General features: G+C 39.1%; 8 protein-coding genes and 1 non-coding gene across 11 annotated transcripts; 5 read left to right on the forward strand and 4 right to left on the reverse strand.

Moving 5' to 3' along the window:
• Window positions 1-13827: 13827 nt before the first annotated feature.
• Window positions 13828-23115, forward strand: LOC135471970 (polycystin-1-like protein 2). The gene is made up of 13 exons (XM_064751453.1): window positions 13828-13998; window positions 14364-14874; window positions 15258-15346; window positions 15929-16159; window positions 16824-16994; window positions 17415-17575; window positions 17902-18679; window positions 18895-19012; window positions 19203-19435; window positions 19752-19926; window positions 20536-21210; window positions 21676-22206; window positions 22731-23115. Exons 2-13 carry the CDS (start codon window positions 14766-14768, stop codon window positions 22829-22831), a joined length of 3372 nt encoding a protein of 1123 aa, XP_064607523.1. The 5' UTR covers window positions 13828-13998; window positions 14364-14765; the 3' UTR covers window positions 22832-23115.
• Window positions 23116-25736: 2621 nt separating this feature from the next.
• Window positions 25737-50265, reverse strand: LOC135472113 (mitochondrial uncoupling protein 4-like). The gene is given in 12 exon segments (XM_064751505.1): window positions 25737-27221; window positions 28306-28408; window positions 30090-30179; window positions 32103-32187; window positions 32495-32607; window positions 34215-34336; window positions 45146-45231; window positions 45513-45558; window positions 45560-45576; window positions 45732-45828; window positions 45830-45846; window positions 50178-50265. Coding segments are annotated over 12 exon segments (936 nt in total). The 3' UTR covers window positions 25737-27149.
• Window positions 50266-51683: 1418 nt separating this feature from the next.
• Window positions 51684-62922, forward strand: LOC135471234 (growth factor receptor-bound protein 2-like). The gene is made up of 5 exons (XM_064750365.1): window positions 51684-51990; window positions 57892-57989; window positions 58482-58622; window positions 59354-59513; window positions 60812-62922. Exons 1-5 carry the CDS (start codon window positions 51913-51915, stop codon window positions 60986-60988), a joined length of 654 nt encoding a protein of 217 aa, XP_064606435.1. The 5' UTR covers window positions 51684-51912; the 3' UTR covers window positions 60989-62922.
• Window positions 62923-80758: 17836 nt separating this feature from the next.
• On the forward strand, window positions 80759-96175 carry LOC135473800 (methyltransferase-like 26). Of its 3 annotated transcripts, XM_064753707.1 has the most exons (7): window positions 80759-80848; window positions 83183-83227; window positions 92602-92836; window positions 93373-93541; window positions 93927-93986; window positions 94273-94419; window positions 95498-96175. In XM_064753707.1, the coding sequence occupies exons 3-7, from the start codon at window positions 92643-92645 to the stop codon at window positions 95549-95551; spliced, it is 624 nt and encodes a 207-aa protein (XP_064609777.1). In that variant the 5' UTR covers window positions 80759-80848; window positions 83183-83227; window positions 92602-92642; the 3' UTR covers window positions 95552-96175. The 3 variants fall into 3 exon arrangements, with proteins under 3 accessions (XP_064609777.1, XP_064609768.1, XP_064609787.1); XM_064753698.1 differs by lacking the exons at window positions 80759-80848; window positions 83183-83227 and adding an exon at window positions 90867-90963; XM_064753717.1 differs by lacking the exons at window positions 80759-80848; window positions 83183-83227 and adding an exon at window positions 90873-91103 and having other exon boundaries at window positions 92606-92836.
• Window positions 86206-90422, reverse strand: LOC135473817 (MAPK regulated corepressor interacting protein 2-like). Its single transcript, XM_064753727.1, has 6 exons — window positions 90288-90422; window positions 90105-90186; window positions 88665-88789; window positions 87966-88004; window positions 86784-86828; window positions 86206-86503 (listed from the first exon to the last, which is right to left on the reverse strand). Exons 1-6 carry the CDS (start codon window positions 90394-90396, stop codon window positions 86433-86435), a joined length of 471 nt encoding a protein of 156 aa, XP_064609797.1. The 5' UTR covers window positions 90397-90422; the 3' UTR covers window positions 86206-86432.
• Trnag-ccc (transfer RNA glycine (anticodon CCC)) lies at window positions 90582-90652 on the forward strand. Its single transcript has one exon. It is a non-coding gene; the product is annotated as a tRNA-Gly (tRNA).
• Window positions 96176-96959: 784 nt separating the features above from the next.
• On the reverse strand, window positions 96960-108995 carry LOC135473791 (hepatocyte growth factor-regulated tyrosine kinase substrate-like). The gene is made up of 16 exons (XM_064753686.1): window positions 108862-108995; window positions 106581-106665; window positions 105322-105397; window positions 104920-105012; window positions 104613-104733; window positions 103611-103732; window positions 102932-103059; window positions 102428-102515; window positions 102088-102186; window positions 101800-101892; window positions 101361-101573; window positions 100793-101003; window positions 100147-100319; window positions 99471-99602; window positions 98578-98995; window positions 96960-98045 (listed from the first exon to the last, which is right to left on the reverse strand). The coding sequence occupies exons 1-16, from the start codon at window positions 108896-108898 to the stop codon at window positions 97831-97833; spliced, it is 2304 nt and encodes a 767-aa protein (XP_064609756.1). The 5' UTR covers window positions 108899-108995; the 3' UTR covers window positions 96960-97830.
• Window positions 108996-109207: 212 nt separating this feature from the next.
• LOC135462141 (ADP-ribosylation factor-like protein 16) lies at window positions 109208-112935 on the forward strand. The gene is made up of 5 exons (XM_064739513.1): window positions 109208-109365; window positions 109848-109906; window positions 110283-110402; window positions 111236-111351; window positions 112028-112935. Exons 1-5 carry the CDS (start codon window positions 109308-109310, stop codon window positions 112188-112190), a joined length of 516 nt encoding a protein of 171 aa, XP_064595583.1. The 5' UTR covers window positions 109208-109307; the 3' UTR covers window positions 112191-112935.
• A 24-nt stretch (window positions 112936-112959) lies between these two features.
• Window positions 112960-121639, reverse strand: LOC135462139 (uncharacterized). Its single transcript, XM_064739511.1, has 8 exons — window positions 120809-121639; window positions 119988-120529; window positions 119662-119724; window positions 118388-119190; window positions 117766-118067; window positions 117385-117507; window positions 115971-116066; window positions 112960-114904 (listed from the first exon to the last, which is right to left on the reverse strand). Exons 1-7 carry the CDS (start codon window positions 121616-121618, stop codon window positions 115974-115976), a joined length of 2736 nt encoding a protein of 911 aa, XP_064595581.1. The 5' UTR covers window positions 121619-121639; the 3' UTR covers window positions 112960-114904; window positions 115971-115973.
• Between the last annotated feature and the right edge of the window lie 257 nt (window positions 121640-121896).

The following is a 121896-nucleotide window of genomic DNA, read 5'->3' on the forward strand; positions in this document are numbered from 1 at the left end:
CAGTAGAAGTAGTATGATCAACATACTAGTTAGTGTCAGGTATTATGGACAAAGTTTCATAAATTTACCTGCTTTTTTATGTTGTAGCTGTGACATAGATGACCCTTGGATGTGGAGGATGGATGAGGGCAGGTTTACAGACAAAACCTCCCTCCCTGTCACTCAGCTCTACTTCGGGGATACAGGAGATACTGCAGAGCGGGCTGAGTGGTGGCTGGGTCCTTTGGTTTGTGCTACACCAGGTCAGGGGATCACAGTAGGCTGACATAACTGATGACTCTAGATACTGACTAAATGGTGATAAATTGAAATGATCAGTACAGCTTTAAACCCTGAAAAAATGATGTTTAGACAACCTTGATACTTTAGGTACATAGGCGTACAGGTAGTTTCAATTTGGGTAGTGAACTGTAAACTAAAGTAACCAAAATGAAACAATCAGCTATTGTTCCTTATTGGTCACAGTAAGTTTGAATTGCTTTAATCTGATTGAAAATAAATAACTATTTCTTGTGTATTTGTGTGTTTCAGGTAATAATGGTTACCACTTTGGCTTTGAGAGTGTGGAGTTATCTGCCCCTGCCACACCCGACCTGTCAGTGGTGTACACAGGGAGTGGGGTATATCAGCTTGTGAAGGGTGTCTCAAGCTTTGGTCTGGAGTTGAACAATACTGTGGCAGAGATCTCGGGAATGACCACACCATGTTACACACTTCTTAAACATTGTGACTTTGGTTTTTCTGTCACCGCCTGGCTGAAGATGCTGAAAGTAGCTCCCCAGTTTGTACAAGTGCTTAGAACTGTAAACTCTGATCAAGGGGAGCTCTATGGGCTAGGTATCAACTGTGTGCATTCAGGGGAGATAACTGTGAGCTGTGAGGCTCAGGCCTGGTACAACCTTACTCAGTGGACCACCACATTCAACATGTACCTCGGTCACTGGACACACGTCAGTTTAAGCTGGAGGTCTGACCTCACTCTGACAGTTTACATCAATGGTCTGGACATTGCTACACTGGGGAATGTGTCGGTGTTAGAGGACATTGACTACAGCCAGGTAAACAGTACAGGTGGTGTGCTACATGTGGGGACGACGTGGGCTTCTCACCTGGTCATTGATGACCTACGCCTTCTGGATAAACACATCACAGAGGAGGATGCCAGAAGGTTCTTTGGTGAGTGATACCAAGACTATTGAAAATTAGGAACTTGCAAAATAATATCAAAATCATAGTGAAAAAGATGTGCACCTTTTGCAATTATCAAAGTATCATTCATTAAAAGCTTGTTGGTCAAGGTTGATCATCAGAGATGTGAATTTACACTCTTGAGGTTCAGGTATACATGGATGTGAGAGGAGGAGTGGTCTACTATGCCGTAGTGAAGCAACATCTGATCTGAGTGACTATCAGCAACATCTAGTGCTCATCCCCATGGACTGGAACGTAAAATGACTTATATTTAAGTGTATGGATTACTTCACAATTGATTTATAGCTTTTATACCTTCAGGTTCCCAACAGCTGTGTGATGTAGACTGGTATCTGGAGGAGTCATCTGGCCAGTGTTATGGTCTGAGTCAGTCCAGCCAAGCCTTCTCTGATGCCGACTCAGACTGTAAAGCCAAAGGGGGACACCTGGCTAAGGCAGAGGGGAATGTAACCATGGAGTGGATTAAGCAAAGTTTGAATGGTCATTTTTTTTGTTGTTGTTGTTGTTGGTAAAAAAATGTGACTAAAAGAAAAAGAAGCATTCAACCTCATTTTTGGACGGGGAATATTCAGAATTTCCTGCTTCCAAGAAATTCAAGCCAATCCAGTCAGGAAAACCTGGATTCAAACCTGCAAATTGTCTTCAGAGAGCACAAGCCTTTTACAGAATCAGCCAGTCAGACATGAGCATTACTTGTGTACAACATATTGGATTGCTTTGGTGGCCTAATGGTTAGTGCATCCTCCTCAGAGTTGGGAGACCACGGGATCAAACCCGGGTCTAGTCATACCAAAGACATAAATAATAGTACTTGCTGCTGCTTCTCTTGACACTCAGCACTTAGAGGTTAGAGCAAGGCAACATGACTGGTTGGCCTGGTATCAGTATAATGTGACTGGGCGAGGTATCCTGTGTCTTCAGCATGATACTTCAGTGGCAGCAGAACTTATGGACTCACCCTGGCACAAGAAGACTCACTACATCTACACACACCTAATAGCTTGTTGTCATCATATGATTGAAAAATGCTTAAGTACAGCGTTAAACACCCAGGCATACATACATACATATATACATGTATCTGTATATTTTCTATTTGACCCTCCTGTAGATTACCCAAGCGTGAACAGTGTATACCTGAGCCTGCGTCAGTACCCTCAGCTGGGTCATCGTTACAGGTGGTATGATGACAGTGTCACGCAAACAGTGACTTTGTCCAGTGCCACATACAGGTGTGCTGTGCTGGCCAGAGAAGGCACAGACTGGGCATGGAACACTGCTAATTGTGCTGATCAACATCACTATCTGTGTCAGAGAGAACCCTACGGTAAGTCAGGTTATTGCTGTCTCAAGTGTCACAACCAGAAATCAACTTGCAGTATGAGTTTGGAAGATTAAGTTATCTGCATAACCAAATTTGTTTCAGAAGTGCTTTTGTGTAGCACATGTACTGATGTGTATGAGGAGAAAAAATGGAGTTGATTTATTTTTGTATACTTCATTTCCAGTCTAGCCTGTAGAAATGCCCTTTCAGTATTACCTGGTAAAGATTTTGAAACAACTTTTTCTGATAAGAATTAATTAAACTTTAAATGAAAAAACTATTAAGTCGTGGTGGTGTTAAATAAGAAAATTTTAAAGGGAAATTCATCGCTGTTCTAATGTGTGGGCCAGATGAAATAACAAGCAACTGAGGCAGCACAAAGATTCCCATAATGCATCTGTCTCTTGTGGATCGCACATGCAAACAGCATGATACATTGAAAGCGAATTATAAGTCTAGTGAATGAAATACAACCTTCCTATCTCTTGATGTTTTATGAAGTGTTCATATTTCCGAACGATCTTTATGGCAGAACTGAAGTTACATGGTAGACCACATAATTACAACACAATACCATGCTTGACATTTCAAGTTCGCTGAAGATATCTGGTCATCTAGACAAGGGGAGGTAATTGAATCAAACAAATCAGACTTTCTAAACACAGTGAGTTGATGGTCAAAGGGAAACCCTGGATAAAACTGAACATTTGGTTCTTCACTTAAAGCCAGATATGTGTCAGTAGACGTGTGGAAGTCTCGGCTTTATGTGGATGATGTCTAAAATAACATCAAAATTGTTTTGACATCCACTGTATGTTCCTTAAAAGGAAAACTTAAAAATAAAAAAACTCTGGGTGCCATACATTTCATCCGTTAACCGTTACTCTAGCATCAGTATCTCTACAATTTTCTCTCCATTTTTGTCTCATTTATAATTTTTGATCAGACATCTCCCCACGAAGACTGGTTGTGGATGGCCTGAATGACACTGCCCCTGCCATGCCCTCACAGGGTGTTGTTAACCTGACCACAGGTATCCTAAACACAGCGGTCAGCTTGTCGGGAGCAGAAGTAAGCTGGTCACTAATGGATGAGTGTGCTGTGAATCCCATATTCTGTCACAGTGGGTTTGGAGTAAGGTTCTGGTTATACCTCATCCCTCAGCCTGGTGTGACTGGCTGTGCCCTGCTAGAGAAGAGGTCCAGTACAAAAGCTGGTTTCAGCCTCTCCCTGCAGTCGGGTGCAGAGGGAGAGTTGATGACGTTCACAGAACGGACTATCTAATGAGGTCCACACAACAAGCTTCTACATCACTACCACAAGCTGGACATATGTGTCTGTCTCAAGGTACCCTGATCAATCTGTGGCCGTGTACCTGAATGGCCTGTTAGCTCAGACAAACACTTCCTCAGTGACAGTGGGTTTTGAGTTTCCCACCCCTCCCCTGGGGACTGTGGCTGAGGTGAGGGTAGGAGCCTGTCTTGAAGATAGTGTTACTCTACCTGTGTGGGTGGAGGATCTGATGATTGTAGACCATATCCTAAACGAAGCTCATGTTCGACAAACAGGTGAGAACATTCAAGTACATGATGTATATAAAGTACAACACTGTAGTTTGTTCAGTTTTACTAGTCTCTTCGTAATTCTTAGGTTATAATTAAGCTGATACAATGATGTATGAGAAATTTTGTTGGACTAATGAATTACTTTTAGTAAAAATCCCTTATAACTGAACATGATTTTTCACCAACTAATTACCCTTTAGTACTAGGGTTTGTACATTTAGTAGAGCAATTACTAAGCAATTACTAAGTAAATTACTAAGTGAAAAAGTACATGGACTTACTGTATTGCAGCTTTATAATATGAAACAGTATTTCCTTCTAAATTTATTTTCTGCTACAGTTTATCAGTCACAAGATTAATATCTCTGTAGAGCACATCTATGTTATTTTCTTATTTACTATATTTCAACAGTGTTGTTGGTTTTACCGGACAAATTGGTGCCTGGAGAAACCACAAGTACCTTGCTGTTATCTGGAGGTGTGGAGTTAGATGATGGCAAGTTTGGATATGGCCTGTCATTTCTCAGCTCACCTGAACAGTGTGCCTCTGATGGGCAGTTTGTACAGGACTGTCTTGGTACAAGTTCATCATGTGAAAAAGGTTTCACTTTCAGTTTCTGGCTGTATCCAGAGCTTCCCACAGCTGATCACATTGTACTGTCAGCTCTCAACAGAGACAATGGATTTGCAGTTTACTATATTGCTGCCTCAAACCATTACAGTGTGATTCATCGTTATGGAGGAATGGAGCACAGCTATGGCATTTCTCTCCCGACTACAGTATGGTCACATGTTCTGGTCACATGGTCAGAGCCAACAGGTGCCCTCTTATGTGTGAATGGTAAACATAAGGAACCTGTGAGATCTTCGAGCCCTATCACCTCCCCGAAACAGTTTATCTTTCCTAACAAGCTTCAGTTTGGTTGTCGTGGTGATAGTCAACTATCTGGTGATTTTAAGGGAAAGCTGGATGAGTTCAGTTTTAAAAGACAAAATATGATCAGAAGTGAGGTGGCTCAGGAATATGGTAAGCTGGTTTTCAGAATTTTCCTCTGCTCAAAATATTGCTGCTTGTCTTAACTTTTATATATTTTATCCCCATCTTAAATAGCACGTTTTATCTTAACCCATGGTCTGGTGAACTTTTCTTTTTCTACCTTTTTCTCATTGATATCTGTACGTTTTAACCTTAACATATGATATGTTGTAAACTGACAACAATACTGACATCAGTTAAAGACTGCTGTTTTGGTAAAGCTAAAGCATGGTTGTGGCATTTTGTTCCCTCACAGTGAAAATGATGTATGCTGAGACAGCTATTGAGCTCAGTTTTGATGAACCCCTGGGCAGTGATGTCACACCAAGTCTTAAGCAGACAGAGGGTGTTTATGAGTCAGCTCTTGAGTTTGATGGACTTGGGGCGTGGTTAAACTTGACTGATAACCTAACAAGCATCAGCTGCATTCTCGGAGCTCCAGTCTGTACTAGTGGATTGACACTGACCTTTCTTTTCAACTTCAAGGGAGATCACCTAGAGCATGACCAGTACTTCATTACCTCCCCTGGCGAGCAGGGCGATGGACTTGGGCTATACTTCAGGTATACTGCCCAGAACAAAAGTCTTCCCTTTAGGAGATACTTTGAGCTGGGTTATCGTATTGAGAGTAAGGAATATAGTGCATGGTTTAACCTGGTACAGGATCAGTGGTTACAGCTATTTGCCACATGGTCAGATTTGTTTGGCCTCTCAGTCTATATAGATGGAAAACTGATAGCTACAGATGTGACAGGGTCTCCGCGAGGTGTTCAGCCATTCAGCCAAGTACCACAACTCATCCTGGGCAGAAGAATAACTGATCCAAGGGATACCTATGGGAAGTTCCTGATTGATCATCTGGAGTTGTTGGATTATGGGCACCCAGTAGGCCAGAGTTTTCTCCCCTTAGTTAATGGTAAGTTTTGAAGGGCAGAACCTCTCCAGAAATCTAGGTTCTAGCTTTGAAATACATTGCTTTTTCCCTGGGATATTGAGACTTTATGTCATTAAATTCCCTAAGTTATAGGGTCTTACAAATCTATGCTTGTGAAGAAAAATATTCTCCTTCCATATTCTTTAGCTCAGACTTGAAACATGACCACAAGCAAAAAACACAGAGGTAAATTTGTACTATGCAATCAGGAGCAGAAATAAGTGATAAGTTTACAGGGCTAAAAGCTCCACATTTTCAGTGATTAATTCTGGACCTCTTGATTTTAGATTTTATTTTATTTTATTGTATTTTTTTCTTATTTATTGACAGTGCATGGTTGGAAACACCAGGTCCACAGAGAGAGTGTAGGATATCCATACCTGGCAGTCCAGGAGGAGGTAACTCTTGATGAATGTCGCGGGCTGTGTGAATCAGATGGAGTGGCTAACTGTGACATGTTTGAGTTCTGTCCCATCTCTGATGTTGGAGTGTGCAGGAGAATGGCTCGCAAAACTACAGCTCCACCCAACTCGGTCATTTCTGTGTCCTGTGATCTGTTTACCTCAGAACTCATATCAGGAACAGGTGAGTATTGGAAGGATGTTATTTTTCTAAAAGACACAGCATATGCTTTAGTCAGCAGAAATGGTATGTAAAATAATTATTTGATTGGGATCATGGGAATGCCATTAATTAAATGATTCAGAGTTATAATTTTTATAAGGCATAAAGGATAGTGCTAACAAAGACTGTGTTGTATTTTGTTATGACACTTGCAGTAGTGCCGTTAACCATACTGTGAATTTCTTTGTCTGATTTCAGATTTGTTTATTGGCTGCTTTGAGAGTTACCCAGGTAACTACAGCCTGTCGGTGCTGAATTCCAGCACAGCAGTGTGTCGTGAGGTATGTGCTCGCCAGGACTACAATTATGCTGGTCTGGAAGGCAGGGTGTGTACATGCTCTGAGGAAATCCCGGGGGAATCCCCTGTGTCTGTGTTACTCTGCTCTGTGCCATGTGAGGACCTGTCTAATCAGACATGTGGAGGGGAGGGGAAGATGTCTCTGTACTCGGTGACAGCTGCTCGTCACTTTCTGAATGTGACCACTCCCATTACTGACCTGTTTATTACCTACTTCCCGGGCACCTCCATGATGGAGAATGAGACTCTGTCACTGATGATAAATGTGACGGAGTCAGGTGAGGCAGGCTTTAAGGTGGATTTCGGGGATGGCTCTGACATCTTTTACTCCCAGAGGACTGTCTGGTCACACAACTACTCTCAGCCTGGCTCCTATCAGGTACAAATCACAGCCCTGAATGAGATCAGCTCACTGACAGCCCAGCAGGTCATTGTGGTACAAGAAATCACAACCACATTCCCTCCCCCTACCACAACTGTATTACCCCTGACGGACCTGTCTCTCAGCTACACCTCCCCCGGGCTGCTCAGCATGCCAGTAGACTTCATCCTCACCTTCTCTAACCCTAGTAGCATGGCCTGTTTCTTGTGGGACTTCGGTGATAACACGACCTGGATGTTTGGGCCCAGTACCTGCCAGTCACCGGCCACAGTGAATGGCAGCTCTGTGGTGTCACTCAGTAAGAATGTGTTATCTGTGAACCATTTGTACAGCACGACTGGTCAGTATGATGTATCTGTGATGGGAAAGGACAGCTGGTATGAAGCTGTGGCTGAGATCAGAGTAGAGGTTATCAATAGCACATGTGTGCCTCCATCAGTGTCAATCCTGGCTCTGTCACAAGACACTGACTCCCCTGTCTGGTGGCCCCAGTCCCACAGACTGGAAATCCTGGTGTCCACCCAGGCCAGGTGTGTGCCTGCTCAAACCCTTCTCTACCACTGGAATCTGTACAACGTCAGATCGCAGGGAACACCCTTACAAGCGTTAACTTTATCAGGGGCAGATAAATCTGTCTTGGTTATCTCCCCTGATTCTCTCGCACATGGATTTTACTATACTAACGTAACAGTGTCTTATCAAAATGACGGCACAATGTCAGACAGCAGTTCTGGGTATTTTGAGATCACAGAGGATGATTTGTTTGTTCGGCCACATGGAGGCCAGCAGAGAACTGTGTGTGACAGCAGTGACCTAGAGTTAGGCGTAGAGGTGTACTACGGTCGAAGTGTCACACCCATGTCTGACCCTAGCCTAACTTATGCATGGTCTTGTCTTCCCGTGTCCACCTTCTGTACCGAACTCTCTTCGTTGACCACAGCTGGTAATGTCCAGCAAGTAGTGGTCGCCTCAGACAAGCTGATTACAGGTGTGGTGTATAGCCTGACTATACAGGTGACAAGAAATGCAATCACCTCTCAGGTACGACAGACACTGACAGTAAAGGGCTGCTCTGATCCATCCATACATCTCAGGTAAGTGCTTGTGCAGATGTACTGAAATGTGAGACTGGCATTTTGTGTAGTTAAAACAAAGTTTAAGCTGTAAATCTGAGGTGTCCAGCGTGGCTTTTATCAGATATGTGCTGTAGAGAGTAACTGAAGTTGCTTTTAAAACATTAGTGTTCATGAAAAAGATTTATCACTAAGACTTATGTAATGAAAAAGCTTTATCATCTTAAATTGGTATTAAACATGATGTTTAGGGCTTGAATGCCTGTGAATTTCCAGGCAACCACCACTTGATGTTTTTTCTTTCAGAGTTGCTGGGAATGGACTGGGGACTGTCAGTACTGAGCTGCCATTTAAGATGGAGGCTTGTCCAGCTTGTAGTTCTAACAAAACAGGAAAGTCATACAACTGGACAATATATGAGGTCACCCCAGGAGGCGTAAAGATGGTTCCCATAGACAGTCTGCAACTTACAGCAGGTAAAGAGAGCTGATTATCTATGAGACTCAGTTTGTGTGGAGAAAGTGTTTGCAGCTGTTCACAATATTAGTAATAAAAGTTAAGAAAAAAGTGCTTTTTTTCTTCCCTGGAGTTAACCAGATTTCTGATTATTTTATGTATTGTATTGTTTTCCTTATAGATACATCAGGGTTTATATTACCTGGAAACTCTCTAGAACCAGGTAAGATGTATCAGCTAGAGGTGAGTTCTGGGGGAACCTCATCCATGGTGGCGTTAACAACTGGTGCTCCACCTTACAATGGCATCTGTTATAGCAACCTGTTTGATGGTAAGACTTTTTCTGATATTTATGCTTATCCTTTTTGGAAGACATGTAACTTTGTGCATTAGGATTGTTTCTGAGCAAACTGAAGGATTCATTGAACGTGGTAAGTACATTTAAGTACAGCTGTGGATTGATTATTCTTCCATATTTGGAACTTTTATGAAGCAATATATAGTAAATTATTGAAAAATAATGTTTTTACCATTAATGACATGACAAAACCACTTCTAAGCATAAAATCAGGTTGAAAATTTGACTGTCATTTTGTCTTGCTTCACTTCTGTGGTGATCATCCACAGGTTTTACTCACACAGTACTGCAAGCTTCAGTTAGAATCCCTTTGCTAATACTATAACATCAGGTATTGTTGTGTTGTACCATGACTAAAGGCCTTTAGTTCAGTGTGTTGTTTTTATATAGGGGTACATAGAATTATATGTGAATGGTCTGGCTTTTTGGATTAGAGTAATGTCTCTCTCTCTTTCAGGAGTGGCTTTTGCAGCAGAGTTCACCTTTACCTGTGTGGACTGGTTATCTCACTCAGACAACCGACCCTCTGTCCCCAGACAAACCCTGACTTACCGCTTTGCCTACAAGGTCAGGGGGTCATCTGTGGAGCCTAAGACCTTCCTGGAGATATCTGGCTTTGATGTGACCACTCCCGGCAACCGTCTGCGCCATGGCTTACCAGAGTTTGATTGGTTTGTGGACATCACTGTGACAGTTGTGGACTATAATTCTGTCAGTACCACGGTCACTATACCCGTGCAGGTGAGATACTGAATGTGTATATCTGTCTTCTCTATATGTCTGTAAATTTGTGTCTTAAAAGGACACATGAAACACTTTGGTTTTATTTCTTAATATGCAGATTATCAGGTGTAAAAAACATACAAACAAAATTTTCAACTTTCACCTTGTAGGGTAAAAATGGCTTCAAACTACAGTTTTTGTAACTCTCCGGTCAATACGGAAATTAAGTAGCTTGCATCGGTGACGTCAACAATGACCCCTGTGTATGAAGTACTCTGTGGGAACAAATCAAACGTGTCTGGCTGAATGGGGGCAGGGGCATTGGGAACAGACTGAATGGGGGCGGGTGTAGGGACGTGGATAGGGCGCTACGCTGGCCCGAAGAAGCCATGCAGTATCTGTGTACATGTCACCTTGCCCACTCTGTAGTGACACGGTTCACCGGGCTCAGGGCACTTCGGGGGTGTTCAAGTTTCGTGAAAGATCAGCGATGAAGTAATTTCTGAATAAAACTGACCGATGACAGAAAATATGCATAATACAGAGGGATAATGAACAGGTATGAAACTACCCCCAAAAATAAATTTTTTTAACAAAAATCCGAGGCATAATATTCTTCATTTGGCATAGAAACATAATCTTTATTTTATAATTCCTTTTGATGTATCCTTTAATGCAGTTTTCATAAAAATATATTACATGTACAGTATTTGTATCCTTACATCACCTAGGGTTCTCGATTGCCATTGGCTTACTAGACAAATTGAAATATCGACATACACTTGCCAGAGCTGCAGGCCACGCGAACACAGGGTATATACATCAAGTTGAGGGTTTAAATAAGTGATATCCTGTGCAGCTGAATTTGATTTGCAGGAACAAGTATGATGAGTTTGGTGATGTCCTTATGTGACACTGCATTCCATGACGCATCATTCCGACGTCACACCATATCAGTCACCAAAGCCTGCATGATGTGTCTTAATCCAGCTTCATGCATAATCAAGAATGGCTTTCTATTTGACAAACATTACGGGGACAAAATCGTTATCCATGTGTTGAGAAAAGTATATGTGAATTTAACCCTGGGTGTGAAACTTTGCTTGGATCACAGGGTTAGAATTTTAAATCCCCATATACCCTTCTTAACATGTCAATAACTTATGGCATACCTGCACATATTTATAAGGCCTTTAGCCGTAGTAATGTTAAAATAGAAATAGAAGCATAATTTTATTTTGATTACCCTTCTGTTTTTCGAATGTAGATACATGTTGTTACTCTCTGTTTTTATTGTTATCAGATCTATGAGAATCCTGCTGGTTTGGAGGAGCTGGTACAAACCTACTTGGTTTCAGATTGTATTCCTGATCAGAACACAGGCTGTACTCTGCTGGTCAGTAATGGGCTGCTGGACATCCTCAATGACAAGGTAATACTTAACCGCTTCTATGCAAAAATCAGAATTTTCCTCTTAATCCAGGGATAAAAAGATTGCAGATGTAATGTTTTATTATTGACAGGATATTTTCATCTCATTAACAGGTTACAAAGAATGGATTTTCAGACACTGATGGTTCTTCCTGACCCAGTTCTTTCAGTTTTTCCATTTAATCCAAGGATAAAAAGATTGCAGCTATATTCTTTTATTACTGAAGCGATCTTTTCATCTCATCAACAGGTTACAAAGGAGGGATTTTCAGCCACTGATGGTTCTTCTGGTTCCAGTGCTGAGACAGGGGGCACCACAGGTTCTGAAGGTTCCACTGGCTCTGGAGGTTCCACAGGTGCCACAGGTTCTGGAGGTTCCACAGGTTCTGGAGGTTCCACCAGTTCTGGAGGTTCCAACAACTCTGGAGGTTCCACTGGCTCAGGGGGTTCCACTGGCTCTGGAGGTTCCACCAGTTCTGGAGGTTCCATTGGCTCAGGAAGTTCCACAGGCTCTGGAGGTTCTGGTGGATCTACCTCAGGAGGAAGCAGTTTGGTACAGGTAAGATTATCAGGTGTGAATCACACAAATTGGAAATACGTGGAATGCAATATTACAGAGGTGTTTTTGCACAATACAATGTCAGTTCATTGCCTTTAATCTCTCTGCAGTCGCAATGGTTGTGTAGCTCTGTTCTTTCCTAAAGCTTTGATATTTGCATTTAGTTTGAAGCCATAATTTGTGAGAATTTGTTGGTTTATGAAAAGATCATGTTCAGTATCTACCTGTATGCACCTGTATCATGAATGTGCTTGTGTATTGTAGGTCCTGGATGATGTGGTGAGAATCCTGTCAGAGAACACCAACATTGTGAACACTGTGTCTCAGCTGGAGATGGCAGTGGAGGCTGTCACAGCCATCCAGAAGACACTCAAGTACCCAGGCCTGCTCTCTCAGGTTTGTCTCTTCTAATCACCATACATGTTATTCTACGGCCATCTGTCAGAATGAATTAGGAGTTGTGATGTCTGTCATTGTTGCAGTTTAGCAGCAGAAAAAAATAAATAGACAAGCTCTCATTGCTTGTTGTTTGCCTTGGTGACAATAAGCAATATTCAATGCTCATGTGGCCATTTGTGCAGTCTCACATTATCTGTAAGTCACGTGTGGGAAAGTTCATCAGTAACTTGTCAAAGGTTGATGGTTTACTCCGGCGTCCTCCACTCATAATGCTGAGTGCCATCATATCAGTGAAATATGGTGTCAAATAAATAAAAAAAAATAAAAAGAACTTCTCTGTAAGTAGGGTCTGAAAGTCTTGTAGATTGTTAAAGCTTTTACTTTAATTATTGGAAATACTTTGAAGAAAAATGCACTTTTGCTGATGAAACTGAGAATTGTGTATTTTGTTTTCATCAAATTTAGTCAGCTCAGCAGAGCACAACAGAAATCCTCAGAAGCCTGGTTACTCGAGCCCCATCCTTGTTAGCCTCTGCAGATGTATCATTGTCTTCTGAGATTGGAAAAGGTTGGTCTAAGCAGTGTATTATATAGAGACATTTCATACAGTGTGATTTGTATTTCTAATTTGTCATATTAAATTTCTGAATAGCCATTTTAATTTCAATTAAATGGGGGAAACTGTATGAGATAGAACTTTATACCTTTCATTAGACTGATTGCATGTGATCAGTTGATACAAGTTTGATTTGATCATAGCTTTTGGAACACAGTATTGTAAATACATGTTTTTTTCACTCTATAAGGTGTGGAAAAAAGTATTTCAGCTCTGCAAGAGCAAGATCCAGGAGCTTTTGGGATGTTCATCAATGAAAATGGTCATCAAAAAGATATTTCTAACTAAACTAAGAGCAAAACACAAGTGAGTGATGATCCAGTGTAATTCCTCACAGAATGGACAGTTTAATTTCCCTGTGTTACAGCCCTGCTCACTCAGTCCTTCCAGCAGGTGCTGACATCACGCCATGATCCTAAGTGTGACAGCACAGAGATTGTGGTGGACAACATTCCAGCCTGGGAGGTGGCTGCTGAGAAGGACAAGCAACGTTCAGAGCTACAGCAGCACTGTGAGCTTCTCAGACAACAGGTACAGGCTACAGGTCATCTAACTACCATACTGATCACTAGGTTGCTAGGTGTCAGTTCCAAGACTATTGTCAGTTTTCTTTGATATATATGCATATTGCATAGATATACATTACATAAAGCTTTTCAAAGGGGAGTATAGCTTTTCCTGGCAGAGCAGTGGAACTTGAACTCTCAAGTTTATAGAAGTCACAGTACATACATCTCTGTTTGACAGGCTGAGGTTGTAAACCAGCTGTTGACTTACCGTGGTGACCTGGTCAGACTCATCATGTCTGGTACTGTGGCAGGAGAGAACGCCCAGTTTCTTGCCATTCGGCCTCCACCAGGGGGCCATGGAATCTCGTACCAGCTGGAAAGATTTAAGGTGTGGAGTCTGAGTAACAGTGTGTTGTCCCTGAATGGAAGGGTGGCCCTGTACTTACCTGACCTCTCTAACCAGATCAACCAGGCTATCATTGAGAATGTCGACATAGAGGTCAGTGTTGATCAGATGGGCTGATATATTGTTGTACAAAAACCTGGCCATTTTCATATAAGTGAAATATTCTTGAGTAAGGCATAAATCACTAATTAAATAAATACATGTCATTCATATATATGGCCATATAGAAGTGGCTCACCAAACACATGTGTAAACATTGGACATAAATCAATGTCTTTATTTCTTTAGGGTTTTTTCACAAAATTGTTTGGCTTGTTTAGTCAATTTTGACATGAAAAAGCCAGTAATTTTTGTTTTCTCACAGTGGATTTCTTGCTCATTGCCTGAATTAAATAGGTGATCTATCATCGTTATGATTTCCTGAGTGTCTATTTCATAAGTTTTTGTCTTATTTTTAGCTGTTTGAAGGTGCCAATGTGTTCACCACCCACGAGTCTGAAGGGTTTGTGAAGACAAACATAACCTCAGCTAGTCTGTTCCACCAGGCTGACACTGTCATTGTTAAAAACCTGGAGGAGCCTGTCAGTGTCTTCCTGGATACATCCAAACTCAACACAGCCCTGGAGACTCATCGTGTAACCAGTGAGACGATCGGCAGGTTTGGGTACTTCTACCATCGTGTTGTACTCAATGAAACTGGTACAACCATAACCCTACTGATCAACACTTCTGACCCAACCTGTCAGTATGAGCTGTACTTGAGCGAGAGTTATCTCCCCTCAAATGACACTTACAATATTTCCCTGAGGCTGCCTGACTCCTACCCTCTAACCCCTGTGGATGCTGTGTTACCTGCAGACATGGTCAGAGACTGGAGGACACAGATCACCAGAACCTTTTTGTCAGATAACATTACATTTATAACCTCAGAGAACAGCACCTGGCATCTGGGCATCCCTCTGGACAAAGGTACATGTTGTCCCAATAAAGCCAAAATCATTTATTCATTTGTTCTGTATAATGGTTTTTGATCATGGTTTCATATAGAAACACAACACACACACACACACAAAGATATTATCTTTGAAAATGCATGGTAATTCTATGTCCTATGTATGTTCATATTACTTTTTGTCCTGAAAAACTTTTCACATGGGGTATTTACTTTCCAGACAAACCTCATCTTTCTGGGATGACTAGAACTTTTACAAAAGTGACTAACATACAATCTTAACAATCTTACAGTGGTTGTGAAAACTTCTCCATTTTGACAATGTCAGCAAGAAGTTCAGCCCAGAGAAAATAGTCATACTGTACGAGCCTGTCCATGGTTTCTGACTTTGATTGTGCAGGTTTTACCAGTTTTGAGATCAGTATGCTGTCTGGTGGCTGTGCATTCTGGGATGAGAGGTTGTTGGAATGGTCTCTTGAAGGCTGCAAGGTAAAATTTTGTTTTATTAATTTATTTAATTATTTAATTATTTGATTGGGGTTTTTGCCATGCTCAAGAATATCTCACTTACACAATGGCGTCCAGCATTATGGTGGGTCTGAATTAGGCAAAGCCCATGGGAAACCCACAACCATCCGCAGGTTGCTTATGGCTACTGGAATATATAAACATATATGATTATAAGTTCCACGGTAAATAAATAATTAACTTCCACAAAACAGATTAACCATTAATAAACATTTTATTCATCATCTAAAATAAAAGGGATATAAGACTATTAGGTGAGTGAGTGAGTGAGTGCTTGGGGTTTAACGTTGTACTCAACAATTTTTCAGTCATATGACGACGAAAAAACTATTAGGAATGGATATACATAACATTCGGATGTTGTTCACAGCAAGAGAGGCAAAAGTGTCCTTTGTCCTTTAAAGCAGTGAATAGTTGCGTGGGGTGGGAAAAATTGATTATTTTTAAACCTTTCTGATACTGTTCAGTTGCTCATCCACAGTATTGTGCTTATTGCTGTGTTCGTGTGAGACACTATAATGGACAATATGCCTGTCCTTTCAGGTTGGCCCCAGAAGCTGGACCACTGTGCTGGAGTGTCAATGTACTCACCTCACCACATTTGGTGGGAACTACTTTGTGCCCCCGAACTCCATCGACTTCAGCACGGTCTTCTTAAAGTTCCAGGATTTGGGCAATAATGCTGCAGTGTTCTCAGTTGTCATAGTAACTTCCCTTCTCTATATCATTCTCTTGTTCATACTGAGAAGACTGGATAAGAAAGACATGGCAAAGGTATTAAGAAAATATTCCTTTTCATTAAGATAATGTAAAATTAGATTGCAGATCTGAAACATGTATTATGTTGTCCTCATATAACTTAACTTAAAGAAATAAAAGTTTAGCAAATATAGACATTTAAAAGTCTTCATAGTCTGTAATGCTCTAAGCTTCAAAAGCGATATATAATTATGCTTAATAGAGAAAACAAATGTCTTAGATTTGCTCAAATAGCTTTTATGGATGTTTGCACATATAGTGTACTTGTACATGTATTCATGTGTCTGACAGTGTAACTGTACATGTATTCATGTCTCTGACAGTGTACCTGTACATGTATTCATGTGTCTGACAGTGTACCTGTACATGTATTCATGTGTCTGACAGTGTACCTTTACATGCATTCATGTGTCTAATAGTGTACCTTTACATGTATTCATGTGTCCGATAGTGCACCTGTATATGTATTCATGTGTCTGATAGTGCACCTGTACATGTATTCATGTGTCTGATAGTGTACCTGTACATGTATTCATATGTCTGATAGTGTACCTGTACATGTACTCATGTGTCTGATACTGAACAGGCACTCCAGTTTCCTGCACCCATCAACATGCCTGCTGTAAGTATGGCATTAAACACCAATGAACTAAACACTGAACGGTTTTTTCTGTCATAGTGGACAGCAGTTCCCCTGAAAGACAACATGGTGTGGGAGAATTACAGTTATCTTCTCACAGTCTATACAGGAATGAGGAGTGGAGCGGGCACTAAGTCTAAGGTCTACTTTGTCCTGGCAGGGGAGTCTGGAGATACTGAGATACGAGCCTTGGAAGGTGTGGAGCCGAAGGTAAACAAGGATAAAACATACATGTACTGTAAAAATTTAAAATGTTGGACATATACCGATAAAACTTGTCTCACTGATAACAGAACATCTGTACCAAGTGAGTTTTGGGGGAACGTTAAAAATAATGAAGAATCTGTTGGTAAAGCTTACACAGGTCTTGATATGACTGCAAGAAACAGGCTCAAGTTGATCCAGGAGCCTGATTGGCCTGAAAGTAAAGAATGAGTATACATTATCACTTACAAGCAAAAAAATTTCTGATAATGTCATTTATGATTATCAAAACTTCAGTTTGAACGTGAATCGCATGCTGCAGGTTACTGTGCTGGTTTTGGTCAAGCTCTCATCCTTGTTCAAGGATACTTCATTAGTGTAGCTCAGATCCCGTATATTTATTTAATATGGTATATGATGTTGTAGGTGCTGAGTCGTGGCAGTGTGACTAGCTTTATCATGGACGTCAGTGAAAGTCTAGGGGATATATCTTACCTTCGCATCTGGCATGATAACTCTGGTGAAGCTGAAAATGCTGATTGGTTCTTCAAGATGATGGTGGTCAAAGACATGCAGACTGGCAAAAGGTCAGTACTCAGTTCAGGTCACATACTAAACCATACCAGACTTGAGTAAAAGTATTCAGGACTATAAATGTTTTCTAAAGATAATGATTGCAATAATCAATGTTCTGTCAACTGACATGACTAAGTACATGTTTAGTTCTGGTATAGTCTACATGTAGACAGGTGGTGACAAGCCTGGATGTGTATGCTCATAATACTGTGTCTGTAAAACAAGAGTAGCTGTGGCTTTCAGGAAAATTGTTTTTGACCGTGTTCATTACAACACCCTGCCATGCATTTAATATGTCAGTAGGTTTTTCACAAACTTACCTGTTCATCTGCTGCAGTTTTTACCTGCTGTGTGACCACTGGCTGGCTGTGAACAGAGAAGATGGTCAGATAGAACGTCTGATTCCTGTGGCCTCCAAAGAGGAGCTGACTGCCTTCCGTCATCTGTTTTACTCTACGGCTCGCCACGATCTACCCGATGACCATATATGGGTGTCGCTGTTTACTAGGCCTACAAAAAGTTCATTCACACGTGTCCAGCGACTCTCCTGCTGTATGACTCTGCTGTTCTCCACGATGATTGCCAATGCCATGTGGTACCAGCAGGGAGAGCAGGTGAACTCAGCCCAGGCAGTTCATATTGGACCTCTGGTGTTTACCATGCAAGAGCTGATCACAAGCTTCCTGGCTAATCTGGTCATCTTACCCGTCAACATACTCATTGTGACAATATTCCGTAAAGCCAGGCCTAAACCTGTCAAAATCTCCAGTAAGAAAGGGAAGAATGTGAATAAGATGAGCCAAAGCGTCTTCACATTAAATTCACTGTCCTCTCTGTCGTCGGGCACAGATAAGATACCCGTGATGCACCTGAGTGAAGAGACTAGATCGGTGACCAGTCCTTCACCTGTGGAGAAGCAGGGGGCTAAGAAGGGCTGTTGGTTACCACACTGGTGTAATTACATTGGCTGGGGGATAGTGTTTGTGACCATCATAGTCTCTGGCTTTTTCACCATTCTCTACAGCCTGGAGTGGGGAGCAAAGAAAGCTGGAAAATGGCTCACTGCATTTCTTCTGTCTTTCGTGGAATCTATTCTACTGATTCAGCCACTGAAGGTTAGCTGTAGTGTTCACTTTCTATGCATCTACATGTAGTCAGGTGTTTCTGTATTATAAATACATGTAGGTATATAAATCAGCCATTAATAGCTCAGTTGCAGTTAACAATAATCCTGTGCTAAGTTTAATAAAAAAGATATATCTGTATGCGGGCACAAGCGTTTGAATGAATTATTACATGAGCAATAAACGGAATGTTTATGGTTTGGCAGATTGTGGGAGTGGCAATCATCTTATCCTTGTTGTTCAAAAAGCCACCTGAAGAGGATTCCGCTCTCGTTGATGAGGATAATGTGGAAGCAAGTAACAGATATGGTACCAAAAAGCCAGGTGATTGTAATCATCAGACTTATTCAAGATCTGAGATACTCTAGTATATTATGTTAGCAGGAGGAAGTTTGTACATTTAGTACCTTAATTTTTAGAATGAATGTTTATAACTTCCCAGCATCAGTCAGTCCATCAGTATTATTTCTTGATCATTATATCTGGAGATTTTGTCAGATGTTTTTTGTCTCAGATCATCGCAGAAAATATGTTGAAAAACCTCCAAATTTCCCTGACCTTGAGAAATCGAGAGAAGAGCGCAGAAAAAGAGCACGCATGTTCTCCATCTTCAAGGAGAGTTCTACGTATGTGGTCTACCTGATAGTTCTGTGCATCCTGGCTTATGACACCCGTGACCCTAACACATACCTGATCACTGAGAGTGTCAGGACAAGGCTTGTGGAGGGCAAATATGGCTTCAACAAGGCAAGTAACTATTTGTCTGCTGCTAGTTTAGTGTACATCAAATTGAAGTTTATTGATGGCAATAATTTTCCACTTTGTCATGTAATCATGTTTACCAGATTTTAAAAAAACATGCATAAATTTACAATAGCTGTGACATTCTGTCGATGTTGTCTTGCACATGGGACCCTTGTTTTTATAAGTATATAGCCTATATTAAAGAGGTAAGGTGCTGGTTCTAGCATGCTGCTAAAACAGGTGTCACCCATAATAATGATGAAGATGGAGTATTTGGTGCTGAACAAACATGTAATGTGCAAATGTATTTGCCATTCAGATTCAGGATTTGAGAATGTTCTGGAACTGGTCAGAGAGTGTGCTGGTGCCTACTCTGTTCTCCCCACACTGGTATAACGGGGAGGGCAAGGATGAAGAGAACCAGCTGCTGATGGGGGACGGGGTGCACTTTCGTCTCGGTCCTCCACGTCTCAGGCAGGTCAGAGTCACACAAGGTGAGCTCAATAACACACAGAGGACATAAATATACATGTATATATGCCTTATCTGGAAAGTTTCTGTTAAATATTTGTATTAAAGACAGAAAGGCTCGAGCAAATTTTGCTTGGACCAAGTCAAGGTGTGACAAACTCCCATAAAGCTTGACCTAAAATCCAGAAACCTACTACATTTTCATTTATTTATTTGATTGGTGTTGTACGCTGTCCTCAGGAATATTCCACTTATATGACGGCTGCCAGCACTTCGGGGGAAGGATATTTGGCAGAACCCAGGAGAAACCCACGACCTTACTGCGTATAGCCATGGAGGAAGCCAGCATGAGCTGGACTTGAACTCACAGCTATGCATGTTAATGATAAAGGCTTCTAGAGTGTGCTTAATTCTAATTGTCCCTTGTCTGAAAGGAAGGGGTACTTTCAGAATGATGGTAATCTTTCCGTATGTAAGTACATCTGTAGATCCATCCCACTGCACATTTTTTGTTTAATTGACTCCTACAGTGGCTTATGAAAGTAAACGTCCTTACCTTCAGTTTGTACCCCAAATCATTTCTCCAGCAATAACAATTCTTTTCATCATCTTGCTTGTCTTTCTTATTGCAGAAGAGTGTAAAGGTTTTGCCACTCGCCTCACTAATATGTGTTATGGCCCATACGGCCTGACTAACTATGATGATACAAACTACTCAGAGAGCTGGGGGCCTGTAGGGAATCTGACAGACACTGGACCTATTAAATCCCCATGGACGTATCAAGACATGCTGTCATTGGGTGGCACTCCCGTGGCAGGTGACATTTCCACATACAGCGGGGGTGGGTACCTGGCGGATCTTGGTACAACAGGAGGCATGGCATCAGCAGCTGTGGCTTACCTTCAACAGAAGAACTGGCTTGACCGACACAGTAGAGCTGTGTTTGTGGAGGTCAACCTGTACAACCCAAACGCGAACCTCTTCTGTCTTATCTCCCTTATCCTGGAGCTGCCACATTCATCAGGAACTCATCCTTTCAAGCTCATCAAAACCCTACGCCTCTACAACTACATTGGACCTAAAGCAATCATACGAGTCATCATGGAAGTGACATTTGCTGTCTTCACGCTGTTTTACCTAGTGCAGCTCATCCAACACATCCGTAAAGAGGGGAGACAGTACTTCAAAAGCTTCTGGAACACTGTGAATGCCATCAATGTAGTGGGAGCTTTAGTGGCCATTGGAGCCTATGGAGCGCACACTGTCTTCGCCAAATGGAAACTCAGCGAGTTTCATGAAAATAGAGGTGAGATATCTTACATCTACTTCAACAATGTCAGATCTGAATCATAGCATAACAAAACACAATGCACAAATCTTCAATCTTGTGACTACATTTAATTTATGCCCGGCTTGCTATGACTAGATGTAATAACTATGCCTGGGTTGGAATGGCTTGATGTAGTCATTTTGCCAACTCCATGCAGGTTGAAATGCCTTGATTGATACATCTAATGAATGTTAAAAAATACACATGCTAACATTTATTATTGGATCTGTTTGCATGTACATGTAGATATGACCTGCAAGCATGGAATTTTGTCCCCTTCTTGGAGGAATTTCTCTTTTTATACAAAAATGTTTCAGGTAAATTTTTTGTAGTAAACTTAGAAGTGCTGAAGACAACAAAAATCAGCTGAGTGAGGGGGTTTTCTCCTTTTTATCCTAGTGTAGGTCTTGCCTGTAGTACTTGATGTTTGTTGTGTTACAGAGAAGTTTGTCAACCTGCAGCAGGTGGCGCTGTGGGACGAGGTACTGACCTGCTTGGTGGGAATACTCCTCTTCTTCTCCATGATTCGCCTCATCCAGATGTTACGCTTCAACAACAAAGTCAACATGTTCTCCGGCACTCTCAAACAGACAGTCAAGCCTCTGCTCGCCTTCCTTATCGTTTTCATCATAGTTTTCGTGTCATTCGCTCAGTTTGCCTACGTGGTGTTTGGGCGGGTGGTGTGGAGCTACGCTACCTTCTTGTCATGCCTTGAGAACCAGTTCACCATGGTCATGATGAAGTTTGACTTCCACGAGGTGGCCCAGGTCAGCATGGCCATGGCTGTTCTGTATTTCTTCTGCTTCGTCCTCGTCGTGGCGTTCACCCTCGTCAACATGTTGCTTAGCATTCTCAACGACACCTTCTCGTTTGTGAGGCAGGACACAACCTGTCTTGCTGATGACCCTATGATGGTGGATTACATTATCAACCAGCTGCTCAGCTACATCCACAGCAACAAGAAAAACACAGGTTAGCCCCCTGGGTCTAGCAAATTGATCAGTGTGAACACTAGTTGTTATTATCGATAACTCAGGCAGTACTTCAAGTTTAAACCTATAACTGTCTGATCTTCCACAAGTTACATGTGCTGGGGATGTCTTTTGATTGGGTACATAAAAAGAAACCTTATCAAATACTTTATTATGAACATACATGCAATTACACTACTGTGGTCCAGAATAGATTCTCCACCTTTAGCATTTCTGTGATAATATTTGTACATCCTTGTGTAGAATAGAAATTAAAATAAACACAGGTCTGGTAGTCCTTAAATGATGGAAGCCCATAGGAATTGTGAAATCTTAAAATTAGGTGGGGATAGTCACTTTACTTGACTCAAATTCACTGGAGATAAATAATTGTCTGGATGCAATTCTCATCATTTCACCAGGATATCATTATCAATATCAGATCTTATCTTGGAACCACTAAGCCAGGTACATTGTACAGCTTTTCTTTCCTAGTAACAAAAAATACCATGCTTTCTGTTCAAGAACATCCAGGGAAACAGAAACTGAAGACTGAAGATGTTACCAAAGAGAAGCCTGAACTGACGCCCATTGAGAAAGTTGGATATTTACCTGAAAAATTCTGAGGAAAATCAAGAGTGTTAAAATTGATATAACCACCTGTAGAACCCAAGTGTTTGTACTCCAAATTACATGACAATGAATTAGCTTGGGAAAATTTCCTTATTTATCTTCAGAAACATTAACATTAGCTGAACTGTACCCTGTCTGAGGCACCTTTAGCATTTCTGTGATAATATTTGTACATCCTTGTCCAGTTCTGTGATATGGAAGAAATAACTTTTTCTTTTTTCTTGTTTTGACAAGATTGTCTTTCTTCAGAGACATGCATTGGAAACAGTTCAATAAATTCTACCCAAGTGTTATAATTTGTGTTGTTATCGATGTGAATATAAATGTAGTTACTTGAATTTGTATTTATTCTTTTGGTTATTCTGGTAATGGCAAACAGATGATAATGTGTCAAAGCTAAAACAGACTGGTTGATAGAATCTGTTGTATAGAGATTAAATAATACTTAAGCTAACTTTTAAGCTAATGCATGTATTTTGACTAGATGTATTTTAACATTTACTGAAATTCCACAATCTTGAGTTCAGCTAGATGCAGTCTTCAGAATGAATTACTGGATATGAAAGTAATCCTGGCCAAAGCTTGTCAACAGTGATCTTTCACAAGTATCATCAGTTCACCGTGGTCTAATGATTTAATTAATATTGTACTCTCCTTTAACTTCAATCTGTGATGGAACCTGTTTCACAACTTCTGTCAGAATTAAATGGTAAAAATTGCTGAAAATAAGCAACAGATTCCCCATTTGCTGCGACATCCTACAAACAGTGTCATCTTACAATTAAGTGTCTGCTTTAGCAAGTGTCAAAATTTGATCCACCGACTAACATACGTGACAAGCAATGCACTATAAGTGTTGTAACTAAAATCACGACCATTACTGTTATAGCTAAAATCATGGCCTTACTTGAAGGAAGTTTGATTTTAATGCATTGGTACATGTATAAAAGGCTGCTGGAAAGCATTGCAGTATTCGACCTGTTATGTTGAGTACATTGTTCCGTTTGCAACTAGGTTTGACATTAAAAAAGCTCCATAAGGGATGAATGACTGGGGTATAACTCCACAGTGGCAGTGTTTCAGCCAAATCCCTGGGAGAAAACTCCATGTGGACAAACTTACAGAACACCTGTACTTGTCAATGAGCACTGCCCATTGGCAGAAATTATGTTGTAAACATCAGCAGAAGGATTAAATGGGATGTGTTAAAACAATGAGAATGTCAAATGTAGAAGTGATTTACCTGGGCATGTACACAGTGACATCACAGAAAATGACTACACAAACAACAAGCTAACCATGTACAACTATTCAACAGTTTATTTTTGTACCTGAATCACGGTGTAAAACTATATATACATAAACCTACTTCAAATATTCATTTGTCATAAAGCTCACCCTCTTATGCCCTCATACACATAACAATGGCGCATAAATTTTTGAAAACATTGGACACATCATGACTAAACTGTAGCACTTCACTGTATATAGGGAATCTCATTAGCACCATGTTGCCTGGTTCATCCAGTAGCAGTAGTTCTGTGATAAATGGATATACACACATGTATGTTTAAACTTTCAACAATCTCATACATCTAGCATTATCATTTAGCTTTGGAAAAACTCTCCAGAATTATCCTGACCTGTGCAGTAATACTGGTACAATACACATCATTAATAGGCATGTGGTCCTCCAGCCATCAGAGTGGCTTATATCTACAGTGAACTATACTGCAGTAAGGCAGTCCCTGATTATTAAATCACAGTGTTCAAATTACATGTGTTGTTGTGCAGGGCACTACATACATATACCACCTAAACAGTACAGAAAATACAGCCAAATATTGGCTGACATAATCTATAGAAACACTAACAACACATGCAGTTGTACAACTTACACAAGATAAACAGTCACAACCTGGGAATTCTGTGAAAGTTGTCAAAAATTTCATATAATAAATTTCCAAACAAACTGGTCAGCATTTCCAAAGTACAAAGGGAAATAACTGTTCAACCCGAAGTGGAAAGAATGTGTGTTACAACTATAAGATGCTGATATTGGTCACATCAGAAAGATATTGTCGTGGATTAGTCTGGAATATTAGATTTAGCCACACCTTGAACAATATTCACACAACACAAAATCTCTGGTAAAACTTCACATAAATGTGAGACGCTCAATATGTTACATGTATGTCACTCCTAATTTCTTTTCAAGAAAAAAAAACCTATGCGGCAGGGTAAATATAGCTGACCGCAGGGATAAAAATCATTTTTAAGCAATTACCCTCAGAGGCTGACACATTCTGATTTCAGTTGAGATCTGTGAAATCCTGATACACTCTGCAATCATGTCTACAAAAATCACAGTGATAAACAATATATACATCCCGGGAGCAATACCTCACTCCTACTGCAGCTTTAGCTCCCCCCCATATTATTTCAATATTTGTACAATATTAATGCAACTGTTTAGACATATGGTCGCTTTCATTCAAAGCATTATACAAATTCATCTCTACTTCATTATACATCTGTTTACGAATGTATGTACAACACCAATGTAGAACACTATAACAAACATTTCAAGGAGACATCAGTACCTGGTAAAACTTCTCCACATTTTAGAAAGATCACTCAAAGTACTCAAAATATTATATTTACACAGTGAGTCAGGTATTTATGTGGAGAAAACCAAAGTAAACTACCTTAGCCAGGTAGGCCTACATGTAAATATCAAACCTCATGATTTTAAGCTGGTGCCCAGCCATTAACAGTTGGATTTGAAACCTCACTGGTCACTGATGCAATTAGCCTTCTGACTGATCCCTGCATTTAAAGTACAGGTGTACTCTAAAACTCATGAAGTGACCATGCGGTTGTGACAAAGTTGAGCAACAGTTACTCGCAATTCAACATTCTGCGATGAGACATAGTTCTAGCCTACAAAGTAGCAAACAACAAACAATTATATATGTGGAAGGCCAGAATAATATTTTTAACTGTTATTAATAATGAAATGTTTAAACAGAAAAAAAATTCAGTACTCTTGGTAAACAGCACAGGTACATTATTGATGACGTCCAAAATATATAGCAGCAGGCAGTGCCCTTTTAAGCTAAGCTGGACAAACAAATCTCTTAACATCTGCCCAAACAGACTCGACAAAACAAAAATGGAATCTTACACTTTGGATTCCTTCTTAGAACATGTGGGCGAAAAAAAAAAACAGAAAATAAAAGCTAGGGTCAAAAAAGGCTATAAACATTCAAGCTGCACATAAACTTGCATCTGATTTTGCTAGTAGAGAATCAGCTTTTCGTCAAATCTGAACACCACATCTGGCACAAGAGCCTGTCTGTTTTGTCCTGGACAATATAATACCATGTCATGAAACAGTGTAGTTGAAGAAAGGGGTAAAACATACGTTGTCCATCTTGTTCACATACTATGACAACAGTATATTCTTTGAGTTGTACAGTACTCCATGGGATCACCACTGGACTTGCATAGTAACAGCTATGATATGTCATGGTGGGTTTGAGTTCTCTACAATATGTCAGCCACAAGGTTGGAATGAGGAAGCTCTAGTCATCTTCCTCACTTACTCGCACATCAGCCAGAAGGTCACACATCAATCACAAGGTCACATGTCAGCCACAATGTCATACGTCTACCACAATGTCGTCTGTCTACCACAAGGTAAGAACTTGGTCACATGTGCGAGCCAAAAGGTCTTATGTCAGTCACAATTCAAATGTCAGCCACAAGGTCAGAATGAGGAATCACCTATCATCTTCCCCACCTGCTCATATGTCAGCCTGAAAGTAACATGTCAGCAAGAAGGTCATTTGTCAGCAAGAATGTCAGAATGAGGAAGCACCAGTCATCTTCCCCACTTGCTCAATTGTCGGTCCGAAAGTCACGTCAGCCAGAAAGTCATTTGTCAGCAAGAATGTCAGAATGAGGAAGCACCAGTCATCTTGTCAGCCAGAAAGTCACATGTCAGCCAGAAAGTCACGTCAGCCACAAGGTCATACGTCAGCACCAGTCATCTTTCCCACTTGCTCATAAGTCAGCCAGAAGGTCACATGTCAGCCACAAAGCCACATGTCAGTCACAAGGTTATATGTCAGTGAGAAGGTCAGAATGAGGAAGCACCAGTCATCTTTCCCACTTGCTGGTATGTCAGCCAAAAGGTCACATGTCAGCCACAAGGTTAGAATGAGGAAGCATCAGTCATCTCTTTCACTTGCCCATGTCAGGCACAAGATTACATGCCATCCACAAGGTCATATGTCAACAAGGAGGTCAGAATGAAGAAGCACCGGTCATCTTTCTCACTTGCTCATATGTCAGCCAGAAAGTCAGTGACCAGGGAGCCTGAAACACACCAAGACATTAAACATGTCACATGTATTTGTTGCTTGTTAAAAACTTTGCTCTCATCATTATTTTGGTTTTATCATTACGATGTATCCTATTGGCAGGATGGTCTCAATACAGACTTTGTTTATGCAGGATGAAAGAATATTTCATGTATATGACATGGAAATGTCCACATTTTATTGAAATGCTAAGTAAGTTTGATGACGTCAGAGGGCAGCAAACAGGTAGTGAATAGTTCTATTTTATTTATTTATTTGATTGTTGTTTAATGTTCTACTCAAGCATTTTCACTGCTGATTGATGGTAGTGACATTTATTTGGGTGGAGGAAATAGAATAAAACACTGATCTTTTGCAAGTTTAAGATGAACTTTCAGTGACTTACAGATATGACCACCATACTTGTGAGAAACAAGAGGTTTCTACAAACATTAGGCTGCGCAAAAGACCACATGAGCATTGTTGACTGCTTACTGTCACTCAGACCCCACAAGCAGTAAAAGTGGGTGAAACTAGAAATTCCCTGTCTAAGGCAGATAGTTTCAAGAAAACAGACATGTACATGTAGGTATAAAATGTCAACAATGCCTGAGTGCCTAGGAATTCTGATGGATTATACAAGTACTCCTCTTTTCTACCTTTCCCCCCAATGTCAAGCATTCATCATGACCAACAAGACTGTGACTGACTGACTGACTGACTGACTTCAGAATAACAAAACAAAATGATTCCTTCTATTACTTCAGCAATCTGTGCTCATGGTTTCACAGAAAGTCAAGCACGGAAGAGTACTGAGTTTGGGACCACCCTGCTAAAGCTGGAAAGTAGGAGTTCCCCCTTCACTCATTCAGAAAGTATGTTCAGATTAAAATGACAACAGATTGATGTCATAGATGACAATCCAGTGACATCAAGCAGAGATATGTGCAAGTTTCCTTTGAACTACTCTTGTACTGAATTCAGAAAGACCATGCACATGGCATGCATAATTTCTGTCAACTGATAAAACTATCAGTTAAAGCTATCAGCACATTAAACATTCAGGTTCTGAACAACTCAGCAGTACTAGATACACTCACCATCCTTGCCCAGATAGGCAAGAATCCTTTATATAATGCCCAGAATCCCTCTTGGTTGACTGTTTTCATGAGGCAATCCAGAGAGGACTTGTAAACCACACCTCTGTCAAAACACAAACACAGGTCATTTAAAGTAGAACACCAATGCTGGGCCTTCTAAACTGCATGTATATAACTTTATGTCCCCTGAATCCACTTTGATCATTTAAAAGACTGAACAGAGAAGAAAAATGGTAGAATTTGATGATCAAACATCAGCAAATCTACCTCACTATGATGGAGCCACCCTTGACCTTGTAACCTCACAGCGGTACATTCGCTGTCAGGCATGCAGGCTTCTCTGTGTACAACACAGATAACAGGAGACAATCGCTACACCTTTACAACTAATTTCGATATTATTCCACACCCAAATGTGGCACAATACCGTAAAGTTAAATACCTGGCCTAAAACTGCTAGGGATTGAGGAAATATGGACCAGATATGTCATTGTAAAAGCCCTTTGATTGCGGAGGACTCGAGCAATTGTAGTTGTACATGTATGAGACTTGCTTATTCTACAATGTCTATAATCAAAGAAAAGGCTCAAGGATGAGGCTTATATCCCTTCTAAAATGCCAAATGAAAAAGAAAAGACGTCAGGATTTTCACTCCCAAAATGCAGAAGTTGTTTAGCTATTTGCTTGTTTGAAACAGTGGGTCGTGACACAAACTGTAGGGAGCTGCTAGCCTTTGCCCTACAATGTCCACGATGTTAGAGGATAGCCCTCCTGTTCACACCGCACTCAGAGGGTGCGTGATACCTCACAGCATGCCATACCTTGATGCCGTAACTGGACAAAGTTTAAATTGGCATTTAGATGTCTTACCAATCACTGTTTCCATTCAATATAATTCAAGCCTTATTTATTTTTGCTGGTGACACTTTTTAGAAATTAAGCATAAAAAAATAGCTTGACTGTTACTTTCCCAAGTGTTGAGCGACAGAGTGCTCTGGCTTGTCACTACACCTCACAATCCACTGGCCTGACAGCATGGCCATCGACTTGACTATAAAAATTTACACCGTGCCAAATTTTCCATGGGTACAACCATGCTCAATTCCTGGCAGACAAACCAGATAGGAGCGCGTCTGCTTCATTTGCAGAGACTGGTAAGTGAGCAAAAATCCGTCATTGTATTGGCCAGTCGCTATGCTGTACATGATTTTCAAGGATCTAAAACAACTCCGGTATTTTGCAAAATGTTTGTTGCAAAACTGTCTTACTGATATGATTTTCAGGTTGCTAATTAACAGGTGTACACGTAGGGGTAACTATAGATTAAGTCATGCCATGGCTAATTCTGGAAAAGCACACCTCAGGTAGGCCTAATGCACGGATTTGGCCATGCTTTGCAGGGCTTTTCAATCCAATATCCAGGCACATGTTACTGGCATGATTCAATTTTTTAAACAGAACTAAGATAATGTTTTTTTAAATGCAGTTTACAGATTAACATCGCATAAACATTTAGTGTGAAAATAAAGTCAGTAAAATCTAGTTAAAAAAATATACATATAACTGTAAATCTACTACATGTCCTTCACAAATACAGCATATTTTCAGGCATGGTTAAGACGTAAGGACAAAGTGACTACATGCTGGCCACAACTGTACCTTGTTTAAACCCAGACCAATACATACATGTACATGCAGCAGGCCAACATGACACTGACACCAAAGCCCATGTCATACATGTGCTCCATGGAAAGTCACATTTCTGTTTCCAATCAATGACTTACTTGCCGTGTTTCCTTTTCTGATTCATGATTCTTGTCTTGACAACATCAGCAGGGGTACCTAAGACAGCAGCCACGACACCTGAGCAAGCACTGCAGCACAGAGAACAGCTGGATTGTCACCAATACATTCTAACATGCTCACATGCAAATGACTACACATATTCATTTGTATGTTCGTGTCCTGAAGAAGGCACTTGGCCCGCCAACCAGTTACTAGAGTCCTCTCTCAGACAGGGATAGCAAGTATACTTATTTATCTGTTTTCACATGACAACTTCAATCATATGACAGATTATGTGAGAAACTAGAATTCATAATGTCCAGAAAAAGGTACTTTGCCCCAAAATACCTAATTACCAGAGTACTTTCAAACCTAGGATATGAGCCACATTATCTTGTTTAATTATAAAGGAAGAAGTCTCTATGTATGCTTGTGCACCACTGTTCATCTGATTTACTTTACACTTGCCAGATGTATTACTGAGGACACAAGGACGTGCAATGTTGAGTATTAAAACAAGATTTCAGAAACTCTAATCCATTTTCAATAGGCTTCCAAGCAAATTACATGTATAAAATAAAGACTCTAAGTTAACCCTACATCACAAAAACAGAAGTTGAACTGCAGAAATTCTCAGCCCTGAATAATTATAATACCCCAGTTAGCGGATTTTTTTTTTTGATTGGTGTTTTACGCCGTACTCAAGAATATTTCACTTATACGACGGCAGCCAGCATTATGGTGGGTGGAAACCGGGCAGAGCCCGGGGGAAACCCACGACCATCCGCAGTGTCATTCCTCCTCAGCATTAATGTTATTATATCATTTAGAAACAATCTCTGATGAACAGCATGCTCCTCTGTATAACATAAGTCTACACCTGAGCATATTGGCCTACACTTATGTACCTGTAGGCCTAGGTGAATATAAGCGAGTCTTATTATTATTTCAATCTAATTTTAAAATATCACATTTCAATTTAAAGGATATTACTTAAGATACTTTAACGATTTATTTTTTCAATCTTTTTTTAAATTATTATACTCAATACACACTGACAATACACTGATTTGGTTCATGAAACTTCAAAGGTGCATTTAATGACTTACTCATTTCACATTGTATTTATTTACCCAGGGCTGTTCACAGCCTAAGGGCCACAATTTATAAAGTTGTTTTTTTTTTTTTTTTGCCTCTGAGTCGCCTGTTACACATATAATTACATGTATAAAATAAAGACTCTAAGTTAACCCTACATCACAAAAACAGAAGTTGAACTGCAGAAGTTCTCAGCCCTGAACAATTATACTACACCACTTAGTGGAACCATTGTGGAGCAATCTGCTTCTATTCAAACTGGTAGAGTATAGCAAGGAAACACATCTCTCAACAAAAGGTACAAGACAGGACAAAATCTCAAAAAATTTTCTATAAATCTCACTTCGCACCATTTTTCACTCTGGAATGGTGATGTAGTTTATTTTGATAAAAATAATCAGTATAGTTTTAGGGACACTATGTATACAATTTAAGGCCTAACAAACCAATTAAGATGAAAATAGCAGATAAAACATAGTGCTGTTGTAATATATGTCTGATTATTTTGACATCAGGCCATGTGGTGTAGCCTATTTCTTCATCTCCTAGTTCCTCCAGGAAACAAGTTTTTAATTTGGTATGAACACCTTTCCATGCATCATTTCTTCACGTTTACCTTGCTGAAGCTTAATTTATATCAAGGGATCAATTAACAATTGAACGGCACCCATAGAGTATATTCTCATCACACCGCTCACCAGTACCATGATCAATCATCCTTTGAAAGTAAAAGTAAATTTCTTCTTTGATCCATTTTTAAAGTGGTAATAAATCTTATGCCTGATTTTGGTTATCCAGGGACAAGATTTAATTTCTGTACTTTATATGTCATGACCATTTTTGTCGGTTTTTCAGCGGTGGTACAACTTTATAAAATGCAAATAAAATTACACTGAAAATTATTTATTACTTACCTGGACATTGTATGTGTGACGTAATTATCTGTCAAATTAGTATGTAACAATAACTGATGTTTCACTGTGTCGTAAGTAGCCATATCTGAAGTAGAATAAACACAGTACCCACATATGTAACCATAAAGTAATGTTACTGGCAAATAATACCAACAGATCTCTGCAAATGGAAATTAGTTTTCAAATTTCAGAGAAAAAAAGACAATCTTAAACACCCCTCCACTACTTTCTCAAAAAAACAAACAAACAAAAAACATGATACAAAAAAAATGACCTTTATTAAAATGAGGATGTAGATTTAAACTGCCTCATAAAGTATGTCACTGTGTATAACTACAAGTGTGGACTATGAAAGGTCATATATATGCAGATTGTGTATTTATCTCCCTTACCTCCCATATTAACTAAAGCTGCTCTCTGTACATTTGGCACCACGCCACTCCATAAACCCCGGATACCGCCATGATGAACAATTTTTCTAAATGCATGAGCTGTGTTTTCAAATCTGAAAACAAAAAAAATGACAATTACATTTAGTTTAAAATAATCAACACAGCTTAAACCAGTTTTTGCTGGTTTTTATGGAATGAAGAGCTAGGACTTAGTAAGCCAAGACACTTTCCCACACCTACATTATGCCGTGCATATGTGTAATAAGCTACATTATGTCGTGCATATGTGTAATAAGCTATTGAACTTACCAAGAATGACAAAAAATTTTCCATAATATCATAGAAGTTAACAGAACATCACAATGCTATTTTTCGCATTTAAACATTTGTCTCATCATACAGTCTAGTACTACTTGACAACAACTTGACAAATTATCTGCCAAAGGCTGGGTTTGAACATGCACATTTTGTGTCCTCAGCAACTCTACTATTAAAGGTGCTAAAAGCCTCTATATCAAAATCACTTTTCGTAATTTGTGTATTTGTGATTATCTTAACATTTTTCTCTGAATTTTACGAGCTCTGTTGAACTTCACTGACCTGCCATGTATCAGACTAGTAAATACATGTAAATAAAGTGAAATAATAATTTTACACTGACATAATAATACAGTATTCCCTGAGGAAGTCCTGGAAAATTCTGCCTACGATATCTGTAGACACACTGTGAAGATCCAGTAGCACCCCTACAGGCAACTTATTTACACTGATTTCTTAATAATGAGTGACTGTCATAATAAAATTAACTTCTGACAGACGACATATATCCGTGCACATGAGCCACTTCAAATTGGAGGGGAAAACTAAGGTTACAAGTTATAAATTAGTTTCTTCATGCTTGAGTAGCTCAGGCCACGTAGCTTCCAAGTACTATAACATGATATGATAATCAGCATAAACTCCCTGGGGATTGCATGTCTTCTAAATTTAGGACACTGCCTGAACACATTATATGAACTACAAGTACAAGTGACTGCACAGGATGTATACAGCTTAACTTTAACATCAATTACTCATACTTAACAAATCCTTCCTTATTTAACATAACCCATGACGTCTTTCAATAAACTCATACATGTACCATTTTAGGATTCTGAACATTTTGCCCTGAATACTAGAAGAATTAGCTGGTGATATGGGACAAGCCAGAATTACACAGCCATAGAAAAGAGATGTCTTTTCACACATGGCATACATTTCCACCCATACCATGAAGAAATACATGTACATGTTATCCACAGTGTCATGCCTCTTCAGCATTAGTGTTATTATATCATTTAGAAGCAATCTCTGATGAACAACATACTCCACTATATAACATAACATAAGTCCACACCTGAGCATATTGGCCTACACTTATGTACCTGTAGGCCTACATGAATATAGGAAAGTCTATTATTTCATTCTAATTTTAAAATATCACATTTCAATTTAAAGCATATTACTTAAGATACTTCAACAATTTATTATTTCAATCTTTTTTTAAATTATTATACTCAATACACACTGAAAATACACTGATTTAGTTCATGAAACTTTAATGACTTACTCATTTCATATTGTATTTATTTACCCAGGATTGTACACAGCCTGAGGGCCACAATTTATAAAGTTGTTAAAGACTATAAAAACACTGCCCACTACTAGACTGGTAGATTACCTGGGTTTTTTGCCTCTGAGTCGCCTGACCCCATCCATCTGCATCTGGACTTTGACCAAGTCTGTGGGACTAGCAATGAGCTGACCTATTGCCCCAGCACATATCCCTCCTACAACTGCCTTCCTACAATGCATAAAATACAAAACTGACATGCGGGTTTTTGTCTGTCTGTATTGTGTCTAACCCTCATGGAACTTAAATGTGAGCAGTTCAAAAGTATGCAAGTAAGCTACTAATTCTGGAATTCAGGTTACAAAGACAAAATCATCAATTCTATCAAGGGCAAAAATCCTAGGCAATTATGTAAATGCATCACCTTGTTTCCATCCATTTCTCCATCTCATTTATTAGTAGTATAACATGACTACATGTATACAGAGTTCAAAATATAGACATTTAAATGTGCAATGCGGGTTTAATAAGAGAACATGACATATTCATATGCACTGGGTCAACAGTTAACTCTCAGGGGCCATTTTTATCCCTGTCACAAGTGACATAATAATGGGAGTGTAACACTGCAGTTTATGAAGTGTAAATCCCCTAAGCTTAAAGGTTTCTAAAATTAAAGCAGCTATAAATGTATGTCAAATGCTTAGAATCATGTGCAACAGGTTGCAGACAGGCAAACAATGGACTTACACGAAGAAAACACATACATCATAAACACGCAGGCACATACTGAATGGGGTGTGACCTGTTCATGCTTGCGTAACAATCATACCAGGAAGTAATGTGATGTACTGTGGCATTTAACATCTTAGGATGAGCAATTATTTGACTACACAATATCATAATTATAAATTACAAAAAAGTTTTGTTCTCCTCTTGTCGTTCATACATATTCATATGTTGTTCACATTATGATTGCTTTGTGGAACAACTAATACTTCTGATTTCTCTAATCCTTGATGAACATCAAAATGGCTCAGTTATCTAAGGCTTCTTGCTCACTGCAGACAAAAGGCTCTTTACCAGTCAGACCGAGTTATGTCGTTATATCTGTCAAGTTTTTTGGCCAACGGAAGAGAGAGTTATGTCATTATGTCTGTCAAGTGTTTGGTCAGGAGAAGAGAGAGTTATGTCATTATATCTGTCAAGTGTTTGGTCAAGGGCAGGCAGGGTTATGTCAGGATATCAATCAAGTGTTTGGTCAAGGGCAGACAGGGTTGTGTAAGGATATCAATCAAGTGTTTGGTCAAGGGCAGACATGGTTATGTCAGGATATCAATCAAGTATTTGGCTGAGGGCAGACAGGGTTATGTCAGGATATCAATCAAGTGTTTGGTCAAGGGCAGGCAGGGTTATGTCAGGATATCAATCAAGTGTTTGGTCAAGGGCAGACATGGTTATGTCAGAATATCAATCAAGTGTTTGGTCAAGGGAAGACAGGGTTATGTCAGGATATCAGTCAAGTGTTTGGTCAAGGGCAGACAGGGTTATGTCAGGATATCAATCAAGTGTTTGGTCAAGGGCAGACATGGTTATGTCAGGATACCAGTCAAGTGTTTGGTCAAGGGCAGACAGGGTTGTGTAAGGATATCAATCAAGTGTTTGGTCAAGGGCAGACATGGTTATGTCAGGATATCAATCAAGTGTTTGGTCAAGGGCAGACAGGGTTATGTCAGGATATCAGTCAAGTATTTGGTCAAGGGCAGACATGGTTATGTCAGGATATCAATCAAGTGTCTGGTCAAGGGCAGACAGGGTTGTGTAAGGATATCAATCAAGTGTTTGGTCAAGGGCAGACAGGGTTATGTCAGGATATCAATCAAGTGTTTGGTCAAGGGCAGACAGGGTTATGTCAGGATATCAGTCAAATGTTTGGTCAAGGGCAGACAGGGTTATGTCAGGATATCAATCAAGAGTTTGGCTGAGGGCAGACAGGGTTATGTCAGGATATCAATCAAGACAGGGTCAAGAGTTTTCTTATCTTACTCAAATCAAACTTTTATGAAAATCATGCCCTGATTTCTTCATGTCTGTATTGTATACAGTATGACATTTTAGTTACCATGAGATTAAAAGATGTGTGACTATCTACTGTAGGTTGAAACAGGGTCTCTGTTATAGCCCATGTTATCATAGGACTTCAAACTGTTGGTGACATTGAAGAATGACTCTTATCTTAGCATTTGTGCTCCTGTTTATTTCAACTGAACATTTTACTCTGCAGGGAGTTTATATAATGACCAGTTCATATATGGGTTTATTAATAGGGTTACCGTAAATAATCCCAACATGGACTGAACATGTTTGAGCAAGATGAATAACTGGTAGTATATGTAGGTAACAATATAACAAGGAAAGGATTCAAGACACTGATTAAATGATTAGCATTTCAAGTTGCATGCAGGTAGTAACAAAGTTTCATTAAATATACATGTATGCACTGGCTGATTATTCATATAACGAATACATGTAGGTAAACTTTGTAAATGGTGGCCATCGCAGGTCACCAGGTAATAATACCATGAAATGTATCCCCTGTAGGATGAAACAGGATATCTGTGAATGGTGGATATGCAGACAACATATGGTACACCCTTTAGTTCCAGATTAAATGCCTATGTGTGCAATGCAAAGTTTTCAAGTTTAACATAATTCAGAAATCTGTATGTTGTTCCGGAGAAACACTCTTTTCACCTGGCTTTCAGACAGTGTTACTATGCTGTAGACTAGCAGTTATCTACTGCACTCAATCTCGTTGACCAATGGCCTACTGACCCTCACCTGGGCAGGGTTAGAGTACTATACCTGTAGGATCTCTTAATTACAGGTGTGTTCTCTGATTAAGTGTTCAGGTTGACTTAGAAAATGACCTGCCACATACACATAAATAAATGTGTATTTAAATGCATCCTGTAATTACCAGCTGAAACCCAATCTACAATGTACTATATGTATATAAAACTGATTATGTCTTGTTTTGTTTTAACTTGCTATTCACGTTAATACCTCTGAATGTGAACATGATATTGTAAAGTTTGCACTTCAAATTACAATCATTTGAGGAACTCTTATCTATTAGCTGTGTTGGACCAACTGTACAAGGATATGCAATTGCTTTATTTTTCCCACTTAAAGCTAATCTACTGACTTCATAATTAACTTGCCTACATATTTATTTGTATGACATTTCACACAGTACTCAACCCTGACAAGACTACTCAGTATTTAGGGTCAGATTTGTATACAGGTTTACCAGAACAGCCCATTATATATCTATGCCACAAATATGCCATCATTCCTTTGTCACCATGTAATAAAATCATGACACATGCCATATCATATTTACTATGGAGATAGGTGACCGTCGATTCATAACATTAATGAATTGTATAAATGAAGTTGATCTATTTGATTCATTCTTTGTATGTATCTCAAGAGAACTTATTTCTAAAATGGAAGACAAGTGAGCAGGGAATATTTCCACAACTCTTACTAAACAATTACATAACTACCCAAAGTGGCAGCTAGTCTTAACACACCAACGTTGGTGTCCCTGCATTCCAGTGCAGAGTTCCACACGTAAATTCCATTCTTCATTTCTTCCTGGTCTACAACTTCATAGTCTTTAAACTGTCAAATACATGTGACTGCACGTTCATCAACAATAACATGAACACAGTACTTTTACAATAACCTGGGTGATATGAATTTAGAAGCATGATCTGACATCAGTTAACATATGTCTGGAAGATACATTTGACTGTATAGCTTGAAAAGCTGAAGGTCTAACAATACAATGTATGCTGTAAAAATATTAAACTAAAGCAAGCGCAAGTCTCCACACCTAGTAACGTAAACATTCATTCTGTGTCACTGTGCAGACTTTAACTAGGGCTCTGTCAGTTTTCTATGTCAGTTTTCATGCTTCTGTGTCACACAGGCGAGCATACCATCAATGAATAAAGCTGAATATGAATTTGACTTCCTAGTTCAACAAATGATGTTCTTTTTCGCTAAACTGGAACAAATTCTACAGACATTTACATATGTTCTTCCTGCAACTATTAATGGAAGCAAACTGTCTAATTTTGTTTTGGGTACCTCTCCCTCCCTCCATACAAACTACACACCAAAATTTCCCTCTGAAATGCAAGACTTAAAAAAGTAATCAACTCAACTTAGCAGACTTTTAAAAAAAAAAAGAAAAACTTCAGCTTAGTACCTGACATACTGAAACATTTACAATTTTACAAGAACACGGATTCTGATACACAAAGGACTAATTCAATCATGAATTTTGTTATTTCTGTTTCCTTACAGACTGTCATCGTTTGTATGAACTGTAATTTATTCATGTAAAATACTGCCCACCCAACAATTAACATGAAAAGAGCCTCCACGAGTGGCACTTTGAAGTAGTGTTTATTAATTCCCACTATCAAAGCCTGGGGAGCAGAATTACCAAAAGACTGTCATTTGATTAGCGCAATGTGGACTAAAGTTTGCTTGTTTTTATATTTAAAAATCATTCTTGCATTAGGATATCGTTCTGATTTAATATTTTATATTACATTTTTGACCATTTGTATTCTTTCAATGATTGTGGCATCCAGACTCAGTCTATGTAGGCTTAATTTTCAGTTGTTTGCATTTTTGAAACAAAAAGAACTGTAATTAATATGCACACAGAGCATCAATGATGGAACACTCCCCTCATGTTATTGTGCTTTAAACGTATGCAAAACCCCGAGTTACCACCCTTAGCATTTCCTGCAAAGGATTAGCCTAAATATTTAACTTCTGGTTCTTATTATAAAGATCATAACTGTTTGAACAGTATGTTACCGAGAGGGCTTCTGAGAAATGTAATAATGTCTTTAAATCCACCAAAAACAATAGATCTACCGCCCTGTCCTATTTACAGCCAGCCAATCAGTAGGGCTCAGACGGCCGTCATAGATGGCCAAGTCCAGTTGGCCTTATAACCTGGGAATTCGTATCAAAATGGTGTCATTTTTTTATGGACTCTAGCAACACGGAAGCATATATATCGCAGTATCAATTTGAACCCATTGTGGACAACCCTGATGTTCACACTTACTTGCCATCGGTATGGCATCTCAGTGAAGCACCACTAGATAAAAGTGCAGTGAAAGTCCATCCTGCCACAAGGAGACATGCACATGCAATCTAAGGATTCCTTCGTCATCATATGACTGAAAAATTGTAAAGTATGACGTTAAACCCCAAGCACTCACTCATTTACTCCACGCTTTTCCCAACTGCACTGACAATACAGACTGGTACGCTGTAGCTTTTACTATTCTTTCTTTCTATCTGCTTCACACTAAATATGATACTATTCCCTGAAAGGTTCTAAATTCATACCTATATGTGATGAAAACTACTGGTACACGTTATTGTTCGCATTCCGAACAGCCTGTCCATATAGGGCCTATAGGCGTGTACAATATAAATATATGTACAATGTGGACATCGGCGTCAGTGTATAGAGATTTGTTATCTATTAGTTTTCAGTTCAGTCAATAGTAATCACTTTGTGCAGATGCCGTTGTGGAAATCTTTTGAGTTCAGCTGTATTCCTCTCTTAGCTTTCAGATGTAAAATGGCGAGAGCACAGGTATGGCTGTTTTTGGTAGGTACATAATCCTACCGTCTTGTGCTGTAAATCCAACCTTCCTGAGGCCCAAATTGTCTGGAAACTTGAAAAAACTAACTCCAAGGTTCTTTGATGACCTGTTTTTACAATGAGGCCCAAATTGTCTGGAAACTTGAAAAAACTAACTCCAAGGTTCTTTGATGACCTGTTTTTACAACCATATGCAGAAGAGCAAACCATTTCATGGAGACAGTCGATATGCTTGTTGTCACTGTTTTTAATGCTGAACTAAATGGCGAAGCTCTAATAGCTCGTAAAGGTTGAATTTGTATGATGTAATTTGGTGTAGACTACCAAGTGTTTGTGGAAAAAAAGCATAAAATCAGCCTCAATATCCACTGACTGCAAGTGCCATATTACTCAGATTATTCCGCCCTTTTTCAATATATTTTGGCACTCAACTTAACAATATATCCAGGGGAAGCTAATTATGAATAAATGATCACTTTGGACACTAATCCCTTGACCATGATTCCAATACATAAGATGCTAAGTTGTGATTTTTTGATTAATGTGCATACTGAGCATCCTCACTGGACCCCTCATATCGTTGAGCTCAATATATGCAGCGCTTTTAGATATATCACACTTAACATTTACTTTGATATTTATTCCAACATATATGCAACCCTGAAGTTTGCAATTCATGGAAAATAATATGCACATAGGGCATGTAACACCACCCTCATATTATTATGCTTTACATCAGAACATAACTTGAGCTCCATACATACAGTACTTTTTAGGATACCACCCATAACATTTACCTGAAAATTTCCTTCAGGTGTTATTTGACACCAGCATTGACACTCTGGGAATGAGTGAATGAAAATTTTTTTTAAAGTGGGGTAGCTCCTTGAAATTGAACAATTTGCTCTTCCCAGAGGCCCTCTTTAACAATACATGAAGATTAAACAAGTACTAATAGTATATACAATTCTATTTTTTAAAACATCAATCAATAATACATCACCACATATATAAGTCAAAATCTTAAATAAAGCATGACAGTTTGCCACTGTAATAGTTACGCTTATCAAAGATAAAGGTTACGCTTATAAAGGTTGTCAAAATCACATCAGATACACCAGTACTTTTTTTCCCCCGGGATCTACCTGGTTTCCTCCCACCATAATGCTATCCGCCGTCATATAAGTGAAATATTCTTGAATAAGGCATAAAACACCAATGAAAGACAAATACATTTTAGTTTATGATGAAGGGCTATTGATACATATAGCTAGAACTCCTGTGTATATATTAGGCTGATGCGGGCTGATCACAATGCTAGCCATTCACCATCTCAATACGAAAAGCGTTGCTGTAAAACCACAGTGGCATATAAACATATTAGTCCAAGCACTTGACCAGGTTGACATGTACAGTCAACTACACATCACTGCCATTTCTTTTGAGGTAGTTTTCTGATTGACTATTGGCAAATCTCTCTTTAAATCATGACAGCTTCGTTTTTGGGTCAGCTATTTATGGATCAAGGCTTTGGGAAATCCCTAACTAACAATGGGTATGCAGTGTACAGCTATCCCTATCCATCTGTGACCCCAAAATCTGTCCTTAACACTACAATAAATTTTAACAAAGTAAGAAAAAACTATATATCCATCACATGTGAAAACAAGATGCATTCTCCTTGCAGAGAGAGCTTGTAAGTCCACACTTTTGTGACATACACCAATAAATCTCTATACCTATACTCTTGCACTACCATAAACAACTGTTAAACATTCTATTACCCTTCGACTCCTTTTTATTACATACAACGCACTGCTTGGCATTGTGCCAAGTGTACATTATCTAAGTCGCTAGATACCCCGATCATGAGACAGAAAAGTTTGACTTCTGGACGCGTCTATTGTATTTCTATGGGTGGATAGATGTTGTTGTTTACATTGAATAAAGCAGACGACAAATATAAACAAAGAAACAAACTGGCTATTTTTTCTGTCGGAAGCGAACGTTTATTTTAAAGAAGAAAAGTATCAGGTTACAGATAATTTAAAGCCCATAGGGACGTTTGAATGGTACACAATAAGAGATAATAATGGTTTCACGAAAAATTTTTTTTTTACGTATGGACCTGATAATTCTTCCTGTGAGTCTTTCTTTCAGCGGCCTTTCCTGAACATCCCAGTTGACCACAAACCATGGTATGGCAATCAACCAATGGGTCACCAAAACGATCGGATCCATGATGTCTGATATTTCCCGTGATGCAAACTTAGCGCCGATACACGAATCACTGCGTCCGGGCTACGACAGCCACAGTTCTTGCTGATGTCGGGGTTTCTGTGATGGACGCTATGTCTGTCACAGGTCACCGCAATAAATCCGGTGTATGGAGTTATGTCACTAAACCATCTGTTTGAAAACGCCGTGAAATCAGCAATATCCTGCCTGCTTCAAGTGTGTTATCAGAAAAGGCTGGAAGTGAAAATGCCGTTAATGAAAACACTCTCATGTCAGTCATGCCACTCCCAGTCACGCTGTGGGCTGTAATGTTACACGTAAGAGTAGAAATACCATCCAAATGGCAAAATCCCAGTTTTCAGTCACACCTCAAACTTTGGAGGGTTGTTCAACAAAGCAACAATAAATAACACACAGTTCACATCAACTTCGCATACTCAGGATATTGGACTGGCAGCAGATCGTCCTTTTCAACTCCCAATCCTTGTTTGATATTTATCTGTGTTAAACTGTTGTTTTTTTTTCCACAATGTTCAGTCTGTTTACTCATGTTTTCTCTCCACAAACGCTATTGTCTGACTGCCGCCAATATATTGCCGTTGACCCAGATCTTCAAATCTGGTACATCATGTGACCTTTATGCATGAATGTGACATGTATATTTTACGTCACAACTCTGGTATGGCGCCTTGAAGTGAAACATGTGCATGCGGCTGGTTAAAGGAAATTAAAACTTTGCATAAAATGCGTCATTACAAATTTAAATTGTAATAGCCATTCATTGTATTTCACTATACTAAAAATGCAAATTATATTTATCCTCATGATACCTTAAACATATAAATTATAATATGTTTATTTGCTTACTTATAATAAGCATAAACATATATCTATGATGCTGTTATCTTTTTGTTATTTATCAACTTATGTTGAGAAATTAACATTGAATTGAAAATGTGAACTGAATTGTTCCATTATTTCAACCATTATTCGTTGCCCAGTGTTTATGAATTTGATACAGAATACAACACGACCGCAAAGCATTTATACAAGCAAACCAAATAAAATTCAGTATCAAACAATTTGTTAACCTAATTTTGTGTGTTTCAGTTATTTTTTTTTCGTACATAATTCATACTTTAATTACGTTTAAACAGTTGAACTCTGGACTTTTGTTGTCTTTTTGCTGAGGCCAGAGGTTTCCAGCTGCTTTAGCTCTACCAGACAAAGTTTGGGAAAACTTTTGACCAGCCCGAACTCTCGCTGCCAGCAACGAGCGACCTCCCGGCTCAATGTCAGTGTGGTCACTGTCTGACACTGTGCCTGTCTCACCGAAGCCTACCCTGATAACATCTTAGATGAAAGCCTGCAGATGTTTTATTTTCTAGTACTATATTTTATTTATGTTTTCGAGAAACAAACGTATTCTCTTTATTATTCTATCCTAGTCCTGAAGCATGTGCGTAATATTTAACATTGCATTTTAACACCCCCTGTAAAAACACATCATGGTTTCGTCCAGAATTAGGCCATGTCTCTTTAGAACGATCGGTTGGATGAAAACAACGTGTCAGGGAAAGTAGGGGCGTTTTTTGCTGATAATCTATACTGCAATGGGGTTTTTGTTATAATTACGAAAACATTTTGCTGCTATCAAGGTAATAGAATAGAAATAATGTTCGCATCAGGGTAGTCTAACAGTAGTTTTTTACATCAAATTGATGTGGAAGAGTTTACACATTTTAGGTCTCAGGCTTGGCCTTTGACCTAAATATATACTCTTCCACATCGATTTGATGTAAAACTATCGATAAACTACCCTGACGCAAACATTATTTCTTAATTTAAGTATGAAAACTAGAATTTATATACTGGTACTGTACTTTGAGCCGTTTACAACACAATAATGTGGAGTAACATGATGTTCACATAGGCAAATATTTACTTTAAATAGCTACATAACATTCAGGCAACAGAGAACAATAATGCATGAAGGGTACACAGTTTCACTTCAACTAATGGCTGCTGTTCAAAATTGAAAAGTTTAAAGTTTGGCTGAATATTAGGTACCCTAATTCCTTAACCATTTCACATGACAGTGCTACTTTAAGTGTGATTGATGTACCCCATGTCCAAATAGGCTTGCATAAACATCTTGCATACATGGGAAAAGGTTCAAGAATTACAGTAACAGTGTATATATAGCAGTATACATGTGATGTCAGAATATGCTTCAATAAACATCTTGTATACATGCGAAAAGGTTCAAGAATTACAGTAACAGTGTATATATAGCAGTATACATGTGATGTCAGAATATGCTTCAATAAACATCTTGTATACATACGAAAAGTTTGAAGAATTACAGTAACAGTGTATATATAGCAGTATCCATGTGATGTCAGAATATGCTTCAATAAACATCTTGCATACATGGGAAAACGGTTGAAGAATTACAGTAACAGTGTATAAACAGCAGTATACATGTGATGTCAGAATATGCTTCAATAAACATCTTGTATACATGCAGAAAAGGTTGAAGAATTACAGTAACAGTGTATAAACAGCAGTAATACATGTGATGTCAGAATATGCTTCAATAAAACATCTTGTATACATGCGAAAAGGTTGAAGAATTACAGTACAGTGTATATATAGCATTATACATGTAGTGAGCACACAAGTTTGACCAAGGTTGAAAGTTTAAGCCACAATGTCTTATTTCCATGGGGGCTCTGTGGGCTAAGTTGGTTAGCGCACTAGCGTAGCAATAATGACCCAGGAGCCTCCACCAATGCGGTCCCTGTGAGTTCAAGTCCAGCTCATGCTGGCTTTCTCTCCAGCCGTACGTGGGAAGGTCTTTCCAGCAACCTGCGGATGGTCATGGGTTTCCTCCGGACTCCACCCAGTTTCATCCCACCATAATGCCGGCCGTTGTCATATAAGTGAAATATTCTTGAGTACGACGTAAAACACCAATGAAATAAATAAATAAATAAATAAATAAATAAATAAATAAATCTTATTTCCACTCTCAGCTAATCAACATGGACTTTGTAACCCCTTTAAGCATACTACATGTGTTACTCACCCAAACTGCTATCGTTCCATCTGGATTTTTTCCAAGCACCTTCTCACGAATGACTTCATATACTGTCATACGGCTTCCCGTGTAAACTGAGAAAAAAAGGAATTTCGGAAGTATGGAGTCACGGTTCCGGTGTAATTGAAAGGCAACTGCCACTGACTGGCATTACAATCAACCAGTGTTTATACATAAAAAGTATATTCTCAAATAAGAGTAAGACCACTCTCTAAATGACATCCAACACTTTCATAAATCTTTATCTTCATGCATGTATCACATTTAGCCACATTTAGCCACCACTTGTAAGTTAACAGACTTGACTAAAAGCAGCATTTTCATAGTTTTTCCTACTTCCCAGGTCTCCACTTACCTATATGTCTATACAAGGCTGGTGTCACACCTTGCCATAACTGCAAAAGGCCCCTCTTCATGTACTACCAAAAACACATCAAACAGCATAACATATCAACAGCGTACAAATTTCACACCTTGTTCATATATTTCACAAGAAAAGCAGACCGTGTGATCAATCAAAAAAGGCAAAGAGAAGACTTAGTTATAAGGGCCTCTTTATGTTGAGAAATCTCACCAATGCCTGTTGCAGTTCGAATCATTCCTCTGTAGGGCACTGCTGCTGTTCCTGACAAGCCCTTTTCCCCTTGTATCTGTAGTCTTGTTTTAGTCAAGATCCAAGGGGTAAGTCACTGCAACAATTTCAATTCACTTCATGTTAACACTAACATTAATAATCCAACAAGTTTTCCAACCACTTATGATATCAACACTACAAACCAAAAGTCAATCCTGTTAAATTTGTGGTGCATTTAAACCCCAATAAGTCATCTTAATGGTAATACTGCAGTGCCAACTTACGATGAACAAACAACTCTCAGTGCTGCATTTGATCAATTCAATTCGATTTCACGTACACATCAACCATTTGGATGGTAGGACTGCAATCTGTACCATTACGTATGTGTACAAATACCCTGTAGCTCCATGTGTTAAATATTATTTTCTGTTGTAAAACTTCTGACTTAAATGCATAATGTGTACAATGTGGGGGTATAATAAACATGAGTCTGAGATGGAAAATACATGTATTTGGTGGAATCATATGGTGATTATATGTCAATATCATTCCTTTTCTTATCTATCCAGTATGGCCAGGAGAACAAACCAAGCCAACAAATAAGTCAACACTAGGTTTTTTTTAAAGTATGTTGATATTAGGAAAACTTATGAATACCAGTACTGAATTTTCTCCCATTTACACCAATGTTAATTAAATAAATATGATCTTGTACAGTCAGAGTCAGGTGACTCTGACCTGGTTTATCATTAAATGATTCTCAACAACAATAGTAAGTGTGTTAATAGAATATATCAGACAGATAAATCAAATAAATAACAACCTTTACATTCAACTGTGTGTTGAAACTTACTGCATGGACACATAATACAGGCTGTAAGCCTAAACAAGGTACGGGTACTCACAAATGGATAACTCAAGTTAACCATCAACAACAGCAACAAGCCGGTATCATGTTTCACGAAATTGAAAGCCTACAAATTTAACTTACTAAAGAGTTAAACAGTCAGCTGATGTACCTGATTATTTCTTAGATCTAGTCCACTCCACTTTGCCCCATCGATAATTGGTCTCACTGTGACCCTTTGATTCAACATCACGGTCTACCATCACACAGAAAGTCCAAAACAGAACCAAAATCAAGCCCTTTGAATCATTGTAGACACTGTTTCATTGCATTCTCCAAGTTCCATGATGGTTAGTAAGACCAGCAAATAAGTTTTGAGTGTTAAAAGCCTATATTTGAATATTTTGTTCAGTATGATTTTCAAAATCACCGCTCCCAGCAGCAAGTCATCGTGTGACGTCATAGAGATATGACCTAGATTTAGGTCACAGTTTTGGAGCCAAATGTTTTGATAAATGAGCAGTTACAAATGTTGATATTTTCAGAAATAAAAACACAGTTTGTTGTCTTGCAGAACACTAATGGACAGTATAATTGTTTTTGATGTGGAGACAGGCGGAGTAACTGTACATTCCTGGATAAGAAAGTACGAGGCATGAAGCTTGAATCGACAATTCATATGCAAGTAGTTAAAACTTTTCCTTAAACCGCTAGGCCTATATAAGAGATCTGGTCGATCATGCGTCTGTCAAAGCTTGTATCAATGTTCCACTTTGGAGAGTAATAGTATCTTCATCACCCAGTCCAAAACAGCTGAATTGCCTGCTGATGAAGATGAGTCATTTGGAAGAAATTAAGGTACGAATGGCTGAGTCGACAAATACTCAGTCAGACAAGGAAATTTCTCAAGCTGCCAGTTTTATGAAAGCCAGTACTTGTGATGCACGTTTTTGTTTTCCCAAAGGCTATTCAAATATGGCGGAGTACAGTACCTGCATATGTGTATATACTATACACTGTACGATGAAATTCAACTCCCAGATGACTCTACCATACTATGCTATAAAAATTTACGTGCAACTTTAAATCTGCACAAACAACTTGGCTGGGATACCTTACAGAAGTCTGTCCTAACCGTTCTGGTGAAGGGAATGTAAAAGTATTGGGCAGCACTTTTTCATGTAATTCTGTTTTTCCATGTGTTCCATGTTATGATAAAATCCGTCCAGTTTCACTCGGGTTTGGCTGGTCATCAATAGATAAGATAAAATGAATTTTCACATTTCTGAACAGTGACAATATCTAAGGTCAATATCCTCAGCAGTTGGCCGATGTTCTTATGACCGTACTGATAGAATGGACTTTGAACTCAGGTATTCCTACCTTTTGTTTACTTATAGAACTAGTGCCACTGGTCCATTTTTTCAATTTTCATTCCAATAATAATATGTACATATTTGGTCTCTAACGAGGGAGCTGTTCCAAGCTATGTTTAGTAGGCCCTTCCTCAGTAAGCCTTGCATAATCACTGGCAACTCCTTATAACATTTTGCTATTAATGCACAAAATCTAAGTGCAAATGTACTTAGCTCTGCCTTGAGATGGCCAGGACCATCGCCAACATTGTTTGAACCACTGCCAAATTACACTACTAACAAACGACACTGGTGAGAAGTATCTACGCTATGTTGAAGAGTAAATCCTGAAAAATATATTTTATGGGTCCTTTGAAGCCCACAGACAGCCTTGGTAAGTTCCTATTTAATACCGAAACAGTATTCCCAATGAGGCTATAATTGAAAAAGGAATACATATGCATTTACAATCACCTTTTCTATCAAATTTATTCTCCATTGTAAAGAACACATCATTTGCACGTACATTTGAGTAAAAACACATGAAAACAAAACAAATTTTAAACATTATTATAATCTTTCCCTGATAGTTATGATAGTCCCCTGATATCTGAAAATAAATCACAGTCCTCAATACAAAACAAAAGCGTGTGTTTCAACATGTTTACATCTTGTATACTTACAGTTAATCAACTACAACCCCATTCTACCTACAGCCGTTAGCGAAACCCACAACAGACATTTTGCTTTCCACTCAACCCATTGGACTGCATACTTTGTGCCGCACTGTTGCTAGAATATGTCGCAGCTCAGGAATAACTGGTTTATGTCGAATCATTCTCTGAGAGCAACCGCGGCTTACAAAGCTCTATCAGGAGGATGTGGATGAGCAACTCATTTGTGAGATCGCTTGCCATTGTAACAATGCTGTGCTCGAATACAAGCACACAAATGAGCAGCAGAGACAGCATGGAATCCATATAATATCTGGCTATGACGAATCCAACCCAAAGCGGCCACGAATCGAGGCGGTCTCTACTCCACCTGACTATTAATGTGAATATCAATTGGCAAGACTCGCCTTTCGCAAGTCACTCGCGTTGGAAAGCCCACATCATTTCTAATCACAAGACTTTATATGCATTCAGATAGATATAAGATCTGCTTATTGTAAAACAATGTCATAAATTGTCACAGTAATTAGAAATGTAAGTAAAATGCAGTGTATACTGTGCAACTGGACGTTGTAATTAATGATTTATTTCGAGTCAGATGAATTGTTATGCATCAATAGAATTCTTCTGTTTTTATTTGCCCATGGTTTTTGCGAAGTCACAATGTTAGATTCCCATAAGATATTTCTTCAGAAAGCTCTGACTGTTTAACAAAATCCGAGCATCCAGTGACAACATCGGTGTTGCTAGTGGGGTCAAAACAGTGGTCTGCCTACCCAGGTTAAATATGGAACACTGATTGGTTGGTCTTACATGAAGAAAGTATTACATGTATTATCTAATCTGACAGACGAATATAGTAATGTATGGCTGCCATGTTTTCTAGATCTGTATTTAATGTGTGGTTTGGTTCTAACCGTTTAACATATCAATATCAGTACGCATCTCATTTACATGCTTACCAAAAAAAAACACATTATCTTCTCTATCAACCACCTAAAACCGTTCAAAACAAATTATAGGATAAATGGAAGCGCAATTTGTGACCCATAATATTCAATTTATTAAAGTCGTGATGTAATTCTCCTTTTGTTTTCCACATGAAAATTACACCACTCATTTAATGAAATTGATACAATGGGTCACTCAATGTATATCCTCTATATATACCACCCATAAATGAGGTAAATAAGGGAAATTAGTTGCCCCTCTTTCTAAGTCAAGGGCGACACTGCCAAAATTACAAACGGCATCGGCTCATACAGTTTGTTGTTTTGCCATTGAATCTAGCACAAGTTCCAAGGAAAAAATAAATGACACTCTGACAACCAAGTTGTATGAATTGTACTCGCAGCAAAGGCTGCGAATTAGCATTATATGTTGGAATGTAGCATTGTTGTTGCCCAGGGCTGACACAGTTTCTGCCAGCTGATCTCATACTCTTAGCCACTGTGCCAGCAAACAACGCACAACCACACATAGCATTATTTTGTACTTGACATTAACAAAGTGGTGGAAAATAAAACTAGATACTTGGAATTTCAATACAGGCTACTGTCAGACCTACCTGTTTCGGCCACCGTTGCAGCGGTTGCAGACAGCGTGTACTTGAACCAAAAGCTGTCTGCTTCAACCCCACCACCTCGTCCCACCATGTTGTTTGTTTTGCGCCTGTCGGTCGTTTCCGTGAAAGTCCGTTAGTTTCCGCTACTTTCAGCAGCGCAGACAGCCGACGGACAGTAGTTAACCTGATATACCAGGCCGTTTCATTTCATTAACTACCTGCTCCCACAATTTCGACGAAACATAAATAATAAAGGAAAATCTGGATAGTATAAAAGACGCTGTTTATTATGCTGACAATTTAACTGCCATAAATTGAGGTTTATATCGAAAACACCAAAATTATAAATTTTTTTGTCATATTCCCCGCCATTACATGATGTTTTGTAATTTAAGCCATTAGCAAAGAGGGTATAATAATATTTATGTATTTATGATTTACCTGTGGATCTTTGACCCGGTTAGATATTTGCGAGCGGAAGTAGGTTTGGGGGTGGGTGGAGTTTTGGGAATGATTTTTAATTCACTGTATATATATATATATATATATATATATATATATATATATATATATATATATATATATATATATTACCGGTACAGTACTTTTCTGAGCAGTATGTTCATAGGTGTAAATGAAGACGTATTCATGCGTGTGTGTGTAGCTGCAGTTTTTACACATTGTTTCTTGCTAAATACTTTTTAGGATTCATTAAACCGGATAAACTGGATTTTCCCATCACGTAAGCCCCGGACACAGAGAACTGTGTCCTATGATTTATCATCATTACTCCGGATACCTCTGCGTGTAGGGTCTATCAAGCTGCTGATCCAGTGCAGATGTGTGATTTTATTATTAAATCATGAATTCATGGGCGCAGTCTGAATGAAAAAGCATTTTGGTGTATTTCCATAAAGTTACTTTAGGGGACAAATCTATCGTAATTAATTGGATTTACCTAAATACTGAGCACGATCTGGATGCATTTGTGATACCCGGATAATAGGCTTGGAACTTAGTAGGCCTATATCATGTAGTTTTGGTTAGGCCCTTCTATACCTTTAATAATTCCTGCAAACTGAAAGCTAATTTTCTGATATACTTCATGTCGAGGGTTGCATTATATGCATTGATAAAACGGTCATGATGATATAGCTAGTGAGAACAATCAACAGAGCAGCTACAATGCATTCGTCCATGCATGCGTTTTAAAGCTTGAGCCTAGAGACCAAAATATTGCAGAATAGTCACCTCCTTGCAGAGTTATATTAGAAAACCTCTGCCGGTATCGTGCGCACATTGAACGTACACTCTGGAGATATGGTTTACAAAACATGCCATATTTTCAGCATTTTTGTCGAATAAAACACTTTAGACATACATTGTTTTTATTCATAATCAATTAGAATATGTTATACTCTGAAATTGTCTGGCGTCAATGTTTCATGGCCGAACAGAGTTTATGTCTAAATCATGAGTTATTTCCCTTACGAAGGTTTGCCAAGTAGGTCAGCAAGTGCGATTGTAGATACAAGAGAAGAAATAGTTCTTCCCGTCAAAACATTGCCAAAACCGAAGAAAGTGTGTCTGGCAGGGTCAGCAGATGTTAAGACTTGTTTGTCACCATTGGTTTCTCTCAAGAAGAAGGCACTAAACCATCAAAGGGGCTGGTGAATCTAACAAAACTAAGGGAAGCGTAAGAATACGTCTCTTTTGAGAGGGTCACTGGTGTTTCAAGATGGAGGCTAAAGCCAAGCACGATTTTGAAGCAACGGCAGATGACGAACTTTGCTTTAAGAAAGGAACCACTTTGAAGGTATTCTTTTGTTTCTTTTGAAGGGAACTACTAAATTGGAATTTTATATAAGCTGTAGACTCAAGGCTAAATATGTAAAGATTAGGGTATAAAGCACATCGACTGTCAGATGAGTTGTGGATTTTTCTAGTGTATCATTCATGTTAGGTAGTCACCACTTCCTGGTGTACTTTCATTAGGATTTCCACTTTATGTTTGTGACTTTGGGCCCTATATGTGTTAAGTCACAGACAGAATCAAGAATAAAGGCTGTATGTTGTAATTCAACAATGTGTTTTGATTGACAAGTCTTGTCTGCAGTTGTTTTCTGCTGTTGACATAAATCGCAGAATTTTCATTACATTCATTAACTTTGTCAGTGTAGACGTGAACATAAAACAGGAAGGTGCTCGTAATACTAGTACTGACTGTAGTTTAGTAAATAGTGGTAAGTACAGCAAAGAATTCCATGTTTGAAAGTTAATGTCTTAATCCACCTGTAGGAACCAGGTAGAGTATAAAATCTTTGATATCATAAAATGAATGACACCCATGAGGGTACATGCACATGTAGTCCATAATGTCTGCATTAGGGTATTAAGGCTAGCAATGACTGTCTATACTCAGAGATTTGGAAAGAACCTTGTAGCCAGGTTTAAATGAGCTGGCAATGAGTGTGAAGTAAAAATGAACTTTGTAGCCATTTGAAAATGTCAAACTGGTGCCATCCACGCCTAAACTATGCACCACCGTGTAGGCAAATTATTGATGAACAAGCACATGTTACTTAACAAGCACCTGTGTGATGAGAGCCTCACTGACTCAGATGATTAAAGCGCCATCTCGCTGCGACCTGTCACCAGAAAGTCCATGACCAGTGAGGATGAATGTTCAAATCCAGCTCTCGCTGTTTGACCGCAGGTTTAAAATTTTGTTCAAGACTGCGAGAATCCGAATACTCCAAAGCTCAAAAGAGCATTATTTCCTTGGACAAATGTAATCTATACCAAAATAATTTGATTGTGTACATGGGTTGCCAGACTTTCAGGAAGGGATATTTTCTAAACTTGGACAAAATCAGACCCTCAAAATGTGACAAACTATACACTTTCTATATAAGAAGGTTGAGGATTCAAGATAACTTGTATTATTTCTTTTTTCATTTGATTGGTGTTTTACGCCGTACCATCATGATTTTTTTGCTTTTGACAAACTGGCTCGCTTGTCTCATATTCAGTGCACTTTTTATGACGGCCTGAATCAATGTTCCGTTGCAGGTTTTGCTTCACGAGGTGCCACGTGCCTTCTTGTCCAAATGTCTCAACATCTGCAACAGTTTTGCTTCTGAATGACTTTATTATCTTCTCACAATGTTTCTGACACATCTGACAGATTGCCAACAAAGCCTTATGCCCCGAATCATGAAATATGAACTTATAATTGTCTCTGAGGTGCTTTTCCTATTGCCAAAGGCCTTTTTGGGATATACATTTCGCTTTTTTCGCCGAAAACATGCACATTTTTACTGCAACGGTTACCAAGGAAAAGACCTGTCTATTTGACATACAGTGTGAGTACACCTCTGCTGTTTTTATAAACATTGGTATAATCTTCTGCTTTGCTTTATTATTATCTGGTGGGTTAGTCAGAACTGAAAAAGTGTCAGTCCATTATCCCAGCCCACTCAGGCTAGCGTAGGGCCCTGGATGCTTTGGGTTCTGACAGGGTTTTTCTTGTCTCCTTGCTGGAATTGTCCATCCAAAAGGCTGACTAAGCCCCTATTATTATCATAATTGAGAATATTAAGAGTAACCTTGAATTTACCATGTGTATATTCAGCACAGGCGAGGACTGTTCAATTGATTTTAAATTCTTTTGAGTGCTCGGTGAACACAACTGCAGCGGCAGAGGTTGTCACCGCTACGGTTTTGCATGTATTTAAGTGTTAAAAGATTGTGTCTTGTATCCCCCACTGCCATTGGCCAAAATTTCCCGACTCAACCAGTCAAGGAGATTGGAGCAAATTTAACCAACGGAAGTTGAAACCGACTGGCCATAATCGTTTCCAAGCGATGTAACCGAATGGCCATAATCATTTCCGTGTGATGTACGTTAATTACAGAATTCATCATGTTCCTTGTGGAACGCCTAAGAAGAAAGAAATAAACACTTCTTCTGCGCGAATCCATGTGGATTCTCATACGCAAAGGTGACGTGAGTCTTTGCCGGAATCGATTGCTGCATTGGTTTTAGAAGTTCTAGACCTGCAAACTATTCCACTTCTGTAGAGCAAATCTGTCCGATGTTTGTATACTGTTAATATGATGTTGACATATGAACACAGTCAACAAGTACTTGAAAATAGTATGTAGAATCAATTCCTCCAAACAACACGCTTAGATGATTGTGAATAAATGTGAAATCTTTAGGTTCCAGCTTTTCTTCCTATCACACAGTTTTAGTAGTCATGATATTGATGTACTTGTATAGAGTCAAATCTGACATTAACATTAATCAAGAGAACCTTGAAGCTAAGAAGTGACTTTTCATGTTTCAAAACACCTTTGTCATATACAGATACATGTATTTACCCCCAAAATGTATCGTTTTTGTTTGCACCATGTGTAATATAAATTCCGACATTTTGATTGGTCCGTGTATTGTAAAAATTGACAAAAAAGGACACGCCAGAGTTATAAATGTGACAAGAGATAAACGAATCAATGTGGAAATCCTCGCCATTGACTACTACATATACATGTACCTATTGCCACGAAGGCTAAGTAAAACCCACAGAATGGAAACATTGGGTAGGCCATTATTTTTCTTAACATTGTTCTGTAGGCCTAAAACTTTGTCCTTCCCTAATATTTGACATCATCCAGATGAAACCAATAATATCTACCATACTTAAATTCTGTTAGAAATCAAAAGTCTCTAGACTGTTTCGCTTGTTTAACCTTCATTTTTTGTGTCAGTTTTTTTTTTTTGAAAGTTGCACCACATGTACTCAGTGTGAGACATTAATTTTTTCTGTAGTAAAATGTGATATTCTTGTTCTAAATATTGACCTATTGAATGACATATTGTATAAAGCAAACTTTTGACATGTCTGTGGTATAAAAAAGTCGTTATGTAAATAAATTTTGTCTGTACTATATTATACTCCGCCATGTACTTGTCACTTACTGAGACACTACGCAGTTAGACGTCGGTGCAGCTTCTGAAAAGTTTAAATCTTAATGATTTTTTCCGCCATAAATTTACAATAAGGCATTTATGGGACAAATAGGATATGAAATTTGTGACCTTTGATATCAAATTTATTGAACTCGAGTAGTAGTTTTCATTTGTTTTTCGCCGGAGGCTCGGAATAGATAAAAACTACTACTCTTGTTCAATAAATTTGATATCTTTGGGGGGGCCTCCGTGGCTCAGTCGGTTAGCATGCTAGCGCAGCATAATGACCCAGGAGCCTCACACCAATGCGGTCACTGTGAGTTCAAGTCCAGCTCATGCTGGCTTCCTCTCCGGCCGTATGTGGGAAGGTCTGGCAGCAACCAGCAGATGGTTGTGGGTTTCCCCCGGGCTGTGCCCGGTTTCCACCCACCATAATGCTGGCTGCCGTCGTATAAGTGAAATATTCTTGAGTACGGCGTAAAAACACCAATCAAATAAATGAATAAATCAAATAAATATCTTTGGGTCACTCATTACATATCCTCTATGTATTCAGTCATGGTGAAGATATCCGATTTGTTTCAGTTCCCACTAAATGTCACATGGATGATGAACGGTCCTTATTTTTCATATTGTATAATGACATCAGATCATCTCATGTGAATACATGTTCTTTCCTATGTAAAATTGATTAGAAGGTTCGTTTAGCTTGTCAAGTATTTTAGGATTTCCTTACAGTATATTTAGGATGGGGTGTGATTTTTTACCACTGTTGTTGGTTATTCATTCCTTGTATTAACCAACTTCTGGTAAGTGATTCATTATTACATGCATAGAAATGCTGATTAGAAAATTGTATTTGTTTAGGATGTAGGAAGATGGGGGCATAGGCTATTGATAAGTGATAACTTTGATCTATGCATATGATGCAGTGTAACCAAATAGTAATTTTCTTTAAACTAGTTGGCATAGGGTTAGCCAATAACCCATCTAGGACGAGATCTAGAAATATAGAAAACTGGTGTTATTTGGACGCCCTGTTTTCAGCACTTTCAACGTGGGAGAGATAGGGGAAAATGAAATATGGACAACCTGTTGTAACAAAATGGCCTCAAAAAGGGATGCTTGGACACCCTCTTTTGTATTTCTGGCTAACCCCCTGCTAGTTGGAGAGAATGCGTTTCTGTTTGTTTGTGTAAAAATATATATATATATACAAAAATGACTGTTTTGTGCTTTTGGGTCTTCAGTGCCAGCAGAGGCTGTCAACTGTTAAATACTGGTAGAGACTTTTCGCCTTAGCGCATGTTAACCACTGCAACTAAATTTGACATGTCAGGCTTGCATTAAAGCTGTGTTCCCATTCATTCTAAGCTATGTACCGTATGTCTGATACTGTTAACCTAATGGGGGGATAATAGTGGTTATTTCCTGTCAGTTTACTGCTCCACTCTCTGGTTCTTCTGGTGGTTGAAGTTGTGCTGATTAATGCAGTAAATCTAAGCCATCAAACTTGGGGCTCAACTTGTGCTGGGAACCCCCACATAGCTGAAGCTGACTGCACAGGGCTGTCATGACCTAAGCTAATATGCTGTACTTCCTCTAATTCCCAGGCTGTCCGATATGAACATTTAAACCATTGGACATCACATATAGTTGTGTCTGAATTCCACATTTTAGTGTTCTTTACATCAGAAATGCATATAATTATGGTTGAATTTCAACATTTATGTCCATTCCGTCACTCCAAGCATATACGGTAAAATATGATGAATCAGGATGCCTAGTGTAGCGATTCAGAATGGTTAATGTGGAAGCTAAGCTGAGAACATAACCAACCAATCTTGGAGCTATAAGAACTTAATCTAACATAAGGTTTGCCACAGTGTTTGGAGCCTCAGGAACTCTTTTCCCCACCCATGAAAAGTGACGATCAGATCAGATCAAACAGTTGTGAAAAAGGTGTGAAAAATATGTGAATAAAATGTGTGAAATTAAAGGCCATTGGATATTCTTGAACATATTGTACTTATAGTGAAGGCTCTTTAAAATTATTTGTTAAAAAGAGGAAACCGTTGAATTTTTGAGTCATATATAAATGTACTTAAAAGTGTCATCAGCATGTTAGTATAACAATGTCACAAGGATTTATTCATAGGAAAATGATTTAAGGATTAAAATTTAATTTCCTTTATGGCCTGTTTGTTTGGCCTGATTTCGTGACTTATTGTGGTAATTATTTCAGCTAAATGTATAGCATTATACACATGTGCAATTGCAGCCACATGAAATACCACAGGTTTGAATTTATTCCAGTGTATGCATATTTCATGGTGTTTAGTTGGACATATGCGTACCGGACAATAATTATCTGTGGTCTAGAGGCTGATAAAATTGTACCTACATTTGTGTGTTCATTGAAAAATCCCTGAAACTGGCCAAACAGTTTTATCAAGAATCATATTTTTAGGATCCATAACTTGCAGAGTAGTTTTTCATGTATATATATATGTAGAAATACATACATTGATTTTGTATATTATAATGTATTTGTGTACAAAGTGGAAATTTAAATAGCAACATTCTAAGGAAAGGAAGAGAATGGTGAAACTGCCTGTGAGACTTTATGTCCCTTTATTAAACCGTATATTACCAATATGACTCTTTGTGTATACAGTTTTATTATTTTCTAGAGGAACATTTGAGTATATAGTGTTCTAAGCTTCATTTATTTTTCTTTAGGTGTTAAGTTTTGATGAAGACCAGAACTGGTATAAAGCAGAGCAGCATGGAAGAGAAGGATTTATCCCCAAAAACTATATTGAGATGGAGCCACATGAGTGAGTAGATACTTCCTGTCTGCTGCTTTACTGTATGTTTTAAGAAAAATTGCAGTAGTAAACGGACAAGGTTACATGGGATTTATTCATGCAGGCAGTTTAATTTTAAATGAGATTTTGTTTTTAGCTCTTTAACTTTAAGCTTTGTAGAAATCATAGATTTAGATTTGTGTTTTATAATCTCTAGACTACAACATGTATTTATATTTATGTGTAAATTTATTTAGTTTTGTAACGTGAGAAAGAAATGACTGTTAATCCTAAATTTTAAAGTGTTGAAGAGGTGACTCACTTTTAAGTTTGCATCTAAGCCTGATAAATTTATTCAAAAGCTGAATCGTCATTCACAGGTAGCACTGGGCTCTGTCTGCCTGCTCTGTAACTTGTCTCCAGTTTTTGAAATACCAGTATGTCAAACCTTGTACAGAGTGAAAAATTAAATACTCCCTCACCCAGGATTTGAAATTTTTTGAATATACTTTCGTCTTTCAGCTGGTTTTTAGGAAACTTGACAAGAGCAGAATCAGAAAATTTACTTCTGGCAAGGAAGAATGATAGATATGTACACAAAGATGGAGCCTTTCTTATACGGAACAGCGAGAGTGCCCCTGGAGATTTTTCTCTGTCTGTCAAGTAAGGCTAATGTATATGACCATTATGACGGAAGAATTTTTACCACTTGATCACGACCTGAATCAAATCGAGATCGGGTCATACCAAAGACTAAAAAAAAGTAGTACTTCTTGCTGCCACTCTTGGCGCTCAGCACTGAGGAGTGATAGTATGGAAACATTACTGGTTGGTGGGTTGTCATGTCTGGCGTCTTTGGCATGATATTTCAGTGACGGTCGCACCAGGGCTGTATGGACTCACCCTGCCACAAGAAGACACAATATACGTGCACATGTCTAATGACTCCTCGTCATGTGACTGAAAAATTGTCAAGTACCACGTAAAACCACAAGCATATACATATAGATATGTACCACTCAACCCACAGTTTCTTGTTGTCTTACAGTGTCACATTTAAAATATCTGTTGAAAAATTTAATGCATCAAATACAATATCCTTCCTGTAACATACTTCTTGTTTTGATTTTTGTGATCATCAAAAAAAAAAGGTATTGTAGGCATGTCATGTGTGGACAATCCCGAAATCTTGAAGTAATAACAAAATACAGAAAATAGTCGTAGTCCACTCAGTTTACTTTAATATGTTCAAACTGTAAGATACTGTATTTAATTTAATTTTAACGAACACTCTGTATTGACATGATTTTGAGAATTTTTTATAAATGTTGGCAACCAGTAGGAGATGTGTCTCAATAGTTTGTGTCAGGTTATAATTTTGCCTTTTCTTGTAGGTATGGTGATTCAGTGCAGCATTTCAAAGTCCTTAGGGATGGTGGTGGAAAGTATTTTTTGTGGGTTGTGAAGTTTGAATCCCTGAATGAAATGGTGGAGTATCACAGATCATCGTCAGTTAGCCGGTCACAGTTTATTGTCCTCAGAAACTTAGAAAAGGTGAGTCTCAACTGCCTCTGTTTATCCTATTCTTTGAGTAAGTTAGGAATGTTGTGAAAAAATATCACACAGGGAAAGAACTTTAATCTCTATTTTGTTGCAGCTGCATTCTTGCTTTCTTTATTTAACAAAAAGTTGTTAGATAATCTTGGAGAAACAGTTTGAGCTATCAGTGTGAACCATTATAATTTGATTTACATGCATAGGGGTACTTCACTAGGATACCATGATTGCATGTGTAACAGGCACAGGTTTTTCTAGCATTTGCAAGACCCAGCAAGCTCTGTACCAGTAATTTTCCAGAAATGTCTAGCCTTGCAGTTTCGTGTGTACAATCATTGAACGTAGGATGTGCATAATTAAAATAACTTGAATTTCTTTTTTTCGTGCCAAAAATAACAAAGAAGTATTTCAACACATTTCTCTGGGCTCAGGGACAGACTTTTCACATCTTCGAGAGGAGTGGTAAAAAGGGAGTTAATCATCAAGAATCCAAGAGGGAATAATTCACACCATTCTCATGTTCCGCTCAAACTGTGTCAGGAGTTGAACAGTTTGCACATAGTGTTCAACCACATCGTACTGCAAGAACAAGGCCTAAATTGATACTGCACAGAAAGTAGTTGTGAAACTGGTGGCATGTCTTCTAAATCAGCTGTCAGAAAACTTTTCAAAAGTGATGATTCCGAGGAGCTTTCTTTGTGGAAGTGGACACAGAGAGCACAGTAGCTCTGTTGAGTTGTAAGGAATGGAGCTAACATCTGATTAATACTACATGCAGGTGGCACTTGTTGAAAGGTGCTATTCTGCATTCAGTTCAAAACTATGAACATTTACAAAACAAACGACAAATGAAGTCAGAGGGACTTTATGACTGGGCCAAAACCCAGCTAAATAACATTTTTGCACAACTTTTTTGGCATAAAGTTTTTGCATAACTTATGGGTTAAGCAAATAATTGTTATTAAGCAAATGTGGGTTACCTAATTAAAGCCATTTTTAAGAAACATTTCTTCCGGTTGAGGAATTTTTGAAAACTCTGAATTTCTAACAGCACACCATTGATCTTTATGAAGTCTAGTCAGTCATACCTACTGTTAAAAGTCAAGAAAGATAAGCTTGTACTCACAGTCTGTGTCATCAAAAACTACAAGCTCATCACAGGCACAAAATGTTAACTGGAACATTTCTGTGGCAGTTGTTGGGCCAGGTGACAGTAGTAAATCTGTCTTGTCCTGTTTTTGATATCATCTTGATAACATTGAAATATGTCTAACAAGAGGTATTTATATTGACAGGTAAAGAAGGTAAAGGCGGTGTACGATTTTGATCCCCAAGAGCAAGACGAGTTGGCGTTTAAATGTGGTGATGAGATTTGTGTATTGGTGGACGACGATCCAAACTGGTGGCACGGAGAGTGTAATGGGAAAACAGGAATGTTCCCTGCGACATACGTCAAATCCACAACTAACTAACACCCGCCGACCTGTTGGCCACACATACATTGTTGACTTGTTGAACTGTATACCGACAAAATGGCAGGAAATTTGCACAATATTACAGAGTCTGGTGAGGTGTGGTGGAGTGCGTGTTGCAGAGTCCAGGACATCACTGATAGCCAACTTTGAATGGTCTGACATACCAATTACACTTCACCATGGAACCAAGTTAGTGCTTGGTTCAAATTCATCGCCAAATGCTCACTGATATGCTTGGAATTTGGCTGCCTCCAAAGTACATGTATATCTAATTGTTTGGTTCCAGTGGTCCAGACTTTGTGTAAAAAGACGATGGTTAGATTTTATAGTGATCTTCACTGACTGTATATTTATCACGTGGTCTTTGCCAGATTTTGTGACTGTTGTGCTTATGACATTTCTCTGTGTTCTAGCTCTGTGTTTGTTCCTCGCTGTTTTCTCTTAAGGTCTTAATGATTTCTTAAGGCTCAACTTATTATTGTGGTCATTATTACCACTGTGTCTAAATTTAGTCTTTTCTTGTTGAGTAGCCATAGAGGCGATGAATTTTTCATCAGACTGCAAAAGTATGTGGTGTATAACCTGTATGCGTTATTTTTCTTACCTGCAATAGCTTTCAAGAGTTACATCCCTTGAATGCTCTATTTCTTGCATTGACATTCTTCCAAAAACATTACCATATTCCTCTGAGTCAAGGTCAGCTGCAGTTACATGGATTTCATGTTGAGCTCTTCACTTTCTCTGTTTTTGTATATTATCATCAATGTGTACATTGATCACAGTGACTGTACTAATGATTATGTATATGTGTTATTTTGTATTGCGCTTTTTACCAGCAATGGATAGTTTTTCCTGGCATCTATTATTTTTAAACTAACCCTCTTAAGTGCTAGGTCAAATCCAAAGTTCTGGAAAGATAAGTTTCCCATCTTATGTTGATTGCCTGGCAATTATAAGCAACGGTGAACTTTAGTATAATATGGCTACTGAACTCTGCTTCCATACTTTTACCTACGTATCCCTATTTTCTATTTGTATCTTCATTATTATGTAGGCGTGTATAAATATTACTAAGCATTTATTGTACAGGAGCTAAGTGCAGCAAAATAGGACAGTGATATGTTAACATACTCTTCTGAATCAGAATAATACCTACATGAACAAGGTACAGATGTGATTACAGACCAGACAACACTGGTATAATGTTTGATAATGAATTTTTGACCTGCAGCTTGTGTTTGATAGGGCACCTGCTGGCTCAGCTCCAGTATTTGATTCTACTCCCTTGCTTGGACACAGGAGTGTGTTTGTTACTGTATTGACCATGGAATGTGCTAAAGTTTCTGAAGGGTCAGTTTTGTAATGTGAACTAAATGTATGTTTATTGAGGTAATGATATTAATGACATTGTAAGATATGGCAGTTCTGTTGAACCAATCCCTTTAGTTGTTGGTATTTGAGTGGTACAGGGCTTGCACATGTAAATAGAAGACGTGTATATTACTAAAAAAAAAATAGTGAATGATCTTGTTATTAGGATTGTATCTGAAGTGAAAACTTCAAGTGGCGTAAATACTGCCATGCAAATGCCGCCCTGAGTGTACAGGGAGTCTGGTGCAGATGCACTTTGTGGTTGTAGCTTCATGTATAGTCTCAATCAGGACTGAACAACGACTGTCTTTGTTTTCTCTCCTTTTCTTTTTAAGTTTTAGCAAAAGTCAGCTAGTGTAGTGTAGCACCCAGCTTTATCTGTGTTTATTGAACTGTTAAATAATGCTTATGTTTCTGTATACTTGTTTTCTGAATTATTGTTAATCAGGAAGTTTGTCAAGGTTGATTGACTGAGTAAGCAGGTCCATATTGTAGGGATATGAACGCATAATGGTTAGCCAACCTACTTTATATAATAAATTAATAATAAAAACATTTTACATTTTTCTCCTATAACTGATTTGGTGGCAGTAAGTGACCAGGGGCCTAGTGGGAACTAGCTGTTCCACTGAAATGTCAATTAATGGATTACATACTATATTGAAATGTAGTTGGTACAGAAGTGCTGTGTAGAGCTAGGTACTATGTTCCAGCAGGCTGCATCATGGACCTGACCAGGGGTTTCCCTTCTACTTAATAGCTGCACCATCAATATATCACATGATCAAGGTTATGGTATAATGAATAGTGTGGAATTAAGCTCGTTTTGTTCTAACTTTTTTAACAATACATTTCATTGTTTTCAAACTGCACATTTCCACATTTGATGTTTTGATACCTACAGCAGTATGGTTCTCTCTTTTTTTCGGATCATGTAGATAGACCAAATCCTGTCAGTAACAGCTGATCATGAAGTAAAAGCTAGCCTTAGCCATCCCTTATTGCCTGTTTTTATTGAAATAGGTGTCCTGAATATTGTCATATTGTTTAGCTGGATATCAGATGGTGTACATTGCTGTAGAAAAGGGCTGGCGAAACTTCTTTTTCAAGGTAGGGGTGTTTATCTCCTAATAAAATCCACATTGTATTTTTATGGAAGGGGTTGCGTTTTTACTGGTTGAATTGATTTGCGAGCTAACCAATCAAAGCGAGCTCCGATAGGATCCATCATATAGGCAGAACTAAAACAGCTATTAGTCCTGAAAGAGTAATTCTCTGGCTTTAACATTTTTCATGTGTGCCATTGATGCTTGCAGAAAACGAAAGATTTACAATAAAGGGAAATCCTCACTACGTGTGTGGCAACAATGTTTGTTGTTATGTTATTGATAAACTATTGATCTCGTGTACCTATACATTCAACCTCTGATCTTCACATGAACTTGATATAATGCAACATTTGATCCAACTTGAGATGGAACAGATATAATGAGCATTTAGCTCCACCATCATAGTAGTCAAAACTTGCATTGATTTACTTTTCACCGCGGGAATTTTTAAAAAACAACAGATTGCGCATTGACTTGATTTGCTTTTGCTCGGAAAATATATTCCTTTGAGGAATGCAAGCGTTAACCACACCACGCCATTATTAATATGTTGGAAGATTCAGAATGAAGTTAGTTACATCTCCTATGATAGCTAAATGCATGTTGACTGTGAAGGACATAAGAATGCAAGGCAAATATGGTCATGGCGCAGAGATATCCCAGAGAACCGACAGAAAAATCACCCAAATGGGTCACGCAGCACTAACTTGTCCGGTGTAATACACACCACAGTGCCGGAATATGTACAAAGTTAACTCTGTTTATCAATTTTACACCAGGTTTGCCGAGCTTCGTCCTCGTTTGCCTATCGTGACTGACAAGCCATCAACCTTCATATGGGGATGCTGTTATAGAGCAGCTGTCAACAACCATCTGTCGGGAGAGACACAATGGGAATGCAGCCACTTTAACACAGCGGACCGTTTGCATCTGTTTTCACGAAGAGGTTATTCTACTTCGAACAAGATATTTTGGAAGTCTTTGGAAACATTAGATTTTTACTTACGATCATATGCTTGATTTCTTCAGTTGATATTTTATGAAGTTGATATTTTAAAATGCATGTATTTTAAAATGCATGCTGTCTACAGCAGCTATATGTAGCATTCCGTAACGTACATGCAAAGAGAATAGAGTATATTTTTTATTTATTTGCTTAGTGTTGTAAGACGTGCTCAAGAATATTTCACTTACACGACGGCGGCCTGCATTATGGTGGGAGAAAACCAGGCAGAGCCCAGGGGAAACCCACCACCATCCGCAGGTTGCTGAGGCCTTCCCACATATGGAATTGGTCATCTGTATACAGTGTGCAACCATATGAAACACGTGACTAAAGTAAACTTTGGTGAACATAGGTACAGAAGTTTGTATGCAGGCCTCTAGTGGGTGGATATCAGCAAGTATGGCATTTTGTGAAAGTGTCACCAGAAAGTGCCACGAGTGAATATGCAGGTTACCACTTTTGGAATATCGCACTGCCCTTAATGAGGCACCCAGTTCATGGGCGGAGTAGATCGTGTACACAATGCTTCAGTGGTGCCACATCGAACTGGAGTCGAACTCGCGATCTCCTTGATGAAGAGTCAGCTTCCATGAGAATCTACATAAGGCACGGGAACCATACAGGGCTCTTACAGAAAGCAATACATGTCAGGCGGTGGACAGCCAGGTAGTTTTCTTCAGAGCATATAGTTTACACACATACCTGTTGACATATAGTGCCAAATATGAAGGTGATACAATCTCAAGAAGCTGCATACACGATGCCCCGTCCCAAGAATGGTAACTTCAGTAAGATCTAGAATTTCAAACAATTTCTATCAGATAGAATTATAAGGGCATCTGTCGAAAGACCTTCAGTCCACAGCCATGTATAGTGTAGCCTTAAGAGGTCGAAGGCTCAATCACCTTCACGCCGTTTTCGTTATTCTGTAGCCTTAGGTCAGAAAGTCGGTTATATGTTATGCCTTACCAGATGGGGCTTATAGCATCTTCGTGATATTCTACACCATCACACCACCAGCATGTATAGTTACCGACACGTCACATACAGGCACCATACAAGTTCATTAATACGAATTAACCGAGGTCGACTATATTACATAAACTATGCCAGTATTTCTTGTTGACTATATACTGTGATCCAAAATGTAATGTAAACAAGCACCAGCAATTTACAGTGTAGAAGATATTTTATAACAATGCCGTGTCCTATACAGGCTGTAAAGACATAGCCGGCGTACTGATTTAAGGGAATGAACTTTGGTATGACCAAACATACAATGTTATTTATTACGTATACTGCTTTAGGGTGCAGTGAACTTTTTGTTAGCATCTGTTGAAAACTGGTGATTTCTTCTGCTTCAAAAAACATGCTCAAGTTACATGCCTTTCTATTTTTAAAGAAATCGTGCCAGGTATTCTGTTAATGAATCCTGTCTGGGAACTTGGCACCAGACTTTTTTTTTTGGTTGATCTTCGATTGTCACGTATTTAACTAAAAGCGAAAGGATAAGATCTTAAATCTCAAAATAAGTACAAAATCCTTACTAATATACAGATATAGACTCAACGGTCAGGATTGGTGACCATGGGTTTCATATATATAGCTGTTGTCGAGTTCTCTTCACCTAGGACTATATCGTCACAATTGTTTGTCACAACCGCATACCACATAGACGGCATGCTTCGATTTTGTATGTAGCCAGCCTTTTTTTGTATATAAGCAAATGTATATGAGGGAATTGCATAGGTTTAAATGTCATTGGGGATGGTCCTTATAATTTTAAGTTGGAACACCTTAAAAGATGAGTGGTACAAAGGTGTTGAATTTGACCTTCAGATAAGTATGCAAGTGAACTCCAATATGAGCGACACAGGGGAGGAATAGCAAGTTTGCTCAGTTCAGAATCGCGTTAAACTATACAATACAAGTGTCACTTTCACGAGTTCTTACCGTTGTATGTATAATGAGTGCATATTGTTACGACCCAAACTGTCTGCATTATAAAGAGATGGCTTGTTCGAAATACACGACAGTTTAGCCGTATAAAAAAGTGACCAAAACCAGCAGATTTTATTTTTCAACAATTTATTACCTTTAACAAGAACAGATAACAAGACTTATACAAATACTAAAGTACTTAAGTTTAACAAGAAAGGATAGCAGTATCTATACTAAAGTATTTACATGTACAACGGTGTCAAGTCCAAACGGACGCATATATTCCACAATGCTGAAAACCACAAAGGCACAAATGCACAGAGGCAATATTCACAAGAGGGAAAATCCACAGTATAACTGAGTGTATGACGAAAAATATACACAAAATTCCACAGACAGGGTCCGTGTACTAATAAGCACTGTGTACACAAGAGTACAAATTAAATATACAAGTTCAGACTGAACAAGTGGTCGGTGGAGATATGATATAATAAAGCCAGAGGCTATAAAGACACCAAAATTCAGTACAAAAGGCCTACTGAAGTAACACACAACGAAAGCATCCAAAACTCTTAATAATTCTCCTTTCTCCCTCTTTTAGCCTGCTTTCATAGGTCTTATATAGACTGGTGGAATTTTCTAGAATAAGAAAATTCTTGAACACTTGTTGTAAACAAACAGGCCCCGAACTGAGCGTATTCTGGAACATTCTAAGGCAGAGGCAGACAGCAGGCCCTGAACTCAGCATATGTAAACAGTGGAAAGCTACATTTAGAAGCTGACGGCAGTTGTTCACATAACAATACTGAGCAGTATATATGGCGGCAAATGGACTTTATATTTTTTCCATGCAGATTAGCATTTCAGAGATACAAATCTGTACTCTTTCATTCACTAACCTCGGTCTTTTCGTATGCACTGTCCTCAACACGTCCAAGCCGTAAGGGACAAAAACAATATTTCCCCTAATCCGAAATTAATTCTGACTTCATATCACCTACTTACTGCCGAGTAATAAAGACCATATAACGTCACAATTGCCACAAATGTACCTGGCGTAATGAGGTCAAGTAAACATCGCAAACGGCGATTTTCGATTCGAGTCGGTCGGCCAAGAACTTGGAACGTGGATGTAATTTAAAACATGCAAGGTACACCATTAAAAGGGCGAATGCGTAGGCGTCTTAACTTTAACTTTTGTGCTAATAGTGAACGGGAGCTATAAGCAAAATATATTTTGAAAAATGATCTTAATTTTGAAAAAAGCAGCTGTCCTCCCTATAATAACGGAGTGACGTGATTCCAAAATGGCGGTCTGCGTAGTTCTTATGCTGTCCAAGGGGATGTGTAGATTTTACATTTGTGTTAAACTGCGACGTTATGATCTGTTTTCTGGTATGAATTTAGAATTACTTAAAGATGACGGAAAAAATGTTTTCGTTGGGTACAGATTTGATAATATGAGGACAGGGCGGGTCACAGGACTGAGTTCCATGTTAGTGAATGTAACGATTCAAAGCCGTTAAAGTACAACCTAAGCTGGGAACTTGGTCAACCGACAAAGTGTGTGCACTGCCTTCTTTTGCGCGTTCTCTGCCGTTGGTACGTTGTACAATTTACGTTTCATATCGCGTATATTTAATTGGAAACACTTGACTATTGAGAGATACTGAAGGAATATATATTAAAAAATAACTGGGGGCATGTATTTGGTGGTCATGCATTTTGGCGGTTTAGTAAAAGTATGGAGTGAGTGAGTGAGTGATTGGGGTTTAACGTCGTACTCAACAATTTTTCAGTCATATGACGACGAAGGAATCAATATTGTGCATGCACGTGTAATGTGCCTCCTTGTTGCAGGACGGATTTCCACCGCTCTTTTATTTAGTGCTGCATCACTGAGACGACTTACCGAAGGCAAGTAAGCCGCACCGCCCGAGCCATTATACTGATATGGGTCAACCAGTCGTTGCACTATCCCCTTCATGCTGGACGCCAAGTGAGGAAGTTACAACTTCCTGTTTTAAAGTCTTAGGTGTGACTCGACCAAGGATTGATCCTGGATCTACCGGTCCCGAAGCGGACGCTCTACCAACTGTGTAGTAAAAGTATGGACAACAATAAACAAAATTGCCATCAGAGAGCCATTTCACTGGCATAGTGTGAATGCAAGCAATTCCACACGTTGTTTTATTGAATGGATTACGATGTACATGTATCTGTCTATCAGGAACTGAACGTTAAAAAAAAACAATTAAAATCATCGAGCTGGCAAAAAGATTGTTGTTTTAAAGTCTAGACACTGTATAATGTCTGAAAACACATTAATTCTTACTAAAATAATCCATGAGTTAGAAGTATACCTCACATTCAGGGTGTCGTACTCATCGTCTCATCGGGTAATCTTCAGGTAGGTCCTGATCGGAACTCATTGGCCCTGCGCGTGAACATCGCCCCCCACCCCCCCCCACACACACACACCATCCCTGTTGTCACCCCTTGTGAATTAATCATGAAGAAATGGAATCAAGAACGACTATTTTTATTGAATTTGGTATGACACATGGCAGTTTGGAACAGAACCCCCGACGTCGTCCTCGTCGGTAGTGAGAATGTAACATGTTAACGGATGCATTTGCTACTACTCAGCTTAGTTCTAGCGTTGGCGATATGCTGATGGTTTCTCCTGTCTCGTTGGCATCTGAGCTGACCGCGTTTCCAGATTCTTTATAGCGTCTATATCTCTGAGCAATGTACGGGATAAACGTGGGCACAACAGAAAGAAACATGAAAGCTCCAGCCACGTAGAACGCTTCGTCATATCGTCCCAAAACATCAAACATCATACCTGAAACACAGACGTTATATGCTTCGTCATATATCTATTAAATCTTCCTTAACTGTATTTATCCCATAAATGTTAATTTTTCCATTTAATAAAGGCATGACATATCGTTTTAATATGCACCACGTGTAATATAAATTTCGACATTTTGATTTATTCGTGTATCTTTTAATTCATCAAATCGACCAATCAAAAGTTACAACTCGGTTGTACAGGCACTACTTTTTCTTGTCTGCAAATGTCAACATGGCCGACTTTCGACCAGGAGATATCGTTAAAATTATAATATTCTTGTTATAAATATTAACGTATTGAACGATATATTGTATAAAGCAAACTTTTGACATGTCTATGGTATAAAAAATAATTATGTATTTCGTTATGTAAATAAATTTTGTCTGTACTATATTATACCCTTCCATGTGCTTGTCGTTTACTGATGACGCTTCACTGTAACATGTTTAGTGATATGCGTGATATCACTACTCGGTCGGTCGTCGGCGCAGTTTCCGAAAAGTTTAAATCGTAATAATGTTCTTCCGCTATAAATTTACCATATGGCATTTATGAGATACATAGGATATGAAATTCGTGCTGAAAACTACTACTCTCTGTAACACTTTTATGTTACCGTCTTTTGACGTAAGAAAGTATAAATAAATAAAGGACTCCAAACAGCGTCTCCATTCAGACAGTCACTCTATTCCACTCACTTCATCACCTTGAGCAGTCCCGCAGCATGTTACTTACGTAATATTAGCCAATCGCTATGCTGCAACGTCATGAATATTAATATAAGGGAGCTGATCATGTGATGTATACATACACATGTGCTATGATGTAAACAAATGCACGTGGCAAACTATGACAATATCACATCCCCCTTCTTTTGATGAAAAGCTAGTGGTATTACATTCGTTAACAAATTTTGCTTCTAAAGGACTGCCCAAGTGTACATTTCAAATGCAGCTAATTTCAATTTAAAACAAAATAAAATACACTGAAAACTGTAAGTATTTGTAGTCAGTTTGATACATAAACTTGAGTTGGAGTCAAATGTCAATTTGATATCTGTGGTTCACCAGGTTTTAAAGCTAAACACAAATTTATGTGTCCATTAAACTTTCATAAGAATGTCAAAATCACACAATTTGGAACAATTTAACATAGCAAATAAAATTAATCATAGCACTTTGAATCATCCAAATCCATGAATCTGAGTGATGGAAAAACTGAACCTATCTGCAAATGCATCACTCATTTCAATGCTGAGGAGTGATGGACTCCAGTGAACTGAATAGAATGCACACACTAATCACATGATTCACAAATTCACTGTTGGAGTTAGAATTTGCATTCTGACTAAAATCTGCCACTGAGAGCAACTCAAACTATGCTCACAATAACACACACACACTTCCACTTTATCCAGTTATGAAATCAGATAAAATCTTGGGCTTAATACGTGGACCAAAAACGTGAGAACTGTGAAGTTGGTGATGTGTCAGGTGGTTTCGGAGGATGGTGGATTTTCCAGCGGTGGAGGTGTCGAGCCTGTTGATTTGTTGTTCGGGCTGTTGGCTAACGGTGCTTGTTTGGACGGAATGATGCAACGACGGTTCCGTTGATAATTTCCACCGTCAGATGTGGAGACAATATATGGTCGTGGTATCTCGGCTACTTTCTCACTATCGTTCGGTTTCCATTTCCACTGAGTTGTTGCATGTACACATCCTCTCCTTCCCTTAAAGGTTTTTGAGATTGGGTGTTACGGTTATGGTATTTCTCACTGTTCATCCGTTTCTTTAAAAGTCGCCTTTGTACATCTTTTGCGTTTTGTACTGATGGACGGAGCTGTTTTTTGTTGGACTGGTAGGTTGTCTCGAAGACGACGACTCACATTTTTAACAATATTGTAGTCTGATAGGCACCATGCAGACTGAATAAGTGCCACTGACACTATTTTGCGGAATGGGAATCTGACTGCTAGTTTAACTTTTTTAACACATTAACAAGTATATATTTTAGCAAGTTCAATTTTGATTTGACCTTCGGATTTTTTGGAAAGTTTTTCGTCAATAGCCCTGAAATCTCTTCTTACCTGCAAAAGGTGGTCCGGCTAAGTTGCCCACCCCTTGGAACATCATGACGATTCCGCTCGTAACTGCTATCGTTCTCTGTCCCCAGGTACTCGATCAGTAATACAGTACATAAAGTGTAATCGCCGATACAAGAACCCAAAGAGGCCGGATACAAAAGCCATAGAGATCAACGTGGTGCAGAGAGGAAAAGCCGCCACAACAAGACCACTACACATTATTGACAGGCCGTACAAAGTTGCGTTATGAATGAACCGCCTATCTCCGAGGGGCACCGAAGACAACTTGACCAATCGTGTCCAGGATACCGACGATTGACAGCAGAAAGGAGGCGGAGGTGGGGTCTATTCCCATCAGGACTGCCTTGTCCACAAGAAACATGTAAGGAACGTCAAGCCAGAAAAAGAGAACGAAATTATGAAGTAGAAAAAGGGTAAGCCACCAACCCTTCTTGGTAGCACGTACAGTTTGATACATGGACACAAATGGGTTGCACAGGGCCCTGCTTCAACGCCCCTGTCTTTTTCTGCTTTTTGTCCCCAGTACAGACTTTATCGGACAGGACATGAACGTTTAACTCTGGACAACTAGTCGAGTCACCGTTGGCTTTGGCCTCACGTAACTGTTCACTTTTGCAATCTGCATGGGCTAATGCCGGCGTGCTGCCAAAGGGTGTGTCAATACGACAGCTACTGTACACCATCAACACCTGCTCACCACCAAAGCCCGTCCTTGTGGTGACCAGGGAACTGTCCGTCCGAACAGCATGGACAGACGGACGACCGTTTGTCGGTATTAGGCCACTTGTCCCGTGATTGTTGTCCAGTTTCCATTCTTCATCTGTAAGGCTCTCATCGCATCCATCCCTAAATGGCTGCGGTCTGAACAGCGCTCCACCCACAATGCAATGGAGAACAATGCCACTCATGAGAATCATCATGCCCCTCCAGCCGTATTGCTGGATCATCTGCTGACAAGCGGGTGGGAAAACCAGGGTACCGATTCCAGTACCACACAGCGCGATTCCCAAAGCCAGAGAACGTTTCTTTTCAAAGTAGGCTGAGACGATTACTACTGCTGGGATGGTCACGAGGGCTATGCCGGTAGCCGCGATAGTGCCATAAGTAAAACACAGTACGTTAACCGACGGGGCAAAGGCGCTTGCAAAAGAAGCCCCCAGTAGCCATAGCACCTCCCACGATTGTCACTGTCCGGCACCCGAAACGCTCCACAAGGATACTAGACAGAGTACCAAAGAGAAGTGTAACGCCGACGAACAACGATCCCACGAGAGCAGTTTTGCTTTTACTCTCTTCAAAATGGTCGAGTAAGTGTATGTAGACCACCCCGACTGACACCACACAGCCATCGACTAAGGCAAAGCACATAAAGGAACCAGCTACCACCACCCACCCCCAACCCCCATCCACCACTGGGCGACGTTTCCGCGGTATCGTCTCAGGCCGTGACATCTTCTGTTATACTGTTGCTCACCATTCAGAGTTCCATGTCATTCTGTAAAAACATTTACAATAAAAAAGAACAATTTTATAATTAAAAACCACTTTACCGTCAAATAACGACGTCTATAGAATGAATACTGTAATTTATGCAATTGTAAACACGAATATTCATCCAACAGCTTTGCATAAGTAAACGGTTTTATGAAGTGAATAGAAAATATGTATACCTCAAGTAGCATAAAGACATATGTCTTCAGGCAAAACTGCCGTTCTGTTTGGACGGTCGTTAATTCCATCATGCATTAAATGTCAGATGCAATTTACACACCACGCTGCAAGACCATAACTGGGTGGCGTCAGCGTGTGTATGAAGAGTGCGTGGGAATGACGTGAGTTTTTAATGGTTTACAATGGTGACCGGCATCCGCATACACGATTCATCGTGCATGCCCATGACGAAATACCTGCAAAATCATGACGAAATACCTGCAAAATCTGCAAACCTATAAGCACTGCAACATGGGCATTTGCTGTCAACACACCCTGCACGAGGGGGATTTAACTCATTTAAATCATTCTCCAGAACATTTAACTTAAATGACGGCAGTTAGTTTTATGAGTGCCATGGAAATCACCCGAGCTCGTGGTTAATGAGTTCTATCTCCAATCACTTTTAATCATACAACAAAGGTTCATTTGTAGATCTTTATGTCGTCATAAATGACGAATCGAACTTTCGATTTTGGCACATGCATGCTAGTAGTTACTTTTTTGGTGACAATCCATACAGGTTAAAGTTCATCTTTCGTTGGTCATGTACCAGAATATTGGTGCTTGCAGTTATTTTCTCCGTCAGAATAGCAGAATTCAATGCATTACTGTACAATGAAAAAAAAATACTCGGTTCATTTTACCAGAAAGTCTGTTGTCTCCGTGATGCAAGAATGTATTCTGTCATATTCATATTCTGTCATGTTCAACATAATATCCTGCATGTTAGTTTCACAGAATCTTTGTTGAATTAATTAAATATGTGTGTTATATTTAACAGAACAACCTGCTGCAATAACGGAATACAAAAATTAACAGATTATTTTTTCAGTGTACACTGACATTTACATGACTTACTAAGCATTGCTAAACGCATATACAAAGATCACCATGTACATGTTTCAGCCCTAACAACATGCTGGTATTTACAAATGTACAGTTATAGTGAGTACACCTTCAGCACGATTATATACATATATCATTCACGGCTTTACTCTCAAAGTGCCAATTTATTATTTGTATATTCTTTCACTTTTACACAGAGAAATAAAAATCAAATGAAGTCACATACATACATATTTTGTTTTATTACCTTTACACAGCAACATTCAAACAGAAGTTTCACGTCAAACAAAAATAACTACAGTTTTCTTCGTTCTGCAAGATCAGCTTTAGTTTTTATGAAATCGTGAAAACAATTCTTTCACTGACCTACATCCTCTGTCGCCCGACCATGAAAAACACAATGAATTACCCATATATGGCCTGAATGAAATCTTACTCGCACCTTTGTTTCCAGCCAACGCGTAGCTTAAAGTTATGCTACGTCGCAACTGTCCTTCTGCCTTGGCCCATATCATACCTGATTGGCAACATGCAGGCCAGTTGGTGTGTGAAGTAGAGCAGGAGAGCTTTATAGCATTTAGCTATGGAAGCCGGCTAGGGCAATCATCACAGCATCGTGGTATCGCATGACGGTGCATAGTACCAAGCCAAGGGATAAGGCGATGTTATGAAGCGGTGGCAAAAAGCGACTGTACAATACAATACCGAGCGGTGGTCATATCGTGTCATCGCCGCACCGCTTTGTATCTTCATATCATCACTTCGCGCCATCGTCCCATTACTTCGTACCATCATCTCATCTCATACGATGGAACCATGATGTGATGGTGGCTTTAAACGGGCTTCCATATCCCTTAATATATAGCCGGTAGCAGCTTAACAAGTGTTATGCCCAAATGTCGTCTGCCTTATGACAGAGCATATACGCATCCCTGGAAATTTTGTAATGTAGTTGGTACATATGTATTGTTCGAGCAAGAACCACCTGTTAAGCACGGCTACCTTTCTATACCTACATGCAGATCGAGTAACAAATTTAGTCTCACATATAATTACCACACAGGCTCTGTGGCACTATCACCGCATTCCCATACCCGACTTTCCTCCCTAGATGACCTCGTACCCTTACGGAGCTGCTACACTGATGGGATATTTGTGAGTAAAGAAAAGAAACTTTTCGAAACTGACCTGAGGGAATTATAGGTGAGGTGTAAACCGAAGCTTTATAGCCACAAATAGGTCAGCCTCTAGTAGCAAGCTTAATTATGCTATATGCAGGACCGTATTATGCTGCTTGATCAAGTGGCATACGTTACACTGAAGATGTACATGTACAAAACTACAGTTTGAGCCAATAGGCCTATCATGTAATTTCACGTCAATATTTATTATAACATAGTGACCTTCCTGCAACAATTCCACTTATACCGTACAGATACCGACCTTATAGACTGAAGATATTTACGTTGTGCCTGGACGTTACTGAATGCTGCTACGGCACAAAAAGGTCTGTATATATATATATACCTCTCATGCAAGCCGTGTGTACTCAGTCGGCTCTACACAGGTCTAATTTTGTACCCGTGCCCTAGTTACCCTGAACAAATATGAAAGAATCTCCTCAACAGCCATGCCAAATTTCACAACATAAAAAAGAGGCTTCCAAGCTCTGCCTGTAGTCGTGGTACACCCAGCAGATATTTGATTTACAGGTTACACATATACTTGTTAAAAAGCAGCCATGGTATAAGAATCATTTCCTTATCATTCATGGCTGAATAAAGATATTGTAATCGCTGTGTATTGACGTGTTTGAAAGCTGATGTCCATTGGACACACACATGTGGTTATGCCTGTGCAAAGGATATACGTCACATAAGCTCCACAAAATGATGACGTAATCAGTATCAGCGTTTATAAGTATGACGGCGCGAAAAGTCGCGACTGTCGGAAGACATTTGTATGTTTCATGATAGGCTTCCACTCACTTCAATGCCTAAGGCTGCGCGAGCGTTTCAACGTGTGACTATGGAGAAAGGTATATCACCTCAGGCAATGAAAATATGACTTTACATGATTCACGTGTTATAAGGAGACCGTGCGACTATATATGGGCAACTGGATGCGACTCGAAGCATCTGCAAGTAACATAACATTTAGCAGTTTCTCGGAGTTAAGCATGTTATTTGTACTTTTCTGCGACTGACAGCATTCAGATGAGTCTATTTCACGATCTTCACGAGCCCAGTTGAGCACAGAGCATATTCAATTGGTCATTACTTTGCTCACAGATGCCGCGAGTCGCAGTCGACGTAAAGGCGCGTCACGAAACTACAACTGGTCAGACGACAGATGCTCGATCGAAGGTTTTCACATATTTTTCCACGGTGATGATAGTTATTTCTACTACCAGACGCAGCTGTTTTTGATGACGTCATCCGAACCTTACTTCATATTTTATCAATATGGGTGTAGGGCATCAGTGACGCGACATTGTGTTTCTGGTTTCTCTAACGGCACGGCATCGTAAGAATCCCAGATTAAAAGTTGATTTATGGATCAAAATGGCGTTCAGGTCTGTATACACTACTCTTTCGAAATAACCACGGTTGAATTACTTGTTTTCATTTCTTTTAAGAAACATAATTCGATCATCTCACAAGTCGAGACAGGGTCACCATGTGTAATGGCGGACAGGCTGTTCTTTAATTGTATATAGCATAGCCTGCAGCCTCAGCCAACGTCTTTGTGTGACCATATGTCAAAGGCACAGCATTCCTATGACTCAAAACAACTACAAGAAATAAATTAGTGCGAAGTACTCATGGGTATATACATGGTGTGTCTCATTTTTTGAAGGGGTATGTATATAAAGGCACAGGGAAGGGAAGGACTTCATACAATGCCATCGATAACACAAAAACACAGTATATAATGATATAAAAATAAACATACATATGTAAACAGAAAAATTAACCATAAGAGTATCCCAGCTAAAACGTTGAGATGAAATACATGGGAACGTTAGGATAGTGATGGCTAAAGACATGTCTTTCAAGCCTCGCGTAGATTTGGTAGAGGAAGAATTAAACAGAGGAAATTGATCCTGTAACCAGTAACTTAACTGCCATTTTAAAGTCTTATAATTGTTTATTGTTACATGAAAACAGCATTCTGTTGGCGCACAATCTCCTGAAACACTGACCACAGCATTTTGTTGGAGTACATTCTACTGAAACATTGACGGCATTCTTTTGGAACATTGACCGCAGACCACATTCTGTTGGAACACTGGCCACTTCATTCTGTTGGGGCACATTCTGTTGGAACATTAGCCACTTCATTCTGTTGGGGCACATTCTGTTGAAGCACTGACCACAGTGTTCTTTCGGAGCACTGTATGATCTCAGCATTATTTCGATGCCGTTGGGCATGCAGAAACGTGCTGAACAACCATACCCGTGTCGCCTATGGTAGCAGTGTCTTCTCAAGATGGAATCAATAAAAAGCAACTCGTTTTGATCTTGATCAAGCGAAATGTTCGAGGTGGCATTTCCACTGCCGTTTGACACGCATTATTTAGGAATGAGGTGATGACGTGATTGACAGATATGAATCAATAATTCCTGACTCAGGAATTGTTCTCCATGTTGCTGATACGTGGGAAGGCCTCCCAGCAACATACGGATGATCGTGGGTTTCCCCTGGGATCTGCCCGGTTTCCTCCCACCATAATGCTGGCCGCCGTCGTATAAGTGAAATATTCTTGAGTACGGTGTAAAACACCAATCAAATAAATAAATGTTGCTGAAATATTATTGTCGAGGTATAAGGGTTCATATTTCTCACCTGCAAGTATGGAAGCCGGAAAAGGACATCTCGCCACGTGGTCCGCGACACGAGGATGGCGAAAATCGCGCTAATGGTACTATCGTTAGGGCCTGCGGCAAGGGGCACGAGGACTGAGCAAATCGAGCGCGAACGATACCGCCCTCGTGCCGCGGGTCGCGACCCGTTTGCGATCACGTGATGTAGGCCTACGCGCTATAGATCAATAGTAGTAATCTGGAGCGCAGCCCGCTGAAAGAAATTGAAATGTGTTCGTTTGGGACATTCTTAAGCCTTGCACTACACTCATGAAATGGACAAACGTCCTCTCCCGTTGTATATGCGTGTGAAGAAGTCAGCAAACTGCGGATGGTAATGGGTTTCCCAACATAATGATGACCACCGTCGTATAAATGAAATATTCTTGAGTGCGCCATAAAAGACCAATAAAATAAATAAATAAATAAATAATCGATGAGGCAACGTAGGATGACCACGACCACTGAGCTACAGCTATGATATATCTGTGTGTATACATGCGTGCATTGTTCACGAGGTTCGTGGTCAATATTTTTTATCTGACGTCAGCAGCACGCCAGTTCCGAAGTAAATATATTGATCACGTGATGTTTCTTGTCCGCTGTCATTCATTCAATTTCACTGACGAGGTACATTAGTACAGGGTTTACTGAACTGCGTGTACTTTGATCTGATGGTCGCCCTTTCACAACACTGATTCTCCTCTTTCCTGACCCTTTCTATATCCTACTATATCTATGTAATATCTTTGCATCTGCACCTGTAATGTATGTTAAAATGAGAGAAATCCAGAATCATAATGTTAACAATTGGTAAGGGTTTTGTCTCTCCCTATTTTCTAATATGGAATTAAATATATCCACTGTGTTCATTTCATTGTCCTAAGGGTGTGCATTGCACATCAAAGGCCTACTTTCGAGCTCTACGCGAAATGAAGTCTAATTCACAGACTCTTTGCACATTGTGTGTAACTAACGTATGGAAACATAGGAAACCCCTGGCTGCGTGACTTACAGGCATGCGGTGGTTCAAAGTATTGCTTCAAACTAGTGCAACCCTATGATATTAGAAAATATGCGCTCCCTCCGCCCGCCACATTTCAATATTATAGGACGGCGTCCAGAAATATAGAGAAAAGAAACCGGGTAGAGGCCGGAGGAAACCCATGGCCATCCGCAGGTTAATAGATCTTCCCACGTACGATTGGAGAGGACGCAAGCATGGGCTAGAATTGAACTTACAGCGACCGCATTGATCTGAGGGCGCATCAGTCATGTTCTTCATGTAAGTCAAAATCACACTTTAGAGCGAGATTTGCAGGTTGTCCAATAGACTCGTGTTCACGTGTCAGTCCTATCATTTTGAATTCAATTCACGCTGACAAGAATAATATATCATGAAGATAAAATCTGATAGAAGATGAAAAATTCAGAGAAAAAGGACATGTACTAGAATATGTGGTAAAACTAATATAAATGCAGCCTTCTAAACTGATACATTTGGGAGAACGGTACCATCATCATACCATCATACCGGCGCGCGAACGGTACCATCATCGTCCTCTCGTGTCGCGCCTGGCGCGTTCGCGCGCGATTTGCACCGTCCTCGTGCCGCGGGTCGCTGGACGAGATGTCCTTATCCGGCTTAAATACCTGTAGGATGTCAACAGACAAATTAGCTTCAATATACTGTTGGTCGCCAAATAATGTGTCTGTCCGTGCTAATAGTCGTCTCAGCTATGGATTCCTGCTACGTGTCCGCGTGTGTCATTCCTAGTAAATCCTGACAAGCATGAATCTGGTGGAAAGTGAATAAATTCGAATTCCAACCGCCATCTTTGAATGCATACTCCTCACAGTGAAGAGTGTTACTACCACTATTACTACTAGTTTGACCTTTTGATACAAATGTTTTAAGATTAGTCGCACCAGTAATGACTTAGAGGGAACGCATAATCAACATTGACCGCTACAAAATTTCACAAACAATTAAAGTAAGCAAGCTGTACAAAATATGCTAATTGCTAGTAGTGTCAGTGGTTATTGGCTGTGAGGAGCATGCTTTCAAACATGGCGGTTGGAGTTTGAACGTTTCCAGCTTCCACCAATTTCATGTGTGTGAAGATTTACTAGGGATGATACATGAGAACATCTAGCAGGAATCGATAACTGAGACGACTATGAGTAGGACAGACACACTATTTGGCGGCCAACAGTAGAGTATTGAAGCCAGCATAGGAAGTACACAGGCGTTCAAGGTAAACTTATGGATCAAGACAGAGCTGTGATAAGCCCCATCCAGACTATCGAACATTACTCAACTTTTGTTGACTCAGCAAGACTGAACTTGAAGTTGAGACAAATTGAGACAAGTTGAGTAGTCTGGATGGATTCTTCAACTTCGTTCAACAACATTCAACACCATCCAACTTGTTGAATCGGAAATGTGCATGTTTATTTTCCAACAAGTTGAGTCAAGTTGACTGAAAATAGCCAATCAGCGAGCGTGTAGAAATAACGTTACCGTCATAAGACACGTGACCTGTAAAATGGCGGTACCAAAGGGGAAAGAGAGTTACTGATTTCACGATGAGACAGTTTCGTTGATACAGGAGTAAGAAAAATATCCTTGCCTGTACAACACTCACTCTAAAGATTACAAAGATTGGAGATAAAGACGGAAATTTCCCTACAATTTAGCGGAAGTTTGGTAAAAAAAAACACAGCTCAACACATAACAGCAGTGTTGGTCTTTCTGATTTGTAGTGTGGACGCGACCCTCAACTTACTCTGAGGTAAGTTGAGGGTCGCGTTGCTGTCGAGTCAACAAATGCTGAACGATGGTGGACAGTCTCGACGGAGCTTTTGTATACGTAATCACATCGCCACGGAGCTAAGGTCGCACATGTATGTAGCCTACGCAAGCAGGCCCAGAGCCCAAGTTCAGGAATTCAGTGTCTTGGCACAGTGAGAGACAGGCAATATATAATCACTGCACCTTGTAATAAACATGGGCTGTATCGCAGTTTTCGTGCACTAATGTAAGCACAGTGGTCAATCCAAGTCGAATAAAAACAAATGAAGACCTCGTGCAGGTGATATGCATTACCTTTGCCGATCCAGCCAGAATCAGTTGGGCAAATGACGAACGGGTGGATTGTGTGGAGCGTCTATAGCTGATTACCTGTGTAAGGCACGTGGACGTTGAGCCTGTAGATCCCCATCTTATCTCTGGCAACGGATCACCACATGTAATCATACATGAACGCACGCATCTAATTAGAAAGGTGGCACTTAAGGCTACCACCTTGTGTACGCCATGAGCGTATTCAAGGCGTAGATTAGACGATATACCATTGCACGCATGTACGCTGCTTCGATGCTGGCCCTCCCCGAATCCGTCGCCTGTACGATGTGCTGGATACATTGGCTCCGATATTCGCCGATCCCTTCGCTATGTGCTCAGACACAGCGATGCCAACCGAGGTCATTATCGACCCAGGGGTCATGGTTTCAGACGGGACATACTCGGATACATTTTTACATTCTGTGTATATATATATACACACTGTTGGATGTTTTGACAAATGTCATGTATGTACCGTTATACTACAGAAGCGTATACTCTTTGATGTTGCTTGTCTGTGTACACATGCGGGTGCCGACAATCAAGTGTTAAACTTGACGGATCGACACACCGAAATCCACTCGTCCCCAAAACATTTGATCTTTTTGTAAAAAAATCAACATGCACTCAACCACAAATACGTAACCAGTGAAGAAATAAGTCTACTGATTAACATTTAGCGCATATACATACCTCCAGGTATATCGCCCCTCGATTCTTAAGGAAATGCGCATTTAAATGCAAGCACGAATAGCTGCATATTTAGTTTCCAAAATACGTTTCCATATCGTAGGCCTATATCCCCATTTGGATTTAGCGAAACACTAAAATTATTACATATAGCTGAAAACAAATCTAGGCGTGTTTACCACATCCTTTCAGACGCTATTTAAAAAAAAGAGAATGAATAAATCCATTGAAAAGTTTAAATTCTATATAGTGAATGTTGAAGACAGTGTATATATTTTGGACGTCACAGATTGATTTTTCTTTTTTTCCCCTCTTCACTCTACAGAGCACCTCGATGTTTGTCTTCTTATGAATGAATAAAAGACTAGGCCTATACGTGAAAAGAAAAATGCTGCCCATATAAAAAAGAATGTCAAAAGAGAAATTGGAAATTGGAACAGTCAATGCTGCATGGCTAGAGCTATATATCGTGCGTATAAAATCGACCTTAAAATTCAGATTTAGTAAAGCATTTGTCAAAATTTCTATTCAAAATGTGAAAAAGTGGAGTTATGTATCCGTTACATCTATATTATATTCATTCACGTTTGTTTAAGTTAGTACTATCTCAGTTGCGAACCTTTTTTTTATACCTATACATTAATGAATTGTAATCACAACTGGTCTACGAAGATGTCGTAGGCCTACATGTGCATCTGTTCCAATCCTGTGGTACGCGATTCCACATCAGCCTGAAAACTCACGTGATTGTATTCTATGTACAAATAGAAGGAATGTGTTATTGACACTGTAAAGTGAGCAATATACCCACGCAATCAAGCCACATATATGGATTGCTGTGGGCTGATACATTTAGGTCACTACTGATGGCTCCAACCGCATAAATGAAGTTTACGTGAAATTTGAATTATGTTTAAACATGATCGCCGTATTTGTGTTGCATGTATGTACGGGTCTGAGAACAAACCCTGTTGCGGGTTAAACACTTCTCAAATTATAAGCTGACACGAAAATGAAGTGCACGTGACCCGCTCTACAGATAACGCGCATATCAATTGACAACAGGCGATTTAAACCTTATACGTTTGTAGCTAGAAAAAGACCCTCATGTATGTTTCTATGGTACATTCGAGCTATCATAGATTATCACATACCAATTCACTGCTATGCTTGTGGGGCCTTGGTAACAATAACTGATCCGCATTCGTTAGAGACCACTTGTCTTCCACCAATATGGTGAGCACATGTGTACGTCACATCTGCATGGGAAAGTTCGCTTATAGCCGGCATGTCAAGGTCGGTAGTTTACTCCGGGCGTATATAATCTGACATCCCACAATATGCTCCTCGATCGTATATATTATGGTCGCTGTATGAAGATTAGAAGACTATGTCATCATTCACATATTGTTATGAAATGACCAGGGAGCGTGTCCAGGCCAAGTTCAAAAATATTGTCTTTCAGTAACTGTATACAAGACAAAAGATGTTGGTTCAGTCCTCCGATAGGTATATAATCAGTGATATTCACCCGCTTAATTCCTTTTCTGTTTTCCAGGTCTTGGTGGATTACTGCATAAGCCGTCAGCAGCTCCTGTGTCAGGTGATCTTACATGGAATTTGTTAGACATCATTTGCCAACAGTTGCATTTCCCCTATATGACACATACGTTAGTGCGTCACTGACACCACATAACTTGTGGGTTCTGACACAAGCTGGAAAACTGCATGGGATCTTCCGTCTATTTCATTTCAGGCATGGCGTTATTACTGAAAATAAGTTACTTCTAAGGCAGGTGTTCTATGGACACATCTAAATACAGGTTAAGTACTATATCCAGAAGAGGCAATCCTGTTTTAAATCAGCGAACATGTATGACTGCATATATATAAGTGAACTTCAAAAGAAATCGAAATATCTACTCTCAAAAAAGAAAAAAAAAAGAAAGGAAAAATGTACAGATCAACAATCACAAAGTATTACACAAACTCATGCTGTATATAGTGAGTATACAGTGCGATACAAGCAATATTCATAAAATACTTAAAATTTTTTGCACAATGAATCTGCAAAAAAAAAGATTAGTTCTTACTTTATTTCACATGCACCATATTTAGAGAATATAAGGTCGCAAAAAAAAAAACTCTGAGCGACGAAACAATCTCTGACTTAATTTTAAATCAGAGTTTACCAAGAACAATAATGGATTATGATTAGTGTATACAATGATTTCATTAACATCACTAATTACAAATGAAACAAAATTCAAAATGGAATAGGCTTGATACAAGATTTGGAGTTTCCTTCTGTGTGAACTGTTTGGTACCTGTTTAACTTCTAACGATGAACTAATAACTACAAAACATGTTTATCTCTATACCAGAATAATACAGCCTCATGGACAGCTTGCACCCGCAGTGGTTGAAGTGAATATAAATTGCTATAAATATTGCTTATATGCTTTGAAATAGGCTGTCTTTTACCACTTCATTGCTCTGAAGAAATTGGAAAGTATATGTATTTCACTGGCCTTACAAAGAAAAGCCCACTGCAATAACATTGTTCTCGCTTCTGATGGCCATTTTAAATTCTGCATAGACTCTCTGATGGCAACATTTCTTTATCTTATACACCTTCATTGAGTCTTACGAGATATATCAAAGGTTATTATCTTTCCTGTATCTGGGTTCTTCTATGGCACATGATCTCCCCGAGTTTGTAACATACGAAAGTCATGAAAGTTCTGTCTGTTTGTGTATCTATTTCTCTCTTGCCTTGCTCGTTCCTTCTCCACTTCTTCATCTTCCAACCTACAATCTCTTCTGTAATTCCTTCTTCAAAAGCTGTCAGTCTCTCAGTCTATACTTTCTCTAGCTTAAACCTTTCAGAGCTTAAATTGCCATATTTTAGTTTCTAATTACCTCTACATTAACACTACTATACCTGCACCACCAGTATCAGGTAAGTATGCTTCCTGTACCATTTGTACCTTTCTGGAACGAACAGCTACATGTACCTAAATACTGAAATGACACGGCTATACTATTGGCCTATACTTCACGATAATAAGCTTAATATACCTATATACATTTCCGCGAAATCAAACAAAGTTATAAGCATTGTCAAATGCAACTACAATGACACTATAAGGCCACCTGTTGATAGAAAAGCAAAACCTGAATACATATAAAAAGGCATTCAGAGAATACCGGTAGATCGCCTGATTGAGCAGTTCGTAATGTTAATGCTCAGATAATGTGATACGTTCAAATATTGACTTCCAACCAAAATGAAGTAGAATGATTGACACTGTCATACACAAATATTATTCTTTACTTAGATAGTGGTAAGATCTTGCCATTAAGTCAAAAAGAAAGGCCAAAATTATCATCGCTACCGACGACTGGCTATCTGTGTACTATGGGTGGTCATTGCAACCCTATGACTGGCCAAAACCTTTAACGTCAATACAGTACATACTCATGAAAGTAAATTTATTTTTACTGTTTCACTGCTACATGCAATCCTACATAGGGTTTTTCATAATTATACTGTATACATGTATTCAAATTTTAATATGCACTATTGGTCAAGGTGTTTTTGTCCTTTTGTTGGACCAGGTATTAACATCAGGAAACTCACTTATGTGGTCAGCTTACTACAAGCTTAAGATCCAAACCTATTTATTTAATAGTGTTACAGGATCGCCACAGCAGAGGGCATTTGGGACATGAAATATCTGTGTGAGATGCTGACAAGATTTTCTGTGAGGGTTTTTTTTTTCTCTTCCGTGCCGAAGTACAAACAGGTCTATTTCAGCCATGGTTCTGTGTATGGACATATGTTTGTAACTACAGTTAAATCCCATGCAGTCGAGGTATGAACGTTCGAGCGTCTTTGAGGGGTGGCAGATTCCCCTGTATTATCTCCCATTGAATCAAGAAACCGTGCAGATCTCTTCTCACAGAGCAGTTTTTCAATAGCTCCCTGACATACATTTTACAGGCTTATGCGTCATAAAGCATTGACAAGGTGCTTTCAACGCCGAAATTGTCAGAAAATTGCTGCCAGGTCTGACTTGCCTGGTCTGTCTTTCTTGATTGGTCCTTTTTTGCCTGGTCTTTCTTGCTTGGTCCTTTCTTGCCTGGTCTTTCTTGCCTGGTCTTCCTTGCTTGGTCCTTTCCTGCCTGGTCCTTTCTCCAGGCAGATGTGAAAATATTTGAGACAAAAGAATCCAGACGAAGTAACGATTTGAACGATAAGAATATTTCACTGATTATGATAACAATCAAATATACGGGTGAACTAAACGGGAGTGCCTTCGGAAAATTACCGATGTTTGGCAGATTTCTGATGAAATTTTCAACGTAAGACATACAGACTAGCACATCACATTGATGGAAGACCAGGATTAAACACATCCTGCGAACAGCTGCACAGCTCATCTACTTATTTAGCATAATTTAAGTGAAATATAAAATTCAAGAATGTTTGACAATAATATAGGTAAATGAAAATGTTCTTTCATGAACTCCATCACAAAGAACTTGGCAATGAAATAATGTAATAACATTAAACAATGTGTTTACAATTTTCCATTTATTACCATAGGACATAAATTAATAGAAATCTCATAAAAATATCATTCAAATAAAAGTCACACGTTCCAGCACAATCTCGAAGTTCTTGACTAAATGTGTCCTTCTGATGTTACATAGAATGCTTTGCCTGCACTTCACATCAGGTCATAAAACATGTTCTGTATAACACCTTATTACTGGTAAAAATTGCTAGTTGACATTAATCTTCAAGAGGACTCCTTGATCTTCTGAAGAGTACGAGTTCCCCACCATTCCTCCAAATCAAAAGGCTTAAAATCTGAAAGGAACAAAAGTTGGGTCTGTACTTTTTAAAGGTATTTCACCAGTACACATAATACCAAGAAATAACTAAACTATATTTAATTTATGTGTTTAATTATGCAGCATTCAGGTATTGTATAAAATACCAACAAAACCATGAGTAGCAGAACCATTGGCAGGGTTAGATTAAGTCTCAAATTAGACAAGGATGCAAGGTCCAAGCTTTACAAAATCCCCCCAGCACCCTGGGTTCTGTTGTGGCCTGTTGTGGCCTATTGTCAACATACGCTACTTACTTGTCAATTCTGGATTTCCTGCTTCTTCACAATATTTCACTGGCCCTACAATGATGAAGATTAAATTATGTCAGCCATTTTACCGTTCTGATGCCAGGTAATAGCACATACATCAAGCTGTGCTAACCAAAACCTTTGGCTCTGTCACCATGAAAACAGGGTTCCCTATATTGGAGATATTATGCTAGAAAGCAATATAAGATACATAAAAAAATATTGTCCCCACAACTTTCATTTTTGATAGGCTTCCTACTGGTGTAGAGATAAATTTTCGATGCCTGCAGAACCGTAGCCAGGATTTATAAAAGGCATGGGAGATGAGTTTCCCAGCCATGATAGCTGGGTGTCTGCCATTCCCCCGCCCACCAAGAACTTGTCATCGCTGGAGATGTATATGTTGTGATTCAAGGCCAGTTAAGATCTAGCTGACGTCATAGTTTAAATACATTTAAATATTAATACCATGTCACCATGTCACCCATGCCACCTTATTATCAGTGGAGTCCCTCCACTGATAATAACAAAGATGGATATTTTCACATACATGTAAACTTTGACCCATGAGTGTGAGACCGCACATTATCATTGTTGCTTTGACAGTTGAAACTACCTCTCAAGCCAACCCAAACTGGGCATGCTTTTGGCAATGGTCTTACGTTCAAGTTTAATTGTTGGGCAAACTTGTCCATGCTAGCTTGTCGATCCACTGTTGCACATTATATATGCGCGGTTGACTGAATGTCAGAATCTCGGAAACCTCCTTTCCAGGTAAGAATTATGACGCTAACAAAGGTTTCTGAATATATAGTCACTCTTTGATATTTGGAGGGAAAAAAGTCGTCCTGCAATCGGATGCGTTGCTCAACAAAAATGATATGACAGGCCAATGGAAGCATTTACAGTATTGTTTTGCTGAAAAGGACACCAAATCGAATACAGTGTTTTTTGTAGACGCAGGGCTTCATTCATTCATTCATCATTTCTGATACCACAGTCTATCTGTTATGATATTTTTAGTTAATTTAACTAGTGACAGAAATGTAAGTGTCTGCATCATATGTATGCTCCAGACATCAGCTGGTTTAACTCAAAATGATGGATCAGTCAAGTGATGGGATCTTTACATTCACTAAGCAAGTTCACGAAGGAGAACATGCCATGAGAACTAGATTATCAACTTACCTGAGGCTCTGGACTGCTCATGCTGAATTTCTGACCACACTGAAAAAGAAACAATAAAGGGTCGGTTCTAACTTGTTATATTCTAGAGTTATCAAAATAAAAATACAAAATTAACATAATGCGCAAACACCAAGTTGTTCATATTTCTAGTAAGCAGAAATCATGCAGTCCCAGTCGAGTACCTCGCAAAATGTTTCAGAGAAGGAGCATATCACACCAAAACACTTTACAAAAAACTCTGACATGGTACAGTACAGTGAGGTATACTGTAGAATGCATAAAAGCATGATTTTTTAACAAATGGCACCAAGACTAGACTAGAATGCAAAATAAAAGCTTCGTACTGTGCACAGTAGTTAAGTACAGAGCAGTACAACATACAATGTGGTTTGTCATAGTGCCATACAGCCCTAGATTGAGGACTATTCATCATTAACACCACCAAAAGTTCCAAAAATTGGTGTTCAGACAGCGGCTTGGGTCACTGTACCCATATAGATCTTTATAAACAATCTTAATTGTAAATGACCTCATTTGCTAAATAATTGCTTTGATGAATTTTTTTAAAATCAACCAAATTTACTTGAACAAGAGATTGCAATCCACAAAGTGTCAAGTGAAATTAGAAGTTACACTTCACACTGCCCACCCATCAAGGCAAAACTAAATAAATAAGAGAGCAATGTTTGAATTACTCACAAGTTGACATAAAATGAACATATTCTTCATGCTGTGGGGAAGCAGGCTCCTCAGATACAGTGCTGTTCAATGGGGGCAGCCTTCCACTATTTGGCCTTTTTCCTATGAATACTGGCATAGGTGAGCTGTAACAAAAACAAACACCTTAGTGAAAGGTTATGTTTCTTATATATATCTTAGCATATCTATACGTATCTATGCATATTTTTACTTACATCCCAGTGGAGCCATGCATCCATTTATTTACCTTTCTTCTAGTAGAGTTCTTCTGCCTCCCGCCAAAACTGTAGCGTGCATATTTGAGCAGGTCTTTACTTTCCCAGGAGACACAAGCTGAGTGCCTGAGGTTCGAGGCGGCAAACCTCTGGCACTACTCCAAGAAAAGTAAATATAAGGATGCATAGCTCTAATGAAGTTTAAGAAAAGATAGAGATATGCAGAGCTAGCATAGAAGCTAAGAAAAAAATGGTTGGTAAATATTGTAATTATAGGACCAGCTATCCAACTATCTAACTCCAATTCAGTGCTCTAGGGACCCTGACACATGTTTAGTAGATTAACATATGGGTACTAAGTGAAAACTGTTGCAAAATTCCATGCCTTGACCTTAAGAGAACAAACCAGTGCTTTGGATGCCTAGATAATACATAATCCGGGATACAGATAGACGTCTATCTTAAATGGATACAGAATCGATTCCTACTGGCTGGTGTGAGACATAGGCAAGCCCAGGCCATGCCTTGCCTAAGCTGAATTTTAGGTATGGTACATTTATTTAAGTGTGACCAAGGCTGCAAGATTTAACCCTGGAACCCCATCTCCACTGTCAGTCAATCAGCGTCGATTCTGTATCCCTTAATCCAAGATATAATTTATTTGTATAATTTGACTGCTCCATAATGGTGTACTTTGGGATTTTCCTTCTGCGTCAGTACATGGCAGTCAGGCTGAGGCTGAGGTAAGCTTGACAACAGCTGAGGTAAGCCTGACAAAAGCCAACAACCTGTGTTACAAACTCTATTAGTTGACGGCCATAGACAACTGTAATTTAATTGAACTACAAAAATTTCTGACTTAAAGCTGCAGCAGAATCAGTGAAACCTTTGTCAGAGGAAATGCCTAATAAGTTTAAGTATCTCTATTAAATATGTAAACTTTGACATGTACATTCTAAAATTAAGCCTTGATTCAAATTAACCATATTAAAAGCATCATATGAAAAATTCCGCAAGCTTCAAATCGATACCGTATTTTACTACTCAAGACAGTAGTCAGTAGTTGACACACTTAATGTTTTACTACCAGTGTTAGTTTACTTACAGTGATTAGTGTGAAATCTTCAATAATTTACACTCAAAACCACTGGGTTTTTATTAAACTTCAAGTTGCCATAAATTCAGACCATAACACATATACAGAACTGCTTCAGCAGCATTTCACCTCATACTCGTAGCGGGTCCAGACGAGCCGGTGCGTTTGCCCAGATCGCGACCTTCAAAACTGTCAATCTTCTTCGTGCCCCCTGTAACACAAAGCCAGTCGGTTACAGAGAGGCTGTGGGCCATATAATCGACAGATTTATGGAGAACACATCGCACACAATACATGTACCCCTAAACTCACCCCGCCTTGTACTTGTGACAAATCTGCTTGGACCCCTATTCAAAGAATACATTCCCAGTTTAGAGTGTTTACATGCGCAAATGAAACATGCTCCTTCCGGTAGATTCATGAAAAAGAAAGTGAGGTTCCGGTAGAAGTGATTTCAATCAAATTTTGATAAAATACTTAGTTTTCACATTTTACGTAGCACACTTTGTAAATATTTAAATAAAAACTGGATCAAAAATAACCCCAAAGCATATGTAAATGTTAAATTTCTGATTTAATTGATGATTTTCCCCCGCATTACCGTAAGCGCCGCTGGTGTAGTGGTATCATGCAAGATTCCCATTCTTGCGACCCGGGTTCGATTCCCGGGCGGCGCACTATATTTTTGCTTTCGGTTGTTGAACACCGGTAATGCTAACAAATGCGTTTTCCCACATATCGTACTTATAGATTCCAGACTACAGCCAAACATTTCTCCGACCACGTTTGCCACTTGCTCATGCAATGATCGCTCAAATCAAGGGACAATAACGACCACGGCCGAATACAGGAGAATTAACTGTTGTGGCATCTCCAATACTGGAGAATGTAATAACATAGAAAGGCTGTTCACATCAGATTACACATTGCTTTGTTTAATCGAACATCTAAAATCTGAAGCCACAGATGAACAAGGAGCAATCGACCAGTCAGTTGTAACATTCAATGTTACAAATATGTAACATTTACTAAATCCAATAAGAAAGAAGAAAGTCAATAATTTGCACTTGCTAGCCATAAAGGTCACTAGTTGTGCAGTTTTCGTCGTGTTGACTGTTTCAACAACGTGTAATTTATTATTTGTACTGAGCATTTCGGGAGAAATGTCATCTGTTTGCATGTTGGCCTATCCTCTAATAAGCGTGATTATCTAGAGTTTCAGCTGTCCTTGGTCTCCTATGTTAAGGGTCTCCTAATGTCAGATATCTGCAAATTTGTTTTCGACCATATATCTTTACCTTTATGCTAATGTAATGTTTGAAGGATTTCACTACGTGGGTGACACCAGGATTTGAACACGGGTCTCAGCACCCGAAGTCCAGCGCTCTACCAATTGAACTAAAGGAAACTCCAACTGGCTACTGCTAGTATAAACACTGGAATGCTCCCCACCGTTCAATTAATTTCCCCACTTTAATCCTTCTTCCCACCCAAGTCCACAGGCCCAGAACCCCACGCTTTTAAGAACCCATCTTGGTCACAGCACCAGTGTAATGGTTGAAGGATTTCACTATGTGAGTCACACCAGCATTCGAATTTCAGCGGCCGAAGTCCAGCGCTCTACCAGCTGAGCTAAACGGAATTTCCCACTAGCAGCTGCGAGTATAAGCACTAGTTACACCAAACATAGAACAACAAAAAGCGCTAAAAAAAATCGAATAGTGGATATAAGTATCACATATAAAACCATTAGTAATTAAGATTAATCTAATTATCTTCAAAGACAGTGAAATGGAGTAACATGTGCATATCTCTTCCAGTTTCTCAAGTATGTCTTTCTCTTACAGATGTATGAATTTATCACGTAAAACACTCTTTTGTACACGTATGGCAACCTCATCTGTGGTCTTTGAAAATATCATATTTTATACCACTTAACAGCTAATGAAATGTACTCGACATGAAAAGTAAATTTTTAAAGAATAATTTGACACTGGCGCTGTTAGAAATTTGCAAAAAATGTGGATAGGGTGTCCTAGAGGAATGCACAAAGCTTGTTTTATGTCATAGTCTGGGCCATTAAGGTGAACATTTAAAACCTTTTGCATGTTTTAGACCATGCCATTGTCTTACAAGATAATACCTCACAATTTTTTATTTGATTAGTGTTTTATGCCCTATTCAAGAATATTTTACTTACAACCAGGGCAGAAAGCATAATGACCACACAATTAAAAAGGATTTCATTATGGTAGTGCATACTATTGACATGGTCTGTACATTCTAGGTATTCTGAGGATTATTTTGATGGGTTGGCTATGTGGAATAGGGACAAACATACATGTAGTGTCAAATCAGGAGACCCAAAAACGTAACGGCTATTTCTTTCATTAGTTTCACCATGGAGGTAGAATTCTAAACCCATGGTTTCACTCACTCAAATAACCAGCATGGGGTACCCCAATAAACTGTAGTGCTATTTTACAATTCTGACATTCATCGTAACAAGTACTCACATGAATGTCAGAATTTTGAAATTACACTAGAGTTTACACCCTGGTTGAAGTGTGGACGGTGTTGGATATTCAGTTGCACGAGTTCAAGGTATTTCATATGTTTTGTCCAGGCAGTAGCTGCATTGAAAAACATTGAAAGACACTGTGTACAATGCTTCAAAATCCATCAGCGGAGAGGAACAAGGGCCCAATCTTGGAGGTTTTGAAGACTTACATAGATGATGATTTTAGAGGCAAGGCTATGGACTTTTCTGCAGGGGCTGGTGTTCAGTTGGTCCACTTCGCCTCTCACTTCACCAATGTCGCCTGGCAACCCACAGAACTTGATCCACAGTGTCTGGACAGGTATATACATTAAACAGATGTATATATTTACCTACCTTCTCCTGAGTGTAAAGTCTTATAATATACATTGTACACAGGATTTTCTGTACAGGAGTGACTGCATCAGTATTTGGGATTTTTTAAATAATATATTCCTGAAAGTACCATGGGAAATAAAGTATGTTATATAGTGCATGACAAAATGTCAAAGTGATGGACATAGGAATAGGGCAAATGGGACTCCATTTAGCATGAAGGCAAATTTTATTTTAGGAAGAGGCCTCCATTACTTAGGTCTCACAAATGTGATGGCTGTGAGTCCAGCTCATTCTGGTTTCCTCTCCAGCTATACGTGGGAAGGTCTGTCAGCAACCTGCAGATGGTCATGTTTCCCCCAGGCTCTGCCAGGTTTCCTCCCTCCATAAAGCTGGCCGGCATCGTTCAGGTAAAATATTTTTGAGTACGGCATAAACCACCAATCAAATAAATAAATATTGATGTATCAAGGTAATAATTGAAGGTAATAATCATGAAAACTGTTTCTGTTTGTATTTTAGCATAAAAGCTTACATTCAACACAAGAAACTGCACAATGTACTGGAGCCATTTCAGGTTGATGCTCGGGAGCCAGTAGAGGGCTGGGCAATGGGACAGCTCGAGGCCAGTTCCTTTGACTTCATCATCAGCATCAACTTAATTCATATATCACCATGGTCAGCTGCTCAGGTATGGTTTACACTTCATTGTGCGACATATATTGTGACAAAATAAATCATTTAGCTCTGTACTGAACAGGTTTGTGACCAGTATACAGAAGAATCATTACTTATCATGGGCCATTTGCATTGCCACTTCAATGTCCTGATAAATCAGATTTTTCTTCCGTGTGAGTATACAAGGTTACAATACAATACAATACACCAGTGTTGCTGAAATCATTTGATAGCCTGAAAACAAAGTATTTCATCTAGCTCAGAAGGAAACTTTTAGCTTAGTAAATTTGGTTCAGTCCTGTTTACTATGTAATCGAAAGTGGTTAGCTTCTATGTTGGTTTTTATTTTGTGAATTTATGTATATTTGCAAAAATAAAAGTTTGTTGTCATTGTGTAGGGTCTGTTCAAAGGGGCTGGCTTACTGTTAAAACAGAATGGTTATCTGTTTACATATGGGGTAAGTATGATTCATCAGTATCCGTACAGTTATACAAACCATAATTTATATGGGCAAATTGCACGATAGCATTTTTATACCAATGTAGTTAGCTTATAAATACATTTTTTACATGCTTGTATTTGGCTTTATATAGAAAGGTTAAGATAAACACCCAAGCAATATATATGAACAAAAACTGCTTCAATATATGTTGAATCATGACACCAATCTTAATGTATTTTTTTTTTTATTTAATCCTCTTTTCAAGCTGTGAACATAGCATGATATATATATTTATTTGAAGCCCTATGCAGTGAATGGATCACTTACTCCTGACAGCAACGTGATGTTTGACCAGAGCCTGAAGAGCAGAAATTCAGAATGGGGAATTAGAGATGTTGAGGACCTGAAGAAATTAGCTGCTCAGAATGGATTGTCACTGGAGAAAATGGTAATGAACAATGATTCATTTAATTCTTTGGAAAGATTTATTTCAGTAATTGATTGATGCTCAACACCACACTTGAGAATTTTTCACTTTTGCAATGGTGGTCAGTTTTATGGATGGAGGAAACTAGATTTTCTGTGATAAACCACAACTGTTTGGCAATTTACTTACAGACTTCCCCACATGACGCACAAATATGCAAACCATGATGAGTAAGACAGGTGATCTTCACCCAGCGTTAGGGCATCTCCGTTGCCTAATAGTTAGTGTGGTAGAACAGCACATTGAGTGCACCTTTTTATGAAGCTTCCAACGCCATTCACACAAAAAATCATTTTTAGTGTCATTTACATAATCATTGTATGCTTAAATTCCACCTGAAAAGTGATTTAATGGTTGAAAAATGGTTTAATACATCAAGCATTAAACCTCAAAGGGATACAGGAGCATTATAGCCCAATGTATTGGCTTATTTTTGGTTTGATGGTCAGTGTAGTTTTAAACTTTGTTCTTGGTATGCTCACTCAAGACAGGGTGTGTGTTATCTACATGTATTTTGTAATCTGGCCAGGCATTTTGAATTCATAGACCATGTTCAGTCATCATTGTGCACTTTACAAATATACATGTAGTTTTGGGGCCAAGATTTTATTCTTTTCAATGTGTCCATGGTAACACAAGTATTTGACTTACCACCTTCGAATGAGTGAGTGAATGAGTGAGTGCTTGGGGTTTAATGTCGTACTTAACAATTTTTCAGTCATATGATGACAAATGCAAGTAAGCCGCCCTTACTGAAGGCAAGTAAGCCACCCTGCCCAAGCCATTATACTGATACGGGTCAACCAGTCGTTGCACTTCCTCTTTTAAGGTCTTGGTTGTGACTCGACCCAGGACTGACCCTGGATCTACGGTTCCCAAAGTGGATGCTCTACTAACTGTGCTATCGGGGCCAGTCACCTTCGAATGAAGGGTTGTACAAATTATGAGTATATTGAGATACTCTACCAAGTAGTTGACAGTCATAACAGTTTGGCTCTTCCACCCCACATTCACTCATTTGTGTTCTTTTATCTTACAGATTGATCGCCCTGCCAATAACAAAGTGTTAGTCTTTAAGAGGAGCAAGTCATGATAAAGTGTTGAAATCATAAAGCACAAACTGTTCATAAAAGGATTTTAACCACGAGAAAACAAAGGTCTGGAAAACTGGGACCCATTCTGTAACAGACTATTGATATTCCTATGTATGCGACAGGGTAATATTATTCTCCCTGAACATTTCTATACTGTACTTGTATATGTATCTTTGTTTTCATTTTTCAAAGAAATGTTACTGGAGAAAGTCCCATTTGTATTTTTTGTAATACATGTAGCTTGAATGGATTAGTGTTTTGACTAACCAAAATGTGTGTTCGAGACGATGTCACTTCACCAAAAGGGTTTATGCTATAAATAAACCTTTTTAAAGGCTTGTTGATGTCAATAGATGCGCTTCAAAACTTTGATAATAGTATGTACAATTAAAGAAAGTAGAAGGAGCAGTGTTTTGCTGTGGTATTTTGACTAATCCTGCTAAACAAGTTTTGCTGTGTAGTGACCCTAATGTTAAAGTTACTGGCGCGAACTATTCAGTTGTGTTGCACATACCAGCACTGCAATGTGGAATAGTTGCTCGAGTAGTTAATAATATTTTTTTGTATGCAAGCCCAAGTGAATCTTGGGATAATGTTACTTTAACAGTATAACTTTAATGATTCCATTGCAGTTCATTGATGTTCAAACCATGCAAAACTATCATGTAACTTTGAATTTGGAGTGTTTTGACTGTAACCAAAACATGTGTGTCTGAGATGGATGATGTTGCTTAACCCACCGGGTTTATTCCATAAATACACCTTTTTGCAGATACGACTGTGATCCTGTCTTGTACTTTTTGTCATCAGCAATTCATAGAGGGGTTATAATTGTAAGCCTTGTTTACATTATTCAGCTGGTCTGAGACACTGTGATCCAAATGATCTGTGTTGTTTATCATCACATCATGAATATACGAACATGAATTAAGACGTGGGCTACTTTTACCACGAAATAAAAACTTTGAAATTCAGACCGTGATGAAAACTGACTAAGTACATTAAAAAAAAAAGTTCAGGTACAAGCCTACTTTATTTCACTTTGCACCAGATGCACATTTCAAGAAGCCTCACAAATAGCACAATAACAATAAAGTTTTCATTTTACATGAAAAGAAACTGCTGATCAAATGTTCTTTTTTTAACATAAAAGGTGAAAATAAAACAACAGAGTCCAAAGGTAACATACTGTGCATGTTTAATGATTCTGACAATTTTTCTGATATTTATCATAAAGTACATTAGAATTACACTTTAATGTTTGACACTGTAATTAAACGCAAAATCGCAGTAACTGTGACATCTTGCAGAATGTCTGTCATTTGCACTCCGGCCCCATCCTTAAGTCAATAGCCCATGTTACACGACATGATTATTGGACCAACAGAAGTTCTGAATGTCAAGCCAGGTGTAGGTCGACTTGTTATCGTAAACATCTTGAGGTCTGGGCCCAAGCAACAGCTCTGGACATAACTAGATGCTTTGAATTGCAGAAAAGTACAACATGCTCAACTGGCAAACCCACTCAGTTTGACTAAACCCAGTGCCTGATCGGATGCTCCAAACTGCTCCGAGTTGCAAGGTCAACCTACACCTGACTTGTAGAGCTGTTTGTAGCAGATAAACACATGTTAGACAGCACATAAAATAACATATTGCTGAAAATGGAATGTCTTGATACATTGCCTATTCGTGGGAAGCTGGACAGGCCCTTTACCTGTACATTAATATCAATGTGGAGCTGATTTATTTATTTATTTATTTGATTGGTGTTTTATGCCATACTCGAGAATATTTCACTTATATAACGGCGGCCTGCATTATGGTGGGAGGAAACCGAGCAGAGCCGGGAAAAACCCACGACCATCCGCAGGTTGCTGGCAGACTTTCCCACGTACGGTCAAAGAGGAAGCCAGCATAATCTGAACTTGAACTCACAGCAGCCTGGTGACAGGCTCCTAGGTCATTACTACAAGCTAGTGCGCTAACCAACTGAGCCCCGGAGGCCCCCGAAGCTGAACAAGGATGTATATATAATGACTCAGACCATTTATATGAGATACATGTAGCACATGTATTACAGCAAGACCATACACAATATATGCAACATGCCGTATCAGTTAGGAGATTGTGTAACTACATGCACATTAATTAATTAATACATTTATCTTGAATATATATGTGTCTGAATCCTTAGCCATCAATTGAGGAACTACTGTAAACAGTACATAAAGATAACATTTAGATTACTATCACACCAATGATGACCAGGAGACTATTAATCAAAGCTGATTAACTGGGGCTCCAGGAGCTGTTGTTGGCCTTGGGGTGGGGGTTGCTGTGCTTGGGTCTGGGCCATCTGCTGTTGAGGGGGTGCCATTTGCCCCATACCCGGCTGATACTGGGCTTGGGGCTGCCCGCCTCCCATGTACTGCTGTGAGGCTGGGTTATACACTTGCTGACTCTGGCCAGGGGGAAGGGCATTATTCATACCTGAAGATAAGATGGTTACATTTTATTCAGTTACACACAATACAAAAGCATACATTTAAAGATTACCAACAAACTCAAAACTGAGTTAGCAATCTCACAAATGGGACAAACAAATTTAGTTGATGGGTACATCTGTCTTGTTCAAGAGTATTTCATTCATGTTCAGATCATTATTTAGAAAGACACATTTGCTTTGTTGCTGGTCCATGTACACAAATCCACGTTTAGAAGGCAAAAAGCTTTTGGTCAATGTATGCTTTGGCCTGCGATTGCGATTGTAACTTTCAAAATTTCGCCGCACAATTCCTTAGTGCAAGCACTTATTTTTACAATCAACTGTAACCCCAACTGTAGAATCTACAATCAAATGTAAGCTTTGATGCAAGAGGTCCCAGGTTGTTTCTGTAGAAATGATGCAAGGTATCAAAAAGGCCTCACTGTGATACATGTAAATGGGATTTAGCCAATTTGAGGTCATCTTAGAAAGTTGTCTAAAGTTCGCTGCAAAATAACCCAACAATGATTAACTTACTTTGCATGTTAAATGACTGATAATCCACAGAATTCCCACCAGGTTGATACCCTTGTGGTTGTGCCATTTGGGTGTGATTGGGACCTCCTGTGTTACCTGGGGGGTTAGCCTGGTTATACCCTATGGGCACAGAGGCTGGGTAAGAGTTGCCCATGCTTGTCTGTGACATACTGCCATCCACTGTGGTCTGGTAAGCTCCTGGTACATTACCAGGCATCATATTAGCAGGCACCTGACCCTGGTAAGGCACCTGTGACTGGCTGTAGACAGGGGTCTGGCCTGGCAGTCCGTATCCAGGCAGGGTTTGCCCCGGGGGTGGCATGTATCCACCAGCATGCTGCTGTTGTACATGGTGCACAGGGGAGCCTTCCACCGATCCCACAGGGCTCTGACCAGGCATCCCAGGCTGATACATTTGCTGAGGGTAGAGAGTGTGAGCATGTTACAGTGATCAAGAATTATACTTGGAGTACTGAGTTAGCAATACATATGTCATCTACCAATGAAGCCACTTACAAAGTTTCAATTAAATACAACAAACTATTCTGGGGAAAAAATGCCCCAAAAAAAAAGGAAAAGACAAAAACAGCCAGAATTTTGTCAAAATAGATGAAACAGTCCAAAACTCCTAACCTAATTTCTTACCTGCCATGGTAAAGTTTTGACAAAAAAAAACAAAAAACAATGAACTGAAAGACAAGGTGTAAATTTACAGTTCTCTTTTGTACTGACTACTACACATAACACTTCCATCAGGCACTACCGTTATGGGTGTTGTAACTATATACATTAACATACATTGAGTGTACAGTGTGTAAGTGCAAAAGAAATGTTTGTTGGACATGCATGACACATCAGCACGTATTATTTAGTAGCAGGAAATGAGCACTAACTTGTGGATATCCATAAGCCTGCATCTGTCTGATCTGGGTGAGTTGTTTCTGCTGCTCAAACCTCATCTGCATCTCCCTCTCCTGCTCTTGCAGCCTCTGTAAATGCAGCTGTCTCTGCATCTCAAGGTATTCCTGTCAACAAATAGTCCCCAATCAACATATTCAAACCAAATATAGTTAGACAGTATGTGACTTTAGTTAGACAACTGTGACAAGTCACTCTTATTTTTGTGATGGATCAATACTGAATATTAACCAAGAAGAATGTTGTCTTAAAAGTGTACTTAGAGCTCTCTGTAAACACAGCGTAAGGGTGAAATATTCTGTAATGAATCAGAAAACACACCTGGGCTTCAAATGTTGGTAATGAACAGCTGTAAAGATTATATTCCAACAGTGCATACACAGTCACATAATTAATTTGTTTTAAATAATTTATAACCAGAGAGACACTTCACAGATGTATGTCGTGTTCTCAAATATTTCACTTGAGGTGGTTGTAAGGTGGAGGAATCCAGATAGAGCCTGGAAGGAACCCCCACACCTCATCAGGTACCCGAGAGATTCTGGAGCACCTCAACCAGTTGATGCTGAATTTTAATCACAGTCTCTCTGATCAAGGTTTAGCAAGGATCTTCACGGGACTTAAGTTGACATAGCTGAAGTTAAGTCTCACATGTTTTTTCTGTCTCATGATGTCCAGTTTGAGGGCCATCTGGATCTGTCTCTGCCTCTCTAGCTCCTCTCTCTCCCTGCGTTTCTTCTCAGCATGGTCGTCCCTCAGAGCGTCCAGGGCCTCGCGGGCATCGCGCAGCTGGGCCAGCTTATCCTGCAGGGACTCATAGTGAGCTGAAAAGAGGATAAATAACACATAAATGCCTTTTACAACTTTAGTGACTGTAACATCAACTTTTCCTGACTTGTATAAACATGTACAATTTTTCAAATACGTGACAATGCACTTTCTTTGGTATTCAGCAAATGGTAAATGTGAAGCCATTGGGACAAATAAATATGCAGAAAATGTAGAGAAAACATATACAGAGAGTCTTTCCTTTATAGTTAAGATTAGCAAAGCATACAAGTTTGTGACAAAACATGTAGGAACAATTGTGTTTTACATGTACAACTTAAACTCATTGTTCACGCTGGCTTCCTCTCCAGCCGTATGTGGGGAGGTCTGTCAGCAACATTCGGATGGTCGTGGGGTTGCCCAGGGCGTAAAACACCATTCAAATAAATAAATAAAACTCACTATACATGTATACAAAACTGCTTATATTTTATATTTAAGTTTATATTGTTACTACTGCTAAACATACTTCTCAAGTCTTCTTGTTCCTGTAGGTAATTCATCAGTTGTGGGTGCATGTTGCTGATGACATTGAACAGTGACTGGACAGAGCTGTCATTGGCAATGCTGCGACCTCTCTGAGAGTTGCTCTTCATTCGGTTGACAAAGATCTCAATGCTGCTTTGCAGAGCATGTAGGAACTGTGCCTGGTCATCGTCCGTCTCTCCATTCTGATAGGGCTGTATCAATACATGTAAAGGAAATGGGACTGAGGTGTGGATACAAAAAACAATACATATAATTGAGACAGCACTAAGGTGTAGAACACAGAAAAATGCCTGTAATAGAGATAATGATGACAAACTATACATGCAGTAGAGATGGGCCAAAGGATAGAACACATACTACACATGCTGAGAATGCCAAATCTACACATGAGAGTTAAATGGACTAGACAATTGTTAAGTGCTGCAAGTTTAACTAAAAGTGTAAGACAGTTCTTGGCTCGCAAATGCCTAATGCCCTCTGGACTGATTTTCAGACAGAACAAGATGTGTCAAGTAAACTCAGTCACAGTCACAAAGGATTAGCCTTACCTCTTGCACTTTGGGGGTTGAGAACTTGGGATCAGCCGCTACAGCAGGGGCTGATGGCGTTGTTGTGGAAACCACACTTGGGACGTTGGCAACATTACTGCCTGCTGACTTGTTGTCTTCTGACCTCTGTTGCCAATAGTTACGGTTGAGGTAGCGAGCCAGTTCAGGGTCCATGTCACTGGTATCAATGGCTGGAGCGGACACAGGCTGTTGCTGTCATGACGATAATGAACAATGTTACTCAGCAAACAAAACCAGCAGCTCGTGGTACGATATATCATAGGTATGCATGGAATTATAATACAAAAGTGTTTCTCGAACTGTCATACCAACCAATGAAAAAAAACGACAGGTTTAACAGATGGGATGTATGATCACCTAAACTATGACTTAATAGCAAATGGCTAATGTCTCATTCTGCATAATAATGAGCACTTACAGTGTATACGCCAGAATTTCTCTTCGATTGTGGAGAGGACTGGTCACTGCCACTGCTTCCATACAGTCCATAGTTAGATCTGATACGGTCCCTCTACAACAGATAAACCCAGCAAACATGACCACTCTTGGTATCACTGTGCAATGTAACAATCTGGTAATGCTTTCAGACATGATATCAAAAAACTATTCCGACCAATATGACCACATCCTTTGACACATGATTAAGGGAGAGATGACACTGCATAGTACCTACTGTATCACATTCTCTCATACACTGTTAACTCACCTCTTTCTCCTTTGTTTCATGCTCACTTTTGGACAAGGCAAGGGCCAGCTGTAGCTCCTCCTCTTCCTGGATCTCCTGCTCAGACTTGCTGGGTGGGGCCTGTGTAAACAGTGGAGACAGCCATATATATAAATAGTGACATACAGTATTTGTGGCAACTTTACATGGTGTTAGAGAAAAGGTAAAGTAGCAATATAACAGCCACTGCAGGTAGTGTTTGGCTGACATTTATTTAAACCCTGTATTGTCAATACAAGCCCAAAAACTGAAAATAGATTTACAGGACTATGCCTCCAGCAAAAATGGTTTGCTTGGCAAAAATAAAGAATGCATTTACTACCTGAGGCTGTTTAGAGAGTGGACTGGCCAAGTACTCAGCTGGCAGGTCATCTTCAGATGAACCAGATTTCTTTGCTGTTGCAGTGGAACTGAAAATAGAGGAATTTACCATCCATTTGTGTAACATACTGGAAAACTTAGCTGTAACAAGAGAGATAATTTTCACAAAGCCATTTTGGATGAAGTCCAAAACTATGTACTACTACAGTAGAGAATCAACAATCAAAATTTTATTGATGCATATATTTGATTTTGAGTTTCATTTGATTAAGTTTTTGAACAGAGCCCCAAAACACAATATGAAAAGGGCACAAGTCCTGCGAACAACCCAGCAGGACAAGTTAACATCATGAAAACCTCCTGTTTTAAGGGATTTACTATTATTTTTCAACTGTACCAACTGTTTTTCTTTCCATAATTAAACTAAATTAAACTAAAAAATTAGGTATACACTTAACTTTACAAAAAGAGATCTCAAATTAAACATCAGCAAGCACCAACTCACGTTTTATTTAACTTTTCATAGCATGCTTCACAAACACGAACTTCCTTCTCAATTCCAAATCTGGGTATGATAGATGCTTTTGACGAACATTTGTTGCAGAAAATTTCTCCACAGTTGCGACAATGGTGCTGATGAAGGAAGATAGAGCACGCCATTAATAATTCAGACTGACACTAAAAATCGAGTTAGGGCATCTTGAGTTGGGGCAGTTAATGCAACCAGATGCACAGCGGCATCACTGTCCCAAACTGAGCAACCAAAAACAAATCAAAAATCAATTAAAATTTTTACATCAACTTTGAGGATATATCATATCACCATTATCAATATGGTTGTCTGCACCGAATGACACACTACAACTTCCAACAATCACATGCAGCTGTTCCCTGAAATAAAAAACATCAGCTTTCACCATCTGCCAGAAACACATGGGTACTCGTGACATTTCCTAAAAAATCTTGCCTTAGTTTTTTCACTTCAAAAGCAATAGAATCTCCAGCCAGCTACCCACAAGGTGTAACTTGTCTAACTGACAGTTACAGACTTACCAATGACTTCACTGTAAACTGGAGGCACACGATGAACAGTGTGAAAATAAATGTATTAATTATTTTTCCTTTAACTTTCAATTTATTTGAATGAAATACTCCTCTCAGTTCACCTCTCTCAGATTACTTACCCTTCTTTGCACCATGCTAAACTGAACACGACATCGAGTGCACACTTCTCCATCCTTCCATTCAGGGGCCTTCTCCGCCATAAACATGGCGTCTGCTTCCTTCAGAACTGGGAAACTAAAACCTGGACACCCAGATCAAGCAAATTATTTGCAGATCAAAAAGGACTTCATTATTATTTGAAGACCCTTTCACTTAAATGGTGACTGTTTAAAACCTGGCTAAACAAATCAAACAAATTATTCGCCGATTGAAACGATTTGATTGTTATAAAAATTTTATTTCAAGACCATTTCACTTAAACAATGACTTTGAGGTTTATGGGTGGAGAAAACAAGTGCCCAAAGTGGAGCCATGTGCCTTACTCAAGTTTCAAACTTTTTGTCCTCTAGCACACAGGTAAGCACATCATATCTTCAACGAGCGTCAGACAGCACAAACGGCCACATTTGCCTCAAAAACAGTGAGAGAGAGGGAATCTACAAATTCTCTGACCAGAGCTGGGTTTGAACCTGCACCTTGTGTATCATGGTGACTAAAAGACAATCACTGCTGACTCAATTATAATCGTTTTATTTAATTATTTATTTGCCATACTCAAGACTATTTCTCTCATTATGGTGGGAGGAAACTGAGCTCAAACCTCATGACCATCCAAAGGTTGTGACCACATTGGTGAAAGGCTCGCGAGTCCTTCCCAATATGATTATCATTCAATAGGATGTATGTTCTAGTGTTTAATTATGACAAATAGGATTAAATCATAAATTTTATTGCTTTTTGTGCTTGCCTCACTTGTTTCGATGCCAAATCAATCTCTAAACTGTAAAGTACAGCAAATGTGTTCTACAGCTAGACCCCTTAAAACAACTTCAACATGTCCTAAACATAATTTTGTTAAAACTTTCATGTACTTGGTGCTCTGTAATATCAATGACTAAATGGTGACATGCTTTTCCAATGTTTTGGGTAACAAGTTCCTTTGAAGTACTTTATAACCTTACCTTCCATCTTCATCAGATTGTAGGTATCCTGTACAACCCTGAAGCTAGGCTCATTACGAAATGCATGCGACCAACACTGAATCAGCTCCAAGACTTTACCCTTCACAGGATCAGTACGTGTCTGAAAATGAGGATGTGTTTATAATCACCAAGATAAATAAAACTGGTCTACTGAAATAACATTTTCATGGCCCATTTTATGCCGGAAATCTGGGAATCCAATTTCCAAAATATTCCTGAATATCAAAACTATGCGATCTACCTGGATAACCATACAAAAAATGATTACAAACACACTCAGTATTACCTTAGCTTGATCTTTCATAAATTCCATGAACTCCTTGGTGGCAATTTCATTATGAACAAGGCTTCCACAATTCTTCACACTGGACTCCAGAACCTAGGCAAACATGCAAGAGAACTAGACAAATGTAGAAGTAGTCTAAAGAATCAATAATGCAAGATTCTATTAGACTGGGATAAAGTATTATTTCACAACAATTAAATAAATCTGCTTTATAACATGTAACTCACATTTATAAACCTTAGGATGTTGTGTCCATATGCTGATGGAATACATAGTGACTGAACACACAGAAGTTTTACAATATATAGTTTGATGTACTGTAGTTTTCAAACTACAGAACATTTCAAAAAGCCTAGATTAGAAGCTTAAGAATATGAATCATTATCGGGTGATATTTCTTACCTGAAGAGCATACATAGATACATGTGGGTTCTCTGCGGATATCTTTCTTTTGAAGCCTCCTACAGCAGATTTGGGCCTATAAATATGCGAAGAATAGTTTCAGTCAATAATATTCCTAACAATAATAATATCTAATGGCACACAGGCCTCCATATTAGTAAATTGTGATGGAGAGTACTTGGTAAATATTAAAAATATGTTTTTGTTATTCTTAACTTGGTGTATATGCAAGTGCAACATATATATGGATCTGTATATGAAGTTTATTACATTTTGAACTTCTATGCCATATTCTTTTGAAATTCTATGCCACATACCACAGCCTAATATAGTTGCAGAAAGTAACTCTCCGTACTAACCAACACAAAGTGTTGGCAGAGTTACAGGGAAAAACTGCTTCTAATGTGTCAGATCAATGGTAAGCCACATTTACCACATCTTCACACATGCATTAAATCTTCCCTAGCGTAAATCGAAGTTAACTGAGTTGTTCCCATAATCAACTAACCTATTCTGAGTCTGGCCAAACCAAAAATGATCCACATCCATAAGTCAATGTCAACCGAGTGGTCCCCATTATCAGCTAACCTGTTCCGAGTTTTACTGAACCAAGAACGACCGTGGCAACTGCACAAATTCACAAAATAAATACATTTTCCAACACTACACCCATTGTGGCTGCCATCTTGTTCTGATAGTCCTACATACCAGTCACACGATTTATGTGAGCGCTGAAAAAAAAATAAGGTCATTAACGGGAGATAATACCTATGGCAATTACTATAGTAACACTAGGCAAGTCTATTCGTCCATTTGGCTTGTTTGCACCCCCTTTCCCGTCGCTTATCGCTTCAGCCTCCTTTGTTCTGGAAAGTGATCAAAATGGTGACAGATGGCTTATGGCCACAGTAGGTGGAGTGTCTGAAAATGTATTTATTTTGTGAATTTGTGCAGTTGCCACGGTCGTTTTTGGTTCGGCGAGACTCGGAACAGGTTAGCTGATAATGGGGACCACTCGGTTGACATTGACTTACGCTAGGGAAGATTTAAAGTGCGTATGAAGATGCCGTAAATCTGGCTTACTGTAAATTTGACACATTAGAAGCAGTTTTTCCCCCGTAACTCTCCCAACATTTTGTGTTGGTCGATACAAAAAGTCACATTCTGCAACTAAGTTTAACACTGAAATGTATCTTCAGTAACTACATAAATCAAAATATTGAGAACAGTGGGTGAAAACTTCAAATAAATGTACATACTGAACATCTCCTTGCCGGATACAGTCACATATCTGGAGAATAGAATCCCAGTCAGGCTCTAGAAGAAGCTGGCTTGTGGCCTTCTCTAAACACAGGAGAAAATATCACAGATAATCCACTAAACCAGGAACTGAACATTTTTCTGATACCAGAATTATTTTTAATCCTGTGCTGAAATTTACACTAGCAATTCTTGAACCTGACTTTTAAAATGTTATAACCATGAACTATTTTCAAACCTCACCACACTGAAGAATATCAAATATGACAAGAAGGTCCAGTTAGCACAATGAAATACCCCTTATCAAATATACAGGAAAAATTATCATACAGGAGTAAAATTTACATGGTTTATCACTAAGCAACATCCATTCAATAGCATTGATAGTCCTGGATTAATTTGGTAGAAAATGTTTCTGTTGACGTGATTATAATTGAGTATAAATCCATTTACAATTGGTTTTCCAGTCAGGGAAGTCACTTTGTGATACGTTTGTCACCTTACAAAATGGTTAAGACATTCTGCAGCTGAAGTTAACATGAAAAGGCATATGTCTTCTGAACAAGCCCAATCAGCATTTCAGGGGTCTGAAGAGTTTGCTAAGATATAGATGAGACAGTTGAAGTTCTCGTAAATTCATGTAAGTAAATGGCATGATTTGACGCCAGTTGCTAGATTGAATAGAATTTTAGATTGAATTTTTTTTTTTTTTAGATGTGAATCTTCCATCTTGTCAATATAAAGCTTTTAATGTAACTGGTTACAAAAACTGGCAGGTCAACTTTTTGTCATGTTTAATGTTTTCAGTGAATTACCGTCAGAACGTCCTACAATAATGCATGTTCAAGCTAGTGGTATGGGCTTCCATGTATGCCTTCGATCATATTGTATGGATTCTATATGTGTTCCATATATATATATATATATATATATATATATGGCCTATAAATGTTGCTATATGTTGCTATGGTAAAACACACGTTTTAAAATTATTTTTGGACGTTAAACTTTGTGAACTGTTGTATTGAGAAATGAACATAGAATACTTGATATTTCTAACAAAGATTACATAGTTAGGCCTACTGACATTTGACACATATTTCCAAAAACACCTAGGCTTACAGGGACGCATACATGGCGCTCGCTGACTGAGCAGTATTGTTGTTGTTGACCGTCAACTGCACATACGTTGGATCCCTGGAGATCAAGTTGAGGGTGTTTAGGTAGAGGGTGTTCTTGTTAGAGGGTGTTTTGACCTGATCCATGTTCAGTCAGTCAGTGCCTTTCTCTTGTCATTTCTGGGAATAAAATAGATGGATAGTCCATCTATCTTAATCCCAGGTAATTTTCAGGTTAGTTCATTAAGTCAAACGATTCACTGATATTTGTCAGCCATAGGCCGGCACTGTATTTTGAGGCAAACTATTAGCTCAGGGTGGCTACTTCAACTCCTCTCTTCATACTGTGTTGGTGGAGCATTGTAGTCACAGGGGCAACAAATGGTAAACCATACATCAGTTTACGCCATGTCTGATAAGTCCTTTCTCAACAATAGCTGTGGTCAAAAACTGGTATCAACTTTGGCTCTTACCTCTCAACTCACTCGCACATGCAATGTTTCATGTAAAATCCACTTGGTAAGGACACACGAGACCCAAACTCACCTCACAGTTATCAATGAAGCAGTAGCCATTTTGCCTTCACCACAGTTATGGGTTTAGAAAATTATAGTTCCCAGATCGCGCATGCGCATTAAATCTGAAAAAGACGAGCCTAAGAGCCACCTTGTTAAGACATGGGTTGCTGTGTCGTCAATGTGGGTGTGCCGGAGATCTGAGAGATAAGAGCCAAAGTTGACACAAGTTTTGGACCGTAGCCATTGTTTAGAAATGGCTTATGGGACATAGCGTGAATCGGTTTATGGTTTAGCATTTGTTGCCACTGTGGTTATGGTACTCCGCCAGCCCAAAATAAAGGGAGAAACTGAAGTAGTCACCTGGGGCTAGCAACCTGTAGACCACATCTTTTAACTACGTAACTGAGATGAGAGGGAAAAAACAGATATCATAAAACACTGCCTACATGTTAAAAATTAAGCCTTTTGTACAAAATCTTTACATTAATCCACCAGATATCTCAAATGATTAAGTTGTCTACAATACAGGTTCAGGTGTTAATCACGATCCGTGATTACAACTACAACACAACGCAACATTTATCTGCTATTCTATTTGTTAAGTTTAGATTGTTCTTGGTCGTGGGAAATTTTAAAATACAAACCTAGAGACCGATCAAACTGAGACGATCGTGAAAACATGTTGTTTTTCTGGACTTTCTCTCCTGAAATTACACAGACAGTGATTTTCTCTGCGTCAAAAATAAATCTATTCAGTGTCAGAAGCTTGTGACTTGTCTTCTTCCGTCATGTGCACCTAACATCAACATAAACATGGCTCACACTTTAACATGACACAAGCAAAAAACTATATTTGTAGACAATCTTTGAAATGGTAAAAAAAATGTCTCGCTTTATTCGATCAAGTGTGGATAAAATTTGTTTTATTACATTTTTATTTGTATTGTTGTACGGGGCCCTACTTGACAACTGGCAGTATGATGCGATGCACATGTGGTGTCATGTTAACTTAACTTGTGGCAGCTACAAGCTCTAGTTGAACTCTAGTCAATAGACAGAAAACCGGAAAAGTCACATTTCTAAATTTGAGATGTGTCTCCTAATAGGACCCACTGGAGTAGGGAAGACGTTATTGTTGAAACGACTGAGTATCCTTTAATGATCTCATTCTCACCATTTAGGGTGGCTGCTTTCACTGGCATTTTGAAGTTGACCCGTATAACATAGCGACTTGTGTATGGATAACAACTTATATTTAGGTATCGATTCTAACGGTAACCATTAGATTTGATTACGACCTTAGTATATCGATCCACACATAACCCAAAACACTGGATATTTTTCAGTCTGCACTTGAAATCTAAATAGCACGAGATATAGCTACACAATAAGAATTTCTCAGTACTAATGTGTCTCAGAATAAAAGGCACTAAGACATCTAAGTTCATAAAATATCCAGGGATTACCATTAGCAAAAATTTGGACTTGTAAGTTGTCATTACCTTTATATCGCTGAAAATTATTACGTGTATTAACAGCTGTTTAAGCTTTTACCTCAGTTTCCATAGACGCAGTTGACATTATATTTGTACATGTACATCTTTTCCAATGCTTTCTTAACATTTTGAAGGCTCCATAGGGAAAGGAGCTTTTGAGAATCTAGGACAAATTCCATCAACGATTGCTACAGTAAGTTAATTTCTTATTTCCTGCTCATCATACATGCTTATAGTTTGAGTGCACATATACACCGAAAGAAGAACAGAACATTCATGTAGCTACATGTATGGACTGCACTGTTAAAGGCAGGAAGAAGTTTTACTAGTTACCCATTTAACTACCCTGAATATATGTTGGTTTTGGCACCAGATTGAAACAAGGAGACACTGTTGGGATATGACCAAAATTAAATAACAAACAAATCATGTAATAGTCTGTTCTACTTATCAGTACTAGTAGTGATTTTCTGATTTGGACTGCTTGGTGAATTTGTTGCAAGTAATCTCACTTTGTCATCATGTGGGAATGTACATAAATTTCATATGTGCTATGTTTTATGTTTTAGGTTGGGTCAAACTTGGTGACAGTTAACATACATAAAAAGCATGATATTACAATAAGAGAGTTAGGAGGAAGCATGGGACCTATCTGGCAAAATTATTACAAAGATTGTAAAACTGTTATAGTAAGTACTTATATTGTATAATTGTAAAAATGTGTAGCTCTGACATCATCTGTCTCTGACGTCAGCTGTCTCTTCAACCTAAAAGATAACAGGCCTGATGCAAACAATGCTACCTGTCATTTATCCCTATATGTATATGCTTTATGTGCTGTCCGTCACACATCGATGTTAGGGCAGATAAAAAGTGTCTGTCTGTATTAGTAGTTGACCAATATGCTCATCTCAGCCAGATGTCCCCTCTTCCTATCGTTAGTAAATCCAACAGAGCCAAAAACTACATGGCCATCGCTACTAGACAGAAAACATAACCGCCATGTTGATCTCGTAAGTTCTCGATAGCACGCGTTAATTCGCAAGAAAACCATTCGGTTGCTGCTTTGCTGTGGTTAGGTGTGGAAAGGTATATTTTCATAGTTGTGACTATATGCATGTAAATACTATAAGTGTAAAGGTATGTGTAGTATTTGCTAGGAGAGCATTGTCTGTGCTGTATTTGGTCATGTTGAAGGCTGCATAATGGAAACAGTAATTTGTGGATTAATATACTTGACTGGGTTTTAATACTGTTTAATATAGAGGTTAGCGTGCTACCTCAGCACCAGCCTAGGCATTTCTAAGGCAGTGGCTTTCAGTTCAAGCCCAACTCTCCGCTTGTACGTGGGAAGGTCTTTCAACAACCTGCAGATGGTCATGGGTTTCGCTTAGGCTCTAAGAAATTTTGTCCCACCATAATTCCCGCATCATCATGTGAAACATTCTTGAGTATACCATAAAACATGATTCAATTTTAAATCAGATTATATGTGAGATCTTTTTACTCTTCTTTTTTTTAGTATATGATAGATGTGTGCAATCGTCTCCAGGTATCTTCTGCCTGTATACAGTTGTTGGCCCTTTTGACTCATGAATCTCTCCTGAAAACTCCAATTCTTCTTATCTTTAACAAGATGTAAGTATCTGGCACAGTGTATTGGGGCATAGTATCTGTATCAGTGTATTGTAAACCACTTTAATAACATTGTTTGAGTTCCCAATGCCTAAATTCAATACATGCAAAATTAACATTAGAATGTAGCTGGGTGCTTTCCATTTCTCAACTGTAAATCTGTTGAAAGATAGGAAGTGATGGGCTAGTAGTGACACTACTTCTCTTTCTGTGCCTACGTGTATTCTACTGCAGTTTGCCCAATGAACATGCTGAAAAATCATCTTTAATTATTTTGTCATCAAGCAATGTCTGTTGAGTAGCAGTTAACTTCGTACTTGTAGAATATTTCAATAATATGAGTGGTCAGGTTGGGTGCAGCATTTGAGCATGTAACATCACTGAGCAATGGGGCACTTGCTGTGAAGCCGTTAGTCGGGTCAAAGCTGTATTGACTATTGTTCTTTTGCCATTCATGAGTAATATGTTACCAGTTTGTCCATAAAACTTCTCTGTAAAGACAAAAATGAACATGATCAACAGGCTTCACAGCTTAGGCCGGGATTACTTTAGGTAAGAGTGGTTCCACGTTGCCAATCTCACTAGGCAAGAGTAATGCTTTAGCCAATGAACCATTGATTGTCCCGCAAAGCAAATGTTGATGGTCTTTTTGTATATGGCACATTACTTTTTGTTCCAGAGACATGCCAACCCGCATGACCAAGAGTGAAATAGAGGCATTGTTCAGGCTTCAGGACATAATAAAAAGTGCTCAGCAGGTGATCTCCGTTGTGGAGATTAGTGTCCACACAGGTCATGGTGTTCAGGATGTCATCAAGTGGATTCAGAAGGCCCAGAAGTGACACTTGAGTTAACAGTGTACTTTAGAAACACAAACAAAAACTGTGCGTATTAGGGGCAGAAGAATCTGACCTGTTTAATGCACTAGGGACAAAAGAAGTATTTTCTCAGAACATTGATTGGTATTTAATGCCCTGCTCAAGAATTTTTCACTTCACTGACAGTCAGGTTTGTGAGTGGAGGAAGTGAACACCCAGAGTCCGCTTTATAGGTGGAGGAAACAGAGTGGCCAAAGTACACCTTTATGGATGGAGGAAATAGTGCCCAGAGTACCATGGGTCAGATTACGAGTGGAGAAAGCAGAGTGCCCAGAGTTCCATGGGTCAGGGTTATGGGTGGAGGAAGCAGAGTGCCCAGTGTACCATGGGTCAGGGTTATGGGTGGAGGAAGCAGAGTGCCAAGAGTACAACGGGTGGAGGTTTAATTTGGTTCAATATGACCACAGTGACCATATAATGTGAGCAAGATTCATAATGTATTTCTGTGATATCCACCTTGTATGATCCCATGAATGAGGATAAATTTGTATATTTATTAACTGTACCATAGTATCACAGTTAATTTGTTATACATCTGCATATAATTGTTTCAACTGGATAATTATGTATTTGTCTGGACATTCTCTCATCTATTTCATGTCCAGCACCTTTACGTTAACTGGTCTTTACTTTGTCTTTATAAACGCCTTTGCATGTATTTACTGGTATGTTTTCTTGTACATCCTTAAAACAAGGCAACCTATCAATAAAAAAGTAGAAATGAACCAAAATATCTTTGTAAATATATTTATTTATTGGTCATCTGTGATGAATCAGCATACATGTACTTCAAAATCAAAAATAATACCGGATATAGAACAAGTAGGTCAATATAACTGGATGTACATTTCATACACTTGCCTTTGCACCAACAGAAATTTATGTACATGTATATCAATACACTTCCACTGATTTGCATTTTACAAGTGACAATTTGGCAATATCCTGACAACAAGATTTAGATCAGTAAATCAGTGTGTGTCATCACTGAAATTTTAGACATGGAATTGTTGGTCTGAAGTCACTCAGTGATTCATTTGATTACTTAAGAAGTTTCACTTAAATAATGTTAATTTTAACTTAAATGCCCAGTGGAAACCGCTGATTAGCAAAGTACTGAAAATCTTTCCCACATTCAATGTACAGTAATGTACATCATATTAGTGACAGACAGGTGTCATCTTGGTCACAACCTGCTCCATAACCAGGTTTTAGGGTGGAGGTCAGAGCACATCACTTTTGCTCGCTACGTGCAAAGCAAATCTCCGGACTTAATGCTGCAACCAAACCAGTCAAAGCAGGATACAAGCACACAACCTCAATGGTCAAAAGCTAAACATTGTCTTGAATAAAGTAAAGGCAGCTTGGCATCTGAGGATCCAGTGAAGACTCAAGACACACAAGACTGCAGAGGTTAACAGCATAAGAGCAAAAACAGTTTGCCAAGTCAAAAAGAAATTAATACATTCACAAAGCTAGCACCTTAAAAGCTTACAACAGTAGATACTGACCTAATTTTCTTGCCACTACAAAATCAAAGTGAATATTTTTGACTGCACCAAAGCATGAGGTGATACTAATGTACAGAAATTTCCACACAATGATTTATTAAGAGTGAACACACAGTCAGCCACTAAAGCTGAATTAATTAATAAAGTAGTATTCCAGAAGTGTTCTAAACATATTTTAAAAATTCTACACTGCTTATCATCAAAATAAATGGTAAACAATAGTCAGCACCTAGCCACTCATTTGGTGACTCCATTTGGCATGTCAGGCTATCAAGGTTGACGTCACAAAACCTAGTTTGGCGCTGGGTCAGGGCAATTTTCATGGACACAAGCGTTGCCTTTTAGCTGTCTGACTTGTCCTCGACCTGCATGGGTGTAGGAATTGGGCCTAGCTGGCTGTACAGCTTTCAGGGAATTTACCGAACATAGCAGGACCTTCTGAGTGATAACAGACCCTTTCATTCAGATTATGCAAAGTCAAAATATTTTTCTTCAAGTAATAACTCGCCCGGGGCGGTTTTCTTGCCTACTTACCCTGACAAGTTACTGCAGTATCCTGTCCAACATGTAGGCATTGTGACACAAGCAGCTTTTCTCAGTTCCCTGCTCATAAATGTGTATAATGCTTTAACACTTAAACTAACCACAAAATTCAATTTATTGCACCGATATCTGACTATCCACTATAGAAAAAACCACAATGACAATCAAGAGCTAACAAGTTTTTTGACGTGACAACCAATTATTACGTGAATTTCAGCGTTAGTGACTGGCAAAGTTCATAAGGGCTTCTAATGCTGAACTTCATCTTCTCAGCTTTCAAAACTTTATAGAATTTTTTACACGTTTTTCTGTAACAACAGAGTCCGATATTATTTTTTCTATGTTCACTTTAATATGCTCACTGGTCATAATTAGTTCCCCTGATCATATGACTGCATGTGAAATAAGACTAATCAGTGTACATGTGTAGTTATGTACATCTACAATTATGCTGTTTACAGCAGCACATATTTATCCATAACATCTAAATACATATACATGGAAAATTTAGAACAAGTCAAGCAAATGAGAAAAGCCCCAGATGCTTCAAAATTACAACAACATATTATTGAGCTACAAGACAGTACTCCTTGGGTTGTCTCCAGTGGATGATGGAGTTTATCCCTGTGGAATAAATAAATAAATAAATAAACAAAGGAGATAAACACAGACCATACTGTTAAACAAAGTCAATACACAACATCTGGGACCTCTTCTAAGAATGAAGTCGCAAACTGCATCTGGTGCAATATCCATGACAACATACTGTAAAAAGATACATCATCATGTTAAATGCACTTGAGGCAACATTGTGACAGCTTTGTAGAAGGGGCCTCAGAAGATAGTTTTTAAATAAATCTGAAAAGATATGGCATACATTACTGACTGGCTTAACTGCTGTAAAAACAAATCATGGAATTAACATAAAGACAAAATATCAGAAAACAGTATTTAGAAAACTTTCCAGTGTGGAAACCTGGCCAATCGTTGTCTGCGCAGTATCTCACTGCTAACTCATTACAATCTGTATATAAGCACAAACTAAACTCAAAGCCTTGAGTCTAGATTTTTTGGTGGATTGAATTAAACAATATTACTGGACAGAACAAAACAAGTCAACTAATTAATAATAATGGATCACTTCCTTATCAGGTAAAAATTCAGGAAGATGAACTCTCTCAGCCTACTTTCCTGACCTGTTGGACAGACAGGTAACTACAGAATGACTAAATCCGAATTATGTGGAGGAACAAAAGATTTTCTAGAGCGTAAGCCACGACAGACTTAATTGCTATAATTTATTTGTTGCTTAACATCATAATGAAGATTTTTTGTTTGCATGATGGTGACGAGTTTTATAGTTTTATCAGTGGAGGAAAGAAGAGTGCAGGGGAAAAACAGCACTGACCTTTAGTGAGTTACTGGCAAACTCCCATCTGTAATCCATGTCATACTGGTAGAAGGCAATGCCACACACAACTCAACAGTAAACAGAAACTGCCAAACTCTTAACTATGACAAAATTACACGGCACGGATGCCATGATGCCACTGATTTGTTACATGTATATGGTCCATTCAGATAGAATTACCAGACACATAGACCAGCAGTGCTTACATGTATATGGTTTCCAAAATTTGTTTAACAGAGTTTCAAAAGCCAGAGACGCAGACTTTTGTTAGAACATTACCTCTTAAGCTGCTAATTCCAATCTCAGTGTGTGTTTGTCGTAAGTAATTCCATTTAGGTGACTCACAGCCTTCTCAGCCTCTTCTTCAGAGTTGAACTTCAGAGGAAACAGTCAAAAAAGTCATAACATTAGTTATAATAATGGACCAGTAGTTTTACAACAGGAAGATATTTTCTGATTTTTACCTGTATATAAAGAACACTGGTAGAAATATGAACCTGGGTTATTTTGTTGAGACCGAAACTCTTGTGCAAGTCAACTGAAATGGCCTTCCTGTATTTCAATGAAGCAGAAAAAGTGTAAATATATGTTCTTAAAGTAGATCCCCAGCACTGGACCTTCCAAATTGCATATAGATGCTTTTATGTTCCCTGAATCGATCCTGATTGCTTAAAACCTTGAAAGTGGAAGAAACACAGTGGAATTTTGTAATCAGACATCAGAAAATCTACTCCACTACGATCCAGCCACCGAACTAAAAAAAAAGAAGTCTAGATTTTCACTCCCAAAATGCAGAAGTTGTTTAGTCTCTTCCTTGTCTGAAACAGCACACAGTGCCTGTAATGGGAACTCAAGACAAAATTTAAATTGGCGTTTCTATGCACTACCAGTCGCTATTTCCATTCAATATAATTCAAGTTTTATATATATATATGCTGGTGATATTTTTTTAAAACATGAAAGATTATCTTGATTGTTAATTTCACTGGTGTGGAGTGACAAACTGTTCTTGTCAACTGCAACTCATAGTCGGCTTGCCCAACTACAAGGATCCTCGTGTCGCAGCCGGTATGCCAAATGAGCTGTGAAAAACTGTGCCAAATTCTCCACGGGTATTAGCATGATTCCATGGACGTCCAATTTGTGTCAGACAAACCAGACAGAGGAGTGTTTGTGTCATCTACGGTGGCCGGTATGTGAGTGAAAACTGGTCATCATATCGCCCACTGGCTATGAGGTACACCCTTTTCCAGTATCTCCTTTTTCTTTCAAAATATTTGCTGTAAAACTGTTTACTTATATGATTTTCAGGGTGCTGATTAAGAAGTGTACACATAGGGGTAATTGTACATTTAGTTATACTATAGCTTCAGGAAATGCACACAGTGGGTAGGCCTAATGCATGGATTTGTCAGTGGTTTGTAGGACTTTCAATACATAATCCAGGCAGGTCTTCACGGTATGGGCTTCGTGCCTGACAAGCTTGGCAGAAGGTTCAACTTTAATGGTTTTCTTTTAAGTGGAACTAGTTAAAATAATATATTTGTAGATGCAGTTTACATACTAATACAGCAAAAGTACTCTGTCTCTAGGGAACATTTAGTATGAAAACAAAGGTGTTGGGGTTCTCCTTTAATAGACTTACATGTACTTGTCTAAATATTGCGAAGACAAAAATGCTATGAAAACTTACGACGAGGAAGGCTGTAGAATTCACCCGAGACTGCAGTACTCCAGTTACAGGGTTACGTATAGATCCAGGATCAGCCAAGCCACGGTTGTTCATGTGAATGTTGAAAAAGGAAGTTATCTGTTTCTAAAATTGAATGAACAACAAAGACATGGTCAAGTTATGCCAAGCCTTCACATTTCATTAATCACCCATTTCAGGTATACTTAAACATCTTAAAAAAAAAACAACTTAATGCTCAAAAAAACTTGCATAGAAATATACATGGGTGAAAGTTGTGCAGACATAAGGTCACAATTGTCACATTTTTGGGGGAAATTTTTTTCTATTACTACATCAGACAGCTGTTTCATTACCTAAACCAGGAGTAAGTTTGCTACTCACCCAGTTCGCTGAAGGTGGCAGATTGGCCACAGAGACTTTTTTGGTATGGACTTTAGGTGTTCCTCGTTTACCTCTTCTACCTCCAGCAGAGCTACTTGGTGTTAGGCTCATTAAAGGGACTGGGTTTCCAGTCTTGCCTGACAATGCAGGCTGACTAATCACTCCTTGCGACTGATGCATCATTCTGGAAGAGTGGCCCATCAAACTTTGTGACTGGCCCATCAATCCAAGTGACTGGTCCATCAATCCTTGAGTCTGGCCCATCAACCTTGGGGAATGTCCAATCAACCCTTGCGATTGGCCTAGTCAAAGATCAATTACAATACTAAGTAAGAATGTATAAGGATGCTGTAGATGGACGCTAGTATCTAACAGTAGCATACCTTCTCATAATGCATAAAATTTAAGGGGGAAAAGCTATCCAATCACAGGTCTGCTCAACTAAGAAAACCACATTACCTTTAAAACTCATGTGATGTGGAACAACTCCCATAAATATCTGCATATTCAAAATCAAGATGAAAGGGAAAATGTACAATTTGACTGGAATACATTATCTGATTGGTGTGTCTTAAGATAGGAAAGTGAACCAAGTACAACTCAGGTAACAGGTGATGCTTACCTTGCAATCCTCTCCTCCTGTCTGGCTCAGTATTTGTGTAACCCGAGCTACCCCGCATCTCCTCCATACTAGAAAAGCTCACCCCCTGTCTCTTAGTGGACCGTTCTCGCCCAGGAAAGTCACCAAGCAGCCCTGTAGCCTTGGCACTGTATGCATCATCTATTCTGCCATAGGCCTCAGAATCCATCACGCTGAGGTCCGTCCCACTGAAACCTCTGTCAGCTACATGTATGTCATGGTCAGTGTTGTCCTGATCCTCTCGCAGTCCTGCCCACCGACTCTCCCTGTTAGACCTAGTGGTCATCTCGCTGAACTCTGCCCCAAGCACCTTCTGGTGACCATAATCAAAGGTGACCATGTTAGCCTGGGTCAAACCTGCCATGGGCTGGAAATCCTCCCGCTCTTTCCTGGGCCTGGTTTCAGAGCGATCAAACCACTGCCTCCTCTCTGGTTCAGGTGAAAAGCTGCGTAATTTCTCCTGCAAACTATGATCAAAGTGCTGGTGCCTGTCAATATTGCTGTCTTCGTAAGTCTCACTGTCAAATAAGGTACGATGTTCTCCTTTTCGACTCCTGCCGATGGAAGCGTCAAAGCGCTGTCCCTGGGTGTAGGATGGGTCAACATGATCTGATTTATATCTGCCTCCTTGAAGCTGCAGTTGTTGTTGTTGCTTCTGCTGTTGTAGCTGCTGCTGTTGTTGTTGTAGCTTCTGCTGTTGTTGAACCTTTTTCAGTTTGTCAGCTATGTCTGCTAATGCAGCAGTATCAGACAAATTCCCCGTTTCCAGCTGCTGCAACTGGTCCCTGTAAATGAGATGATAAAATAATATCATTCCCTGCTTTTATTATCCAAAAATCATCCTTGTTTCCTCTCCAGCTGTACGTGGGAAGGTCTGCTGTCAGCCGTTATATGAAACACCGATCAAATAAACAAAGAAATATTGTCCAAAAACAATATGCCCTTCAAGGTGAGACCTAAAATTAAGTTTACTGCAAAAATTCTCACTCTGGGGAAATGAACACATATGTAAGAATAACCTTTTACAGGTACCATACCTTTAATATGTACCCTTTCCATAGAAACCAGCTTTACTGTAAGAATCTTTTACCTTTACCTTTTTTTTTTACCTTTTTCACTTTACTGTCAACTTTGCTTATGAACAATACATCAGTATTTATGATTGATTTTTTTTACATCAAAATTGAGCAAAACAAAGCTCTGTCCCTCTTGCTAGACAAATACAGGGCTATGATGTGCTTCAGCTAGCCACTTACAATAACTGATTCCTGATAGATGCTAGGTCAGGGATTTCTTCTTCTGTCAGTCTCATATTCTGCCTAAAAGCATAAAACAATAAGAACGACAATACAATACAACAGCTACAATGTCATCTAGTACCACACATTGGACACACCCCATCTTTATCTTCTGGCCTAAGAAAAATAAGGCTTTGTTGAAAACAAAATCATTATGATCCAGTCTTAACTGGAAACTCAGGTTTTAAAAGTACAATATAGTGACTAATCATATGATCAAATTCATGCTCCATTAAGAATATTTAAATAGTTAGCTCTTCAATGAAACCATGACTGGACGTTACCTTGACCTGGTGGAGAATGAACCTCCTCTGCCAGTGTACATCTGATCCTCTCCCTCTGTGGGCCTGCCCCTGCCTCCTAGCTGTCCAACTGCTGGTGAACGGTCTCTACTCTGTATGTCTGGACTTGATTCATCAAACCTAGAGCGTCGCTCCCGCTCTTGTGGTTTATCATGCCCACTGCTCTCATCCCTATCCAACCGCTTCGCTCTGCCACATCTTACCTGATTCCGATTCCTCCAATCTGCACTCTGGTTAGTTGAAAAATCGCTAAGTTTCCCGGTGTTTCTATCATTACCTCGTCTAGGGCTCCTTGAGTGAAAGTCCTGTGGACTCCGTGAGCGATAGCCAGGGCTTTGGGAGCGAGTGTTTGGACTACGTGAGCGGAAGTCTGGGTTTCTTGTATAAGCAGAACCCCTCTCACTCTTCATCTGTGATACATCATCACAACCCAAGTCACTGAATCTACTTCTTCTTCCAGTTCTAAAGCCATCAAACTTTTCCTCAATATTTCTGTCAACTGAATAGCGATTTCGTCTCTTGGGCTGAAAACCAAATATACGGTGATTATGCATGTAGGCCGTTTTTTCCCAAAAAAGGTTCATAATTTTAAAATTCTGACAGAATGATACATGTAACTCAGCTGAGGTTGTAAATGAGAAAACATTTGTTTTAAAACTGACCCTATTATGCTATAACGACATGTTTGGAAAGAATCCCCAAACAAATTAAAGTACAACTACAATATGAACCCTTTAATGGGTATCTCGTATAAAAAAAAACAGAACAATCATGAGGATATTATCTGCTGACGTGAAACTCACCGACCATGATCTTCTCAATTTACTTGAAGTATTTCTGTCAGGGGCACCTTTGCTGTCAATCTGGGAAGGTCTATGGTCATGCCTGTCACTCCTGGACCCTAAAAGTTTACTGCCCGGCCCCACATACTCTGACAGGCGCATGCCTGGCTCAATGATACGCTGTACACTGTTCTCTGATGACCTATTTCCTGTCGGACGAAGACCAGATCTCTGACCAGGCCTGTCTGAAGTCATCCCTGTCTGTGAGGTTAGCAATCCTCCAGGGTGGGGCAGCAGGCCCCCTTCAGAACCCCTTCCCATAGATATCATGCCTGTGCCATGCTGTGGTTTCATTGCCATGCCTCCCTGACCAGTCGTCACATTACCAGGCTGTCCGAGGAGACTGCCTTGCTGAGGATTCAGCTGCTGCCCCTGTGACATGAGAACCTCCTGGTTAGACATCACATTACCACCCTGTAATCCAGCATTCCTCCTCTGTGACATTAAGCTTCCTTGTTGTGCCATCATCACATCTTGTAGGCTCCCTTTCACATCCATCATATTTTCCTGAATATCCATCATATTCCCTGGTCCAGTCATGTTCCCTTGTCTACCCATCATATTCCCTTGGCCACCCATCATATTCCCTTGGCCACCCATCATATTCCCTTGAATATCTACCATGTTTCCTTGGCCACCCATCATGTTTCCTAGGCCACTCATCATGTTCCCTTGGCCAACCATCATGTTCCCTTGGCCAACCATCACGTTCCCCTGGCCACGCATCACGTTCCCTTGGCCACCCATCATGTTCCCTTGGCCACCCATCATGTTCCCTTGGCCACCCCATCATATTCGCTTGAGCCGACATCATATTCCCTAGCTCCATCATGTTGCTCTGGCCAGGAAAGCTTCCGCCATAACCTGCTGCGTTCCCGGGTATCTGCATTCCCTGCCTAGTGAACATATTGTTTTGAGCGCGCATATGCCCCTGTTCCATCACGAAAGTCTGAGCCGACATCATTTCTCCAACAGGAGCTTGCCCCGGCATCAGGCCCACCTGAGGCATCAGTTGCCCTTCCATAGCTGGCATCATACCCAATGGTCTG

The sequence above is a fragment of the Liolophura sinensis genome, chromosome 1 (assembly GCF_032854445.1).
Source record: "Liolophura sinensis isolate JHLJ2023 chromosome 1, CUHK_Ljap_v2, whole genome shotgun sequence".
NCBI classification, from domain to species: domain Eukaryota; kingdom Metazoa; phylum Mollusca; class Polyplacophora; order Chitonida; family Chitonidae; genus Liolophura; species Liolophura sinensis.

Excerpts from the sequence above, each read along its gene's own strand:
- LOC135471970 (XM_064751453.1), top strand. The coding sequence starts at position 14,766 with ATGGTCAGAGACTGGAGGACACAGATCACCAGAACCTTTTTGTCAGAT. Across the intron at positions 16,160-16,823 it reads ATAAGAAAGACATGGCAAAG|TGGACAGCAGTTCCCCTGAA; the intron begins GTATTAAGAAAA and ends TTTCTGTCATAG. Across the intron at positions 17,576-17,901 it reads GACATGCAGACTGGCAAAAG|TTTTTACCTGCTGTGTGACC; the intron begins GTCAGTACTCAG and ends CATCTGCTGCAG.
- LOC135471234 (XM_064750365.1), top strand. The coding sequence starts at position 51,913 with ATGGAGGCTAAAGCCAAGCACGATTTTGAAGCAACGGCAGATGACGAA. Across the intron at positions 58,623-59,353 it reads GATTTTTCTCTGTCTGTCAA|GTATGGTGATTCAGTGCAGC; the intron begins GTAAGGCTAATG and ends CTTTTCTTGTAG. Across the intron at positions 59,514-60,811 it reads TCCTCAGAAACTTAGAAAAG|GTAAAGAAGGTAAAGGCGGT; the intron begins GTGAGTCTCAAC and ends TTATATTGACAG.
- LOC135473817 (XM_064753727.1), bottom strand. The coding sequence starts at position 90,396 with ATGAATCTACCGGAAGGAGCATGTTTCATTTGCGCATGTAAACACTCT. Across the intron at positions 88,005-88,664 it reads TGTTCATTTTATGTCAACTT|TGTGGTCAGAAATTCAGCAT; the intron begins GTGAGTAATTCA and ends TTTCTTTTTCAG. Across the intron at positions 86,504-86,783 it reads AGGAAATCCAGAATTGACAA|ATTTTAAGCCTTTTGATTTG; the intron begins GTAAGTAGCGTA and ends TGTTCCTTTCAG.
- LOC135473800 (XM_064753707.1), top strand. The coding sequence starts at position 92,643 with ATGCTTCAAAATCCATCAGCGGAGAGGAACAAGGGCCCAATCTTGGAG. Across the intron at positions 92,837-93,372 it reads GATCCACAGTGTCTGGACAG|CATAAAAGCTTACATTCAAC; the intron begins GTATATACATTA and ends TTTGTATTTTAG. Across the intron at positions 94,420-95,497 it reads GATTGTCACTGGAGAAAATG|ATTGATCGCCCTGCCAATAA; the intron begins GTAATGAACAAT and ends TTTATCTTACAG.
- LOC135473791 (XM_064753686.1), bottom strand. The coding sequence starts at position 108,898 with ATGTTTTCACGATCGTCTCAGTTTGATCGGTCTCTAG. Across the intron at positions 105,398-106,580 it reads ATCCGGCAAGGAGATGTTCA|GCCCAAATCTGCTGTAGGAG; the intron begins GTATGTACATTT and ends GCATATTTATAG. Across the intron at positions 105,013-105,321 it reads TATCTATGTATGCTCTTCAG|GTTCTGGAGTCCAGTGTGAA; the intron begins GTAAGAAATATC and ends ATGTTTGCCTAG.
- LOC135462141 (XM_064739513.1), top strand. The coding sequence starts at position 109,308 with ATGTGTCTCCTAATAGGACCCACTGGAGTAGGGAAGACGTTATTGTTG. Across the intron at positions 110,403-111,235 it reads AAGATTGTAAAACTGTTATA|TATATGATAGATGTGTGCAA; the intron begins GTAAGTACTTAT and ends TCTTTTTTTTAG. Across the intron at positions 111,352-112,027 it reads CTTCTTATCTTTAACAAGAT|AGACATGCCAACCCGCATGA; the intron begins GTAAGTATCTGG and ends TTTTTGTTCCAG.
- LOC135462139 (XM_064739511.1), bottom strand. The coding sequence starts at position 121,618 with ATGATGGGTGGCCAAGGGAACATGATGGGTGGCCAAGGGAACGTGATG. Across the intron at positions 119,191-119,661 it reads TCTATCAGGAATCAGTTATT|GGACCAGTTGCAGCAGCTGG; the intron begins GTAAGTGGCTAG and ends TCTCATTTACAG. Across the intron at positions 117,508-117,765 it reads TGCCACCTTCAGCGAACTGG|AAACAGATAACTTCCTTTTT; the intron begins GTGAGTAGCAAA and ends ATTCAATTTTAG.